This window comes from Coregonus clupeaformis, chromosome 4 (assembly GCF_020615455.1).
Source record: "Coregonus clupeaformis isolate EN_2021a chromosome 4, ASM2061545v1, whole genome shotgun sequence".
NCBI lineage: Eukaryota > Metazoa > Chordata > Actinopteri > Salmoniformes > Salmonidae > Coregonus > Coregonus clupeaformis.
Window position 1 is genome coordinate 14115433 of NC_059195.1, and position 144179 is coordinate 14259611.

At 42.5% G+C, this 144179-nt stretch overlaps 3 protein-coding genes across 8 annotated transcripts; 1 reads left to right on the forward strand and 2 right to left on the reverse strand.

The window, feature by feature from the left end:
* Window positions 1–15419: 15419 nt before the first annotated feature.
* On the reverse strand, window positions 15420–26726 carry LOC121552784. 5 transcript variants are annotated; one of them, XM_041865836.2, is made up of 9 exons: window positions 26574–26726; window positions 25999–26051; window positions 25494–25603; window positions 22492–22612; window positions 17747–17907; window positions 17367–17515; window positions 17080–17239; window positions 16826–16953; window positions 15420–16525 (listed from the first exon to the last, which is right to left on the reverse strand). In XM_041865836.2, exons 3-9 carry the CDS (start codon window positions 25540–25542, stop codon window positions 15647–15649), a joined length of 1647 nt encoding a protein of 548 aa, XP_041721770.1. In that variant the 5' UTR covers window positions 25543–25603; window positions 25999–26051; window positions 26574–26726; the 3' UTR covers window positions 15420–15646. The 5 variants fall into 5 exon arrangements, with proteins under 5 accessions (XP_041721770.1, XP_041721779.1, XP_041721760.1 ...); XM_041865845.2 differs by lacking the exon at window positions 26574–26726 and adding an exon at window positions 26319–26334; XM_041865826.2 differs by lacking the exon at window positions 26574–26726 and having other exon boundaries at window positions 25999–26299.
* A 6952-nt stretch (window positions 26727–33678) lies between these two features.
* LOC121556167 (uncharacterized protein C21orf62 homolog) lies at window positions 33679–58726 on the reverse strand. The gene is made up of 3 exons (XM_041870062.1): window positions 58502–58726; window positions 37418–37553; window positions 33679–35794 (listed from the first exon to the last, which is right to left on the reverse strand). The coding sequence occupies exon 3, from the start codon at window positions 35729–35731 to the stop codon at window positions 34982–34984; it is 750 nt and encodes a 249-aa protein (XP_041725996.1). The 5' UTR covers window positions 35732–35794; window positions 37418–37553; window positions 58502–58726; the 3' UTR covers window positions 33679–34981.
* Window positions 58727–93051: 34325 nt separating this feature from the next.
* Window positions 93052–115207, forward strand: LOC121552771 (T-lymphocyte activation antigen CD80). 2 transcript variants are annotated; one of them, XM_041865806.1, is made up of 4 exons: window positions 93058–93111; window positions 96034–96073; window positions 98424–98780; window positions 98891–99426. In XM_041865806.1, exons 1-4 carry the CDS (start codon window positions 93061–93063, stop codon window positions 99112–99114), a joined length of 672 nt encoding a protein of 223 aa, XP_041721740.1. In that variant the 5' UTR covers window positions 93058–93060; the 3' UTR covers window positions 99115–99426. The 2 variants fall into 2 exon arrangements, 1 of the variants encoding a protein (XP_041721740.1); XR_005997297.1 differs by lacking the exons at window positions 98424–98780; window positions 98891–99426 and adding an exon at window positions 114338–115207 and having other exon boundaries at window positions 93052–93111.
* The last annotated feature ends 28972 nt before the right edge of the window (window positions 115208–144179 follow it).

Below are 144179 nucleotides of genomic sequence, written 5' to 3' on the forward strand. Positions count from 1 at the left end.
CTGCTAAATCGCATATATTATATTAATAAAACCTATGCAAGAGAACATTTTTACATTATAGACAAAGTAAAAGACAGGCAGCCCATTAGAGCAGTGGTTCAATGCCTTCCTCTTGCAGGAACTGCTGACACACTCCAGCCACATGAGGTCTAGCATTGTCTTGCATTAGGAGGAACCCAGGGCCAACCGCACCAGCATATGGTCTCACAAGGGGTCTGAGGATCTCATCTCAGTACCTAATGGCAGTCAGGCTACCTCTGGCGAGCACATGGAGGGCTGTGTGGCCCCCCAAATAAATGCCACCCCACACCATGACTGACCCACCGCCAAACCGGTCATGCTGGAGGCTGTTGCAGGCAGCAGAATGTTCTCCACGGCATGTCCAGACTCTGTCACGTGCTCAGTGTGAACCTGCTTTCATCTGTGAAGAGCACAGGGCGCCAGTGGCGAATTTGCCAATCTTGGTGTTCTCTGGCAAATGCCAAACGTCCTGCACGGTGTTGGGCTGTAAGCAAACCCCCACCTGTGGACGTCGGGCCCTCATACCACCCTCATGGAGACTGTTTCTGACCGTTTGAGCAGACACATGCACATTTGTGGCCTGCTGGAGGTCATTGTGCAGGGCTCTGGCAGTGCTCCTGCTCCTCCTTGCACAAAGGCTGAGGTAGCAGTCCTGCTGCTGGGTTGTTGGCCTCCTCCACGTCTCCTGATGTACTGGCCTGTCTCCTGGTAGCGCCTCCATGCTCTGGACACTACGCTGACAGACACAGCACACCTTCTTGCCACAGCTCGCATTGATGTGCCATCCTGGATGAGCTGCACTACCTGAGCCACTTGTGTGGGTTGTAGACTCCGTCTCATGCTACCACTAGAGTGAAAGCACCGCCAGCATTCAAAAGTGACCAAAACATCAGCCAGGAAGCATAGGAACTGAGAAGTGGTCTGTGGTCACCACCTGCAAAACCAGTCCTTTATTGGGGGGTGTCTTGCTAATTGCCTATAATTTCCACCTGTTGTCTATTCCATTTGCACAACAGCATGTGAAATGTATTGTCAATCAGTGTTGCTTCCTAAGTGGACAGTTTGATTTCACAGAAGTGTGATTGACTTGGAGTTACATTGTGTTGTTTAAGTGTTCCCTTTATTTTTTTGAGCAGTGTATATATACAGTACCAGTCAAAAGTGTGGACACTAATTTCAAGGGTTGTTCTTTATTTCTACTATTTTCTACATTGTAGAATAATAGTGAAGACATCAAAACTATGAGATAACACATATGGAATCATGAAGTAACCAAAAAAGTGTTAAACAAATGAAAATATATTTTAGATTCTTCAAAGTAGCCACCCTTTACCTTCATGACAGCTTTGCACACACTTGGCATTTTCTCAACCAGCTTCATGAGGAATGCTTTCCAACAGTCTTGAAAGAGTTCCCACATATGCTGAGCACTTGTTGGCTGCTTTTCCTTCCCTCTGCGGTCCAACTCATCCCAAACCATCTCAATTGGGTTGAGGTCGGGTGATTGTGGAGGCCAGGTCATCTGATGCAGCACTCCATCCCTCTCCTTGGTCAAATAGCCCTTACACAGCCTGGAGGTGTGTTTTGGGTCATTGTCCTGTTGAAAAACAAAATGATAGTCCCACTAAGCGCAAACCAGATAGGATAGTGTATCGCTGCAGAATGCTGTGGTAGCCATGCTGGTTAAGTGCGATTTAATCCGTTTTAGAATAAGGCTGTAACGTAACAAAATGTGGGAAAAGTCAAGGGGTCTGAATACTTTCCGAAGGCACTGTATCTCAGCTTTAACCAAACAAGAGAGAGATGCAGAAGGTGGGGGCTGCAGCTGTCTGGTAAACACTCTGCCCTTTCTGTCTTTGTGACCACAGCACAACCACATGTATCACAGTGGTGGCGTGTGTGTGTGACAACAGAATGGCGGCATGTGCGATACCTGCAGCTCTTTCCTGTGTTGTGTCTCCACTGTGTGAGCCTCAGGTTGAAATTTTACCAAGGCCTAAAGCTAAAGTTTGTGACGTGACGTTATGCTATGAGTTACCCAACACTCTTCAGACAGTGTTACCTTGTCCCAAACCCCTGCTGATTGAGTATCCCTGCTATCTAGGGAGTTTTGCCTAGCCACTGTGCTTCTGCATCAGCATTTCTTGCTCTTTGGGGTTTTAGGCGAGGTATCTGTAAAACACTTTTAGACAACTGCGGATGTAAAAAGGGCTTTATAAAATACATTTGATTGATTGAAGCCAGGGCTAGAATATCTGTATCAGTCTATAGCTTACCAGTATTTCTGGAAGAGGTTTATTCAGACAGATGAATCCAGTGTGAACCAGTAGGGCCATACAGATCCCAGACAGCACCACAAGCAGACACAAAACCACTGAGACCTGTGTGTCTGTGAAGAGAGATAAACAGTCAGGGCACAAAGACCACTAACATGGATACATTTGTGTACACCCATAGGCGCGGGAGCACACACACCTGCCTGCGGTGTATTTGGAAGTAATGAAGGTGTGTCCACAAAGAAGTGGACACAACAGAAACCATCAAAACCATGCCAGAGTGTTTTCTGCATAGAAAAGTATTGGGCGGGCCAAACAGTAAAATAAAATAAATACTTTTCAGGATGGAAAAACATAGGATGGAAAAACAGATATAAAGTATGTAGAAAAGATAATGGACCTACAGTTGAAGTAGGAAGTTTACATACACTTAGGTTGGAGTCATTCAAACTCGTTTTTCAACCACTCCACAAATTTCTTGTTAACAAACTATAGTTTGTCGGTTAGGACTATAATAATAGTGCAATAATAGTGTTTAACATGATTTTTGAATGACTACCTCATCTCTCACATACAATTACAGTTGAAGTCAGAAGTTTACATAGTCTTAGGTTGGAGTCATTAAAACTATTTTTTCAACCACTCCACACATTTCTTGTTAACAAACTATCGTTTTGGCAAGTCGGTTAGGACATCTACTTTGTGCATGACACAAATATTTTTCCAACAATTGTTTACAGACAGATTATTTCACTTATAATTCACTGTATCACAATTCCAGTGGGTCAGAAGTTTAAATACACTAAGTTGACTGTGCCTTTAAACAGCTTGGGAAATTCCAGAAAATGATGTCATGGCTTTAGAAGCTTCTGATAGGCTAATTGACATAATTTGAGTCAATTGGAGGTGTTCCTGTGGATGTATTTAAAGGCCTACCTTCAAACTCAGTGCCTCTTTGCTTGACATCATGGGAAAATCAAAAGAAATCAGCCAAGACCTCAGAAAAAAATGGTAGACCTCCACAACTCTGGTACATCCTTGGGAGCAATTTCCAAACGCCTGAAGGTACCACGTTCATCTGTACAAACAATAGTATGCAAGTATAAACACCATGGGACCACACAGCCGTCATACCGCTCAGGAAGGAGACGTGTTCTGTCTCCTAGAGATGAACGTACTTTGGTGTGAAAAGTGCAAATCAATCCCAGAACAACAGCAAAGGACCTTGTGAAGATGCTGGAGGAAACAGGTACAAAAGTATCTATATCCACAGTAAAACGAGTCCTATATTGACATTACCTGAAAGGCTGCTCAGCAAGGAAGAAGCCACTGCTCCAAAACCGCCATAAAAAAGCCAGACTACGGTTTGCAACTGCACATGGGGACAAAGATCGTACTTTTTGGAGAAATGTCCTCTGGTCTGATGAAACAAAAATAGAACTGTTTGGGCATAATGACCATCGTTATGTTTGGAGGAAAAAGTGGAATGCTTGCAAGCCGAAGAACACCATCCCAACCCTGAAGCACGGGGGTGGCAGCATCATGCTGTGGGGGTGCTTTGCTGCAGGAGGGACTGGTGCACTTCACAAAATAGATGGCATCATGAGGAAGGAAAATTATGTGGATATATTGAAGCAACATCAAGACATCAGTCGGGAAGTTAAAGCTTGGTCGCAAATGGGTCTTCCAAATGGACAATGACCCCAAGCATACTTCCAAAGTTGTGGCAAAATGGCTTAAGGACAACAAAGTCAAGGTATTGGAGTGGCCATCACAAAGCCCTGACCTCAATCCTATAGAAAATGTGTGGGCAGAACTGAAAAAGCATGTGCGAGCAAGGAGGCCTACAAACCTGACTCAGTTACACCAGCTCTGTCAGGAGGAATGGGCCAAAATTCACCCAACTTATTGTGGGAAGCTTGTGGAAGGCTACCCGAAACGTTTGACCCAAGTTAATCAATCTACCAAATACTAATTGAGTGTATGTAAACTTCTGACCCACTGGGAATGTGATGAAATAAATAAAAGCTGAAATAAATCATTCTCTCTACTATTATTCTGACATTTCACATTCTTAAAATAAAGTGGTGATCCTAACTGACCTAAGACAGGGTATTTTTACTAGGATTAAATGTCAGGAATTGTGAAAAACTGAGTTTAAATGTATTTGGCTAAGGTGTATGTAAACTTCCGACTTCAACTGTATATTTTTTAAAGCCATTTTTGCTATCGCGCTAGCTGTTCGGTCTGAACAGATTCACAAATCATGGTAATTTGACACGCAATGTAGACGTTGATAGACGTTGACTCCCTCTGAGGCACGTGTTGCTAGGCAACGCCCCTGCACTGCCGGGGCAGGCCTGCTCCCTCCGTGGCTAAAGCCAGTGTGAGAAACGTGCTATGAAACTAAAAAAATAGACCCACAAAACGTATTTGCTAGATTCATCATAGTGTTGTTAGACAAAGCAAGGAAAGTGAACTTCAAAACGTGATGTAGCCTAGTTTTATTGGAATTTGCAGCTGTTGTTGGTAAGTAATGAATCTGCTAGGTTCTGACATCACTTACTGCATCTTTAAAGTCTCTCCAAAGGGGAGCACATGTTTTTAAAATGGAGAACGTATATGTGCATGCTCTGTTAGTGCTACTGAACACAACTCCAAAGTATTTTAACTTTAACCCTGAGGAAATGCTGATACTCACTGTCGTTAATGAGTTTAAAGCCATCTTGGGTCAGAACACAGGGAATAAGAGAGCGATAGAGAGAGGGAAAGACCAGTTGAAGACTAGCTGAGGTGTATTGAACTTCAGTTACCTTTAACTAATCTGCTTACTTGTTGGCTAAATATTACACTGTAGTAACTATGAGTGTGTATTATTGCGCTTAAATGCAGGAAGACACTCCCAGTCCTGTTCTGACAAGTCTATCTTCAACTATATGGTGTAATTACAATATTGAATCTCCCAAAGAGCAAACGCCTCAAGGGAAGCCAGTTTTGGCTGTTTGATTAAGATATTTAGGGATTAGGGAGCGAGAGAGATACTCATACAGATCACAGAATGACACACCTACACATACCTGTCAGAGCGAACCTTCAAGAGGTAGTACACACCCCTGGATACCACGTCAGGATGTGGACAAAATGGCTGGAGAGTCACATTGACTGAAGCAGGCAGATCACACATTGCTGAGAGAGACAGAGAATTATATTACGGTATTTCAAAAACAGTGTTCTACCTCAGAAATACAGTAATGACCTCAATGAAGCAGTAGGCCTTGTGGAAAAAATATTGTACAAGAGGCAGAGGCAGGACAAGCTACAGTCCTCCTCACCCAATGTCTTACCTGAATATTCCTGCAGTAACCAGGTGAACATCCATATCAGTAGAGTCATGTCACTATTGCCACAATACTCTCAGTGGTCATCTCAATTAAGCTGCCTCCTCCATCCACAACGCTCTCAGTGTTCATGTCAATCAAGCGGACTCCTCCATCCTGACTCCACTGTGCAGCCGCTGTCATGTCCATCCTCTTCTAGCTGAAAGGACAGATACAGTTGTGGTCAAAAGTTTTGAGCATGACACAAGTATTGGTCTTCACAAAGTTTGCCGCTTCAGTGTTTTTAGATATTTTTGTCAGATGTTACTATGGTATACTGAAGTATAATTACGTGTCAAATATATTAAGTGTCAAAGGCTTTTATTGACAATTACATTAAGTTTATGCAGAGTCAATATTTGCAGTGTTGACCCTTCTTTTTCAAGACCTTTGCAATCCGCCCTGGCATGCTGTCAATTAACATCTGGGCCAAAATTGTGAGTGAGCCCACTCCCTTGGCTGAGAAGCAACCCCACACATGAATGGTCTCAGGATGCTTTACTGTTGGCATGACACAGGACTGATGGTAGCGCTCACCTTGTCTTCTCCAGACAAGCTTTTTTCCGGATGCCCCAAACAATCGGAAAGGGGATTCATCAGAGAAAATGACTTTACACCAGTCCTCAGCAGTCCAATCCCTGTACCTTTTGCACAATATCAGGCTGTCCCTGATGTTTTTCCTGGAGAGAAGTGGCTTCCTCGCTGCCCTTCTTGACACCAGGCCATCCTCCAAAAGTCTTCGCCTCACTGTGCGTGGAGATGCACTCACAGCTGCCTGCTGCCTTTCCTGAGCAAGCTCTGCACTGGTGGTGCCCCGATCCCGCAGCTGAATCAACTTTAGGAGATGGTCCTGGCGCTTGCTGGACTTTCTTGGGCGCCCTGAAGCCTTCTTCACAACAATTGAACCTCTCTCCTTGAAGTTCTTGATGATCCGATAAATGGTTGATTTAGGTGCAATCTTACTAGCAGCAATATCCTTGCCTGTGAAGCCCTTTTTGTGCAAAGCAATGATGACGGCACGTGTTTCCTTGCAGGTAACCATGGTTAACAGAGGAAGAACAATGATTTCAAACACCACCCTCCTTTTAAAGCTTCCAGTCTGTTATTCTAACTCAATCAGCATGACAGAGTGATCTCCAGCCTTGTCCTTGTCAACACTCTCACCTGTGTTAATGAGAGAATCACTGACATGTCAGCTGGTCCTTTTGTGGCAGGGCTGAAATGCAGTGGAAATGTTTTTGGGGGATTAAGTTCATTTTCATGGCAAAGAGGGACTTTGCAATTAATTGCAATTCATCTGATCACTCTTCATAACATTCTGGAGTATATGCAAATAGCCATCATAAAAACTGAGGCAGCAGACTTTGCGAAAAATAATTGTTTTGACCACGACTGTACATGGTCTCTTTGGGTGTGGTGTTGACTTCAAAGGATGGTATGATTTTGAGATGTGGCTGTAAACAGTGTTCATAATATGGCTGAGGGGTCTTGGATACAATTGGCATTTCACACAACTCAAGTCAGTATTGAACTGGAATTGGGGAGAAAAAAATGAAAACTGCCAAATTTGGTAACCTACATTAGGCTATTGTAACCTGGGGTGGGTTACATTGTGTTGGTCAGTGAAACCGTCAAAAAAACGTGTTACTTTTCCTTTATATTTTTAACAGAAATCTACTGCCTCGTGATAATAATGAAAATGGAAAGCAACATTTGTAGCACGTGAACTGGATACATTTGTAGAAGATGGCATAGTTGATAACACTGTAGTTACACTATAATTCTCACCAGTTTCTGTTAGCTGTAGCTAGATAGTTAACCCACCATTGCCAAAACAAGCCAGTGTGCAACAGAACTTCAGTAGTTAATACCATGATTTCGTTAGCTTCTTGCTAAACAAAGCCAATACCAAAACAGTTAGCTATCCTTTGATAACGCCACGCATAATGAAAGAAAAATAACGCATACCAATATTAGATGTTCACATTTCCCTGGCTGGTAAAGTGAAAAACATGAAAAAGTCAGTTATTCAACCATTTCGACGGTGATTTCCACTTTTGCTGCCATGTTGTTGTCTAACAGTCAAGCGTTTTTGCTGGAAATCACGTGACTGAGTAAGAGAAGCCCGGGTAGACAAAAGCGGGTGAGTGAAGTCTGGGGAGGTGCACCGATGGGCGCGTACAAGTGCATCACTTTGTAGTCTTCCAAAGCGTGATGCATTTTATGGGATAAAATAATTGTCCGGTTTGCGCCTACATGATGATTGAATGAACTTTACAAATACCTTGTGATCAAAGGTCATTACGTTTTTACTGCAGTCGACTGCAAATTTCTGCAGTTGCTCTTAACCAACTTCATCCTGCAGCCATCACCTGCATTGTGGAAGGGTCTGTTGTCAACCAGTCATTAGTTGCTGTTTTTTGACCCATGCGAACGTGACCAAAGATGTAAATATCAGGAACCAAATTTGCTGCGATTCATGTATACATGCTGTGTTTAAATAACTGGGAACTCGAAATCTCCGACTTCCGACATCAGTGCATTCAGAACAACTGGGAACTCGGAAGAAGACTAGCTCCGACTGGTAAAAAATCGATTTGAACGGTCATCCAACTCGGGAACTCAGGCCTCTTTCTACAGCTCAGACTTTTCGACCTGAAGATCCCTAACGTCATGATTTGACCTAGTATTTTCCAACTTCCCAGTTGTTCTGAACGCGGTAACAGTGAACACAGACAGAAGGGCTAACCCAGACACTTCACAGGGGCTATAAAGCTGAAGCATCCGTTTAGAACGTTTTCTCGGAGTCAGAGAATCTCATTGGGTGGACGAAAGAAGATGACGGACAAGGAAAAAAGTAGAACGTATACTGAACAAAAATATAAACGCAACATGTAAAGTGTTGGTCCCATGTTCCATGAGCTGAAATTAAACATCCCAGAAATGTTCCATCTCTCAAATTTTGTGCACAAATTAGTTTACACCCCTTTTAGTGAGCATTTCTCCTTTGCTAAAATAATCCATCCACCAGACAGCTGTGGCATATCAAGAAGCTGATTAAACAGCATGATTACACAGGTGCACCTTGTGCTGGGGACAATAAAAGGCCACTAAAATGTACAGTTTTGTCACACAACACAATGCCTTAGATGTCTCAGGTTTTGAGGGAGCGTGCAATTGGCATGCTGACTGCAGGAATGTCTACCAGAGCTGTTGCCAGAGAATGTAATGTTAATTTCTCTACCATAAGGTGCCTCCAACATCGTTTTAGAGAATTTGGCAGTACGTCCAACCGGCCTCACAACCGCAGACCACATGTAACCACAACAGCCCAGGACCTCCGCTTCTTCAACTGCGGGATCGTCTGAGACCAGCCACCCGTACAGCTGATGAAACTCTGGGTTTGCACAAACAAATAATTTCTGCTCAAACTGTCAGAAACCGTCTCAGGGAAGATCATCTGCGTGCTCGTCGTACTCACCAGGGTCTTGACCTGACTTAAGTTCGGCTTCATAACCAACTTCAGCGGGCAAATGCTCACCTTCGATAGCCACTGGCACGCTGGAGAAGTGTGCTCTTAACAGATTAATCTCGGTTTCAACTGTACCAGGCAGATGGCAGACAGCGTGTATGGCGTTGTGTGAGAGTGGTTTGCTGATGTCAATGTTGTGAACAGTGTCCCATGGTGGCGGTAGGGTTATGGTATTGGCAGGCATAAGCTACAGACAACGAACACAATTGCATTTTATCGGTGGCAATTTGAACGCAGAGATACCGTGACGAGATCCTGAGGCCCATTGTCGTGACATTCATCTTCCACCATCATCTCAAGTTTCAGCATGATAATGCATGGTCCCATGTCAGGATCTGTACACAATTCCTGGAAGCTGAAAATGTCCCAGTTCTTCGATGGCCTGCATACTCACCAGACATGTCAAATATTGGGCATGTTTGAGATGCTCTGGATAATTCGGAAAGTATTCAGACCCCTTTACTTTTTCCACATTTTGTTACGTTACAGCCTTATTCTAAAATGGAAATATTACATTTACGTTAGTATTCAGACCCTTTACTCAGTGCTTTGTTGAAGCACCTTTGGCAGCGATTACAGCCTCGAGTCTTCTTGGGTATGACGCTACAAGCTTGGCACACCTGTATTTGGGGAGTTTCTCCGATTATTTTCTGCAGATCCTCTCAAGCTCTGTCAGGTTGGATGGGCAACGTCACCGCACAGCTATTTTCAGGTCTCTCCAGAGATGTTCGATCGGGTTCAAGTCCGGGCTCTGGCTGGGCCACTCAAGGACATTCAGAGACTTGTCCCGAAGCCACTCCTGCGTTGTCTTGGCTGTGTGCTTAGGGTCGTTGTCCTGTTGGAAGGTGAACCTTCGACCCAGTCTGAGTTCCTGAGCGCTCTGGAGCAGGTTTTCATCAAGGATCTCTCTGTACTTTGCTCCGTTCATCTATCCCTCGATCCTGACTAGTCTCCCAGTCCCTGCTGCTGAAAAACATCTGCACAGCATGATGCTGCCACCACCATGCTTCACTGTAGGGATGGTGCCAGGTTTCCTCCAGACGTGACTCTTGGCATTCAGGCCAAAGAGTTCAATCTTGGTTTCATCAGACCAGAGAATCTTGTTTCTCATGGTCTGAGAGTCCTTTAGGGGCCTTTTGTCAAACTCCAAGCGGACTGTCGTGCCTTTTACTGAAGAGTGGCTTCCGTCTGGCCACTCTACCATAAACGCCTGATTGGTGGAGTGTTGCAGATATGGTTGTCCTTCTGGAAGGTACTCCCATCTCCACAGAGGAACTCTTGAGCTCTGTTAGAGTGACCATTGGTTTCTTGGTCACCTCTCTGACCAAGGCCCTTCTCCCCCGATTGCTCAGTTTGGCCAGGCAGCCAGCTCTAGTTACTTGGTGTCCATTTAAGATTGATGGAGGCCACTGTGTTCTTGGGGACCTTCAATGCTGCAGACAGTTTTTGGTACCCTTCCCGAGATCTGTGCCTCGACACAATCCTGTCTCGGAGCTCTACAGACAATTCCTTCGTCCTCATGGCTTGGTTTTGCTCTGACATGCACTGTCAACGGTGGGACCTTATATAGACAGGTGTGTGCCTTTCCAAATCATGTCCAATCAATTGAATTTACCACAGGTGGACTCCAATCAAGTTGTAGAAACATCTCAAGGATGATCAATGGAAACAGGATGCACCTGAGCTCAATTTCAAGTCTCATAGCATAGGGTCTGAATATGGGGCGGCAGGTAGCTTAGTGGTTAAGAGCGTTGTGCCAGTAACCGAAAGGTCGCTAGTTCTAATCCCCGAGCCGACTAGGTGAAAAATCTGTCGATGTGCCCTTGAGCAAGGCACTTAACCATAATTGCTCCTGTAAGTCGCTCTGGATAAGAGCGTCTGCTAAATGACTAAAATGTAAATAAGGTATTTCTGTTTTTTATTTTTGATAAATTAGCAAACATTTCTAAAAAACTGTTTTCACTTTGTCATTATGGGGTATTGTGTGTAGATTGATGAGGATTATTTATATTATATTATTATTTATTTAATCAATTTTAGAATAAGGCTGTAATGTAACGAAATGTGGAAAAGGTCAAGGGGTCTGAATACTTTCCGAATCCACTGTATCGGTGACCAACAGATTAATATCTGTATTCCCAGTCATGTGAAATCCATAGATTTGGGCCTAATGAATTTATTTAAATTGACTGATTTTCCTTAAATGAACTGTAACTCAGTAAAATCTTAGAAATTGTTGCATGTTGCGTTTTTATTTTTGTACATGTGAAATGGGTAAAACAGTATGTAAACATTATTGAAGTGACTATGTAAATATGGCAGCAGTCCCTAAGGTGCAGGGTTGAGTACCGAGTGGTAGCCGGCTAGTAACAGTGACTAAAGTTCAGGGCACGGTACTGGGCGGAGACCGTCTATTGGTGACTATTTAACAGCCTGATTGCTTGGAGATAGAAGCTGTTTTTCAGTCTTTCGGTCGCAGCTTTAATGCACCTATACTGTCTCCGCCTTCTAGATGGTAGTGGGTTGAACAGGCCGTGGCTCGGGGGACTGAGGTCCTTGATTATCTTCTTGGTCTTCCTGTGACACCAGGTGCTGTAGATATCCCGGAGGGCAGGCACACACACAGTATATTTACAGTTTGTGAGTGTGTGATATGGGGGTTGTTTATTTTGACATTACAAATAAAAACTTTTATAAACAATGGCAACACTGCCATGTTGCACTGAGCCTTGCTGTTGGAAAACCACATCAGTGTCCGACTTTCGGCTGTTGCAGATGCACCTCCCCCGACTTTCGTCTACAGTCGGTTTCTTTCGCCTTATGACACAAACGAGCCTGATATGTACAAATGAATGTGATATTTGAGTCTCTCTCTCCCCAATTGATAGTCAAATGTACACACATGGGCAGGGGGTCGGGCACCCCATGACCATGTGTGTACATTGTGGGGGTCGGGCACCGCAAGTTACAAGACCAGGTTTTATCATTGTTCTCTCTCTTTTCTTGACCTGACAGTGCGTTTAGTTGTTTGCAGTTTCTTTAGGGTTTTGTTTGGCATGGGCTACGGCCAGACAGTAGCCTGTGAGAGTTCAGTTCAATAAACTGCTTTCATTCGAGAACTCAAGAACGGTTGTGGACATTTGCTCATTTATGATTTATTACATTTATTATCAAATAAATAAATAAAATATTTGTCACATACACACACGTGTTTAGCAGATGTTATTGCGGGTGTAGCGAAATGCTTGTCATTACAATAGGTTATGTTTGGTATGGTTGCATAAGACAGAAGGTTACTTAAGGCAAAAAACTAAGTAGGGAGGATGGTTGACGCGAACATCTCAAATCAAATCATATTGTATTTGTCACATACACGTGGTTAGCAGATGTTATAGCGGGTGTAGCGAAATGCTTGTGCTTCTAGCTCCGACCGTGCAGTAATATCTAACAGTTTCACAACATATACCTAATACACACAAAACTAGTAAGGAATGGGATTTAAGAATATATACATATATGGACAAGCAATGACAGAGCGGCATGGACTAAGATACAGTACAATATTATAGAATAGAATGCAGTATATACATATGAGATGAGTAGTGCAAGATATGTAAACATTATTAAAGTGACTAGTGTTCCATTCCATCCAATAGGCAGCAGCAGCCTCTAATGTGCTAGTGATGGCTATTTAACAGTCTGATGGCCTTGAGATAGAAGCTGTTTTTCATTCTCTCGGTCCCAGCTTTGATGCACCTGTACTGACCTCGCCTTCTGGATGATAGTGGGGTGAACAGGCAGTGGCTCGGGTGGTTGATGTCCTTGATGATCTTTTTGGTCTTCCTGTGACATCGGGTGCTGTATGTGTCTTGGAGGGCGGGTAGTTTGCCCCCGGTAATGCGTTCGACAGACCGCACCACCCTCTGGAGAGCCCTGCGGTTGTTGGCAGTGCAGTTGCCGTACCAGGCGGTGATACAGCCCGACAGGATGCTCTCAATTGTGCATCTGTAAAAGTTTGTGAGGGTTTTAGGTGCCAAGACGAATTTCTTCAGCCACCTGAGGTTGAAGAGGCTCTGTTGCGCCTTATTCACCACACTGTCTGCGTGGGTGGACCATTTCAGTTTGTCGTTGATGTGTACGCCAAGGAACTTGAAGCTTTCCACCTTCTCCACTGCAATCCCGTCGATGTGGATAAGGGGGTGCACCCCAAAGGTTGCGCGTTTGAATTTCATCATGGACAACTTTAGCGTTTTAGCAACTTTGCAACTCCTTACTACTTTGCAACATCTTAGCATGTTAGCTAACCCTTCCCATAACCCACGTGTCAAACTCATTCCACGGAGGGCCGAGTGTCTGCAGGTTTCTGCTCCACGCTTGTACTTGATTGATGAATTAAGGTAACGAATTAGTAAAGAACTCCCCTCACCTGGTTGTCTAGGTCTTAATTGAAAGGAAAAACCAAACACCAGCAGACCCTTGGCCCTCCATGGAATGAGTTTGACACCCCTGCCCTAACCCTTCAACTCCTAACGTTAACCCCTAGCCTAGCTAACGTTAGCCACCTAGCTAATACTAGCATTAGCCACCTAGCTAACATTAGCCACAACAAATTGGAATTCGTAACATATGATACGTTTTGCAAATTTGTAACATATTGTACGAATTGCAATTCGTAACATACCATACGAAATGGATGACGACCATCCACAAACTAATACATATCATACGAAATGTAACATATCATACTAATAGGAGTGTCCAGGATTTACATTTACTATGTTACGTCTATGGACAAAGCCATCGATCACGTGACACCATTCATTCATTCGATGGGTTTGTCCATTCATATACACTACATATACAAAAGTATGTGGACACCCCTTCAAATGAGTGGATTCGGCTATTTTAGCCACACCCGTTGCTGACAGGTGTATAAAATCGAGCACACCACCATGCAATCTCCATAGACAAACATTGTCAGTAGAATGGCCTTACTGAAGAGCTCAGTGACTTTCAACATGGCACTGTCATAGGATGCCACCTTTCCAACAAGTCAGTTTGTAAAATTTCTGCCCTGCTAGAGCTGCCCCGGTCAACTGTAAGTGCTGTTATTGTGAAGTAGAAACGTCTAGGAGCAACAACGGTTCAGCCGCAAAGTGGTAGGCCACAAAAGCTCACAGAACAGGACCGCCAAGTGCTGAAGCGTGTAAAAATTGTGTCCTCGGTTGCAACACTCACTACAGAGTTCCAAACTGCCTCTGGAAGCAACGTCAGCACAATAACTGTTCGTCAGGAGCTTCATGAAGTGGGTTTCCATGGCCAAGCAGCTGCACACAAGCCTAAGATCACCATGCGCAATGCCAAGCGTCGGCTGGAGTTGTGTAAAGCTCATCGCCATTGGACTCTGGAGCAGTGGAAACACCTTCTCTGGAGTGATGAATCACGCTTCACCATCTGGCAGTCTGACAAACTAATCTGGGTTTGGAGGATGCCAGGAGAGCGCTACCTGCCCAATACATAGTTCCAACTGTAAAGTTTGGTGGAGAAGGAATAATGGTCTGGGGCTGTTTTTCATGGTTTGGGTTAGGCCCCTTAGTTCCAGTGAAGTGATAGCTTAACGCTACAGCATACAATGATATTCTAGACGATTCTGTGCTTCCAACTTTGTGGCAACAGTTTGGTGAAGGCCCTTTCCTGTTTCAGCATGACAATGTCCCCGTGCACAAAACGAGGACCATACAGCAATGGTTTGTCGAGATCGGTGTGGAAGAACTTGACTGGCCTGCACAGAGCCCTGACCTCATCCCCATCGAACACCTTTGGGAGGAATTGGAACACCGACCGCGAGCCAGGCCTAATCGCCCAACATCAGTGCCTGACCTCACTAATGCTCTTGTGGCTGAATGGAAGCAAATCCCCCTGCAGCAATGTTCCAACATCTAGTGGAAAGCCTTCCCAGAAGAGTAGAGGCTGTTATATCAGCAAAGGGGGGACCAACTCCATATTAATGCACATGATTTTTGAATGAGACGTTCGACGAGCATGTGTCCACATACTTTTGGTCTTGTAGTGTATACAGTCATTGGTGAAGAGTCAATAGCGCATTGAAGCCAAATGAAGTCGGCCAAATGAAGTCAGTTAAGATGGCGTGACGATTTGATCTGAGCTCTTATTCATGAAATTGCACTTACATTACAATGAATAAAACAGACATAGAAAAACAAGTGCATGGCAATTTATGGAACTTGTTATTTTACATACACATTCACATACTCTCACATACTCAACAGAAGCAAATAATTGGGAAGGAATGTAGGCCTAGGTGAGACGGCATAACCAACCAAGTGGAATATCTGTGCAGTTATCGGCTAAGGCACACTATTACACTGTAGACCTACACTGCGCCCGCGCTCACAGAGCCTCACACACACACACAATAATCAACGCCCCATGTACCCTGAGAAGTCTTCCTCCTCTCCTTCTGTCGCATTGTCAGCCTGCACAGTGCCTGTGTTCGTTACAAGGTAGCCAGAGTGTGGCTCTGTGCTGCTGTCAGCATGTCTATTTGAATATTCAGAGTATATCCGTGTGCAGACTGTCTGTGGCAGTGTCAGTACTAGGCCTGTATCTTCCTGTATCTCACTCTGAGATCTCATGCTGCCCGGTCGTAAGGTCCTCTGTAAGGAGTCTATGGGAAGTTGAGGCTTCTGCTCCTGTTTTGAAAATTCTAATAGAAAGTCTGTCTCCTCTTCATACTCCTCCTCATCATCCCTCTTTAATGCCCCCAGAGTCACAGAGAACAGATTGACGTTACCAGAGGTCTCCTTCTCCTCCACCTCTCTCTCTTTCTCCTCCTCTCCACCCAACCCTCCAAGTCCCAGAGGTCTGGGTCGGTCTCCGTCAAAGCTGGAAATGACACTCACCTGTTCACCATTGACCCCTCCCTGAGCCTGACATCCTAGCACAATCACACCCACAGGAGCTTCCCTTTCCTCCTCAGTAGCAGCTACCTCAGAACTCAACCCCCCAGAATGCCCTGCTGTGTCAAGGAGGGTCACATTAGCCCCTGATGCATCCTGGGACTGTGTGGTGCTGGAGCTGCTGTCAAAGGACAGCCCCGCAGCGCGGTCCACGTAGTCGTCGTTTCCCCCCTCTTCCTCTTCATCATCCTCCTCCTCCCCCGCATGGTTCGAGTTCTGTCTGTCATGGTGTGTTTTTGGTCTGAGGGCCTTCCCTTGTTCCTCTGTCTCAGAAGATATAGAGACCAAGTCAGGGATCGTCCTCTCTGGGATGAGGAAGTAGCTCTCCACCAGGGCAGTCTGCATGGGGGGAGGAGAGAGAGGCTGTGTTAAACACGGAGAAAGGTACAGTGACGTTATTGCCTGAATCTTATGGCTATAGATGGTATGTACACCACTTTATGTAGACTACGTGGGTGATAGAGTTCAACTTACAGTATTTTCCTATAGGAATTTGCATTGGCTTTGCATTTCTTAAGCTCCACAAATTCACATTCTAGATCCACATTGAAACAATGACAAAGACAAACATAAAGGATCACAGACGAACAGTGAAAAAGTGAGATTGTGTAGTTAGTTACAGATGTAGCCATTTCTCACCAGTCCTCTGGGTTGTTGGGTCTTCAGCTTGCACAGGAACCCCATGTAGAACAGGCCAAACATGAGAACCATAAGACCTATCCCACTCACAATGAGGACAACAGACAGCCCAGCTACAACAGCAGGGACTGGAGAGAGAGAGAGAGAGAGAGAGAGAGAGAGAGAGAGAGAGAGAGAGCGAGAGAATCATGATAAAATATGAGCTCTGTGCAATTGGGATGAAACACTGACTTATAACTATAAACAATATTCACCTCTGTTGGGCTCCAGAATGCTGGTGTAAGCACACTTCCACCCAGAGGGCAGTGTGTGGGGGTTGGTGGTGATCTTTGTGTACACCCTCACACAGTACTCCACACCCACCTCCAAGTTCTCCAGCGTGTAACTTAAATTAGTTGTTTGGGTCTTTTTGGGCTGGAAATGAACATGAACTAAGAGTAAGATTTAGACTAAATGGTCCTCTATATTTCACATCATAAAGAAAGAGTACAATTTGATACTAAAATGAAGACAAGGAAAGAATAGGCATAGTTGTTTGTACCTGTGTATCTCCTGCTCTCTTCCAGTAGATGTCAAAAGATAAGGATTTCCCATAGATATCTTTAATAGTTTCTATCTCAAGCAGTGTGATGTTGATTTCCAGGCAGTTGCCACATCCATCCAAAGACAATGTTGGAGACCCAATAACAGCTATGTAAGATATAATGGTACTGTAGCATCATTTCACACACAGATAAAAAAATTTACAAAAACATTACAACAGACACCTTCACACACAAATACATGACTAGATTGTGTAATTTCATGTCAACTTAGCTAATGTAAATAATTGCACTCACACAAACACCTCCTATTCAAAATCTCTAGCAAACAAATATCTTAACATTCCTATTAGCAAGACAAAATGGAGAGCAGACATACTCTGTAAGTAGGGGGTGAAGGTGGTCTCCACCAAGGGCGACTCTGAGCGGTTGCGGGAGGCACAAACATAGAATTTATACTCTTCTTTGTGGAACTTTAGATCCAGCCTATGACTTGTCATGTTGGGTTGAGGTCGTAGCAATAGCTTCTTGTGGTTTCTTCTGTTGACACAGAAACATGGAGGGTAATTTCTGTGTAGCCCCGTGTAGCTCAGTTGGTAGAGCATGGCACTTGCAATGCCAGGGTTGTGGGTTTGATTCCCACGGGGGGCCAGTATAAAGTTTTTTTATTTTTATGTATGCACTCACTCTGGATAAGAGCGTCTGCTAAATGACTAAAATGTAAATGTAAAATGTGCGGCGCCGAATATTAGCAAATAAAACAAGGAGTAGGCCTAGTTGAATAACTTTATTGACAAAATACAGTAAGTTTGGTTAAATCTCATTGTCTCAGAGTGTTGTTTTGTATACCCCAGCAGAAGGGAATGTGGTTGATTATATTGAATTCCCTTGAAATTCACAGATTTTTTAAAGTGGTAACACCTGCATAACAGAGTACTGTCTCTAGAGTCTAGAGCAGATACTATGAGGGTGGAAACAATGACCACGATGACACAAAACTGTATCTATGGTCAAGTGAAAGCAATACTTTTAAAAAACACTTCACACTGCAGTCACATCTTCCAGCCACAACACACTTTGCAAGACAGGCAAATGACGCTGAATAGGCTAATCCTGGTTAAAGGTAAAGGTTTTAGCTTATGTCCAAAACCAACGCTTTTCTCCACAAGTGAAACCCAAAATGCTCTGACTGAAGTCTGAACTTTCCAATGACTGTCTCTCTGAAAAGCAATGATTTACTACTGTAAATATAGTGTTATTACATCTAACCTCTGAGACAATCCACAACCCAGTCATATCAAGTGTGTCATGGCAATACGATCACCATCATTCGTCTAAAGTCCAAAAACCTATCCACAATGCAGTAGAATAATTATTCAACGAGATTAACACAAACAAAATCATGATGATGGGTGATATTATACTCAGTTATCATTCAAAGTAACTGTCCAGTGTTTCCAGATTTCCGCCACTGCTAAATGCATATAGGCAAAGCACTGGGTTTGGGCGTACCTCAACAACAGAATGGTGTGGACGTAAACCGGTCATTAAAGATATTCATGTGAGTAGACCGCTGATTGGCCAGCTCAGCCAATGATCCAACATGACATGTTTAAAAAATATACAGTGGGGGAAAAAAGTATTTAGTCAGCCACCAATTGTGCAAGTTCTCCCACTTAAAAAGATGAGAGAGGCCTGTAATTTTCATCATAGGTACACGTCAACTATGACAGACAAATTGAGAATTTTTTTCTCCAGAAAATCCCATTGTAGGATTTTTTATGAATTTATTTGCAAATTATGGTGGAAAATAAGTATTTGGTCACCTACAAACAAGCAAGATTTCTGGCTCTCACAGACCTGTAACTTCTTCTTTAAGAGGCTCCTCTGTCCTCCACTCGTTACCTGTATTAATGGCACCTGTTTGAACTTGGTATCAGTATAAAAGACACCTGTCCACAACCTCAAACAGTCACACTCCAAACTCCACTATGGCCAAGACCAAAGAGCTGTCAAAGGACACCAGAAACAAAATTGTGGACCTGCACAAGGCTGGGAAGACTGAATCTGCAATAGGTAAGCAGCTTGGTTTGAAGAAATCAACTGTGGGAGCAATTATTAGGAAATGGAAGACTCCCTCGATCTGGGGCTCCACGCAAGATCTCACCCCGTGGGGTCAAAATGATTACAAGAACGGTGAGCAAAAATCCCAGAACCACGTGGGGGGACCTAGTGAATGACCTGCAGAGAGCTGGGACCAAAGTAACAAAGCCTACCATCAGTAACACACTACGCCGCCAGGGACTCTAATCCTGCAGTGCCAGACGTGTCCCCCTGCTTAAGCCAGTACATGTCCAGGCCCGTCTGAAGTTTGCTAGAGTGCATTTGGATGATCCAGAAGAGGATTGGGAGAATGTCATATGGTCAGATGAAACCAAAATATAACTTTTTGGTAAAAACTCAACTCGGTCGTGTTTGGAGGACAAAGAATGCTGAGTTGCATCCAAAGAACACCATACCTACTGTGAAGCATGGGGGTGGAAACATCATGCTTCGGGGCTGTTTTTTCTGCAAAGGGATCAGGACGACTGATCCGTGTAAAGGAAAGAATGAATGGGGCCATGTATCGTGAGATTTTGAGTGAAAACCTCCTTCCATCAGCAAGGGCATTGAAGATGAAACGTGGCTGGGTCTTTCAGCATGACAATGATCCCAAACACACCGCCCGGGCAACGAAGGTGTGGCTTCGTAAGAAGCATTTCAAGGTCCTGGAGTGGCCTAGCCAGTCTCCAGATCTCAACCCCATAGAAATTCTTTGGAGGGAGTTGAAAGTCTGTGTTGCCCAGCGACAGCCCCAAAACATCACTGCTCTAGAGGAGATCTGCATGGAGGAATGGGCCAAAAAACCAGCAACAGTGTGTGAAAACCTTGTGAAGACTTACAGAAAACGTTTGACCTGTGTCATTGCCAACAAAGGGTATATAACAAATTATTGAGAAACTTTTGTTATTGACCAAATACTTATTTTCCACCATAATTTGCAAATAAATTCATTAAAAATCCTACAATGTGATTTTCGGGAATTTTTTTCTCATTTTGTCTGTCATAGTTGACGTGTACCTATGATGAAAATTACAGGCCTCTCTCATCTTTTTAAGTGGGAGAACTTGCACAATTGGTGGCTGACTAAATACTTTTTCCCCCCACTGTATATACACTACCGGTCAAACGTTTTAGAACACCTACTCATTCAAGGGTTTTTCTTTATTTTTTACTATTTTCTACATTGTAGAATCATAGTGAAGACAAAACTATGAAATAACAGATATGGAATCCTGTAGTAACCAAAAAAGTGTTAAACAAATCAAAATATATTTTATATTTGAGATTCTTCAAATAGCCACCCTTTGCCTTGATGACAGCTTTGCACACTCTTGGCATTCTCTCAACCAGCTTCATGAGGTAGTCACCTGGAATGCATTTCAATGAACAGGTGTGCCTTGTTAATTTGTGGAATTTCTTTCTTTCTTAATGCGTTTGAGCCAATCAGTTGTGTTGTGACAAGGAAGGAGGGGTATACAGAAGATAGCCCTATTTAGTAAAATACCAATGAGAAACGACAGTCCATCATTACTTTAAGACATGAAGGTCAGTCACTCCGGAAAACTTTGAAAGTTCCTTCAAGTGCAGTCGCAAAAACCATCAAGCACTATGATGAAACTGGCTCTCATGAGGACTGCTACAGGAATGGAAGACCCAGAGTTACCTCTGCTGCAGAGGATAAGTTCATTAGAGTTACCAGCCTCAGAAATTGCAGCCCAAATAAATGCTTCACAGAGTTCAAGTAACAGACACATCTCAACATCAACTGTTCAGAGGAGACTGTGTGAATCAGGCCTTCATGGTTGAATTGCTGCAAATAAACCAATACTAAAGGACACCATTAAGAAGAAGAGACTTGCTTGGGCCAAGAAACACAAGCAAAGGACATTAGACCGGTGGAAATGTGTCCTTTGGTCTGGAGTCCAAATTTGAGATTTTTGGTTCCAACCTCTGTGTCTTTGTGAGCCGCGGTGTCGGTGAACGAATGATCTCCGCATCTGTATTTCCCACCGTAAAGCATGGAGGAGGAAGTGTTATGGTGTGGGGGGTGCTTTGCTGGTGACACTGCCTGTGATTTATTTAGAATTCAAGGTACACTTAACCAGCAAGGCTACCACAGCCTTCTGCAGTGATATGCCATCCCAGCTGGTTTGGGCTTAGTGGGACTATCATTTGTTTTTCAACAGGACAATGACCTAACACACACCTCCAGGCTGTGTAAGGGCTATTTGACCAAGAAGCAGAGTGATAGAGTGCTGCATCAGATGACCTGGCCTCCACAATCCCCCGACCTCAACCCAATTGAGATGGTTTGGGATGAGTCGGACCGCAGAGTGAAGGAAAAGCAGCCAACAAGTGCTCAGCATATGTGGGAACTCCTTCAAGACTGTTGGAAAAGCATTCCAGGTGAAGCTGGTTGAGAGAATGACAAGAGTGTGCAAAGCTATCATCAAGACAAAGGGTGGCTATTTGAAGAATCTCAAATTAAAAATATATTTGTATTTGTTTAACACTTTTTTTGGTTACTACATGATTCACATGATGTGTTATTTCATAGTTTTGATGTCTTCACTATTATTCTACAATGTAGAATATAGTAAAAATAAAGAAAAACCCTTGAATGAGTAGGTGTTCTAAAACTTTTGACCGGTAGTGTATATTGAACCTTTATTTAACTAGGCAAGTCAATTAAGAACAAATTCTTATTTACAATGACGGCCTACCAAGAGGCAAAAGACCTCCTGTGGGAACAGGGGCTGGGATTACGAATAAAAATGTAGGAGAGACACCACAACACTACATAAAGAGAGACCTAAGACAACAACACAACATGGCAGCAACACAACATGACAACACAACACAGTAGCAACACAACATGGCAGCAGCACAACATGGTAGCAGCACAAACATGGTACAAACATTGTTAGGCAAAGACAACAGCATGAAGGGCAAAAAGGTAGTGACAACAATACATCACGCAAAGCAGCCACAGAGGTGGGTGTGTGGGGTGTGGGTGACAACCTGCAGGTGATCTTGTACATAGTCCCGGGAGGTGTGCCTGGACCAGGGCTCCAGCGTAGAACATGGTGGAAGTTGAGGGACTCTATGGAAACATTGACTGGAGCAGGGAGGGTGTACAGGGCTAGGAGGAACAAGAGGATACAGTGAGGGCCATTACCATCAAACTCATAAATAAAGATAACATACAGTATATGGTACCACTATACTGCCCACAGACACAGACTGTTTGTGGGTGGGTATATGTGTGAGAGCAAATGGAGATTGCAGTATCTTATCCGAGCCCAGGTAGGCAGGAACAGTACATACAGTGGTGTGAAAAAGTGCCCCCTTCCTGATTTGTTATTTGTTTGCATGTTTGTCACACTTAAATGTTTCAGATCATCAAACAAATTTAAATATTAGTCAAAGATAACACAAGTAAACACAAAATGCAGTTTTGAAATTAAGGTTGTTATTATTAAGGGAAAACAAAATCCAAACCTACATGGCCCTGTGTGAAAAAGTGTTTGCCCCCCTGTTATAACACAACTCAACTGTGGTTTATCACACCTAAGTTCAATTCCTCTAGCCACACCCAGGCCTGATTACTGCCACACCTGTTCTCAATCAAGAAATCAATTAAATAGGACCTTCCTGACAAAGTGAAGTAGACCAAAAGATCCTCAAAAGCTAGACATCATGCCGAGATCCAAAGAAATTCAGGAACAAATGAGAAAGAAAGTAATTGAGATCCATCAGTCTGGAAAAGGTTATAAAGCCATTTCTAAAGCTTTGGGACACCAGCGAACCACAGTGAGAGCCATTATCCACAAATGGCGAAAACATGGAACAGTGGTGAACCTTCCCAGGAGTGGCCGGCTGACCAAAATTACCTCAAGAGCGCAGCGACGACTCATCCAAGAGGTCACAAAAGACCCCACAACAACATCCAAAGAGCTGCAGGCCTCACTTGCCTCAGTTAAGGTCAGTGTTCATGACTTCACCATAAGAAAGAGACTGGGCAAAAATGGCCTGCATGGCAGAGTTCCAAGACGAAAACCACTGCTGAGCAAAAAGAACATTAAGGCTCGTCTCATTTTTGCCAGAAAACATCTTGATGATCCCCAAGACCTTTGGGAAAATACTCTGTGGACTGACGAGACAAAAGTTGAACTTTTTGGAAGGTGTGTGTCCCATTACATCTGGCGTAAAAGTAACACCGCATTTCAGAAAAAGAACATCATACCAACAGTAAAATATGCTGGTGGTAGTGTGATGGTCTGGGCCTGTTTTGCTGCTTCAGGACCTGGAACACTTGCTGTGATAAATGGAACCATGAATTCTGCTGTCTACCAAAAAATTCTGAAGGAGAATGTCTGGCCATCTGTTTGTGACCTCAAGCTGAAGCAAACTTGGGTTCTGCAGCAGGACAATGATCCAAAACACACCAGCAAGTCCACCTCTGAATGGCTGAAGAAAAACAAAATGAAGACTTTGGAGTGGCCTAGTCAAGTCCTGACCTGAATCCTATTGAGATGCTGTGGCATGACCTTAAAAAGGCAGTTCATGCTCGAAAACCCTCCAATGTGGCTGAATTACAACAATTCTGCAAAGATGAGTGGGCCAAAATTCCTCCACAGCGCTGTAAAAGACTCATTGCAAGTTATCGCAAACGCTTGATTGCAGTTGTTGCTGCTAAGGGTGGCCCAACCAGTTATTAGGTTGTAGGGGGCAATCACTTTTTCACACAGGGCCATGTGGGTTTGGATTTTGTTTTCCCTTAATAATAACAACCTTCATTTCAAAACTACATTTTGTGTTTACTTGTGTTATCTTTGACTAATATTTACATTTGTTTGATCTGAAACATTTAAGTGTGACAAACATGCATACAAATAAGAAATCAGGAAAGGGGCAAACACTTTTTCACACCACTTGCTGCCTAGCTGCCAGTAAAACTGGAATGCTATATTGAACCAATTTTTTAACCCCTGTTTCTCCCCAATTTCGTGATATCCAATTGGTAGTTACAGTCTTGTCCCAACGCTGCAACTCCCGTACGGACTCGGGAGAGGCGTCCTCCGAAACACGACTCTGCCAAGCCGCAATGCTTCTTACACACTGTTCATTTAACCCGGAAGCCAGCCACACCAATGTGTCGGAGGAAACTTCGTACAACTGGCGACCATGTCAGCGTGCATGCGCCCGGCCCGCCACAGGAGTCGCTAGAGCGCGATGGGACAAGGACATCCCGGCTGGCAAAACCCTCCCCTAACCCGGACGACACTGGGCCAATTGTGCGTCGCCTCATGGGTCTCCCAGTCATGGCCAGCTGCGACACAGCCCTGGATCGAACCCGGATCTGTAGCGACGCCTCAAGCACTGCAGTGCCTTAGACCGCTGCGTCACTCGGGAGGCCCCGAACCGGTTATTTTTTCAAAATATATTTTATTTGTAAATGTTTTATTATCCAGTTCAATACAAAAACACAAACAGCTGCCAGAAATATAAAGTGGAATATTTAAGCAATAAGGCCAGAGGGGGTGTGGTATATGGCCAATATACCATGGCCAATATACCATGGCTAAGGGCTGTTCTTAGGCACGATATACCAGCCAATCAGCATTCAGGGCTCGAACCACCCAGATCACAATGCTTACTATAAACTGGGTGGTAGAGCCCTGAATGCTGATTGGCTGAAAGCTGTGGTATATCATGGTATGACAAAACATTTATTTTGACTGCCCTAATTACATTGGTAACCAGTTTATAATAGCAATAAGGCACTTCGGGGGTTTGTGGTCTATGGCCAATATACCACGGCTAAGGGCTGTATCCAGGCTCTCCGCGTTCTGTCGTGCATAACAACAGCCCTTAGCCATGGTATATTGGCCACGTACCACACCCCCTCGTGCCTTATTGCTTAAATAAGGCATACTACAACAACATATATGATAGTGACAAAAACAGTACAGTCAGATGTTGAACCTGTTCTTAAACAATGATTGGTGTTGGCAACTTACCATATGAACACTGCAACATCAAATAAATAGTTAGAAGGAAATGTTTCATATCTTCTTATTTATTAAACATCACATAGCCTAAGTCTTCTATCTCATGTTTGGTCATTGACCTGAAAAACAAAAAAAAGATATTGAATACAGAAGTGAAAATAAACTTGTCCTGCTCACACAATAGGAAAGGTTGACACTACGATCCGATCCTGTACAGACCTATTGTGAGGTTTGTATTGCATCAAACATGAAGATCAGATTGCATGTTCCAATATTGGGACAGGAGGACAACACTTGACATTTAGGCTACTGTTATTTATGTGTTTATACAAATCTGGTGTCTATAACCCGTCTATAAGTCTTGAAATCATTCAACACAACAAACCCTTTTTATGATATAAAAAAACAAACAGATCTGTAGTAATGAAAGCCCACAGTGTTTCTATAGTAAAATGATACATGCTACACCGTTTCTTGATATGAACTAAATGCTGACATTAATAAATAATTGTACCTGAAGACCTTGCGTTCCAAGAGGAATCCCATTCGGATGAAAGTGATGTTTCCCTGTTCGTAAAAGCAGATGGGAAAATATACATGTAAAAACTAAAGCGAAAATATACATGTAAAAACAAAGACATAGACGGCCTGAAGGACTGCGGTCAAGTCAGCCGAAACTCGCAAAAAGGAGTGAAACCATCCGCGTTTCAGGCGCCTCCTGAATACACAACACTTTACGGTATCACGTGTTTTCTGGGAGGGAAACTAAACTCTCATGCACAGACAGAGGCGATAACACAGAGTTTCTAAACCCAGAGGCGCAACCAGTTATACTTTTGAGGTGATGGGAAACTCCATTGGCATCGTAATAACGCCCATTGTGTACTTCGCCCATGTTTCGTCGATGGGCCGCGCGATGCATTCTGGACGATTCTGGAACATGGAGAGCTCTCCTTCAAGGATCAATTGAGTACCAGTCATAATACTCATAAAACCCGGACATGGTTCCAATCGTTTTTCCACCATTCATTTTTCAAAAGGGGATTTTAGAACTACTTCATATAAGGTCTGTGTTTTGTGTAGGCTTACCCCAGCGAGACGTTTTGATAACTGCACAAATCTCTCTTCGACAAGGTAACTTTTATCAAGATATTTGCAGGTAATTACACCCCCCCCAAAAAAAAACAACGGAAATGCTAATTAGCCGCTAATGTGGCTATCATACAGAACTGCACACCCTGTCACATGCTTTGATGTCATCACTCAAGGCAGTGTTGCATGGTGGGAAAAACCTCTAAATTTCTCCAAGCAAACGCTTGGAAAATGTGTCACAAGCTAGATTAGCATTGGATATTGTGAAGCAGTTCTCCAAAATCTCAGGTTTAGTATTAAATCTTTCCAAAATGTGAGATGTTTGTTCTGAAAGGAGCTGTCAATCCAGCAGATTGTAAATCAAATCAAATAAAATGTTATTTGTCACATGCGTGTTTAGCAGATGTTATTGTGGGTGTAGCGAAATGCTTGTGCTTCTAGCTCTGACAGTGCAGTAATATCTAACAAGTAATATCTAGCAATTTCACAACATATACCCAATACACACAAATCTAGTAAGGAATGGAATTTAAGAATATATACATATGGACAAGCAATGACAGAGCAGCATGGACTAAGATACAGTAGAATATTATAGAATAGAATACAGTATATACATATGAGATAAGTAGTGCAAGATATGTAAACATTATTAAAGTGACTAGTGTTCCATTTCTTAAAGTGGCCAGTGATTTCAATAGGCAGCAGCAGCCTCTAATGTGCTAGTGATGGCTATTTAACAGTCTGATGGCCTTGAGATATAAGCTGTTTTTCATTCTCTCGGTCCCAGCTTTGATGCACCTGTACTGACCTCGCCTTCTGGATGATAGCGGGGTGAACTGGCAGTGGCTCAGGTGGTTGATGTCCTTGATGATCTTTTTGGCCTTCCTGTGACATCGGGTGCTGTATGTGTCTTGGAGGGCGGGTAGTTTGCCCCCGGTAATGCGTTCGGCAGACCGCACCACCCTCTGGAGAGCCCTGCGGTTGCGGGTGGTGCAGTTGCCGTACCAGGCGGTGATACAGTCAGTCAGGATGCTCTCAATTGTGCATCTGTAAAGGTTTGTGAGGGTTTTAGGTGCCAAGCCAAATTTCTTCAGCCTCCTGAGGTTGAAGAGGCTCTGTTGCACCTTCTTCACCACACTGTCTGCGTGGGTGGACCATTTCAGTTTGTCAGTGATGTGTACGCCAAGGAACTTGAAGCTTTCCACCTTCTCCACTGCAGTCCCGTCGATGTGGATAGCCGTTTCCTGAAGTCCACAATCATCTCCTTTGTTTTGTTGATGTTGAGTGAGAGGTTATTTTCCTGGCACCACACTCCCAGAGCCCTCACCTCCTCCCTGTAGTCGGTCTCGTCATTGTTGGTAATCAAGCCTACTACTGTTGTGTCGTCTGCAAACTTGATGATTGAATTGGGGGATGCAGTCATGAGTGAACAGGGAGTACAGGAGGGGGCTGAGCATGCACCCTTGTGGGGCCCCAGTGTTGAGGATCAGCGAAGTGGAGATGTTGTTTCCTACCTTCACCACCTGGGGGCGGCCCGTCAGGAAGTCCAGGACCCAGTAGCACAGGGCGGGGTAACATCTCTGAAAAAGATACTGTAACCTACCTCGGTGTAAAGATCACCAAAAATCTTAAGGCTTTGAATGATCTTAATTTGAATCCTGTAACAATCTTTCAAAAATAAATGTTCCTCGTGGTTAGGGAGGGATTTAAGTCTTCAAGGGAGGGTGCTTTTATCCAAAGCTGAGGGGCTGTCTCGTGCATCCTATATTTTTTCATCTATTGACATCCCCAAATCCACTTGCTGTACCTTAGATAGGCTATTGTACAACTTCATATGGAAAAAACAAGCCACAAAAGATAAAAAGAGATGTTATCACCAACAGGGTTTGTGATGGCGGTCTAAATGTCTTAGACTTCACTCTCTCTAATCACATATCAAAAGTCAACTGGGAGAAAAGGTACTTTAAAAAATCCTAATAGTTTCTGGAATATTATACCTCATTTAGTTTTTCAAAAGCTCGGAGGGCTTAATTTTTTACTACAATGTCCCTATATTGTGGGTAAACTTCCTGTGAAATTGGCGGCTTTTCACAAGCAGGCTTTAATGTGCTGGGCTTTGCTGTGTAAACAACTTTTCAACACATAAATGTTTTATATGGAATAATGGGTCGATATTACATAGAAACAAGATGTTATTTTACTGTAACTGGTTCTCGAATAACATTGTCTGTGACGCGTACTGAGTATACGAAGAGGCAGACGCAGGAATTAACAATGTCAAGGTTTACTTAACAATGATAAAGAGAAATAACTAAGATAGAGAAAACGACACGAAGCTAAACAATCACACACAACATCATCCAAAACAGTCCAGGGCTAAATAGGGGTGGTGATGAGATGATGAGGTGCAGGTGCGCTGGAGATGATTAGGGTGCTTTGGGTTTCCATACCTGTGTAGCCGAGGTGGTGCGCTCAGACCGGTGGCTCAGTAGACCGACGAATCAGAGCGCTTGAGGGGAGCAACGGGAGGAGACGTGACATTGTCCTTGTCAGCCAATTAGTTAGTATTAGTGGGAATCTATTTACATGGAGAGAATTTATTGAAAGATACAATACTTTGAGGTTTCAAGCAAGGAATATGACACTGTTATAAAAGCTATACCTAGTGGGATAAAACCTTTATTTCAGAATAATGCATATTTTGGAACATCTCCTATTGTAAGCGATATCCAAGTGAATGGCATAGGTTTACTAGATAAGAAATTCAATAATCGTTTTTTAAGGGATATTTTCTACAGTAATTATGTTCCTTCTGCTATATTTTATTGGGCTTCATCATTTGATGTAAACTGGCGCCGTGCTTGGCTCACTCCACACAAATTTATGGTGACCAATAAAGTAAAGGAGATCTCCTTTAAGATTATCCATAGATTCTACCCGTGTAATAGCCTGATTTCTAAATATATACAGTGAGGGAAAAAAGTATTTGATCCCCTGCTGATTTTGTACATTTGCCCACTGACAAAGAAATGATCAGTCTATATTTATTTGAACAGTGAGAGACAGAATAACAACAAAAACATCCAGAAAAACGCATGTCAAAAATGTTATAAATTGATTTGCATTTTAATGAGGGAAATAAGTATTTGACCCCCTCTCAATCAGAAAGATTTCTGGCTCCCAGGTGTCTTTTATACAGGTAACGAGCTGAGATTAGGAGCACACTCTTAAAGGGAGTGCTCCTAATCTCAGTTTGTTACCTGTATAAAAGACACCTGTCCACAGAAGCAATCAATCAGATTCCAAACTCTCCACCATGGCCAAGACCAAAGAGCTCTCCAAGGATGTCAGGGACAAGATTGTAGACCTACACAAGGCAGGAATGGGCTACAAGACCATCGCTAAGAAGGCTTGGTGAGAAGGTGACAACAGTTGGTGCGATTATGGAAATAGGTATGGAAGAAACACAAAAGAACTGTCAATCTCTCTCGGCCTGGGGCTCCATGCAAGATCTCACCTCGTGGAGTTGCAATGATCATGAGAACGGTGAGGAATCAGCCCAGAACTACACCGGAGGATTTTGTCAATGATCTCAAGGCAGCCAGGCTCCAGAACTTAATCTCATAGAAAATCTGTGGAGGGAGCTGAAGGTTCGAGTTGCCAAACGTCAGCCTCGAAACCTTAATGACTTGGAGAAGATCTGCAAAGAGGAGTGGGACAAAATCCCTCCTGAGATGTGTGCAAACCTGGTTGCCAACTACAAGAAACGTCTGACCTCTGTGATTGCCAACAAGGGTTTTGCCACCAAGTACTAAGTAATGTTTTGCAGAGGGGTCAAATACTTATTTCCCTCATTAAAATGCAAATCAATTTATAACATTTTTGACATGCGTTTTTTGTTGTTATTCTGTCTCTCACTGTTCAAATAAACCTACCATTAAAATGATAGACTGATCATGTCTTAGTCAGTGGCCAAATGTACAAAATCAGCAGGGGATCAAATACTTTTTTCCCTCACTGTACCTGATGTTACTAGTGAATGCAGTTTTTGTGAACTAGAAACTGAATCTATTGAAGACTTATTTTGTAATTGTTTACATAGTGAGGTGTTCTGGACTGATGTACAACTATATCTTGGCAACAAAATGCATACAACCATTGAAATATCTAAGTTTGACATATTATTCTACTACACTGATTCCACAATTGAACGTCAGTATGTCATAAATCTCTTTATTTTATTAGGAAAATATTTCATACACAAATCAACATTTATGAAGAAAAAGCCCCTTTTTTATTTTTTAAAATCAGATTTGGAAAACTATTTAGCACAATTAAAACGTATATACAAAACAAAATGTCAAAAAATATTATTCGTTACATGTCTGTATTTGATTTGATATAAAGTGGATTTGTGTTTTTTTAAATATATATATATATATATTTTTTCTTCTCAATTTCTGTGTAATCCCTCTGGCTATTCTGTTGTTTGTGTTTTACATGTTACTGTTAAAAAGAAAAGAAAAAAAAAAAAGTAGCAAGGAACCTAGCAAGTAAAGTCAAATAGAATAAATAGTAGATTATAGTGTTTTTGTAGATTCTTGTTTAAATAATTGATATTGTGTATTTCTCGTATGTATTGTTGTATAGCATCTTTCCAATTGCCTACCTTAGCATTTGTTTATTTCTAGAATTATTTGAATTACACTGGCCTTTGTAGCTAACTAACTAGCTAACCTTAGGTCTCTCTGTCAATAAGAAGCAAGGATGGTTCAGTGCTATGTACTGGATTGTAACCACTGCTCCAATAAGCATACGTGAATTTGATCATTTTCCGACCTCCGTAATCGAGAGACTAGCTGCTAACAAGCTATTTTGGTTTGGTCAAAGATCTGTGGTTAGCTAGGTGCTAATGAAAATTAGCTAGATAACCACCGATTGTAGTTATGTGTACAACGCACGTTACCTTGCTTACAAGTCAAAAGAAAACCAGCATAGGCTAGCATAATTAATGTTGTGACCTTTTTATTGACAAGTCTTTCGTGAGCTAGCCAGCTAGTTAATGTTAGCTCACAGGTTGTGTAGTCATACACTATATACACAAACGTATGTGGACACCCCTTCAAATTACTGACTTCATTTGGCTTCAATGCACTATTGAGTCTTCACATTGGAATTAATGGTGTCACGTGATCGATAGGTTTGTCCCATTCATATACAGTATATACACTACCGGTCAAAAGTTTTAGAACCTACTCATTCAAGGGTGTTTCTATATTTTTACTATTTTCTTCATTGTAGAATAATGGTGAAGACATCAAAACTATGAAATAACACATATGGAATCATGTAGTAACCAAAAAAGTGTTAAACTAATCAAAATATATTTTATATTTCAGATTCTTCAAATAGCCTTGATGACAGCTTTGCATACTCTTGACATTTCCACCGGTCTAATGTCCATTGCTCGTGTTTCTTGGCCCAAGCAAGTCTCTTCTTCTTATTGGTGTCCTTTAGTAGTGGTTTCTTTGCAGCAATTCGACCATGAAGGCCTGATTCACACAGTCTCCTCTGAACAGCTGATGTTGAGATGTGTCTGTTACTTGAACTCTGTGAAGCATTTATTTGGGCTGCAATTTCTGAGGCTGGTAACTAATGAACTTATCCTCTGCAGCAGAGGTAACTCTGAGTCTTCCATTCCTGTGGTGGTCCTCATGAGAGCTAGTTTCATCATAGCGCTTGGTGGTTTTTGCGACTGCACTTGAAGAAACTTTAAAAGTTCTTGAAATGTTCCATATTGACTGACCTTCATGTCTTTTACCAAATAGGGCTATCTTCTGTATACCTTGTCACAACACAACTGATAGGCTCAAACGCATTAAGAAGGGAAGAAATTCCACAAATTAACTTTTAAGAAGGCACACCTGTTAATTTAAATGCATTCCAGGTGACTACCTCATGAAGCTGGTTGAGAGAATGCCAAGAATGTGCAAAGCTGTCATCAAGGCAAAGGGTGGCTATTTGAAGAATCTCAAATATAACATATATTTTGATGTTTGATATTTTGGGATGGCATATCACTGCAGAAGGCTGTGGTAGCCTTGCTGGTTAAGTGTACCTTGAATTCTAAATAAATCACAGGCAGTGTCACCAGCAAAGCACCCCCCACACCATAACACTTCCTCCTCCATGCTTTACTGTGGGAAATACAGATGCGGAGATCATTCGTTCACCGACACCGCGGCTCACAAAGACACAGAGGTTGGAACCAAAAATCTCAAATTTGGACTCCAGACCAAAGGACACATTTCCACCGGTCCAATGTCCTTTGCTTGTGTTTCTTGGCCCAAGCAAGTCTCTTCTTCTTAATGGTGTCCTTTAGTATTGGTTTATTTGCAGCAATTCAACCATGAAGGCCTGATTCACACAGTCTCCTCTGAACAGTTGATGTTGAGATGTGTCTGTTACTTGAACTCTGTGAAGCATTTATTTGGGCTGCAATTTCTGAGGCTGGTAACTCTAATGAACTTATCCTCTGCAGCAGAGGTAACTCTGGGTCTTCCATTCCTGTAGCAGTCCTCATGAGAGCCAGTTTCATCATAGTGCTTGATGGTTTTTGCGACTGCACTTGAAGGAACTTTCAAAGTTTTCCGGAGTGACTGACCTTCATGTCTTAAAGTAATGATGGACTGTCGTTTCTCTTTGGTATTTTACTAAATAGGGCTATCTTCTGTATACCCCTCCTTCCTTGTCACAACACAACTGATTGGCTCAAACGCATTAAGAAAGAAATTCCACAAATTAACAAGGCACACCTGTTCATTGAAATGCATTCTAGGTGACAACCTCATGAAGCTGGTTGAGAGAATGCCAAGAGTGTGCAAAGCTGTCATCAAGGCAAAGGGTGGCTATTTGAAGAATCTCAAATATAAAATATATTTTGATTTGTTTAACACTTTTTTGGTTACTACATGATTCCATATGTGTTATTTCATAGTTTCGATGTCTTCACTATTATTCTACAATGTAGATTGATGAGGAAAAATAATAATGTAATCCATTTTAGAATAAGGCTGTAACGTAACAAAATGTCGGAAAAGTGAAGGGGTCTGAATACTTTCTGAATGCACTGTACATATGCACACATCGCCCAGACACACACAATCACATGCACACGCTCAAAGACTCTGGAGGATCTACAGAACAGAAGTGTTGGCTGCAGTCTTTGTTTGTGAGAGTGATTTTAGATTAATGATATGTTTAAGTCTCTCTCTGGATGTGAGATGGAAATGAAGAGCATATTGGTGCCATTCGTTTTCTGAGTAGAGAACTTCTTTTTGAGTTCCTAACACCTCTTTGCAAGGTCCTTTTTTTTACACCATGAGTACAATTTATTAACCCTTACTAGGCTGATCTAGGTCCCTGGTCAAGGTACTACTGTAAAAATACAAGAGTACAGACATGGTCCTTCTAGAACAGGATTGGGCAAACTACATTAAATCTGGCCCACGAGCCCATTCAATCCGGCCCGCGGGAGGTTAAATTTTTTTTGGGGGGGGGTAATAAAAAAAAATGTGCGGCCCTCCTTTCAAAATCCCAATGTGACCCTCGAGCCAAAAAGTTTGCCTACCCCTGTTCTAGAACATGAGCAGAAGAACACATTGTGGAACATAGGGATGAGAACACTCTACTCCAAGGTCGTTCCAGGACAACCCTGAATTATAGAACACCAGAAACAGAGTGACGTAATCAATCCAGCATGGGCCGGACCATTATCCAGATCAAACCAGTCCAGAACGCTTTTAGCTTAATCTTGAATAAAACCCCAACCAAGTCCAGCTTAATTAAGGTGGGTTCAGAACTGTACAGTCACGAAGAGTGAAGTCCATCGCCTGATGATCCAACAGGATTCTAACCAGGCTGGCCCATTTATAAGGCAGCCATCGTAACCTGTTTCAAAACAACATGTTTTAATAGGCCATCTGGACGCAATAACTGAGAGAAAAGAGCAGCTGGCAAATTTAACTGTCAGATAGCATTCATAACAGCAGGTCTAGAAGCTCTGTCAGTTTATGGATGCCGTGCTCGTCTTACTCTCTCCCCAGCCCTTCCCCTCCCTCTCTCTTGCAATGATATTGAAATATGACTCCATCTTCTTCTCAGAGATGGTTGTGTTGTCTTGTTCAGAGGCCTCTTGAGGACATAGAATAGTGTTTTTTTTCTTCTTCCTGCACCGTAGAAACGCACCATATAGACAAACATTGAAAAGCAGCACAGCTCTCTGCACACCAAGCCCATCCAGTAACATCTGGGTGGATGGAGCTCTTGTAGGCACCTCAGTGTCATCCATCCAGCCCAGTCTTGTTTCCACAGATCTAGCTCTGAGCTCAGAGTCTATAGGTCTAGTATATGAAGGTGAGGAGGCAGTCCTGTTGGGGCTCCGGGGGCTGATCCAGGGTGGTGGAGGGGTACAGGGGCAGGGGCAGGTGGGGGAAGTGTTGGAAGAGGGTGGACAAAGGAGGGGCGCTCACACTGTAGGCCTTCAGGGACGACAGCCCGTTTAGCACTGACACATCCAGGAAGGATACATGGAGAACGGAGGAGGAGGGGGAGGCGGGGTCAGTGGAGGAGAGGCACCCCATCCCCTCCATATCCCTACTCCTAGAGGCGATGGTGAGGACCTGCTCCAGGTGTGGGGCGCCCTGGGCAGCACTGTGCACCCTCAGCCTACGGAGGCCGAACAGGGCCAGGTACTGGGTGGGGATGGCCAGGGTGCTGGTGCCACAGAAGGACAGGTGGAGGTCGGGCACCACGCTGCCGTTCAGCAGCTCTGTGAGGACCCAGGGCTCTCTGAGCCACACGGTCAGTCCGCCCTGCTCCCTCAGGCCACCGGGAGTCAGCTTGGAGCGCAGCACAGTGTGGCAGCTGCACAGCAGGTTTGCCAGCGCCTCGTCACAGTCCTGGATGTGGGCGGAGCAGCTGCAGTTCCGCAGGCTGTTGCCGTTTTCTGTGCTGTCGAAGAGCAGGGTGCTGTTGCCTGGGCCTGTGGTCGGGGTGACAGTTGAGGGGAGGAGTAGAACCCACAGAGTCCACAGCAGCCACGGCAACAGGGCAGGGGGACGGCGCCAAGAGGAGGCCCTGGTTAGAGACATCTCCAAGGCAACCAATTGGACAACATCTTCATCGAGTGGATATCCTGACGGCTGTATGTAAATCTGTATGATAGGAGGGAAAGTTATGTAAGTACATGTTTTTAAGGAGCTTTGGGTGTATATTAGGTTGAAATCACAACGTAGACACAAAGACCAATTCATAAAGCTAAATCGAAAGCAAGACAAATCATACCAGTGGGAAAAATGAGTCAGATTGCTCTCTGCCTCTTTGTCACAAAATAACACACAATTATACAGACTCTCCCTTGCTTAGAATAGCACATGATCCATCGCTGTTCTGTCCTACAGTAACCTAGCTGCTTCTGATTAACATCTCCAGTTTATTGGTATGAGGGCTGTGAGAGACAGCCAGCTGAATTCAGGTCTTCATTTCTAGGACAACCCAGGCTACCGCAGGGCAAGGTCCTTCCAGGCCCTGGGCTACTGCGGATGGCATTTGGCTGTCTATAAAAGTGCCTGCGCCGTGCTGCGCTGCGGTAAAGGCAGTGGTCAGTCACATTAAAACTGGCAGGAAAATTAAAACACTGCCTCTTTCTTTCCCCATTGTGGAGCAAAGGAAAAGTGGGATGAATAAGCCGTCTTGACTTCAAGAAGTATTTTTTTTTTAACAAGGAGAGGACTTTCCAATGCTGTGATTCGCATCACGGTTGGACAAAATGTACTTAGATGGAAATAAATAAGGATGGATCTGGTCACAAAGAATCCTTATTATTTATCTCTTATATAAACTGCGTATAGCGCTGATCAGGGCTTCAGTTGCCAAAACAGTGCCAGGCTGGCATATTCAGACTATATTCTCTCTCTAATCTAAGAGGATATATTTGGTTGAAAATCCAGATTTACAGAGGATTGGCTATGTCAATCCCAATGCTCAGCTTTGCATCAACAGGTTGTATGCATCACACAGCACAAAATAACTTTAAACAGAATATGCCACTGGCCTTAAATCTAAACTAAAATCTCAGCAGCTGTGGCTTCATACAACACTATGTTAACTTACTCCCATTCTGTGCTAAGTGTCTGGCTGCTTCTAACTCCCTCTGCCTGCAGACACTGTATCCTTCAGTCACCTGACCCCTACTAAGTACACAGAACCACAGCCCAGTCTGCATTACCAGAGCCCAAGCTCTAATAGACTACTGTTCCCTTCATCCTCCAGACCACAGCCCTGACTCACAGGTCTGCAATACTAGAAGCCTATGCAGCTCTATAAACTCCTGTTTAGTTATCTTCCTCCTAATTTCCACTCCGTTACTGTCCAAGTCCCACTCATCCCTCTCTCCGTCTTATGTCACACCAGTCCTACTGTCTCCCTCTCTCTCTCCCTCCTTTCCCTCCCTTGCTGCAGGCTCCAGCTGCAGGGCCGGATGCTGAAGGAGAGGGAGGGAGGGAGGGAGGCTGCTGTTCCAGACAGCTATGAGCAGAAGCACAGAGCATTCCTCTGACATCATGTTCCACATGCGGCCGCAAGCAGCCACCCATTCCCCCCTCTCCCTCTCGCTCTCCAAATCCTCTCTCCAAATCCTCTCTCTCCTTCTCTCTCGTTTTCTATGTCTGTCACGTATACACACATGCACACACAGACATAAGGCAGGCACTTTAACAGATTCCCATAGGATAAATGACGCAAGAAGTGGCTTGACTATTAAATGTATGGCTACTTACAGGGATTGCGCTGGCGGTGGTCAGGGAGGCATGTTGTTGTCGTCTTCTCTGATGTTAGGCTTTTAGCTCTGCTCCTGACGCAGCAACTTAGCCTTCCACATCTGTTGAAAGACCCGCTGGAACTCCGCACCCCTGTCTAGCAGACGCAAGGGTGAGAAACGGTCAGCCCAGAGAGAGAGAGGCAGAGAGGGGGAGAGACAGAGAGCAGGGAGGAGAGAGAGAGAAGGAGAGGAGAAAGATAGAGAGGACAGGCTTACGCTCTGAACATGGGACACCATGGACAGTCTTCAGTGATGACATGACAGACAAATTCTCTGCCCATTTTCTCCTCATGTCACTCGCTTTCACTCCCTCCCTCCCTTATTTCCTCCCTCTCTCTCTCTCTCTCCTCTTCTACTGGCTGCACCTTCCTCTCCATGTCAGTGATGCATCTCCAGCTTCCACCTGCTGTTAGAATATGGTACTACTAAAAACATTTTTATCACGCCATTCAGACTAATCGAGACCACTTTAATTATTAAAATAGCATTTCTATCTAATCATGTTATCTGACTACCATACATTTAATCTGACTTTTTTTCAATTAATACAAGCTGCAAAAAAGGAGACAATATAGCCAATGTGCATTATGTTCTTGTCCTTTGAAAAACTATGAAGACTTGGATTTGAAATAGGAGTATGTTGGCCTGTGACAGGGTAATGGCAGTACACAGTGGTCTCTTTAGGTCATACACTAGAGGGAGATGACATATGGCCTGATGGTACTCATTAATGTTACTGCCTTTACTGATTGTGTTTGTGTGTATGTGTACCAACTAGTACACAAAACACATTCTCTCCCAGAGAAACACATGCATATGTAAAAAAATATATACAAAAAAAAACATGCCCACAATACATATAATTATACTCATATGCATACTTATGTCTCTCTATGAATCAACAGCTGATAAACAGCAAAAATACCCAGTGTTAAATTAACACTAAAAGTGTGGACCCGAAGAGACACTGAACAGTGTTGAATTAACACACTGCTTAGTGTAAAGCTTGATTTGCATATTTCCCAGAGTGCTTTGCTGTTCAAGTGAATTGTAGCGTTACCACCAATGATTGAATTTGTTAGTGACAGAGACATGCTTGTTTCATTCATCAATGTTCAGTCCTATGGACTTCACCAAGTGAGATCCTAAGTGAATATGTGGTCCTCTGTAGCTCAACTGGTAGAGCACGGCGCTTGTAACGCCAAGGTAGTGGGTTCGATCCCCGGGACCACCCATACACAAAAATGTATGCACGCATGACTGTAAGTCGCTTTGGATAAAAGCGTCTGCTAAATGACAAAAAAAAAAAAAAAAAAATTATGTTAAAAAATTTATACAAAAGATTTTGATAAAAAAAAATAAAAAAAAACTAAATAAAATAATAAAATGTCATAATTAACATTTTATATTTTAAAGGTCCTGAACAGTCATTCTGAAAAGTACTTTTTCTCTCATGGCTAACTACCGGCAGTGTTGCAGTTAAATCAGCTCAAGCTAATTTGGTGATCCACAAAGCAACTCAAACAACATTGAAATTGCAGGTCTCTTGTGATGCGGTTCACAGCAGCACTGATGGATGTGTTGACTTGACAACTGCTTCTATGATGTTGGTTACAAGGCGGTACTTATTTAAATTAGGTAAGCAAATATCATGTTACCATTGGTGTATTAAAATGAGAGTTAAGGTGTCCCCTTAATAATTAATCCCAAGTTTGACATGGGGGAGGGGACAAGTAACTTTAAGATCAAACTTTACCAATGTAGAAGCAACAGTCATTTTTCATACTTTGGTCATCATACTTTGATCTGGTTTCATCCAAACATGATTTTGACTGTTCATCATGACCTTTGACACTGTTCCAGTGTCTATACAGGTCCACACTTTGTGTTAATTTAACACTAGGAGAGTTTGCTGTGAGGTGGAAGCCGGAAACTACTAACATTGTGAAACTGAGGTGTGAAAAGAATGCAGACATAAAAAAAAGACGTGTCGAAAACAGCAAAGGTCAAACAAACCACAACATAACTACCCCCCCTTCCCGTTTGTCTTCCTAGGAACGTTGTGACAGAGGGGCTTATGGGTAAATATCAATGTCTCACAGGCTTGTTCCACTGAACAGATACGTCAGTGTGCAGCACCATGCATGATTTGTACTATTCAAACACTCTCAGTCATGACTCACTCACCAAAACACGCTAATACACTGTGTTTACTGACTAGTATATGAGCATGTTTGCCTCATTGAGAGTATGGGCACATTCGTTCATGTTTGTGTTTGTGTGGCGGCTGTGTTGCTAGCAACCAAGAAAACTGTCCACTGCAGGGAAGACAAAACAGATGGAAACTTTGGCTTTTCCACCGAGGTCCAGGGCTTAAGTGAGATCACTTCCTGGCTGTGTGGTTCCAGTAAGTGTCTGGGCGAGAGAGGAGATGAGATGCCAACGTGGTCGCCAGGACAGTGGAACACACTAGGACCCTGCCTGCCATGTAAAAAAGGCCATGGGCGGGTCGCTGGGCCTCTCCAAAACGTACACACACACACACAATCCCTAGGCCTAGTGGGTAATGTGGCTGGATGCTCCAATTTTTATTTATTTATTATATTATTTTATATCCTATTTATATCCTAATCCTTGATATCCTTTGTCTGCCCTTATGGACTGCCCTCTTCAATTCAAACCACAGGTTTTAAATGGGGTTCAAGTCCGGAGACGGATATGGCCATTGCAAAATGTTGATTTTGTGGTCAATTAACTAGTTCTTTGTGGATTTAGATGTGTGCTTAGGGTTATTGTCTTGCTGGAAGATCCCCTTGCGGTCACGTTTCAGTCTCCTGGCAAAGTTAACCAGGTTATTGGCTAAAATACTCTGGTATTGGGTAAGGTTCATGATGCCGTTGACCGTAACAAGGGCTCCAGGATTAGTGGAAGCAAAATAGCCCAATAACATCAAAGATCCACCACCATATTTTACAGTAGGTTGGCGTTCTTTTCTGCATATGCATCTTTCTTTTGATGCAAATCCCACCACTGGTGTGTGTGGCCAAAAAGCAATATTTTCATGTCATCTGACCATAGCACCGGTTCCAATCCAAGTGCCAATGCAGTTTAGCAAACTCCAGGCATTTACATTTGTTGGATAACATGAAAACATCCATAAATCTCCCTACTCCCTCTGTTACTAATTCACACACACACACACACACACACACACAGTTGGATACTTTGATTTACCTACATAATAAGAATGGATATTGGATTTTGGTGGAATAGCACTTATATGTCGTATAACATTACACGTTCAACCATAAACACAGTACATCAGCGCTATTTGAACTGAACACAGAATGATATCCAAGATGGCGTAGCAGTGCGGTCGTGTTCTTTGTTGTGTGTCCCTGTAAATAGCCTGTTTGTATTTTTTTGTATATATTTCACTATCACACTTTTCATAATTTTTACATTTACATTTTAGTCATTTAGCAGACGCTCTTATCCAGAGCGACTTACAGTTAGTGAGTGCATAAATTATTTTTTTTCATACTGGCCCCCCGTGGGAATCAAACCCACAACCCTGGCGTTGCAAACGCCATGCTCTACCAACTGAGCTACATCCCTGCCGGCCATTCCCTCCCCTACCCTGGACGACGCTGGGCCAATTGTGCGCCGCCCCATGGGTCTCCCGGTCGTGGCCGGCTACGACAGAGCCTGGATTCGAACCAGGACATCTAGTGGCACAGCCTTAGACCACTGCGCCACTCGGGAGATAATCCTTCTACTAAATATACTTTCCTGCAACCCGCCTCACTCAATGTGGAACGGATTCTATTATTTACTCACCTTTATCTAGAATCTCCAGTTGAAACTAGTTAGCCAGCTAACTAGCTAGCTGCAACCAAATGGATGTAGCCAGCTAACTAGCTACTTGCTATTAGCCACCGTTAGCGGTTTTCACCCAGAACATCGGATTTTCTGCCGGAATAACTGAACCACTGGACCCTAACACCGGATCGCAACTAGCTAGCCGCAACCGAATGGATGTTGCTGTAGGCTAATCACCACTGCCCCCGAAGCAAGCATCAGCTAGCCTTGAGCCAGGCCCATATCCCAGCTTTCTACCTCTTTGTCTACCGGACGGGAGTAGCCAGCTAACTAGCTACTTGCTATTAGCCACCGTTAGCGGTTTTTCACCATTGTCCGTGGCCTGCACTACCTACCAGCCATCTATAGCCTGGACTATTATCGGCCAGTCTGCACTGTCTGCACAGCGCGTTATCAACCCAGAACATATCGGATTTTCTGCCGGAATCAACTAAATTACTGGACCTTTCACACCTGATCATCGCAACTAGCTAGCTGCAACCAAATGGATGTTGTTGTTGGCTAATCAGCCTTGAGCTTGCCTCGAGTTAGGCACATCTCCCGGCTATCTACCTCTCTGTCAACCGGACAGGACCTCCTAGAGTCGACACGGAGCCCCGCCGATCCATCATGACTGGTCTGCCGACGTAATCGTCTGTGGTTTCAACAGGCTTCCCATGAAGATCCATCTGCTAGCCCCGGCCCGCTAGCACACGCAAACAACAGCCGTGCTTCCTGCTCGCTGTGCTTTAGCACCAATTCTAACTGCTCTCGGACTCACATATTACTGTTCACTGGACCTTATGATCACTCAGCTGCACAGCTGATGCCTGCTGGACTGTTCCTTTACACGGTACCCTGTCCAGTTTATCTGTTTAGCCTCAGCCCAAACTTTCATTGCCATTACCAGTTGTTGTCTTAGCTCTCTCTAATAACACCTGTGATTGCTTTATGCCTCTCTCCCATGTCAATATGCCTAGCCTATTGCTGTTCCAGTTAGTTCTTATTATACAATTTCAATATAGAACCCAAAGTCATTCTCAAACTGCCTCAAATAGCTCCTTTGTTCCACCCCCCATACACGCCGAGACCGGCTCAAATCGGTGCCTCCAGTGATGCTCTCGCTTTCATTGTTACCCAACGCTTAGGTTTACCTCCACTGTACTCATATCCTTCCATATCCTTGTCTGTACATAATGCCCTGAATCTATTCTACAACGCCCGGAAATCTGCCCCCTTTATTCTCTGTACCCAACGCACTAGAAGACCAGTTCTTAAAGCCTTTAGCTGTATCCTTATTCTAGTCCTACTCTGTTCCTCTGGTGATGTAGAGGCTAACCCAGGCCCTGCAGCCCCCAGTATCACTCCTACTCCCCAGGAGTTATCATTTGTTGACTTCTGTAACCGTAAAAGCCTTGGTTTTCTGCACGTTAACATCAGAAGCCTCCTTCCTAAGTTTGAGTTATTCACTGCGTTAGCACACTCCGCCAACCCTGATGTTCTAGCAATGTCTGAATTCTGGCTTAGGAAGGCCACCAAAAATTCAGAAATGTCCATTCCCAACTACAACATTTTCCGTCTAGATAGAACTGCCAAAGGGGGTGGAGTTGCAATCTACTGTAGAGATAGCCTGCAGAGCTCTATCATACTATCCAGGTCTGTGCCCAAACAGTTTGAGCTCCTACTTCTAAAAATCCACCTTTCCAGAAATAAGTCTCTCACTGTTGCCGCTTGCTACAGACCCCCCTCAGTTCCCAGCTGTGCCCTGGACACCATATGTGAATTGATTGCCCCCCATCTATCCTCAGAGTTTGTACTGCTTGGTGACCTAAACTGAGATATGCTTAATACCCCGGCCATCCTACAATCCAAACTAGATGCCCTCAATCTCACACAAATTATCAAGGAACCTACCAGGTACAACCCTAAATCCGTAAACATGGGCACCCTCATAGATATCATCCTGACTAACTTACCCTCTAAATACACCTCCGCTGTCTTCAACCAGGATCTCAGCGATCACTGCCTTATTGCCTGCGTCCGTAACGGGTCTGCGGTCAAACGACCACCCCTCATCACTGTCAAATGCTCCCTAAAACACTTTAGCGAGCAGGCCTTCCTAATTGACCTGGCCCAGGTATCCTGGATGGATATCGATCTCATTCCGTCAGTAGAGGATGCCTGGTTGTTCTTTAAAAGTGCTTTCCTCTCAATCTTAAATAAGCATGCCCCATTCAAAAAATTCAGAACTAAGAACAGATATAGCCCCTGGTTCTCCTCAGACTTGACTGCCCTTGACCAGCACAAAAACATACTGTGGCGTACTGCATTAGCATCGAATAGCCCCCGCGATATGCAGCTTTTCAGGGAAGTTAGGAACCAATATACATAAGCAGTTAGGAAAGCAAAGGCTAGCTTTTTCAAACAGAAATGTGCATCCCGTAGCACTAACTCCAAAAAGTTTTGGGACACTGTAAAGTCCATGGAGAATAAGAGCACCTCCTCCCAGCTGCCCACTGCACTGAGGCTAGGAAACACTATCACCACCGATAAATCTACAATAATCGAGAATTTCAACAACCATGCTTTCCACCTGGCTACCACTACACCGGCCACCAGCTCTGCACCCTCCGCTGCAACTTGCCCATGCCACCCCCGCTTCTCATTCAGACAGCTGATGTTCTGAAAGAGCTGCAAAATCTGGACCCCTACAAATCATCTGGGCTAGACAATCCGGACCCTTTCTTTCTAAAAATAGCCGCCGAAATTGTCGCAACCCCTATTACTAGCCTGTTCAACCTCTCTTTCGTAACGTCTGAGATCCCCAGAGATTGGAAAGCTGCCGCGGTCATCCCCCTCTTCAAAGGGGGTGACACTCTAGATCCAAACTGTTACAGACCTATATCCATCCTGCCCTGCCTTTCGAACGTTTTTTGAAAGCCAAGTTAACAAACAGATCACCAACCATTTCGAATCCCACCGTACCTTCTCCGCAATGCAATCCAGTTTCCGAGCTGGTCATGGTTGCACCTCAGCCACCCGCATTCTTATTGGCAGACTAAATAGCCTTGGTTTCTTAAATGACTGCCTCGCCTGGTTCACCAACTACTTCTCAGATAGAGTTCAATGTGTTAAATGGGAGGGCCTGTTGTCTGGACCTATGGCAGTCTCTATGGGGGTGCCACAGGGTTCAATTCTTGGGCTGACTCTTTTCTCCGTGTATATCAATGATGTCGCTCTTGCTGCTGGTGACTCTCAGATCCACCTCTACGCAGACGACACCATTTTGTAAACATCTGGCCCTTCATTGGACAATGTGTTAACAAACCTCCAAACAAGCTTCAATGCCATACAACACTCCTTCCGTAGCCTCCAACTGCTCTTAAAACACTAGTAAAACTAAATGCATGCTCTTCAATCGAACGCTGCTGGCACCCGCCCACCCGACTAGAATCACTACTCTCGACGGGTCTGACCTAGAGTATGTGGACAACTACAAATACCTAGGTGTCTGGTAGACTGTAAACTCTCCTTCCAGACTCACATTAAGCATCTCCAATCCAAAGTGAAATCTAGAATCGGCTTCCTATTTCGCAACAAAGCCTCCTTCACTCATGCTGCCAAATATGCCCTCGTAAAACTGACTATCCTACCGATCCTTTGCTTCGGCAATGTCATTTACAAAATAGCCTCCAACGCTCTACTCAGCAAATTGGATGTAGTCTATCACAGTGCCATCCGTTTTGTCACCAAAGCCCCATATACTACCCACCACTGTGACCTGTATGCTCTTGTAGGCTGGTCCTCACTACATATTTGTCGCCAAACCCACTGGCTCCAGGCCATCTATAAATCACTGCTAGGCAAATCTCTGCCTTATCTTAGCTCATTGCTCACCATAGCAACACCCACCCGTAGTATGCGCTCCAGCAGGTATATCTCACTGGTCATCCCCAAAGCCAACACCTCCTTTGGCTGCCATTCCTTCCAGTTCTCTGCTGCCAATGACTGGAACGAACTGCAAAAATCTCTGAAGCTGGAGACACTTATCTCCCTCACTAACTTTAAGCATCAGTTGTCAGAGCACCTTACCGATCACTGCACCTGTACACAGCCCATCTGAAATTAGACCACCCAACTACCTCATCCCCATATTGTTATTTATTTTGCTCATTTGCACCCCAGTATCTCTATTTGCACATCATCTCTTGCACATCTATCATTCCAGTGTTAATACTAATTGTAATTATTTTGCACTGTGGCCTATTTATTGCCTTACCTCCATAACTTGCTACATTTGCACACACTGTATATATATTTTCTGTTGTATTTTTGACTTTATGTTTTGTTTTACCCCATATGTAACTCTGTGTTGTTGTTTTTAATCGCACTGCTTTGCTTTATCTTGGCCAGGTCGCAGTTGTAAATGAGAACTTGTTCTCAACTGGCTTACCTGGTTAAATAAAATAAAATAAAAAACCTGTGACCAGGAGCAAAATCAAGACCAAACACACACACACACACACACACACACACACACACACACACACACCTCACCACCTCGACATGGCACAAATGTTAGACATTCAAGGCAGTTACATAACCTGTCTAGGAATTACTGTAAACTCTTCCAACTAATCCAGATGATTGGTAACAATTGCTATTCTGCACAAGTCAGTCCTTATTTAGTTCTGTGTAGGGTTGCAAAGCTACCAGTAAATTACCAAAATGACCGTAATTTACAGGTCATATTCTGACTTCATGGTCACATTCATATTGGGCACTATTCAATTTTTGTCCATAAAGTGTACTACTGGTAAAACGTATGGTCAAAATGAGTCATCATCAGAAAATGTTTTGTCAAGGGCGTGTGTGCAGGGAGCTGGAACTGTAAGACCTGTTACGGATAATCAGGGGCGTAGGAGCGACTCTGACATTGTGGTGCTCTGGTACAGTCCAATCAGTCTTAGGGCCATGGCCATTTATACTGTACTGAATAGCAGTGTGACTGTTAATGTGGATATATTCAATAAACAACCATTTTGTACTCCCTCTGCTACTGTATGATTCATTTCCTAGTATTGTTCTCACTTGCTCTATGTCAGATTGTTACTACTGCGGCTCTACATACTGTATGGTTTGAAACGTAACAGAATATTTTCTGCTTATAATACAGTTATTATACTGTAATAATAACCAGCAACATACACAGTTAAAAACTATTTGATTAATTTCAGTTTGACCTTTCAATCTCCACCATGATCCAAAATAAAATATCATGGCTGCCACTCTCCTGCGTTAAGTTAATGCATGCAATACACCCTCCAGACCAGGGGTGTCAAACTAATTCCATGGAGGGCCTAGTGTCTGCTGGTTTTTGGTTTTTCCTTTCAATTAAGACCTAGACAACCAGGTGAGAGGAGTTCCTTACTACTTAGTGACCTTAATTAATGAATCAAATACGAGGGAGTAATAAACCCTGCAGACACGGCCCTCCGTGGAATGAGTTTGACACGTGCTCTAGACTTAAGACGCTATAATTTAATCAGAGATCATACACAGCAGTGTTTCCCAAACCAACTCATCACCAAGCTTTGATTACTTGAATCCGCTGTGTAGTGCTAGGGCAAAAACCAAAACGTGCACCCAAGGGGGGCCCCAGGACCGAGTTCGGGAAACCCTTGACTTTTTCCACATTTTGTTGTGTTACAGCCTGAATTTAAAATGGATTAAATCAAGATTTTTGTCATTGGCATACTAATGGTCTACTACGTGGTCCTCTGTAGCTCAGCTGGTAGAGCACGGCGCTTGTAACGCCAAGGTAGTAGGTTCGATCCCTGGGACCACCCATACACAAAAATGTATGCACGCATGACTGTAAGTCGCTTTGGATAAAAGCGTCTGCTAAATGGCATATTATTTATTTATTTTATTTATAATGAAATGAAAATGAAATGAAAATCTGAAATGTCTTGAGACAATAAGTATTCAAACCCTTGGTTATCGCAAGCCTAAATAAGTTCAGGAGTAACAATTTGCTTAAGAAGTCACATAATAAGTTGCATGGACTCCCTCTGTGTGCAATAGTGTTTAACATGATTTTTGAATGACTACCTCATCTCTGTACCCCACACATACAATTATCTGTAAGGTCACTCAGTCTAACAGTGAATTTCAAACTCAGATTCAACCAAAAAGACCAGGGAAGTTTTAAATGCCTTACAAAGAAGGGTGCCTATTGGTAGATAAAAAAAAAAAAAGCAGACATTGAATATCCCTTTGAGCATTGTGAAGTTATTAATACACCCAATCACTACAAAGATACAGGCGTCTTTCTAACTCAGTTGCCGGAAAGGAAGGAAACCGCTCAGGGATTTCACCATGAGGCCAATGGTGACTTTAAAACAGTTACAGAGTTTAATGGCTGTGATAGGAGAAAATTGAAGATGGATCAATAACATTGTAGTTACTCCTACAAAGTATTGACTCAGGAGTGTGAGATATTTCTGTATTTCATTTTCAATAAATGTGCAAAGATTTCCAAAAAACATGTTTTCACTTTGTCATTATGCGGTATTGTGTGTAGATGGGTGAGAAAATAAATCTATTTAATCCATTTTGAATTCAGGCTGTAACACAACAAAATGTGAAATAAGTCAAGGAGTATGAATACTGGAACTCTATGAGCTTGACGAGGCACTTCTCACCATCTTACCTGTTTGTGACCTATCTCTCTCTACCTCTCTGCCTGTCTGTATGTCTGTGGGTATCATCATGGCTGCCTCTCTCCTTAATGAAGTTAACACAATGCACCTTCTAGACCAGGGATGGGCAACTTTGATGGGGATGGGGGCCACCAAAAAATCAGAACTCATCATAAGTGGCTCTCGGGTCTGCATATCCACATCCATAACCACACATGCAGTCAGAGCCAAGCCTTTTGGGGGACCCTAAGTGGAACTTAATTTTCTAAGTGGAACTTAATTTTCTGCAATTCTACACTTTTTGCCATGGGGCGTAGAGAAAATGTTGCAGTTTTAAATCAAGTTTAGTGCAATTCTACACATTTTATCAAAGGGTGGAGAGAAATGTTTGCAGTTTTTAATATGATATCTGAGTGAGAGTGTGACTAACTAAATCAATAGGCCCCCTCTGGTTGGTAATACGACCATGATTACTACAAGTTTAGATAGTCTAGCAAACTAACTTACCAATCAAAAAAGTTTTAGCTGTAATGGACTAATTGAGTGACTGTCAATAGCTAGGTTTCCATCCAATTGGCCACAGATATTCATGTGGGGAAGGGGGAAATTGATAAAATATTGAATTTAGCCTTTACTACTATAGCCCAGAAAAAGACAGTCAAAAAATGCATCATAAGAAATAAGGGTTTGAAGTGTCTGTCCTATATCTAGGAAATAATTGAAAGCTCAGGAAATACACTGCTAAAAATAAATAAAGGGAACACTTAAACAACACAATGTAACTCCAAGTCAATCACACTTCTGTGAAATCAAACTGTCCACTTAGGAAGCAACACTGATTGACAATACATTTCACATGCTGTTGTGCAAATGGAATAGACAACAGGTGGACATTTTAGGCAATTAGCAAGACACCCCCAATAAAGGACTGGTTCTGCAGGTGGTGACCACAGACCACTTCTCAGTTCCTATGCTTCCTGGCTGATGTTTTGGTCACTTTTGAATGCTGGCGGTGCCTTCACTCTAGTGGTAGCATGAGACGGAGTCTACAACCCACACAAGTGGCTCAGGTAGTGCAGCTCATCCAGGATGGCACATCAATGCGAGCTGTGGCAAGAAGGTTTGCTGTGTCTGTCAGCGTAGTGTCCAGAGCATAGAGGCGCTACCAGGAGACAGGCCAGTACATCAGGAGATGTGGAGGAGGCCGTAGGAGGGCAACAACCCAGCAGCAGGACCGCTACCTCCGCCTTTGTGCAAGGAGGAGCAGGAGGAGCACTGCCAGAGCCCTGCAAAATGACCTCCAGCAGGCCACAAATGTGCATATGTCTGCTCAAACGGTCAGAAACAGACTCCATGAGGGTGGTATAAGGGCCCGACGTCCACAGGTGGGGTTGTGCTTACAGCCCAACACCGTGCAGGACGTTTGGCATTTGCCAGAGAACACCAAGATTGGCAAATTCGCCACTGGCGCCCTGTGCTCTTCACAGGTTCACACTGAGCACATGTGACAGACGTGACAGAGTCTGGAGACGCCGTGGAGAACGTTCTGCTGCCTGCAACATCCTCCATCATGACCGGTTTGGCGGTGGGTCAGTCATGGTATGGGGTGGCATTTCTTTGGGGGGCCGCACCGCCCTCCATGTGCTCGCCAGAGGTAGCCTGACTGCCATTAGGTACCGAGATGAGATCCTCAGACCCCTTGTGAGACCATATGCTGGTGCGGTTGCCCCTGGGTTCCTCCTAATGCAAGACAATGCTAGACCTCATGTGGCTGGAGTGTGTCAGCAGTTCCTGCAAGAGGAAGGCATTGATGCTATGGACTGGCACGCCCATTCCCCAGTCCTGAATCCAATTGAGCACATCTGGGACATCATGTCTCGCTCCATCCACCAACGCCACGTTGCACCACAGACTGTCCAGGAGTTGGCGGATGCTTTAGTCCAGGTCTGGGAGGAGATCCCTCAGGAGACCATCTGCCACCTCATCAGGAGCATGCCCAGGCGTTGTAGGGAGGTCATACAGGCACGTGGAGGCCACACACACTACGGAGCCTCATTTTGACTTGTTTTAAGGACATTACATCAAAGTTGGATCAGCCTGTAGTGTGGTTTTCCACTTTAATTTTGAGTGTGACTCCAAATCCAAACCTCCATGGGTTGATAGATTTGATTTCCATTGATAATTTTTGTGTGATTTTGTTGTCAGCACATTCAACTATGTAAAGAAAAAAGTATTTAATAAGATTATTTCATTCATTCAGATCTAGGATGTGTGATTTTAGTATTCCCTTAATTTTTTTGAGCAGTATATATATATATATATATATATATATATATATATATATATATATATATATATATATTGTGATGTCACGAGAGGCTACACAGCTTTCAGCGGGATTGCTCAAGTAGTGCAAGGAGACCAGGTTCAATCAAAACAAGGATTTTATTAAAGGTCTTGGGAAACTAACGAAAGTATAACACAATTCTGTTCTCTTGTGGCTCTTTAAGGGTTAACAGTTCAGGGATGTCTCTTCCACATCCAAAATCATAACTCTCACTCGCTCAAATAACTTTTCCCCAGTCTTACTGTATTCCACGTTGCAGCTAGTGGCCAACCCAGCAAAACGTCCTTCCAAATGTCCCACACGTATTTCCACCGGTGCATATATCCAAAGGTGAGTATATTCCCAAAGGTAAGTATCTCCAAATCCTTATATTCCTCATGGAAGTGGACGTGCAGCACTCTTGTCCTCCAGAGAGCCCCCCTTGGAGACCGTGTCTCTTCCCTTCAACAAACCTTCAGCTCATCAGCTCCTGATTGGTTTCAGCTGCGTGGGAAGATTGGCCATAGAGGGTTGGAGTTCCCGACCATACCAGCAGATGGAGCCATAGCTGTCTGGGTTTGCAGCCACCTCAGGGGGATGTAACGTCCCTCCAGGACACAGCCTCTCGTGACATCACACATCCCCCTCCTCGGGACCGACGTCCTCGTCGGGTAAAGGCAGCGAAGAAGGCATCACGCCGGGAGAGGGCGTCCGCATTGCCGTGGTGCTTGCCAGCCTGCTCTCTCTTCAACTCCTCCACCTCTAGGACCAGGGACTCAGCCTCCTGTTGTCTCTCCTTGAGTTTCTTACTGAACGCATCAGCCTTGGTTTTAGCAGAGTTTAGCTTCTGTTGAGCAGCTTTCAGTTCCTTCTCTCTCTCTGCCTCCGCATTCTTCATCTTATTCTCCAACACCTTGTACTTCTCCTCTGCCTTCTTCTGGACCTCCTTACTACTGCGCAGGGTCTCCTCACACTCCTCGATGGTCCTGCGCAGCCTCTCCAGCTCCTCCTGTTGCTTAGGGAAGGAGCTCTGTTGGAGTTTAGCCTGGAGGATATCTAACTCTTCTGTCTTCATGTCTAACTGTTGCTTTAACAAACTATACCTCTCAGCGGTCCCCTTCAGACCAGACAGTTCTTTGTCCAGATTCTGTAGCTCCGTCTCTGTGTCGGTCTGGGCACCTGCCATCCCTATCAGAGCCCGGGCGGGAGTGAGTAACTCGGAGGATTGCACCGGAGCCTTCCCAGGATGAGTCTTGCCTCTCCGTTTCCGAGGTACTCGGGTTATCCTCTCCTGAGACTCTCTCCAGAGTGGGTAAAAGGCTGGGCAGTCTCGTCCAATTAGGACAGGGACGGGGAGGGAATCAACCACCCCCGCCGTCGTGTGTATGGTTCCCCGTGTGCTGGTCATTGTAAGTTCAGTAATGGGGTATTCTCTGGTGTCCCCATGGACACAGGAAACTGGGAGGACTTTTCCCCGGGGTCAGACACGTTGGGCCCACCAAATCCTTACGCACCAGGGTGGCCCGGCTACCAGAATCCAGTAAGGCCTCCACATCATGGTGATTCACAGTTACCGGGCAGGTGGGGGGTCGATCTGGGCCGCCATCTACGACTCCCAAGAGCGAGGCAAAACGGTGTGTGGGTGCTGAGCTGGAGGACTCCGCAGTGGGCATAGGTTCATCGGCTGGTTTCCCACACTGCCAGGAGATATGTCCCATCTCCCCACACCGGTAACACTGTCGAGTTTCCCCCTCCTGGTGTACTCTTCTTGGACCCGTCTGGTTTCTGGCTCCCCCTGGAGCCGGGATAAGTCCTGACGTGGCTGGGTTCGAGACCTTGGGGTCCTTTGGACGGGTTCTTCCCATTTGTGGTGGGGCCGCACTCCTGGGGTCTTTTCGGGAAGCATTCAGCATCTCCGCTGTGGCCTGGTACTTTTCCACAGCTTCCACGGTCAGATCAGCCGTGGTCAAGGCCTGTTGACTGATGAACCGTTTTGCCTCATAAGGCAGGGCGCGTGAGGTAACGATCCACCACAACGGCCTCCACCACCGCCGCTGCTGTATTCCTCTGCGGATCCAGCCATTTCCTTGCGATTCGGACAAGTTCATGCATCTGCGCCCGAGGAGGTTGGTCTGGTTGGAAGGTCCAGCTGTGAAAGCGCTGGGCCATACCAAACTTTGTGAGTCCATATCTGCTGAGGATCTCAGACTTCAGGGCATCATAGTCAGTAACCTGGTCAGGGCCCAGGTCCCGGACAGCATTCAGCGATTCCCCGGTTAGAAAGGGGGCTAACAGACCAACCCACTGTTGCTTGGGCCAGGCTTCCCTAGTGGCCGTGGCCTCAAATGCATGCAGGTATGCCTCAATGTCATCGGTAGCTCCCATCTTAGATATAAAGTCACTTGCCTTTATTGGGCGGGTATTTTGGACCACCCTCTGTCTCTGCAACTGCAATTCCTCTGCCTTCAGAAGGTTGGCTTTCTTTTGCTCCTCCAAGAGAGCCACGTTTGCTTGCATCTGGGCTTGCTGGCCAGCAACAAGGGCTTTCAATATGTCCTCCATTTCAGTCGGCGGGGAGCCTACGGCCAACTTGGAAAACTGGGTGATCAAACCTTCGGTATCCTCCTCTGACATGCACTATTAACGCTTGAGCGTGCCTGTATTCTCCACCATCTGTGATGTCACGAGAGGCTACACAGCTTTCAGCGGGATTGCTCAAGTAGTGCAAGGAGACCAGGTTCAATCAAAACAAGGATTTTATTAAAGGTCTTGGGAAACTAACGAAAGTATAACACAATTCTGTTCTCTTGTGGCTCTTTAAGGGTTAACAGTTCAGGGATGTCTCTTCCACATCCAAAATCATAACTCTCACTCGCTCAAATAACTTTTCCCCAGTCTTACTGTATTCCACGTTGCAGCTAGTGGCCAACCCAGCAAAACGTCCTTCCAAATGTCCCACACGTATTTCCACCGGTGCATATATCCAAAGGTGAGTATTTTCCCAAAGGTAAGTATCTCCAAATCCTTATATTCCTCATGGAAGTGGACGTGCAGCACTCTTGTCCTCCAGAGAGCCCCCCTTGGAGACCGTGTCTCTTCCCTTCAACAAACCTTCAGCTCATCAGCTCCTGATTGGTTTCAGCTGCGTGGGAAGATTGGCCATAGAGGGTTGGAGTTCCCGACCATACCAGCAGATGGAGCCATAGCTGTCTGGGTTTGCAGCCACCTCAGGGGGATGTAACGTCCCTCCAGGACACAGCCTCTCGTGACATCACAATATATATATATATATATATATATATATATATATACAGTGGGGGAAAAAAGTATTTAGTCAGCCACCAATTGTGCAAGTTCTCCCACTTAAAAAGATGAGAGAGGCCTGTAATTTTCATCATAGGTACACGTCAACTATGACAGACAAATTTAGAAGAAAAAAAAATCCAGAAAGTCACATTGTAGGATTTTTTATGAATTTATTTGCAAATTATGGTGGAAAATAAGTAATTGGTCACCTACAAACAAGCAAGATTTCTGGCTCTCACAGACCTGTAACTTTTTCTTTAAGAGGCTCCTCTGTCCTCCACTCGTTACCTGTATTAATGGCACCTGTTTGAACTTGTTATCAGTATAAAAAACACCTGTCCACAACCTCAAACAGTCACACTCTAAACTCCACTATGGCCAAGACCAAAGAGCTGTCAAAGGACACCAGAAATTTTTTTGTAGAACTGCACCAGGCTGGGAAGACTGAATCTGCAATAGTTAAGCAGCTTGGTTTGAAGAAATCAACTGTGGGAGCAATTATTAGGAAATGGAAGACATACAAGACCACTGATAATCTCCCTCGATCTGGGGCTCCACGCAAGATCTCACCCCGTGGGGTTTTCACACACTGTTGCTGGTATTTTGGCACATTCCTCCATGCAGATCTCCTCTTGAACAGTGATGTTTTGGGGCTGTCGCTGGGCAACATGGACTTTCAACTCCCTCCAAAGATTTTCTATGGGGTTGAGATCTGGAGACTGGCTAGGCCACTCCAGGACCTTGAAATGCTTCTTACAAAGCCACTCCTTCGTTGCCCGGGCGGTGTGTTTGGGATCATTGTCATGCTGAAAGACCCAGCCACGTTTCATCTTCAATGCCCTTGCTGATGGAAGGAGGTTTTCACTCAAAATCTCACGATACATGGCCCCATTCATTCTTTCCTTTACACGGATCAGTCGTCCTGGTCCCTTTGCAGAAAAACAGCCCCAGAGCATGATGTTTCCACCCCCATGCTTCACAGTAGGTATGGTGTTCTTTGGATGCAACTCAGCATTCTTTGTCCTCCAAACACGACGAGTTGAGTTTACCAAAAAGTTCTATTTTGGTTTCATCTGACCATATGACATTCTCCAAAATCCTCTTCTGGATCATCCAAACGCACTCTAGCAAACTTCAGACGGGCCTGGACATGTACTGGCATAAGCAGGGGGATACGTCTGGCACTGCAGGATTTGAGTCCCTGGCGGCGTAGTGTGTTACTGATGGTAGGCTTTGTTACTTTGGTCCCAGCTCTCTGCAGGTCATTCACTAGGTCCCCCCATGTGGTTCTGGGATTTTTGCTCACCGTTCTTGTGATCATTTTGACCCCACGGGGTGAGATCTTGCGTGGAGCCCCAGATCGAGGGAGATTATCAGTGGTCTTGTATGTCTTCCATTTCCTAATAATTGCTCCCACAGTTGATTTCTTCAAACCAAGCTGCTTACCTATTGCAGATTCAGTCTTCCCAGCCTGGTGCAGGTCTACAATTTTGTTTCTGGTGTCCTTTGACAGCTCTTTTCAGTCTTCCCAGCCTTCCGATTCAGTCTTCCCAGCCTTTGGAGTTTGACTGTTTGAGGTTGTGGACAGGTCTCTTTTTTACTGATAACAAGTTCAAACAGGTGCCATTAATATAGGTAACGAGTGGAGGACAGAGGAGCCTCTTAAAGAAGTTACAGGTCTGTGAGAGCCAGACATCTTGCTTGTTTGTAGGTGACCAAATACTTATTTTCCACCATAATTTGCAAATAAATTCATAAAAAATCCTACAATGTGATTTTCTGGAGAAAAAAATTCTCAATTTGTCTGTCATAGTTGACGTGTACCTATGATGAAAATGACAGGTCTCTCTCATCTTTTTAAGTGGGAGAACTTGCTCAATTGGTGGCTGACTAAATACTTTTTCCCCCCACTGTATATATATATATATATATTTTGTACACATATTTAACCCCTTTTTTGGGATAGGCACAAAACTACCTTCATATTTTTTTTTTTACCGGTACTTGTTACCTACAGACAAGTCCCGTGACACTTGTGGGGTCACATTAGTTTGTAGCCCAAACGGTACCACTCTATCCATAGAGTGGTAATAGTTTATAGGCCAAACCATTCGAACACTACAGACGTTTTTCTGATTAGACCAATTTTCGGAATGTCTCATGGTCTGACAAACACAGCTCTAGCTCTGCCACCTTTCACCGCAGATGCGGAAGTGCGACATAGGCGGATGCGGTGGGTTGAGATATTTCTAGTTTAAATTGACGGATTTTGATGGGGATGTTTTTATGATGTTACTTAAATTGACACACTGGTGCGTCAATCGACTCTAGGGGGATACAAATAATGTGCATTTTTCCACCAGAGATGTTTCCATCAAATGGACTTGTTGCAGATAAAAGGCTGTGCGTGATGACATAGTGCACATAACAATACCTTTAGAAGTTAAATTCCCATGTACTGAATAAAAAATAAAGGTTACATGGTTTTCCATCGCATCCATCCATCCATTCAAAATTACTGATGGTTTTCTCACAAAAAAAGTGCTTTATATAGCGAGTGTGCCCACTCTGGTATTGGCACGTGCGTTCTAGCCAACAGAGCTATTTGCACGCTGTTGGCTAGAGCGCACATATAGCCTACATGATGAGATTATTATTATGGACAAAAGAGCAAGATTATTTTTATTTGTCAAATGGCAGCCAAGCATCGATTTACATGTCACCAGAATAAGACCCTCAGAAAGGAGCATCAAGCTCATCACCGTGCACTTTCACCACCCTGTGAAGTTAATCATAATTTATTTCTTCTGTAGCCTATTAAACAGCATGCTTTCCCAACGAGTCGTAGTGGGAGGACCACACAACATGTCATCGTGTGACTCCAAGTTTACTTCGAAATGATGGTTATTATATCAATATTTGCGCATAAAAGCGGTTCCACCGTAATTTCTCGCAAACTACATTTTACCGACTCAAAAAGATCCCACATTTTCTAGCGTATTTTGTTTTGTCAGCTTTTGTTGTCAACGTTTGGAAAGTTTACCAAAAAATGTCTGTTTCCATCAGGCTTGTCATGACATTTTTTATCCGACATGTACTTTACTCCCATAAAAAGGTTGGATAGAAACCTGGTTAGTGACTGACATAACAAGAGAAAATCTTCTGATGCACAACCAAATTTCACAATTGCACCTTGTGTATTCTACCTTTCTAACTCTCAGCAGTAAATTCGGACGTAAAAAAAAGTGTGTGTTGTAAATCAGAATTATTGTTCCACTCTTGTGGTACCGTAGAACAGGGTTCCTTATTCTATATGGTTTCTAACTTACTTCAGCATTTTGCATTTTTTTCTCTTTTCCTGTACCTCAATGTTATTAAATTATTGTTATCTAAGACTGCCATCTCCCCATCTACCACACTGTTGCTCTCACATACTGTCACGATCATTGAGAGACGGGTCAGACCAAGGTGCAGCGTGGTATGCGAACATGTTTATTAAATCAAATAAACATGAAACAAAACAAGAAACAACGTAACGTGAAGGCCTCAGGCTAAACACACACGAGCCTAACACGGAACAAGATCCCACCATTAAGGTAGGCAAACAGGCTACTTAAGTATGATCCCCAATCAGAGACAACGCGACAGCTGTCTCTGATTGGGAATCACACCCGGCCAAACATAGAAATACACTACCTAGATCACAAACATAGAATTTCCAGCATAGATTCTCACGCCCTGACCAAACCAACTAAAAACAACCGGCCTCTCAAGGCCAGGGTGTGACACATACTTACCATGTCCAGAGCATTGCAGAGAGCTAACAGCCCACAACCATACTCAATCTGTTATAGAGACACTCATAAAACTCTGCTTAATTATTTCCTAAAGGCTACCACATTCCAGTTAGTGTGGGAGGGGCTTGCAGCTCGAGCTGACACTCATCCACTTACCTAGTTGTTAATTCTAAAATGGAACATTTTCCTGTTTTAATCTGGAATGCTTGGTGCATTCTATATGTTATTATTAGGGCCCTTTGTTTTGGACAATCCTGTCACATGACCTGGATTTTAACCTTTATTTAAAGCTTTTTCATCAAACTGTCCCCTTTTCTGTTTATGTCAGATGGTCCAGCACCATCCTCAGACAATTGCTTTCATTTTATTTTTCATGGGTGGTTACTCTACAATTCACTCGAAAGGTAAAGCACTCTGGGAAATATTTGAATAAAGTTTTACACTAAGCAGTGTATTCATTGAACACTGATTCCAGTGTGTATATCGCCCTACTCTTTCAGTGTTGATTTAACACTGGAGAATTTGCTGTGCTTTCTTTATCTCTAGAAATCAATGTATACTCTGCCTTTCTCTTTCTCCACCTCCCCTCTATCACCAACTATCTCCCTCCCGCTGGGTCCTTTTTAGGCAGCCGGTGCAGCCCATCAGTTGTAGAAAATGAAGAGCTAGTTGTCAAGAACAACATGTGACAAAGTGTGTTTTACTGTGGTGGTATTCAACATTCTTAGAAACACCCACACAGGCACGCACAAACACAGAAAGAGAGAGACCCACTGCTGCTAACAAAAGGGGGTTTTGTTCTCCCCTTCCCTGGAAAATTATGCACAGCTGACACACCCACCAGACAAAAACACAAATAACACACACACAGACCCACCCACTAGGCACAGACGTCAATTCAATGTCTATTCCACGTTGGTTCAACGTAATTTCATAGAAATTCTCTCTCTGCATTGTTGGGAAGGGCCCGTAAGTAAGCATTTATTTCACTGTTAGTCTAAACCTGTTGTTTACGAAGCATGTGACTAATACAATTTTATTTGACTTACCTATTTGGTAATGAGAAGTCTTCAGCTTTCCATTCCTTTTCTCTTCCCCTGCTCCCTCTTATTCATTCCCTTCCCTTTCAAGCTTTCTCTCTCTTCTTCTCTTTGTCTTTAAGTTGTCTACATTATCTCCCTTTCACGGAGTCCTTCACTTCTTCAATCCCTTGTGAATTCTGCTTCAAATGTGCAAGGATCAGGATTGGAATGTTTGAGTCTCTCTCTCTCTGAGTCCAGTCCTCTCACCCACCCCTCTACTTTCTCTCTATCCACAGTGTACCCATAGCAACCCCTGCCAAAGCCACTGACCAGCCTGTTTCATTATTTAACCAGCGTGACAAGGGCTCCCTTTCTGCAGACCCACTGAATTATTAATTAGTGTGTGTGTGTGTGTGTTAAAAGTAGAAAAAGTATGGAAATGTGCATGAGTGAAACTGGACGATCAAAACTAAGTGTATGTGTGTCTCCCTCAGTATACTTTCTAAGTACACAGGAGTGTGTGTGTGTGTGCTGTCTGTTGGGTTCTAAAGCAAACAGAGGACCAAGTGGGTCCGGGCCAGCCCCTGGGCCCGAGTGTGGCAGAGCGGGCTATAGGCTTCAAACAGAGTGGAGAGAAACACAAAGACCTCCCTCTATCTGTCAGTCTTCCTCTCCTTCCCTTGGAATCTATGTGCTCTGGGTTCACGCTATCTGCATATCTAGGGCCACCCTCTCTCTCACAAACCTATGGGGCCCATTCAGAAATTCAACGGCTGAAACGGGGACCGCTGACAATTTGTTCTACACTTGATCTACACCAGTGAATAACTGACTCCTTTGGAGCGCCTGACTTAAGGAATTGAAACCCCTCGGTGGTTTTCTTCCAATATACATGCTTTGATTAAAAAAAAAAGTTTTATTTGTAAAGTTACCTTTGTTTAACTTTACCTCATGGCTGACGTTGGAGAAATATGTGAACATACAATATTAAGCAGATAGATCTGTGGACCTGTTACATTTCAGTCACTGTAAACACTTTGATATGGCTGCATGCTAAGCAGCTGGGCCAAACCAAGCTCTTACAGTAAATTAGCAGCACTGGAAAGATAAGGGGTGATTAGAAGGGTTGAATACTGCACACACAACCGCTTGAACAAATAGCCTTTCCTCATTATCAACTCTCGCTGAACAATTAGAATGTGCACAGAAGTCTGTTTCTTTGATAAGTTCTGCAAACAAACTACAATGACGGGACAATGGTGGATGGAGCTTTGGGCTAGAGATGAGTAGGCTATTACAGTAGAATAGTGACAGGCTTTACAGTAGGCTATTACAGTAGAATAGTGACAGAGGCAGTTGAAGGAACCAGAAACTACAACAAGACCACAACTGAACGCAGGCTTTAACAGAGAAAAATGGCAAATATGGAACAGTAGCATTAGTACAAATACACAACATTACTGAATAAAGACACATATAAAGGAGAAGGCATCCTGTGTAGAGGCTCCTAGCGGTTCCCTGGTGTCTGCATGGAGGGGTGTGGCTGTGATTTACAGTGTGTTTAGCCCTGTGACCCAGCCCATCAGCCTTCTGACTGCCTCTGTACTACAGGACCCAACGGTCAACAGGCTGTGTCAGCACAGTCTGAGGTCCACTTTACCCAAAACCTGGAGCCAGAGGAGGAGGAAGCGGGTAGTGTGTGTGTTTGCGAGTGTGTGTGTGACAGCTCACACTAGGCACATCAATAAATGTACTCCTAGCAGCCAAGTTTCTTCTGACAGTTCTCTTGGGTTTTGCCCATGTTTGACTTAAATTATAGCCCATGCTATGTTAAATATCAACCCTCATAAATATGAAATTGAATGTGGTACATGTATTTCAGTGGTTATTGATAAAAATAATCCTTCATACATTGAAGTGACAGTATCTCATAAGTGTATCAGAATGCCTGTTTACCTGCCTATTGCAGGCACTCCTTCACTGATTGAATCTGTATACCGAAATTGAGAAACTGCACCCACTAAACCAGAAAATAGGCATGTGACATCTGAGAAGCCAGAGCATACGTAACTTCATGTCACAAACTCCTGTCACAAACTCGGATACCTCCTGCACCTCGACCTGTTGTTTCCAAAGTATTAATTTTATTTTGTTCATAAGTGTTTGTGCCAAAACCTGCTACCAATTAGTCAGCTAGCTAGCTAGCTGTCTGATATGTGATAGGAGAGTAGTGGCCTGAGGGAACACACTTAATGTGTTGTGAAAAGTGTTATGAAATGTAAAATTTTAAATTGTATAACCGCCGCTAATGGGGATTCCTAAAAATATAAATGAAGGGTTCTGACTAGAATCCTCAACAAATACAAATCTCATTTAACTTGTTACTCACAGCCACGTCTTTATTTAGAGTGGGGAAAAAAAGTATTTAGTCAGCCACCAATTGTGCAAGTTCTCCCACTTAAAAAGATGAGAGAGGCCTGTAATTTTCATCATAGGTACACGTCAACTATGACAGAAAAATTGAGAAATGTTTTCTCCAGAAAATCACATTGTAGGATTTTTAATGAATTTATTTGCAAATTATGGTGGAAAATAAGTATTTGGTCACCTACAAACAAGCAAGATTTCTGGCTCTCACAGACCTGTAACTTCTTCTTTAAGAGGCTCCTCTGTCCTCCACTCGTTACCTGTATTAATGGCACCTGTTTGAACTTGTTATCAGTATAAAAGACACCTGTCCACAACCTCAAACAGTCACACTCCAAAGGCTGGGAAGACTGAATCGGCAATAGGTAAGCAGCTTGGTTTGAAGAAATCAACTGTGGGAGCAATTATTAGGAAATGGAAGATATACAAGACCACTGATAATCTCCCTCGATCTGGGGCTCCACGCAAGATCTCACCCCGTGGGGTCAAAATGATCACAAGAACGGTGAGCAAACATCCCAGAACCACATTGGGGGTCCTAGTGAATGACCTGCAGAGAGCTGGGACCAAAGTAACAAAGCCTACCATCAGTAACACACTACGCTGCCAGGGACTCAAATCCTGCAGTGCAAGACGTATCCCCCTGCTTAAGCCAGTACATGTCCAGGCCCGTCTGAAGTTTGCTAGAGTGCGTTTGGATGATCCAGAAGAGGATTGGGAGAATGTCATATGGTCAGATGAAACCAAAATATAACTTTTTGGTAAACTCAACTCGTCGTGTTTGGAGGACAAAGAATGCTGAGTTGCATCCAAAGAACACCATACCTACTGTGAAGCATGGGGGTGGAAACATCATGCTCTGGGGCTGTTTTTCTGCAAAGGGACCAGGACGACTGATCCGTGTAAAGGAAAGAATGAATGGGGCCATGTATCGTGAGATTTTGAGTGAAAACCTCCTTCCATCAGCAAGGGCATTGAAGATGAAACGTGGCTGGGTCTTTCAGCATGACAATGATCCCAAACACACCGCCCGGGCAACGAAGGAGTGGCTTTGTAAGAAGCATTTCAAGGTCCTGGAGTGGCCTAGCCAGTCTCCAGATCTCAACCCCATAGAAAACCTTTGGAGGGAGTTGAAAGTCCATGTTGCCCAGCGACAGCCCCAAAACATCACTGTTCAAGAGGAGATCTGCATGGAGGAATGGGCCAAAATACCAGCAACAGTGTGTGAAAACCTTGTGAAGACTTACAGAAAACGTTTGACCTGTGTCATTGCCAACAAAGGGTATATAACAAAGTATTGAGAAACTTTTGTTATTGTCCAAATACTTATTTTCCACCATAATTTGCAAATAAATTCATTAAAAATCCTACAATGTGATTTTCTGGAGAAAAACAATTCTCATTTTGTCTGTCATAGTTGACGTGTACCTATGATGAAAATTACAGGCCTCTCTCAACTTTTTAAGTGGGAGAACTTGGGGGCGCTGTTGGAAGCCAAGGATGTAGCACGCGTCTCCCTATCGCTCCTGAGTTAGTGACCAAATTTATATATTTAACTTTGCAAAATTGCATACATTTCTGTTTGCCCAGGCGTCTGAAGAGACCCATAAACAACTCAGTACAAGTTTAATAAATTCAAATTCGAAATGACATCAACCCGACCAAAAACAGAGTCTGCAAGAGCAGGCCACAACAAGCCTGCAACTTCTCCCGACTCACCCCCGCCACCGAACGCTGCCAATGCCGGCCCCACGGAAACACTGACTGTGGAGATGCTGCAATCCGTGATAGGCACCCTCAAAACCGACATTTTCTGAAAAATTGACTGTCTCTCTACCAATCTCAGGTCAGAGATATCAACGATCAAAGACGAGCTTAAAAAATCTATCGAGAGTATACAGAATAAGCTCAACGCACATGGGGTGACTTTATCGGATTTGGAGCGAGGTGCTACAGACCACAGCACTCGCATTAGCGAGCTAGAGGCTAACGTCGGCTCATTGACAACTAGGGTGGCATTCCTCGATAATAGATGCGAAGATATGGAAAGTAGAATGCGGAGGAACAACATTCGTCTACTGGGAATACCGGAGGGAGTGGAGGGCCCAAGGCCCACGGAGTACATGGCCCAGCTACTTCAGGAACTACTCGGGCTAGAGGAGAAGCCATTGCTAGACCGGGCTCACCGCACTCTGCGTAGCCGACCCAGGGATGGAGAACCCCCACGACCATTTGTCATCAGGGTGCATTTCTTTCACGTCCGCAACGACATACTGAGAAGATCGGGAGAAGCATCCCCTCTTCTACATAAGGGTAAAAGAGTCTCGATATTTGCGGACTACACAACAGCTGTGGCTAAGAGGCGGGCTAGCTTTGGAGCTGTGAAACGCCAACTACACGCCTGCCCGGGCGTGAAGTTCGGCCTCATCTACCCTGCGGTTTTGAGACTGACTTTACCGAACGGCTCCATGCACAGATTCGAGGACCCGGCTATAGCGGCAGATTTCATCAACAAGAACGTGAAAGCGGCTGTTGTACCGCATGGTGTGTAACAAATGGTTGGCTGGCTGGTCTTCCTAGCAGGTTAGTTAGCAGGCCGAATGGGTGACTAACGAAGCCATCTTTGCTGGGTTCATCGACATATGAATGTCATTCTCTTTTTTATCTCTTTATTTCCAGCCCAGGTTTGCCGCCTCTAATGCCAATATCTGGGGGGTCTGCATGGCTGTTTCAGTTTGTTCATTTACCATCTGCGTCGAGGTTAAACCTCTCTTAATCGAGGATAATTTTCCTTAAACTCTGTTGGGGACCATTCTATCCATGTTTGGCTTACTCTAGTTAAATGGTCACTAATCTTAGGTAGCACAGAGTAAGAGTTATCATGCTTAGCTCTAAACTTTCTTTGTATTTAGGGTTTTGCTTGCATCTCATTTGGGGAGATGCTTCGGCAAGGGCGGGTGTGAGGGAAGGGTTTGTTCACTCTCTATTTGTATATAGTTTGTATATGTTTTTTTGTGCCTCTTCGCTTGTTTTTGTTTTTTACATTTGCGCTTTTAGGTTCAACTAAGATCTTCAGTTTACATTGTACCTTGTCCTTTACACATCCTCTCTCTCTCTTAAGATATGACTCAGCCTAGTGTAGCCCATACTGCTGGAGGGAATGGCTTTAATTTTCTTACTTGGAACTGCAGGGGCATAAATAACCCAGTTAAACGTAGTAAGGTGCTACACCATCTTCATCATTTGAAAGCTCACATCATCTTTCTTCAAGAAACTCATCTGAAGGTATCACAACACTCAAGTCTTAGGTGCAGATGGGTGGGTCAGGTGTTCCATTCCTCATTTCAGAGTAAGGCGAGAGGGGTGGCTATTTTACTTCACAGATCGGTACCTTTTACATGTTCCAAGGTGATCGCAGATCCCCATGGTAGATATATAATTGTCAGTGGTAGGCTGCTCAATACAAAGGTTCTTCTTGTTAATATCTATGCTCCTAACTGGGACAATGGTGATTTTTTCAAATCGGTTTTCTCTACACTCCCAGATATGTCCACCCATATGTTGATTTTAGGAGGTGACTTTAACTGTTGGTTAGACCCACAATTGGATCGATCCTCCACTAAACCTACCACCTTATCAACCTCAGCTAGAGTTGTTCGAACCTTTATGTCTGAATTCGCAATCTCAGATCCTTGGAGAATGGCTAATCCAGCTGGGAAAGCATACTCTTTTTTCTCATCGGTTCACCACACTTTTACGCGCATAGACTACTTCCTTGTTGATGACCGGCTCCTCCACTCCATATCTTCATGTTCATATAACCCAATTGTTGTATCTGACCACGCCCCTGTTACTATGGAAGTAGCTTTTCAAAATGTAGACAATCAGCGACCGCCTTGGCGACTAAAAACTCAACTGCTCAGTAATGAACACTTTGTCAATTTTGTTTTGAGTCAAATCGACTTTTTCATGATTACAAATAGAACCCCAAACATCTCTGCGTCTACTCTCTGGGAAACTTTGAAAGCTTATATCAGAGGTGAAATTATCTCCTACACCGCACATGAGAACAAATTGAAAAGGAATAGGTTATCTATGTTAACACGCTGTATTGCCCAATTAGATGACATTTATGCCGTTTCACCATCCCCGGATATTTATAAGGAACGTTTAACTCTGCAAGCAGAATTTGACACACTATTAACAGACCAGGTTACTGAAATGCTTGTCAAGTCTAGGAGCACTCACTATGAACAAGGAGATAAAGCCAGTAAATTATTAGCTCACAAGTTACGTCAACTATCATCATCATCTCAGATTACAAAAATTCGTACATCATCTGGGATATCATTAGATCCTGGGGGGATCAATGAGGAGTTCAAGAGATTTTACCAGTCTCTATATACCTCTGAAAGTAAAGCGGATACACTGGAATTGGATGATTTCTTCCACTCACTTTCTGTGCCTTCGGTCGGCCGGGATTTGGTTAAAAAATTAGAGCAGCCGATCACTGTTGAAGAACTGTCTAACGCTGTCAAATCCCTTCAATCTGGGAGAAGCCCAGGGCCTGATGGCTACCCGACAGAGTTTTATAAAAAGTTTATCACCAAAATAGCCCCTATTCTAATTGAAATGTACAATGATGCATTTGTAAATGGTGCTCTCCCACATACTCTTACTCAAGCAACCATTTGTGTTATTCTTAAAAAAAACAAAGACCCTCTTGACTGTGCATCATACCGTCCAATTAGCTTGCTAAATGTGGACTATAAAATTCTAGCCAAAATTCTGGCAACGCGCTAGAAACAGTCCTCCCATCAATTATCTCTCCGGATCAAACAGGATTTATAAAAAATAGACACTCATTCTTCAATCTCCGAAGATTATTTAATATTATATACAATCCTTCTATCGACAATACCTCTGAAGCCATTATATCCCTGGACGCGGAGAAAGCGTTTGATCGGGTGGAATGGAAATACCCTTTTACACTCTAAATAAATTTGGCTTTGGCTCCAAATTCATGACCTGGATAAAACTTCTGTACTCATCCCCCAAGCCTCTGTCAGGACTAATAACACTCAATCAGATCGCTTCCCTTTGCAAAGATCGACACGTCAGGGTTGCCCTTTAAGTCCCTTACTGTTTGCCCTTGCCATAGAGCCACTTGCAATAGCACTTCGCTCCAACCCCCTCATCAAAGGCATAGTCAGATACGGGCACGAACACAAACTGTCTTTATATGCAGATGATTTATTAATATACACATCCAATCTTTCTGTCTCTGTCCCTGCTGCCCTTGCCACTTTCGCATCCTTCGGTCACTTATCAGGGTATAAACTAAATCTCAGTAAAAGTGAATTGATGCCACTTAACATGGCTGCAAAAAAATCCCCTTTACATAACTTGCCATTTAAAATAGCTCACAGTAGTTTTATAGGGAAAAAGCCAAGTCTTAACCGCTAAGCGATTTGGGATGTATGAATATAAAAAGATCGACGGCCTAATTCTACCCTTTATATGGGACAAAAAGCCTCCTAGGATGCGAAAACAGCTCTTGCAGAGGCCCAAACCAGACGGCGGTCTAGCTCTACCAGATTTCAGATTCTATTATTGGGCCGCTAACCTTAGGATCATTCAGTACTGGTTGCAGAGCAGAGTGATATTCCCACCCCCAACTTGGCTGGAGATGGAGGCTGCCTCGTCTACACCGGCATCATTGTCTTCCCTCGCTCACTCCTCTATTACAGGCCCTTACTCCTCCTTCACCAATAATATATGTGTCAAAACAACATTGAAGATCTGGAATCAATTTAGACGCCACTTTGGGTTTCAAAACAACCTCTTCCTTGGCTCCGGTAGCCTCAAACCCAGCTTTTCCCCCATCTATGATTGATGGTGCTTTCTCAACATGGTCTAATCTCGGTATTAAAAGATTCAGAGACCTGTATACTAACAATACATTTAGTACGTTTCAACAATTATCAGCTAAATTTGGTCTCCCCAGACATCATTTTTTTAGGTTCTTACAAGTCCGGAGTTATGTCCGCAGCATAGATCCAGGATTCCCCAACCTTTCTGGTGGAACACAGTTCGACACATTTCTCACCCCACTTCCTAATCAGAAAGGCACATTGTCAATAATCTATAGACAAATTTGCTCACTACAAGCCATCTCATTAAACAATATCAAATCCTCTTGGGAGGAGGAACTGGGTGAGGAAATATCTGATGAACTATGGGAAGGGGGCACTCAAAAGGGTACATAGCTCTTCTATTTGCGCTCGACACGGCCTCATCCAATGCAAACTCATTCATAGGGCCCACTGGACCAAAGCAAGACTATCAAAAATTTACAAGGATGTGAACCCTAATTGTGTTCGATGTAACCAGTCCCCTGCTAATCATGTGCACATGTTTTGGTGCTGCCCATCTCTTGTTGGTTTCTGGAAAGACATCTTCAACACACTCTCAGAATTAAGCGGCACACAGATCGAGCCAGACCCTCTCATTGCATTATTTGGAGTTTCCTTTACCCACAATACAATTGACCAAAATGAATAAGGATGTAATTGCCTTTGTCACGTTGTTAGCGAGACGATTAATTTTACTTAGATGGAAATCCTCTGCAGCCCCTTCTCATGCTCTTTGGATTAAATCTATTTTGAATTGCATAAAGTTGGAGAAAATAAAACAGACACTCAATGGGTCTGTAGACAAATTCTATGCAAAGTGGGCTCCCTTCTTTTCTTATGTTAAAAGAATACATTTCCCTGCAGTTCCAGAGTGATGTATATTTATATATTGGTGATGTAAGAAGCCTGGTATGTGCATATACGACATCTCGGATGTTAAGGACGGTAATAACTGTGCTAGCTGACCTATAACAACTGGATCAAAACAGATATTTTTCCTTTTTTTTTTTTGTGTGTTTTATCTTATTTATGTATTCAATGCCTATTTTTTCTTTCATGTCTGTCTCTCTATGTTTTGCTGTATCGTTGTCTTCAAATTGTTGTTCCATATTCATACCAAATAACTTTCAAGTGCAATTACTTACTAAATGCTGGTACTGAAAATTCAATAAACAAAGTATTAAAAAAAAAAAAAAAGTGGGAGAACTTGCACAATTGGTGGCTGACTAAATACTTTCCCCCCCCACTGTATATGAACTACAAAATAAAATGCTTTTATACTTCTCCATGGTTTTCCAGACATTTTGTTACAGGTTTACAAATGACTCCAGGCATAGAAACACATTTTCTAATGTTTTCTAATCTTGATGCAAAATATAATTAAAATATATTAAAATATGTAGAGCAATCCTGTAGCAACGTCCTGTATATAAAGCCAATTATGACAATTTGCCATCACAGTAATGTTTACAAAGCTGAAAGCTACTTTCAAACAGAATCATATGAGTCATGAAGCCTGTCTGTTGTTGTCCAACTTGTTGAGAGAAGCCTGGAGCTGAGGCTAAACAACTTGTTACTAACATTTTGTAGAAATATGAATAATTTTGCAGAGAGAGGGGGGAGAGAGAGAGGGAAAGAGAGAGATAGTGAGTCAGAGAGAGAGACAGAGAGCGAGAGAGAGAGAGCGCACACAAACACACACACACACAAAGACACACGATGACCACACCATTTCCACATGGCACAAATGCAAATACATTCAAGGCAGTTACATAACTTGTCTGGAAATGACTGTAAACTGGTCCAACTAATCAAAATGATATGTAACAAGAGCTATTCTGCACAAGTCAGACCTCATTTAGTTCTGAGTCATGTAGGTCACGGTCTTATTTAGCTCTTACTGTAAAGGTCATATTCTGCCTTCATGGTTACATTCATCATGGGAACAATTGAAATATTTGTGATCGTAAGGGTACTAATGGTAGACAAATGTTTGTGAAGGGCGTGTGTGCAGGAAGATGGAGCTGTAAACTCATTATGGATAATTGACTTAGACAAATACTGGAGTATTTCATAATTTCTAGGAAACAAACATCTGTTACTTTTTCACTCTGGTGGTACAATACAACATACTTCCTTATTCTAGTTTCTAACCTACTTTTGCATACATTGTGAATTCATGCAACATATCAACAGGCTATATATTATAATTTGACGACCACAGTGCATTTGTTACAATAATAATCCATATATAGTACAGTCATTTGTAATTTGATCACAGGTTCAGGAATGGCTGAATAATTGTAACATTCACTTGGAGCTAACTCTGCAAATAGCACTGCTGGGTGATTTGAAAAGTAATAGTCAATCGATCAATAATATAAAAATAGTCTTAGCAAAAATGTTTATATTTAATTTACAATCTGTAGAAAGGTTCAGAACTTTTGTTTAACATCACAGCGGAAAAAATATATGGCAGATAGAAATCAAAACTGGATGGTCTTCAGAGGTAGATGGGAGGGGTTAAGGGTAGCTGAAGGATTGGCCCCCCAATAAAAAAAATTAAACTATTGTAAAATATACAATGTCCGTTAAATGTATATAGTATGTATAAGCTGGAAGTAGAAGCGTAAGTGTTGTTGTCCATTAGTTTACTCTAATTAGGGGAGAGGTGGTATTTTTAGGGGGAAATAATAAAGAAGGAAAATAATGTACGCTAGCTAGCTAGCTAGCTATGTTTTGTGCAAAAATGTAGGACTGACATTTGGACGTGAACTAGCTATCGTTAGCTAGCTTCTGTGTCGGGGTCAGCTGTTGTTGTCTGGCTCTAGCTAGCTAGCTATTTATGTTATTTGTGTAATATTCTGAAAACTCAATTGCTAATGACCCTGTTAAAAATCCGGTATGTGGTTCTCTGTAACGTCCGGACGGCTCATGAGAGGTTGGGAGTGTGTTGTGTACCTCCAAATCAAGTTGATTTGCGCATTTTCATCTACATTGGTGTCATATTGGCATAGATATGGTAGGGAGATTTGAATTTAACATTGAGCTTCAAACAATGCATACTATAGTCTGTAATATTTTTATTAGAAAATACTAAATAAATGTATTCTAAGTAAACTGTTAGAAAATAGGCCGCCACTTGAATTGTAGTTCCGGCCAGTGAAATACAAATTACAAAATAGATATTGAAAGTATTGAAATACCTATATCAAATACATGTAACAGAAATAGTGCCCATTGTTGGCACTAGCTACCTGCACTGGAAATCTGCAACAGTTTACTAACCACTGTGCATCCAGTAATGCACTGTAAATTCTATAAATTATGTTACTGTAGTCAGGCGTTCTAGAAATATGCTGTAAATATGTGTTACAGTAAAGGTCCTGTGCTGCCAGAAATGTACTGTACATTTACAGTAACCTATTGGCTACTGTGCTGCCAGTAAGTTACTGTAAAACTACAGGACTTTTTTACAGTGTAGTGAGCAGGGAACCACCAGCATGACTCAGCCAACTCTATAAGCCATAATTATGAATGGCGAGGCAGGAAAGTCCCAGGCTTGAATATGCACTGCCCATATTAGGAAATGTATGCTTGGTCTCCACCAAAATTGTCATCTCTGTTGGGCCTATTTTTATTCCATGCAGAAAAGAGAAATTTCTCCAATGAGTACAATGACAAGAAAATGTATTTAAAATGTGGAGTTCAGTTTGAGGCGACGACAGTGACACATGGACAGACAGTGACATTCAATACGGCCTTGCACACTTTTTCCTGCATCTAGCTGATATATGGTGTAATCATTAGTCCAACAGTTGCAAATGAGAGTTTCTATTGGACAAATTCACGTATGTTTATCCCCGTTTTGTTCCGTTTAAGAAAAGTTTTTCAACAGAATCGGTGGAATGAATACACCCCTGATCACGTGTAAACACAGTTCACTTTCATAGCAGCCACGTTGTATTCCTTCTATGCACTCTCCTCCTCTCACCTTGTCCCTTCGCTTGTGGACTTCAATGCACAACACACATTAGCTGTATGTGACCAGGCGAAAAAAACCTTACCAAGCGAAACCGCAACACAGCCTACATCGTAGTCACCATATTAGCAAAAGTAATGTCATAGTCAGCATAGCTAATAGAACTAACATAACGCGTTAGTAAACCCGCTACAATCATGCAGTAACGTTAGTGTACAGTCAGTAAAAAGTTACACCGGTTGGCCTCGGTGGCAATAAATTAGTAATACCAAAAGCTTACCTTGACTTGGAAGAGTTCCAGTGTTGTGTTGGATAGTCATAGCCAGCTAGCTAACATAGTAGCAGAGACCGATTCCTAGATCTATGTGTCCCACTGTAGGAGTATTCTAATTCAGAGGAGGAAGATGGAAACGCCACGGCGGAGCATTGTTTTATTTTGTGTCTTTGTGTGTGTGTGTGTCTCTCAACTTCCCTATTAGTATGCTGACAGAAGGGCACACTCCACAGAGCGATGTTGATAAATGGAGAAGGACTCTGCATGATCCTAAACCCTAGTGAAGGAAGAAGGTTCAGAGCTAAAAGGACCATACCTCGTCACACAGTCTACACCAACGGATGTATGGATAGAGGGGAGATCGACCTGGTATCATGTAAACCACTGCAACAGACTACTACGAGGAAACCGATGACCTAGAGATGAGGGAGATGAGGATGCTGGAGCTGACAAGGATCAGGTGATGGGAGACGATGGCAAGGGGAATGCTGCTGATGAGCTACGTGTTCTGGCTGATTCCCTCGGTGGAGGGACAGACCTCCAAGAACTTCAAGATCTTCCAGAATTTCAAGAATCACCTGATTGTCATACCATCATTTTGCTGTCTGTGGAGGGTTTCCCTAACAGAAATGGGGGAGTATATTAGAAATTGGTATTGAGAATAATTGGTAAAACATAATAATTTGTCATATAGTCAATGCTTATATGGATTTCTTGAATTAGAAATGAACTCAACTAAACTGTTATGTTCTGTCTTCTATTGAGGTAAATACAGATGGTGTCTTGATGCATAGCAGGGATAATTTGGCCTAGAATGGTGTGAACCTAAAAAAAAGAAGCAACCTCTAAACCGGCTGAAGATTAACATCAGAGGCGTTGAAGACGTTCCTGTACAGTACCACTTCTACCTGCAACCGGTCTACAACAGCCAATCGAAACTATCAACGGATTTTCTCTCATGTTTTTATCTCGAGGGAGTGGGACAGGAGTCCACCATTGAGTGAGAATGGAGAAAGATATGTTCAAATACAACATTTCTAATGTTGTTGGCATAATGGTTGGCAAATGGACAAGACACAATGAGGTTGTAGGGATGGTGGTGACTCGGACGAGACATTGTAGTTGTGACATTGTCATGGGCAATTCATTTTGAACTATGAAGCCGTCTGAAGAACATAATGAAGAGACGCCAGAAGATTTATGTGCCGGAGAAAAAAGGGGTTGCTTAGCTGTGTCGATAATACATTTGGATTTATCTATATTTGCTAATTTGGGTAGGATGTATATACACTGCTAAATTAATAGTATTAAGAATGCATTGAGATAATGATCTGTAGTTATTCTCAGGATTAGGAAGGTCATAATAGAATTATGGATATTTATATACTGTATGTTAATATACGTGTACACTGACAGTTGTAATGGGTGCTAAAGTTGAGGGTTTTAATTTTGAGTGATGTGAATCACTAAGAATTGTCATTCTAAATTTGGTTGAGGTTATAATTTATAAGATGACTGAGTGATTTAAGTAAATCATTAGTATATATTAGTAACTAACTATTTTCAGCATAAAGGGTATTGCTTGTACAATTGAGATAACTGTCTTATATAGATATTATGGTTAAAACAGTTGTTGTATGATGTATTTTGAATAGAAACTTTTGAATCTTACTGTTTGAAACATGTAAGTTAATGTAAGGATTGTGACTGATATCATACCCACAGGGTAAAAAAAAATAATGTATGCACTCACTAACTGTAAGTCGCTCTGGATAAGAGCGTCTGCTAAATGACTAAAATGTAAAATGTAAATATCATGAACATGTTGATTATTAGGTTACCATATTAACATATTAGTCACTATATACATTTGAAGTATTTGGAGGTATTGATAGGTGACTATGTTTTCCCAAAGAGGGGGGATTGATATTGATGTTTAGAGTGGTACATATCTTTGTTGCTAGGCAATAACTTAATTGGTTCCTATCATGGGGTTTTGGTGTATTTGAGACATAGGAATGTTTATGCTATTTTCATCTGATCTGACTTTTGAATTCCTCAATTCTAACTAGTCCAAGGAGGTACTGATTTAACAGGGACTGAAACCAGAGTGTTATCCTGTGTATCTCTCCTTAGGCATATTAGGGGGAAATTGTCAGGGTTGAACAGAGTTGAACATGGTACCTTTATAGGGGGGAGATGCATGGTGTACATACTTACCATCAGAATGAGGAAGCTCTTGGTAATTTAACTAAAGCTATGGGAAATATTAGAGACATGCAGGAAGGCATTAAGAGTACTAATTCTTCATCTATATCATATTATTCAAGTGTAGAGTCCATTGCTAATGTTGATTGAGGAATGGGGAATGTTAAGTTGGAACTGTATAACGTGGAATTTAAGGTTTACAGGATTGAAGATGTGGAAACAAGACTACCTCAGTCGATCAGATAGCGCCCCAAGTGACCAGAGAAAAGCTTAGGGTTCCTCTGAATGAACATGGATGAAGAAGACTGACGTTATTTTTATTTAGATATATTCATCTGACTATATTATAATATCCATGTAACTTAGAGACTGTCATGTATCATTGTATTTGTGTGGATGATGTCATGATGTTAAAAAAATTACCAGCAAAACAGCATGCTGGGAAATATGTTAAACAGCCAAATGTATTTTTCTATTATAGTCCTCTGTAGCTCAGTTGGTAGAGCATGGCTCTTGCAATGCCAGGATAGTAGGTTTGATTTCTAAGACCCTTACGTAAAAAAATGTATGCGAGGCTCCTCCTCAGAAGAAGAGGAGGACCATCCTCAGTGAATTTCATAAAAATTGTAAAACATTACAAAAGTTATCCTTTTTAGATAAAACTATACAAAATAGACACATCACCAAATACTTGATTAAAACACACTGTTTTGCAATGAAGGTCAACAGCACTCTGTAGGGTATCACCATGGTGTAGCCGGAGGACAGCTAGTTTCCATCCTCCTCTGGGTATATTGACTTACAAAACCTAGGAGGCTCATGGTTCTCACCCCTTTCCATAGACTTACACAGTAATTATGACAACTTCCGGAGGACGTCCTCCAGCCTGAGCTCTTGTAGCATGAACTGACATGTTGTCCACCCAATCAAAAGGATCAGAGAATGAATCTAGTACTGAAAGCATAAGCTACAGCTAGCTAGCACTGCAGTGCATAAAATGTGGTGAGTAGTTGACTCAAAGAGAGAGAAAGACAATAGTTGAACAGTTTTGAACAAATACATTTCTTCAAAAATGAAGGAGATATTGTTGTATTTTTTTTCTCACTTTCTTTGCTAGCGAATGCAGCAAGCTAGTTTAGTCTACTCAAACACCCAGCTCAAACAGAGAGGGAGGCCATGTTAGCTAGCTGGCTATGGCTATCCAACACTGGAACTTTTCCAAGTCAAGGTAAGCTTTTGGTTTTATTAATTTATTGCAACATGGACCCGCCGGTGTAAATGCTAAACTGCTTGCTGACTGTACACTCTGTACTGAATGATTGTAGCGGGTTTACTAACGCGTTAGTTCTAATTTAGTAGATATGTTGACTATGACGTTATCTAATGAAAGTGAACAGTGTTTGCATGTGATCAGAGGTGTAATCTTTCCGCCGATTCTGTTGAAAAACATTTCTTAAACGGAAGCAAACGGAATGGGGATAAACATACCTGAATTTGTCCAATAAAAACTCTTGTTTGCAACTGTTGGACTAATGATTACAGCCTAGATCAGCTAGATGCAGGCAAGAGTGTGCAAGGCAGTATTGAACGTGTCACTGTCTGTCACCTAGATTAGTAAAATAATGTCTCTTGACCTGTTGTAGCAACCTCATGATGGATATAGGGAACATTTTAGTATCATGTAGTAACCTAAACCTATCAATGTTACATTGAGCTGGATGAATGGAATATGAATGGCAGTCATCCAATATGCTGTTATAGAAATAAGGCCATGCTCATTAAAACAAAACAAAAATCGTCCTCCCTCATCTTAATCCTGCAGTCGAACGAAAAGGCGCCCTCTAGTGGCCTCATGGGTGGAAAGTTATTAATATTTTTCATAATTGCGTAATTAAACATTATTTCAAAATGTCAAACAGACCCTCAGCCAGCCAAATCACCAGTTGAGATCTTTATCAGCCCTAGCCCTTCTCCCTTCCAACACAAGGTCATAAATCACCAGCTGTCAACAGGGCCATAAATCACCAGCTGCTGCACTACTCCCGAGTCTCCCTGACACCTACATGCACCAAAACTTAGAACCTCAACTCTAAGAACTCATTTTCCAATACACAAACAAAATTGCCAATTTTAAAAGAGGAATAAAAAAATCCATACTGTTTTTGCCCTGCATATCAGCCATTAAAACCCATGCACATCCAGTTTGATCACAACAAACCACAAATAAGCCATTGGTTGAAAAACATAAAGACTTACCTTTTATTTAAGCTTTGGTTGTTATGAAATGAATCCATGACGACCCCCAAAAAAAATGAATCCATGATGTAACTGAAAATATGTCCTCATTCACACAATCCAAATTGGCTACTGCTAATGTATTGACATTTTGGCTACATGTAAATCGATTACTGGGAAAAATTTGCTAATATTCTGCGCAGCACCTATGCACCTTCTGTTTACCTTTCCAAAGATGTATAACATGTCCTATATAATGTCGGTTGAAGTATGACATACATAGCATGTATGGGTAACCCTCCCTAGGCAGTTATTTAGCGAATGACTCTCAGACAAAACAGTGCTTTATATAGGCCCTAACAGTTGGTGGTCACCGTTATAGTACAGTTAATGTATGTGTTGTGTAGTGGCTTTGCTGGCATGCATAAAGAAAATGGTTGTGTTTGCCCCACCAAGATGTATATGCTAAAATCGCCACTGTGCTGTATGTAAATAACATTTATAGCAATTACTACTCATTCTAGCTATTACAATAACACCAATAATCAATACACATATCAGTCATATTCAATGTTGCTATACTTACAAGTGTCTGTCCAGCAGAATAAGGCCATCTCTTTCTTGCTCGAATGAGTCTTCCATCAAATAAACCTATGCGCAGAACAGCAACTGTTGGTCAAAGCATTTTGGTGGGGGATGGGCAGTGCTGGCCATGTATTTGTGACTCAAATATCATCAGGATAGACTGAAGATGACCAGATCTATACTAATCAGAGCGCGCCAGCCGCGCACTGCTTTAGTATAGATCTGGTCACCTTCAGTCTATCCTGATGATATATAAAAATACGATTTAATCAATTTTAGAATAAGGCTGTAACCTAACAAAATGTGGAAAAAGTCAAGGGGTCTTAATACTTTCCGAACTCTGCTTAATTATTTCCTAAAGGCTACCACATTCCAGTTAGTGTGGGAGGGGCTTGCAGCTCGAGCTGACACTCATCCACTCACCTAGCTGTTAATTCTAAAATGGAACATTTTCCTGTTTTAATCTGGAATGCTTGGTGCATTCTATATGTTATTATTAGGGCCCTTTGTTTTGGACATGACCTGAATTTTAACCTTTAAAAACTTTGCTGTGCTTTCTTCTCTCTTCTTTATCTCTAGAAATCAATGTATACTCTGCCTTACTATTTCTCCACCTCCCCTCTATCACCAACTCTCTCCCTCCCGCTGGGTCCTTTTTAGGCAGGCGGTGCAGCCCATCAGTTGTAGAAAATGAAGAGGTAGTCGTCAGGATCAAAAACAAAGTGTGTCTTACTGTGGTGGTATTCAACATTCTTAGAAACACCCACACAGGCACGCACAAACACAGAAAGAGAGAGACCCACTGCTGCTAACAGAAGTTGTTTTTTTCTCCCCTTCCCTGGAAAGTAAGACACAGTTACTAGAACTAAAAGAAAAAATGGTCACACCAGCAGTTATAGAAATGAATCATGCTCAGCTGACACACACCCACCAGACAAAAACACAAATAACACACACAGACCCACCAACTAGGCACTGACGTCAATGTCTATTCCACGTTGGTTTAATGTAATTTTATAAAACTTCTCTCTGCATTGTTGGGAAGGGCCCGTAAGCATTTCACTGTTAGTCTACACCTGTTGTTTACGAAGCATGTGACAAATAACATTTTATTTCACTTACCTATTTGTTAATGACAGCGGTGTAAAGTACTTAAGTAGAAATACTTGAAAGTACTACTTACGTACTACTACTTATTTTTTTTTGGGGGGTATCTGTACTTCACTATTTATATTTTTGACAACTTTTATGTTTCCTTCACTACATTCCTAAAGAAAATTATGTACTTTTTACTCCATACATTTTGTACTTTGTACTTTGATACTTAAGTATATTTCAAACCGTATACTTTTAGACTTTTACTCAAGTAGTATTTTACTGGGTGACTTTCACTTTTACTTGAGTCAAATTGCAGTCGCTGTACTCATAATATACAGGAGAATTCTCGCCTTACGGCGAGAATAGCTGTGCTACAAGCCCAGCTTCAGACGCAATCGTTAGGCAAGGGTAATATCAGTGTAGGAAAGGAAGAAACAGCGTCTGTGCCACCAGTAAGTACAGACAGTAATGTTAGTATAAATCCCCCCGCACAGTCCCCGCAGCCGGACAACTTTCTCATGGCTTCTGGAGGGAAATACTGTTGGAATGCTCAACCGGTGTCGCTCATTCAGCCGACAGAAACCTTCAACCGGTTTTCCCATTATGTAGCGAGTCGGAGTCTGAGTCTGAGTCTTCTCTAGTCTCTACTCCTCCCGTTACGGGGTCTGAGACTCGAAGGCTCCCACCATTAGCTCTGACAAATTGAAAACCCTAGTCATTGGCGACTCCATTACCCGCAGTATTAGACTTAAAACGAATCACCCAGCGATCATACACTGTTTACCAGGGGGCAGGGCTACCGACGTTAAGGCTAATCTAAAGATGGTGCTGGCTAAAGCTAAAACTGGCGAGTGTAGAGAGTATAGAGATATTGTTATCCACGTCGGCACCAACGATGTTAGGATGAAACAGTCAGAGGTCACCAAGTGCAACATAGCTTCAGCGTGTAAATCAGCTAGAAAGATGTGTCGGCATCGAGTAATTGTCTCTGGCCCCCTCCCAGTTAGGGGAAGTGACGAGCTCTACAGCAGAGTCTCAGCACTCAATCGCTGGTTGAAAACTGTTTTCTGCCCCTCCCAAAAGATAACATTTGTGGATAATTGGCCCTCTTTCTGGGACTCACCCACAAACAGGATCAAGCCTGACCTGCTGAGGAGTGACGGACTCCATCCTAACTGGAGGGGTGCTCTCCTCTTATCTACCAACATAGATAGGGCTCTAACTCCTCTAGCCCCACAGTGAAATAGGGTGCAGGCCAGGCAGCAGGCTGTTAGCCAACCTGCCAGCTTAGTGGAGTCTGCCAATAGCATAGTCAGTGTAGTCAGCTCAGCCATACCCATTGAGACTGTGTCTGTGCCTCGACCTAGGTTGGGCAAAACTAAACATGGTGGTGTTCACCCTAGCAATCTTATTAGGATAAAGACCTCCTCCATTCCTGCCATTATTGAAAGAGATCGTGATACCTCACATCTCAAAATAGGGTTACTTAATGTTAGATCCCTCACTTCAAAGGCAGTCATAGTCAATGAACTAATCACTGATCATAATCTTGATGTGATTGGCCTGACTGAAACATGGCTTAAGCCTGATGAATTTGCTGTGTTAAATGAGGCCTCACCTCCTGGTTACACTAGTGACCATATTCCCCGTGCATCCCGCAAAGGCGGAGGTGTTGCTAACATTTACGATAGCAAATTTCAATTTACAAAAAAAAAATGACGTTTTCATCTTTCGAGCTTCTAGTCATGAAATCTATGCAGCCTACTCAATCACTTTTTATAGCTACTGTTTACAGGCCTCCTGGGCCATATACAGCGTTCCTCTCTGAGTTTCCTGAATTCCTATCAGACCTTGTAGTCATAGCAGATCATATTCTAATTTTTGGTGATTTTAATATTCACATGGAGAAGTCCACAGACCCACTCCAAAAGTCTTTCGGAGCCATTATCGACTCAGTGGGTTTTGTCCAACATGTCTCTGGACCTACTCACTGCCACAGTCATACTCTGGACCTAGTTTTGTCCCATGGAATAAATGTTGTAGATCTTAATGTTTTTCCACAAAATCCTGGACTATCGGACCACCATTTTATTACGTTTGCAATCGCAACAAATAATCTGCTCAGACCCCAACCAAGGAGCATCAAAAGTCGTGCTATAAATTCTCAGACAACACAAAAATTCATTGATGCCCTTCCAGACTCCTTCTGCCTACCCAAGGACGTCAGAGGACAAAAATCAGTTAACCACTTAACTGAGGAACTCAATTTAACCTTGCGCAATACCCTAGATGCAGTTGCACCCCTAAAAAACGAAAAACATTTGTCATAAGAAACTAGCTCCCTGGTATACAGAAAATACCCGAGCTTTGAAGCAAGCTTCCAGGAAATTGGAACGGAAATGGCGCCACACCAAACTGGAAGTCTTCCGACTAGCTTGGAAAGACAGTACCGTGCAGTACCGAAGAGCCCTCACTGCTGCTCGATCATCCTACTTTTCCAAATTAATCGAGGAAAATAAGAACAATCCAAAATTTCTTTTTGATACTGTTGCAAAGCTAACTAAAAGCAGCATTCCCCAAGAGAGGATGGTTTTCACTTCAGCAGTGATAAATTCATGAACTTCTTTGAGGAAAAGATCATGACCATTAGAAAGCAAATTACGGACTCCTCTTTGAATCTGCGTATTCCTCCAGGGCTTAGCTGTCCTGGATCTGCACAGCTCTGCGAGGGCCTGGGATCGGGAGAGACACTTAAGTGTTTTAGTACTATATCTCTTGACACAATGATGAAAATAATCATGGCCTCTAAACCTTCAAGCTGCATACTGGATCCTATTCCTACTAAACTGCTGAAGGAGCTGCTTCCTGTGCTTGGCCCTCCTATGTTGAACATAATAAACAGCTCTCTATCCACCGGATGTGTACCAAACTCACTAAAAGTGGCAGTGATAAAGCCTCTCTTGAAAAAGCCAAACCTTGACCCGGAAAATATAAAAACTATCGGCCTATATCGAATCTTCCATTCCTCTCAAAAATTTTAGAAAAAGCTGTTGCGCAGCAACTCACTGCCTTTCTGAAGACAAACAATGTATACGAAATGCTTCAGTCTGGTTTTAGACCCCATCATAGCACTGAGACTGCACTTGTGAAGGTGGTAAATGACCTTTTAATGGCGTCAGACCGAGGCTCTGCATCTGTCCTCGTGCTACTAGACCTTAGTGCTGCCTTTGACACCATCGATCACCACATTCTTTTGGAGAGACTGGAAACCCAAATTGGTCTACACGGACAAGTTCTGGCCTGGTTTAGATCCTACCTGTCGGAAAGATATCAGTTTGTCTCTGTGAATGGTCTGTCCTCCGACAAATCAACTGTACATTTCGGTGTTCCTCAAGGTTCCGTTTTAGGACCACTATTGTTTTCACTATATATTTTACCTCTTGGGGATGTTATTCGAAAACATAATGTTAACTTTCACTGCTATGCGGATGACACACAGCTGTACATTTCAATGAAGCATGGTGAAGCCCCAAAATTGCCCTCGCTAGAAGCCTGTGTTTCAGACATAAGGAAGTGGATGGCTGAAAACTTTTTACTTTTAAACTCGGACAAAACAGAGATGCTTGTTCTAGGTCCCAAGAAACAAAGAGATCTTCTGTTAAATCTGACAATTCATCTTGATGGTTGTAAAGTCGTCTCAAATAAAACTGTGAAGGACCTAGGCGTTACTCTTGACCCTGATCTCTCTTTTGACGAACATATCAAGACTGTTTCAAGGACAGCTTTTTTCCATCTACGTAACATTGCAAAAATCAGAAATTTTCTGTCCAAAAATGATGCAGAAAAATTAATCCATGCATTTGTTACTTCTAGATTAGACTACTGCAATGCTCTATTTTCCGGCTACCCGGATAAAGCACTAAATAAACTTCAGTTAGTGCTAAATACGGCTGCTAGAATCCTGACTAGAACCAAGAAATTTGATCATATTACTCCAGTGCTAGCTTCCCTACACTGGCTTCCTGTTAAGGCAAGGGCTGATTTCAAGGTTTTACTGTTAACCTATAAAGCGTTACATGGGCTTGCTCCTACCTATCTTTCCGAGTTGGTCCTGCCGTACATACCAATACGTACGCTACGGTCACAAGACGCAGGCCTCCTAATTGTCCCTAGAATTTCTAAGCAAACAGCGGGAGGCAGGGCTTTCTCCTATAGATCTCCATTTTTATGGAACAGTCTGCCTACCCATGTGAGAGACGCAGACTCGGTCTCAACCTTTAAGTCTTTACTGAAGACTTATCTCTTCAGTAGGTCATATGATTGAGTGTAGTCTGGCCCAGGAGTGTGAAGGTGAACGGAAAGGCTGGAGCAACGAACAGCCCTTGCTGTCTCTGCCGGGCCGGTTCCCCTCTCCACTGGGGTTCTCTGCCTCTAACCCTGTTGCAGGGGCTGAGTCACTGGCTTGCTGGTGCTCTTTCATGCCGTCCCTGGGAGGGGTGCGTCACTTGAGTGGGTTGAGTTACTGACGTGATCTTCCTGTCTGGGTTGGCGCCCCCTTGGTTTGTGCTGTGGTGGAGACCTCTGTGGGCTATACTCGGCCTTGTCTCAGGATTGTAAGTTGGTGGTTGGGGATATCCCTCTAGTGGTGCGGGGGCTGTGCTTTGGCGGAGTGGGTGGGGTTATATCCTTCCTGTTTGGCCCTGTCCGGGGGTTTCTTCGGATGGGGCCACAGTGTCTCCGGACCGCTCCTGTCTCAGCCTCCAGTATTTATGCTGCAGTAGTTTATGTGTCGGGGGCTGGGGTTAGTTGGTTATACCTGGAGTACTTCTCCTGTCTTATCCAGTGTCCTGTGTGAATTTAAGTATGCTCTCTCTAATTCTCTCGTTCTCTCTTTCTCTCTGAGAACCTGAGCCCTAGGACCATACGTCAGGACTACCGGGCATGATGACACCTTGCTGTCCCCAGTCCGCCTGGCCTTGCTGCTATTCCAGTTTCAACTGTTCTGCCTGCGGCTACGAAACCCCTACCTGTCCCAGACCTGCTGTTTTCAACTCTAAATGATCGGCTATGAAAAGCCAACTGAGAGACCTGAGCCCTAGGACCATACGTCGGGACTACCGGCCGTGGTGACTCCTTGCTGTCCCCAGTCCGCCTGGCCTTGCTGCTATTCCAGTTTAAACTGTTCTGCCTGCGGTTATGGAACCCCTACCTGTCCCAGACCTGCTGTTTTAAACTCTAATGATCGGCTATGAAAAGCCAACTGAGATTTATTCCTGATTATTATTTGACCATGCTTGTCACTTATGAACATTTTTGAACATCTTGGCATGGTTCTGTTATAATCTCCACCCGGCACAGCCAGAAGAGGACTGGCCACCCCTCATAGCCTGGTTCCTCTCTAGGTTTCTTCCTAGGTTTTGCCTTTCTAGGGAGTTTTTCCTAGCCACCGTGCTTCTACACCTGCATTACTAGCTGTTTGGGGTTTTAGGCTGGGTTTCTGTACAGCACTTCGAGATATTAGCTGATGTAAGAAGGGCTATATAAAATAAAATTGATTAAAATAAAAATTGATTGATTTTCTATTAAGGTATCTTTAATTTTACTGAAGTATGACAATTGGATACTTTTTCCACCACTGGGTCTTCAGCTTTCCATTCATTTTCTCTTCCCTACTTCCTCTTATTCATTCATTCCCTTTCTTTTCAACCTTTCACTCTCTTCTCTTTGTCTTTATGTTGTCTACATTATCTCCCCTTCACCAACGATGATCACAGACTCGTTGACCAATTATAACTGATCATTAATCAATACATGTTTTAAGGTAACTAAATACAGTGGGGAAAAAAAGTATTTAGTCAGCCACCAATTGTGCAAGTTCTCCCACTTATAAAGGTGAGAGAGGCCTGTAATTTTCATCATAGGTACACGTCAACTATGACAGACAAATTGAGAAAAAAAATCCAGAAAATCACATTGTAGGATTTTTTATGAATTTATTTGCAAATTATGGTGGAAAATAAGTATTTGGTCACCTACAAACAAGCAAGATTTCTGGCTCTCACAGACCTGTAACTTCATCTTTAAGAGGCTCCTCTGTCCTCCACTCGTTACCTGTATTAATGGCACCTGTTTGAACTTGTTATCAGTATAAAAGACACCTGTCCACAACCTCAAACAGTCACACTCCAAAGGCTGGGAAGACTGAATCGGCAATAGGTAAGCAGCTTGGTTTGAAGAAATCAACTGTGGGAGCAATTATTAGGAAATGGAAGACATACAAGACCACTGATAATCTCCCTCGATCTGGGGCTCCACGCAAGATCTCACCCCGTGGGGTCAAAATGATCACAAGAACGGTGAGCAAAAATCTCAGAACCACACGGGGGGACCTAGTGAATGACCTGCAGAGAGCTGGGACCAAAGTAACAAAGCCTACCATCAGTAACACACTACGCCGCCAGGGACTCAAATCCTGCAGTGCCAGACGTGTCCCCCTGCTTAAGCCAGTACATGTCCAGGCCCATCTGAAGTTTGCTAGAGTGCATTTGGATGATCCAGAAGAGGATTGGGAGAATGTCATATGGTCAGATGAAACCAAAATAGAACTTTTTGGTAAAAACTCAACTCGTCGTGTTTGGAGGACAAAGAATGCTGAGTTGCATCCAAAGAACACCATACCTACTGTGAAGCATGGGGGTGGAAACATCATGCTTTGGGGCTGTTTTTCTGCAAAGGGACCAGGACGACTGATCCGTGTAAAGGAAAGAATGAATGGGGCCATGTATCGTGAGATTTTGAGTGAAAACCTCCTTCCATCAGCAAGGGCATTGAAGATGAAACGTGGCTGGGTCTTTCAGCATGACAATGATCCCAAACACACCGCCCGGGCAACGAAGGAGTGGCTTCGTAAGAAGCATTTCAAGGTCCTGGAGTGGCCTAGCCAGTCTCCAGATCTCAAATCCCATAGAAAATCTTTGGAGGGAGTTGAAAGTCCGTGTTGCCCAGCGACAGCCCCAAAACATCACTGCTCTAGAGGAGATCTGCATGGAGGAATGGGCCAAAATACCAGCAACAGTGTGTGAAAACCTTGTGAAGACTTACAGAAAACGTTTGACCTGTGTCATTGCGAACAAAGGGTATATAACAAAGTATTGAGAAACTTTTGTTATTGACCAAATACTTATTTTCCACCATAATTTGCAAATAAATTCATAAAAAAATCCTACAATGTGATTTTCTGGATTTTTTTCCCTCATTTTGTCTGTCATAGTTGACGTGTACCTATGATGAAAATACAGGCCTCTCTCATCTTTTTAAGTGGGAGAACTTGCACAATTGGTGGCTGACTAAATACTTTCCCCCCCCCCACTGTACGGGCAGTGGGTTCAGAACAACAAAAACGGTATAATTATTAGACCCTCAATATTTATAGGAAAGGAGCATCAAGCTCATCATGGTGCACTTTCACCACCCTGTGAAGTTCAGCATAATTTATTTAATCTGTAGCCTAATAAACTGCATGCTTTCCCGATGAGTCGTAGTGGGAGGACCACAACATTTTGCTTCAATATGATGTTTATTATATCAATATATGCTTATAAAAGCATTTCCACTGACATTTCTCGCATCATTAATTTTACACACACAAAATGATCCGAACGTGTCTAGCGTATTTTGTTTCGTCAATGTTTTGAAAGTTTACCGAAAAAATGTTCTGTTTCCATCAGACCTGTCATGACATTTTTATCTGACATGTATTTACTCGCATAAAAAGGTTGGATGGAAACCTGGTTAGTGACTGACATAAGAGAAAAACTGCTGATTCACAATCAAATGTCTAAATTGCACCTATTCTAACACTCAACATTAAGTAAAAATAAAAAAAATAAAAAAATAAAGTGTGTTGTGAATCATAATATTTTTTTCCTACACGTCATTGTTGGTAAATGATTGTTAACTATTTCCCTGTCTGCCATACCTTTGCTCTCACCTACTGAGCATGACCAGAGCATTACAGAGAGCTAACAGCCCACACCCATACTCAATCTGTTATAGAGACACTCATAGAACTTAATTATTTCCTAAAGGCTACCACATTCCAGGCAGTGTGGGAGGGGCTTGCAGCTCGAGCTGACACTCATCCACTTACCTAGCTGTTAATTCTAAGATGGAACATTTTCCTGTTTTAATCTGGAATGTTTGGTGCATTCTATATGTTATTACTAGAGCCCTTTGTTTTGGACAATCATGTCACATGACCTGGATTTTAACCTTTAAACTTTATTCAAAGTACTGTAGGCTATTACCGTAGAATAGTGACAGGCTGTACAGTAGGCTTTTACAGTAGCATAGTGACAGAGGGTGTTGAAGGAGCCAGACACTAGAACGACAACTGAACACAGCCTTTAACAGAGACAAAATGAAAAACAGGGACCAGTAGCATTAATACAAATACACAACATTACTGAATAAAGACACCTAGAGAGAGAGGGCATCCTGTGTAGAGAGGGCATCCTGTGTTACTAGCGGTTCCCTGGCGTCTGCCTGGAGGAGCGTGGCTGTGATTTATAGTGCGTTTACAGTCCTGAGGCCCAGCCCGCTCAGTCTATACTACAGGACACAGTCCCTCAGCCAGGGCCATGCAGACCTTTTTGGGGGCAGGTAAAAAAAAAAAAAGGGCACCCCCCAAAATAAATTCATCAACCATTTTAGGCTCATTTGTATTTGTATTTATTAGGGAGCCCCATGCAGCAGCTACTCTTCCTGGGGTCCAAACATATTAAAACACTTACATTACATACACTGCTCAAAAAAATAAAGGGAACACTAAAATAACACATCCTAGATCTGAATGAATGAAATAATCTTATTAAATACTTTTTTCTTTACATAGTTGAATGTGCTGACAACAAAATCACACAAAAATTATCAATGGAAATCAAATGTATCAACCCATGGAGGTCTGGATTTGGAGTCACCCTCAAAATTAAAGTGGAAAACCACACTACAGGCTGATCCAACTTTGATGTAATGTCCTTAAAACAAGTCAAAATGAGGCTCAGTAGTGTGTGTGGCCTCCACGTGCCTGTATGACCTCCCTACAACGCCTGGGCATGCTCCTGATGAGGTGGCGGATGGTCTCCTGAGGGGTCTCCTCCCAGACCTGGACTAAAGCATCCGCCAACTCCTGGACAGTATGTGGTGCAACGTGGCGTTGGTGGATGGAGCGAGACATGATGTCCCAGATGTGCTCAATTGGATTCAGGTCTGGGGAACGGGCGGGCCAGTCCATAGCATCAATTCCTTCCTCTTGCAGGAACTGCTGACACACTCCAGCCACATGAGGTCTAGCATTGTCTTGCATTAGGAAGAACCCAGGGGCAACCGCACCAGCATATGGTCTCACAAGGGGTCTGAGGATCTCATCTCGGTACCTAATGGCAGTCAGGCTACCTCTGGCGAGCACATGGAGGGCTGTGCGGCCCCCCCAAAGAAATGCCACCCCACACCATGACTGACCCACCGCCAAACCAGTCATGCTGGAGGATGTTGCAGGCAGCAGAACGTTCTCCACGGCGTCTCCAGACTCTGTCACGTCTGTCACATGTGCTCAGTGTGAACCTGCTTTCATCTGTGAAGAGCACAGGGCGCCAGTGGCGAATTTGCCAATCTTGGTGTTCTCTGGCAAATGCCAAACGCCCTGCACAGTGTTGGGCTGTAAGCACAACCCCCACCTGTGGACGTCGGGCCCTCATACCACCCTCATGGAGTCTGTTTCTGACCGTTTGAGCAGACACATGCACATTTGTCGCCTGCTGGTGGTCATTTTGCAGGGCTCTGGCAGTGCTCCTCCTGCTCCTCCTTGCACAAAGGCGGAGGTAGCAGTCCTGCTGCTGGGTTGTTGCCCTCCTACGGCCTCCTCCACGTCTCCTGATGTACTGGCCTGTCTCCTGGTAGCGCCTCCATGCTCTGGACACTACGCTGACAGACACAGCACACCTTCTTGCCACAGCTCGCATTGATGTGCCATCCTGGATGAGCTGCACTACCTGAGCCACTTGTGTGGGTTGTAGACTCCGTCTCATGCTACCACTAGAGTGAAAGCACCGCCAGCATTCAAAAGTGACCAAAACATCAGCCAGGAAGCATAGGAACTGAGAAGTGGTCTGTGGTCACCACCTGCAGAACCAGTCCTTTATTGGGGGTGTCTTGCTAATTGCCTATAATTTCCACCTGTTGTCTATTCCATTTGCACAACAGCATGTGAAATGTATTGTCAATCAGTGTTGCTTCCTAAGTGGACAGTTTGATTTCACAGAAGTGTGATTGACTTGGAGTTACATTGTGTTGTTTAAGTGTTCCCTTTATTTTTTTGAGCAGTGTATAAAACAAAATATAAAACAGTACATCTTATAACATTATTACACCACTACCTATCTACAATACAACATGTTTTATACCACCATACAACAATATCACAATGTGTGCGTATGCATGTGTCAATGACTAACTAGCTTGCTAGTTAGGGACACCGTGCGCTAGCTAGCATAGCACACAGTGTCGCACCTGCCTCCTAACTGATGTGTACTGGACTAGCTGGCTAAGCTAGCACACAGTGTTTTTCATTCCCACATGCCGAACACCTGTCCTCGCTGTCTTTAACAGAACTGCTGGAAAACAGTGTCAGACAGACGGGACGAAGGATACGGTGTACCGGTGTATGGCTAGCTAGCTACCATTGTTACCGCCGCCCCTTCTTCTGTGGGGTTTATCGGCTGCTGGCATCAAACGTTATTGTGCACCTACTGTACTGGAGTGCCCACGTTTATCCTAGCTTAAAAATGTACCAATAGAAGTATAAAGAGGAGTTCCTGCAGATGCAGGAATGCCCACATGCAGGAACGCCCCGAATTGCAGTCCGCAATTGCACCCTTCTCATCGGATGTGTTATGCTACACATTATATATAATTATGGTCAGTGATGGTGTCTTGAGAAAGACTCATGTATGGCCTTGTGTCTTGCCTTTTGTCAGTTGAGAATGGTTGATTAAGTCAGTAGTTTGCAATTCTCTCCTCAGGGACCGCAGCCATTCCAGAGCTAGCACACCTGATTAAACGTATTAATAAACACAATTATAAAACCTATGGAATTTTAACAATATAACATGGCTATTAAAACAGAATAAGAAACCCTGTATGGTTCTACAAAGATCCTTTGAGATTGAGAAAGGTTCTTTATAGAACCATTTTCCATGAAGGTTCTATAAAGAACCATAAAAAAGGGTTCTATACAGCCCCAAAAAGGATTGCGAACATAGCAGAACCCTTTTTTGGTGCTATATAATGGTTAGTTATAGAACCTTTAGGAAGGTGCTATTTATATCACTATACAGGTTCCATTGAGAACTTTTTGAGCATTGTTCTCTATATAATGTTAAAAAAAGGGTTCTATACAGTGGGGAAAAAAAGTATTTAGTCAGCCACCAATTGTGCAAGTCCTCCCACTTAAAAAGATGAGAGAGGCCTGTAATTTTCATCATAGGTACACGTCAACTATGACAGACAAAATGAGAAAAGAAATTCCAGAAAATCACATTGTAGGATTTTTAATGAATTTATTTGCAAATTATGGTGGAAAATAAGTATTTGGTCAATAACAAAAAAGTTTCTCAATACTTTGTTATATACCCTTTGTTGGCAATGACACAGGTCAAACGTTTTCTGTAAGTCTTCACAAGGTTTTCACACACTGTTGCTGGTATTTTGGCCCATTCCTCCATGCAGATCTCCTCTAGAGCAGTGATGTTTTGGGGCTGTCGCTGGGCAACACGGATTTTCAACTCCCTCCAAAGATTTTCTATGGGGTTGAGATCTGTAGACTGGCTAGGCCACTCCAGGACCTTGAAATGCTTCTTACGAAGCCACTCCTTAGTTACCCGGGCGGTGTGTTTGGGATCATTGTCATGCTGAAAGACCCAGCCACGTTTCATCTTCAATGCCCTTGCTGATGGAAGGAGGTTTTCACTCAAAATCTCACGATACATGGCCCCATTCATTCTTTCCTTTACACGGATCAGTCGTCCTGGTCCCTTTGCAGAAAAACAGCCCCAAAGCATGATGTTTCCACCCCCATGCTTCACAGTAGGTATGGTGTTCTTTGGATGCAACTCAGCATTCTTTGTACTACAAACACGACGAGTTGAGTTTTTACCAAAAAAGTTATATTTTGGTTTCATCTGACCATATGACATTCTCCCAATCCTCTTCTGGATCATCCAAATGCACTCTAGCAAACTTCAGACGGGCCTGGACATGTACTGGCTTAAGCAGGGGGGACACAGCAGGATTTGAGTCCCTGGCGGCGTAGTGTGTTACTGATGGTAGGCTTTGTTACTTTGGTCCCAGCTCTCTGCAGGTCATTCACTAGGTCCCCCCGTGTGGTTCTGGGATTTTGCTCACCGTTCTTGTGATCATTTTGACCCCACGGGGTGAGATCTTGCGTGGAGCCCCAGATCGAGGGAGATTATCAGTGGTGTTGTATGTCTTCCATTTCCTAATAATTGCTCCCACAGTTGATTTCTTCAAACAAAGCTGCTTACCTATTGCAGATTCAGTCTTCCCAGCCTGGTGCAGGTCTACAATTTAGTTTCTGGTGTCCTTTGACAGCTCTTTGGTCTTGGCCATAGTGGAGTTTGGAGTGTGACTGTTTGAGGTTGTGGACAGGTGTATTTTATACTGATAACAAGTTCAAACAGGTGCCATTAATACAGGAAACGAGGGGAGGACAGAGGAGCCTCTTAAAGAAGAAGTTACAGGTCTGTGAGAGCCAGAAATCTTGCTTGTTTGTAGGTGACCAAATACTTATTTTCCACCATAATTTGCAAATAAATTCATTAAAAATCCTACAATGTGATTTTCTGGATTTTTTTTCCTCAATTTGTCTGTCATAGTTGACGTGTACCTATGATGATAATTACAGGCATCTCTCATCTTTTTAAGTGGGAGAACTTGCACAATTGGTGGCTGACTAAATACTTTTTTTCCCCACTGTATAGCAACAAAAAGGGTTCCGCTAAGGTTCCAAGCCAAAGAACCCAAATTTGACACTATACAGAACCATTTGTTTTGAGTGTGTATCAATATATCACATTCACTTTGATTATATTTCACACCCCTTACAACAGACACAAATTGAAGCAAATCACATCATACTTAACTGTTTAACTCATGTGCAAACATTTTACTGACGGAACAGCCATTTGCGCATAGATAGTCAGTAAGCTTCTATACCTGCCTGGCCTCAGAGCCATAAGTAACATACTTCAAATATTTCTGATTACCTCAAAGCCGTCCGATATTTCCTAATGGTCTAGTTACTTTAGACAGAAATGAAAGTAGGGAGGTTGGTCGGGAGGATGGGTGGTTGTAATCCGCGACCGTCAATCCAAAGGTTGCGTGTTGGAGTCGCGTTGGGGACAACTGTAGCATTTTAGCTAACCCTCCCCTTATTCTAAACTTAGTCCATTTTACCTAACCTGCTACGTACAGTTGAAGTCGGAAGTTTACATACACCTTAGCCAAATACATTTAAACTCAGTTTTTCACAATTCCTGATATTTAATCATAGTAAAAATTCCCTGTCTTAGGTCAGTTAGGATCACCACTTTATTTTAAGAATGTGAAATGTCAGAATAATAGTAGAGAGAATGATTTATTTCAGCTTTTATTTATTTCATCACATTCCCAAGTTTACATACACTCAATTAGTATTGGGTAGAATTGCTTTTAAATTGTTTAACTTGGGTCAAACATTTCAGGTAGCCTTCCACAAGCTTCCCACAATAAGTTGGGTGAATTTTGGCCCATTCCTCCTGACAGAGCTGGTGTAACTGAGTCAGGTTTGTAGGCCTCCTTGCTCGCACACGCTTTTTAGGTTCTGCCCACAAATGTTCTATAGGATTGAGGTAAGGGCTTTGTGATGGCCACTCCAATACCTTGACTTTGTTGTCCTTAAGCCATTTTGTCACAACTTTGGAAGTATGCTTGGGGTCATTGTCCATTTGGAAGACCCATTTGCGACCAAGCTTTAACTTCCTGACTGATGTCTTGAGATGTTGCTTCAATATATCCACATCATTTTCCTTCCTCATGATGCCATCTATGTTGTGAGGTGCACCAGTCCCTCCTGCAGCAAAGCACCCCCACAGCATGATGCTGCCACCCCTGTGCTTCACGGTTGGGATGTTGTTCTTCAGCTTGCAAGCTCCCCCCTTTTCCAAGCTGTTTAAAAGCACAGTCAACTTAGTGTATGTAAACTTCTGACCCAGTGGAATTGTGATACAGTGAATTATAAAGGTTGCATGTGGGAGTCGCGTTGGAGACAACTTTAGCATTTTAGCTAACCCTTCCTGTAACCTTTATTCTAAACTTAGCCCATTTCACCAAATCTGCTAAATAATTTCTCCTAACCTTTGTCGTTAGTTCCTCTAACCACAAACGTCAATTCTCCCCGTAATTCTTGTTGTTAAGGTGCAACAAGCAACTTGGTCTCAGAGAAAGACATTTAATACTATACGTCAGCCAAGAGGTTTCATAAGGTAAGTCATCTATTTCATATGCTATTGTATGTCCCGGTTAAGATGGATGATACTATACATCCTATAAATCGTATGATATTTCTAATTTATGTACTGAATAATAAGAATTGCCCAGAGACCATGTTGCCTATACAGGTGTACTATCTTAATTTGACCAGTTTCTCACAGCAGGAAAATAATCCTACAGCAACAGGAAATGTGAAGTATAGGCCTAACTATGTTTTTTGTACGGGTTGATAAAAAGAATTTGTCGGAATAAATCAAGTTTGACCTTGAATATACTAGAATTTGCATTTCCTGCTGACCAGGAAAATTCTCTGCGACAACAGCGTGATCAAATTAAGATAGCACACCTGTAAGTTGTAGGTCTTATAGCCAGCACCTTACCTGGCTAGGTATACAAGTGTTTGATTTAAACAATAAGGCCTGAGAGCTGTGGTATATGGCCAATATACCAGGGCTAAGGGCTGTTCTTAGGCACAGCCCTTAGCCGTGGTATATTAGCCATATACCACAAACCCCCCGAGGTGCCTTATTGCTATTATGAACTGGTTACCAACGTAATTAGAGCAGTAAAAATACATGTTTTGTCATACCCGTGGTATACGGTCTGATATACCACAGCTGTTAGTTAATCATTATTCAGGGATCGAACCACCCAGTTTATAATAATGTAAACAACAAAATAATAAGGGGCTTGCTGTTAGTAGTCTATGAATTACACAGCCACAGGTAGATTTGGAAGATAACTTTTCTGTACAATGACATCAGTCAAGTACTGAAATGAAAGCTATTTACAGTGGTAATATACACAGTGTCTTAAAACCCAAAGCAATGGGGAGCTTATGATGAACTTTCAATGTTTACCTAAACGTATTGCCCTTGCCTTGTGTCATATTTGGTAAAAAATCCTTGAGGCTAAATACTTATACACTAAATACAAATGTCTGCACAATGAATGTGTAAATGCAATAAAGCGATTATGAAAATCACATACCACAAGTATGTTCTTGCGAACAGGTATAGTGTGAGTGTGTGTGAGAGAGAGAGGGAGACAGAAAGAGAAAGTAAGAAAGATAGTGAGGGTGTTTTTTATTACTTTAGCAACTTTATTATTGTAATCTCTACTATATATTATGTAATCAATTATTATATCCTGGAATGGGCAGACTTAAGTGACATTGACATCACGTGAGAGGGTGGAGCTGTTATGATGAAAATAGATCTGCCATTCTTGATGACATTACACGTAAAAGGGAATGAACATGCATGTCATTGAAAGGAGCAGGATCATCTCGGAGTCAATCTTCAGTCTGGTAAGATTTGGGTTAACCCCTAATTTATGGCTTAATAAGCAGGTTGCATTCTTTACATTATAATTTGTTTCTCATGAAGCTACATACTATACAAACAACTGTTTATGCCCTATGATCAGATACGGCTACTAAGAGAAAGTGCTGTTTGCATCCATATGCACGACAAAATGAAACAATTCAAAAGTTAACTTCCTGGGGCTGTATCCACAAAGCGTCTCAGAGTAGGAAATAGTTACCAGCTTGATAATAGAAAAATGCAGCGAGTCAGTGGTTCCTGCGCCACATGCAATTGTTTTGGAGTTGTTAAAATAATGTTTTGATATTTCTATATATTTACTCCATAAATAATCTAGACCTACATGCAACAGTATCTCTTGTGCTTTTGACAATGATTTCACGAGGTCTATTTCACATGATATGCCTAAATACGTATAACCACTAATAAATAAACACATTTTTCTTTTGATTATCTAATTACCTACGTCATGTTATTTCAAGTTATCCATTTGGAGTGCAACATCACATTGTTATAATAAGTCTTAATTGGGCTTGCCTATATGAATTATTGAATACTTTATTTTCATGTCATTCACCAGTGGGCGACTCATCCCTTACAGGGATCAATTGACACACTGACTCCTCCAGTTTACTGCGCATGGCATACCAATAATGAAATAATATTAACATGATAATAAAGTTATCCAAGCAATAACAATAACCTATAAGGCTATTGAAGGCAACTAGGGATAATGCTAACTTTGTGTTCGATAAAAATGATAGACCTTTCAAACGTTGTACGCAACATAATGTCGGTAAGCACTAAACCCAACGCCGCTAACAGAAGAATAAGGGAGGGCACGTACACTGAGTATACCAAATATTAGGAACACCTTCCTAATATAGAGTTGCACCCTGCCCTTTTGCCCTCGGAACAGACTCAATTTGTCAGGGCCTGGACACTAAAAGGTGTCAAAAACGTTCCACAGGGATGCTGGCCCATGTTGACTCCAATGCTTCCCACAGTTGTGTCAAGTTGACTGGATGTCCTTTGGGTGGTGGACCATTCTTGATACACACAGGAAACTGTTGAGCTTGAAAAACCCAGCAGCATTTCAGTTCTTGACACAAACCTGTGCGCCTGGCACCTACTACCATACCTTGTTCAAAAGGCACTTAAATATTTTTTCTTGCCCATTCACCCTCTGAATGGCACACAAACAATCCATGTCTCAATTATCTTGAAAATCCTTCTTTAACTTGTCTCCTCTACACTGATTGAAGTGGATTGAACAAGTGACATCAATAAGGGAACATAGCGTTCACCTGGATTCACCTGGTCAGTCTATGTCATGGAAAGAGCAGGTGTCCTTAATGTTTTGTATACTCAGTGTATGTCATGAAAGGGAGATGTGTATTTCCGAAATAAACCCCCCCCCGCCAAATCAACTCAAATGTATGGCTCAGTCTCTGAAACAAAAATAAGAATGAAAGTCAATACAGTTCAGTTTCAAGTCCAGGAAAGATATCCCCAAAAACAAGAAAAACTCCAATAAATCCAGAAGGGAAGAAATTAAAATAAACATTGATCTTAACAGTTCAAGTTTCACAGTTCAGTACAATTAGTCCAAAGGAAATCCACAAAGCAAAAACCCCAAAAGGTAAAGTAGACCTTAGAAATATCCTTCCAAAACATAGTCCTTTAGACGGTGTCGGATAATCCACCGAAAGGAAAATTCTAAACGCTCAAATACAATACTGTGAGACATGTCTCACTTGTATAACATGAGAGAAACTAGATGTTCAAAACTAACAAAAGTTTCCTAGTACCCAAACATTTTCTCCCACCAACATGCAGTCAAAATGGGCCCCCATATCCTGACACACCCACTTTCTATATCACCTTAAATCAGGAAGTGACAAATGGGTGTGTCTAGGGAGTGACCAGGGCGGAGCCCACAGCCTATACACATATCAAGAAACTATGGGACCTTGTGGGTTAAAACATTATTGGCAAGTGACTTGATGCCTACTGTGCCAAAGCGATTTAGAGTTGTTAAACGGGAGTGATGAGTGTGTTGATATAATGGTAATTGTCAAAATTCCGCTTTTAACAACCATCAGAATTTGTTTTTAAAAAAAGGCTACATATTAGGCAATAATTAAGAGCATGCAAAGTGATCATGTCAGGCGAAAATTATATTAAATGTGCAACATTTGATTTACAATCACATTCACTGTGGTTGTCTGAAGCGTGCTATAGAGTTCACAGCTGGCGATGCCTCATAGCAATTGGTTATTCCCCATCATTTGTAACAATGTCAATGAGCGTCATCACAATCTTTCCTTTGCGGTACCTCAAACTGTGATTACCAGCTGATAAACTGCTATGAGTTGATTTTACTGCTGGCTCAGAGTTTGTCTGGGCAGTGTCCTAACATCATCCTAAAACCTACTCTGAGCTGGGAGTTTATTTTTTTAACACGATTCCTAAGACCTTTTTCTGAGATGCTTTGTGGAAACTGGCCCTGGTAATTAGCCATGAGAGAACATTTACTTTTTCTCAAATTTTGATGCCCCAAAAATATTATGGGTGATATCTTAGTCACTCAAAAGGCTATTTACATGGGAATCAGAATGACTGTTTGTGGACCTGTGGATATTTTTTTACAATACATTATTTGGCCAATTTTCAATATTTCACATGTATCCTAAACATTTTATATACAAATATATTTTTTAATGTTTTTTCATATGGGATAACAATGTTTTACTTCACCTCAGAAGCTCGAATTAACTTAGAAACACTCTACACACTCCCGTCTGTCTTGTTTCTCATATTTATTTTTAGCTTGCGTTCACATAATGATGGGGCAATATTCAAGCTTGAGGTTATTCATTTCTTCTCTAATGATTCTCTTGCAGCATGGAATATCTACTCTGATATTCATATATTTGCTGTTAGGTAAGTCTTCTCTATCTCAATGCTCAATACTTCTATTTAATGAATTGCTTTACAGAAAGAAAGGGTTTTGGCTTGTCTACACATCTTCCACATGGAAATGGTTCTTCATTCTCTTTTGAGGATCTAGGTCTGGTTACTGTAAAGCACATGGTGACAAATGTTACAGAGCTAAGGTTTATGACAGAGCTAAATTACTCAACCAAATTTGTCATCAGAGTAGTCAGGAAACGGGTGATGTCATACACCTTCCCATCATATTCGTAAGTAAGTGCTGGAATTCACTACAAAAGTAGACAGATAAATGAACAACCCAGTTTCAAATGTTATTTTATGGCTTTTGGAAGAGAAAAGGTTTCTTAATTTTCCAGGAACATGTTTGTTTAGGGGACTTTTATCTCTGCATGTGTTAAGATCTTTCTACCACTTCCTTTTAACTACTGTACAGTGAGGGAAAAAAGTATTTGATCCCCTGCTGATTTTGTACGTTTGCCCACTGACAAAGAAATAATCAGTCTAATTTTAATAGTAGGTTTATTTGAACAGTGCGAGACAGAATAACAACAAAAAAATCCAGAAAAACACATGTCAAAAATGTTATAAATTGATTTGCATTTTAATGAGGGAAATAAGTATTTGACCCCCTCTCAATCAGAAAGATTTCTGGCTCCCAGGTGTCTTTTATACAGGTAACGAGCTGAGATTAGGAGCACACTCTTAAAGGGAGTGCTCCTAATCTCAGTTTGTTACCTGTATAAAAGACACCTGTCCACAGAAGCAATCAATCAGATTCCAAACTCTCCACCATGGCCAAGACCAAAGAGCTCTCCAAGGATGTCAGATTGTAGACCTACACAAGGCAGGAATGGGCTACAAGACCATCGCTAAGCAGCTTGGTGAGAAGGTGACAATGATTGGTGCGATTATTCGCAAATGGAAGAAACACAAAAGACTGTCAATCTCCTTCGGCCTGGGGCTCCATGCAAGATCTCACCTCGTGGAGTTGCAATGATCATGAGAATGGTGAGGAATCAGCCCAGAACTACATGGGAGGATCTTATCAATGATCTCAAGGCAGCTGGGACCATAGTCACCAAGAAAACTATTGGTAACACACTACGCTGTGAAGGACTGAAATCCTGCAGCGCCCGCAAGGTCCCCCTGCTCAAGAAAGCACATATACAGGCCCATCTGAAGTTTTCCAATGAACATCTGAATGATTCAGAGAACTGGGTGAAAGTGTTGTGTTCAGATGAGACCAAAATCGAGCTCTTTGGCATCAACTCAACTCGCCGTGTTTGGAGGAGGAGGAATGCTGCCTATGACCCCTTGAACGCCATCCCCACCATCAAACATGGAGGTGGAAACATTATGCTTTGGTGGTGTTTTTCTGCTAAGGGGACAGGACAACTTCACCGCATCAAAGGGACGATGGACGGGGCCATGTACCGTCACATCTTGGGTGAGAACCTCCTTCACTCAGCCAGGGCATTGAAAATGGGTCGTGGATGGGTATTCCAGCATGACAATGACCCAAAACACACGGCCAAGGCAACAAAGGAGTGGCTCAAGAAGAAGCACATTAAGGTCCTGGAGTGGCCTAGCCAGTCTACAGACCTTAATCCCATGGAAAATCTGTGGAGGGAGCTGAAGGTTCGAGTTGCCAAACGTCAGCCTCGAAACCTTAATGACTTGGAGAAGATCTGCAAAGAGGAGTGGAACAAAATCCCTCCTGAGATGTGTGAAAACCTGGTGGCCAACTACAAGAAACGTCTGACCTCTGTGATTGCCAACAAGGGTTTTGCCACCAAGTACTAAGTCATGTTTTGCAAATCAATTTATAACATTTTTGACATGCGTTTTTCTGGATTTTTTTGTTGTTATTCTGTCTCTCACTGTTCAAATAAACCTACCATTAAAATTATAGACTGATCATGTCTTTGTCAGTGGGCAAACGTACAAAATCAGCAGGGGATCAAATACTTTTTTCCCTCACTGTATGTACTTTCCTTTGAGTGAGTACATGAGCACATCATGCCATTCCTCCAGTGAAGCCTGCTGTCGCAATAGCAATGTGACTTAGTTTTTGGGCCCCTCAGTCCTGGTTTGAAGGACTGTGTCAGATTTAGCATAAGCTCTTACAGTCAGGATGTGGGCATGGAGGGGCAGGAAACTCAGGCGTCATATGAGCCTGTGCTTGAGAACCATTGATGACATGAAGGCAACGTGACAATTCTTCACCGTTTCACACCTCAAGCCAATTGAGACATGCATAGATTCTCCCATATTCAAACACAATCATGCACTAATACAGTGGTCGACATTTATGTGTGTTGAATCTTGACATTTTCAGCACCAGTTGCATCTGAACATCTAGTCACTGGCATTATAGGAGCATCTATTCTCTTGCCCTGTGACCTGAATTTATCCATCAACCCAGCAAGACTCCGGTTCCATTGGCAAGATCATTCAGACGTCGTGTTGTACTCGTTCAACAAAGGAGTTGAGCAAGAATATCAGAACAAACTTTACACAAACAGGACTAATGCCTTTCAGGTTGAGATGAGTTCTGGGAATATCTCTATCAAACTCAGCCAAGTAACACCTCAAGACAACAAGAACACCTACTGGGCCTTGGCTTCGCTGTTCGACAGTAATGATCAATATATCCATGTCACCAAAGTGTGTCAGACTACCCTGCTTGTGGCAGGTATGGCAGAGTTATTTATAGCCCTTGTGGGAAATCATAAAGGACATTATTAAAGCATTTATACATGGCACCTTTCTCTCAATTCTTGTCTTTGCCTTGTACACTTTCAGCACGGTTCCTGACACCCAAATTGACTGTGAACTACAAAGAGATGAACGCAATGTGTTTGACCCAGGGAGGATATCCTAAACCAAAGGTCACATGGACCATTCAGGATCTCTCACAGCCTCAGAACTGCACTCTGGACCCCAGGGAAGTACAGACCAACATTACACTTGATCCTGAAAGTGGACTGTACACTGTCTGGAGCCAAGTGAATTTCACAGAGATCTGAGAAAGCAATTACTTTAAAAACATTTTTGAATACAGGTCTGAGGAAGTGATTACTTTTCTGAAACTATTGGATTGGCTGCCTTCAACTAATGTCAGGGCTGCATCTGGAACTGCATGTTGAAGATACAAATAGAATCAATAGAGCACACACAATCTCCTATACTATTCCAATCTGACAGTCATACTGTATTTGATCTACACAATACATTTATATCTAAAACATTCTGTAATATGTCTATTGCCCCAGGAGTACATAAGTCAAAACATTTAACCAATTATATTTTATAAATAAGTATAAATAAGTTATGTCTTTCAAAATGTGACTGAAAAGGTTGAAAGCTGCTATTAATACTGCAGAGTAATTCAAAGCCAATTGCAAACATTGCAAATTGGATATTTACACAGCAAATTCTCCAGTGTAAAAAAAAAACGTACAAAATTAACACAGAATTTCAAAACAACACTTAAAAAGTGTTGAGTCTGTGGACCTATATAGACGCACAAACAGTGTTTAATTAACACACTGCTTAGTGTAAAGCCTTATTCAAATATTTCCGAGTGCTTTTCGAGTTAATTGTAGAGTTACCACCCATTACCTATTTGTTAGTGACAGAGACATTGTTGGACTGGTTGTTGCATTAATCAAGTTTCAGTCCCATGGACTTCACCAAGTGAGATCCTAAGCAAAGATGATATATTTTTTTAAATGTATTCTTTAACACAATATCATACGTATTTCACAAGGCCTTATTTTGAGGGCCTAGTTTTACCCCAATGCAGGGGCCTGAAACTGATACACATTACTTTGAACCAAAAACTACGCCCATCATGGTCATATTTCCCAGCATGCTCTATTGCAGGTCGATTTTTAGAATTGTTTCAATATCTAAATGTTTACGCATGATTGATTAATTAATCTTATGCTACTTAAATATAAGTTACAAACATTTTCTAAACTAATCCAATATGTTACTTGGATTTATTGCACCCGTTACTGAAATGTTTGTTCCAGTTTAGATGCTTTATGTAGTCTCAGCCTACTCTTTCCAACCCTGGCAGTCATTCTAAATACAGGTTGCAGGATATAAAAAATTCCAAATGTTGGATGTCCCCACACTGGCTGGATTCCAATAGGAATTACACATCACCTTGCAAGCCAACATAATGTGACTTGCAGACGTGGCCTGTAAACCATGAGTTTAATGTTGTTGTATTACACTCAGAAAAAAAGGCTTGCATTTGTTTGTAAAGGGGTACAAACATGTCACTGTACTGGTGTAGTATTTGATATGTATATTTTATTTACCTGAAATGGGACTCATAATAAGACTAAGCGGTTAGCCCATTAAATGAATTATTGGACTCCATAAGCTAAATAGCAATATGCTAGAACACTATAGTTGAGCTACAGTAATAGGCAATGAAGAAATGTCTGAGAATGGAATTCTAAACACAAGTGTATTTAATTACTTTGTAAAATGAATGGATTCACATACAATAATAATAATAATAATAAGCCATTTAGCAGACACTTTTATCCAAAGCAACTTACAGTCATGTGTGCATACATTTTTACGTACGGGTGGTCCCGGGGATCGAACCCACTACCTTGGCGTTACAAGCGCCATGCTCTACCAATTGAGCTACAGAGGACCACAAGGCATAAAGCTTAAGTTGCAAAGCATTAACAAGCAATCACAAGGCATTATTCCAAGCATGGTCAGAGAGAGAGTGAGACAAAGAAACCATGGCTTGTGCCAAGGCCCATAGCTCATGTATACATCTGGCCCTTCACTGGACACTGTGTTAACAAACCTCCAAACGAGCTTCAATGCCATACAACACTCCTTCCGTGGCCTTCAACTGCTCTTAAACGCTAGTAAAACTAAATGCATACTCTTCAATCGAACGCTGCTTGTACCCGCCCGCCCGACTAGAATCACTACTCTTGGCGGGTCTGACTTAGATTATGTGGACAACTACAAATACCTAGGTGTCTGGTTATACCGTAAACTCTCCTTCGACTCACATTAAGCATCTCCAATCCAAAGTGAAATCTAGAATTGGCTAGCTATTTTGCAACAAAGCCTCCTTCACTCATGCTGCTAAACATGCCCTCGTAAAATTGACTATCCTACCGATCCTTGACTTCGGCGATGTCATTTACAAAATAGCCTCCAACACTCTACTCAGCAAATTGGATGTAGTCTATCACAGTGCCATCCGTTTTGTCACCAAAGCCCCATATACTATCCACCATTGTGACCTGTACGCTCTCGTTGGCTGGCCCTCACTACATATTCGTTGCCAAACCCACTGGCTCCAGGTAATCTATAAATCACTTCTAGGCAAATCCCCACCTTATCTTATCTTAGATCATTGGTCACCATAGCAACACCCACCCATAGTATGCGTTCCAGCAGGTATATCTCAATGGTCATCCCCAAAGCCAACACCTCCTTTGGGCGCCATTCCTTCCAGTTCTCTGCTGCAAATGACTGGAACGAACTGCAAAAATCTCTGAAGCTGGAGACACTTATCTCCCTCACTAACTTTAAGCATCAGTTGTCAGAGCAGCTTACCAATCACTGCACCTGTACACAGCCCATCTGTAATTAGCCCATCCAACTACCTCATCCCAATATTGTTATTTATTTTGCTGATTTGCACCCCAGTATCTCTATTTGCACATCATCTTCTGCACATCTATCACTCAAGTGTTAATACTAAATTGTAATTATTTTGCACTATGGCCTATTTATTGCCTTACCTCCATAACTTACTACATTTGCACACACTGTATATAGATTTTCTATTGTGTTATTGACTGTACGTTTTGTTTATTGCATATGTAACTCTGTGTTTTTGTTGTTTTTAAATCGCACTGCTTTGCTTTATCTTGGCCAGGTCGCAGTTGTAAATGAGAACTTGTCCTCAACTGGCTTACCTGGTTAAATAAAAAAATCTATGGGAGGGGGAAAGAAAGAGTGTAGGTATATCACCACAGCAAGTCAGCAACATAACAGAAAGAACAATGAATCTAATAACCTTTTATAAGCATCTGAGTTGTTAGGATTCAAAATCTGAGTTATTGACCAATTGTATTACTGTAAAGTTAAGATAATGATTCATTCCTAAGACAACACAAAGGATTCCTTGCATACAGTTGATAAGAAGTCACTTCGGGGGCTGGGCCGCACTACAGTGGTACCCTATAAGGCCATCCTTCATACCTTTAGTTATAAGTGCATAATTGATCCCCAGCTCATACCTCAGGCCACATCAGATTCCAGTGACTTTCCCAAAAAATCCTGAGTGATTTTGCATTTTCAATTTCCAGGAAAGTTCCAACCAGGACTTCTGGAAAAACTAGGAATTTTGTAACCCTACCTGTTAGCCTCATTATGCCGGCTTGTAAAGTGACGTGTAATTCCTATTGGAATCCATCCAGAGTTAGGATAATCAGCAGTTAGAAATGTTTATTCACCTACAACCTACATTCATAATGAGTGCCAGGGTTAGGTGTGTTGTGAAGAGACTACCTAAGGCATTTAAACTGGAACAAACATTTAAGTAATGGGTGCAGAAAGTCTAACTGATTAGATTAGAAAAATGTACACTACCTTTCTACATTTTGGGGTCACTTAGAAATGTCCTTGTTTTCGAAAGAAAATCACTTTTTTTGTCCATTAAAATAACATCAAATTGATCAAAAATACAGTGTAGACATTGTTAATGTTGTAAATGGCTATTGTAGCTGGAAACGGCTGATTTTTTATGGAATATGTACATAGGCGTACAGAGGCCCATTATCAGCAACCATCAGTCCCGTGTTCCAATGGCACGTTGTGTTTGCTAATCCAAGTTTATCATTTTAAAAGGCTAATTGATAAATCAGAAAACCCTTTGCAATTATGTTAGCACAGCTGAAAACTGTTGTGCTGATTAAAGAAGCAATAAAACTGGCCTTCTTGAGACTAGTTGAGTATTTGGATGATCAGCAATTGTGGGTTCGATTACAGGCTCAAAATGGCCAGAAACAAATAACTTTCTTCTGAAACTCGTCAGTCTATTCTTGTTCTGAGAAATCAAGGCTATTACATGCGAGAAATTGCCAAGAAACTGAAGATCTCGTACAATACTGTGTACTACTCCCTTCACAGAACAGCGCAAACTGGCTCTAACCAGAATAGAAAGAGGAGTGGGAAGCCCTGGAGCACAACTGAGCAAGAGGAAAAATACGTGTAAGTGTCTAGTTTGAGAAACAGACGCCTCACAGGTCCTCAACTGGCAGCTTCATTAAATAGTACCCGCAAAACACCAGTCTCAACGTCAACAGTGAAGAGGCGACTCCGGGATGCTGACCTAGGCAGAGTTGCAAACAAAAACCCATATCTCAGACTGGCCAATAAAAATACAATATTAAGATGGGCAAAAGAACACAGACACTGGACTTTTTCTTTGCAACTCTGCCTAGAAGGTCAGCATCCCAGAGTCGCCTCTTCACTGTTGAAGTTGAGACTGGTGTTTTGCGGGTACAATTGAATGATGTAATTTATCTTTATGTAGAATAAGATTTATCAATGTACATGAACAAACATAGATATTGAAACAAACAACTCAATTTGTTTTACCTGCAATAGAGCATACTGGGAAATATGATAATGGTGGCTATGGTTTTGGTTCAATGGCATTTGTATGAGCTTCAGGTCCCTGTATTATAGTAAAACTAGGTCCTCAAAATAAGGCCTTATGAAATACATATGGTATTGTGTTAAGGAATGTAACTGTTTAACGATAACACATTCACTTAGGATCTCACTTGGTGAAGTCCACAGGAACGAACATGGATGAATACAACAACCATGTCTCGGTCGCTAACACATACAGTCATGTGTGGTAACTCTATAATTTACTCAAAAGGCAAGGCACTCTGGGAAATATTTGAATAAGGCGTTACACTAAGCAGTGTGTTCATTTAACACTGTTACAGTGTCTACATGGATCCACAGACTCAACACTTTCAGTGTTGATTTGACACTTCCAATGTTAATTAAAAAAACAATAACAGTGGAGAATTTGCTGTGCACCGGAACAGTGTTAAAGGTCCTGAACAGTCATTTTGAAAAGTAGTTTCTCTCATGGCTAACCACTAGGAAGTTTGAAAAGACAGGCTGTGTGGGTGGGGAGCTTACAGTGCATTTGTAAAGTATTCAGACCCCTTCCCTTTTTCCACATTTTGTTACGTTATAGCCTTATTCTAAAATTGATTCATCATTCCTCATCAATCTACACACATACACAATACTCCATAATGACAAAGAGAATAGAAATGTTTGCAAATGTATAAAAAAACAAAAACAGAAATACCTTATTTACATAAGTATTCAGACCCTTTGCTATGACTAGAAATCGAGCTCAGGTGCATCCTGTTTCCATTGATCATCCTTAAGATTTTTCTACAACTTGATTGGAGTCCATCTGTGGTAAATTCAATTGACTGGACATGATTTGGAAAGGCACACACCGGCCTAGATAAGGTCCGACAGTTGACAGTGCATGTCAGAGCAAAAACCAAGCCATGAGGTCGAAGGAATTGTCCGTAGAGTTCCGGGACAATCGGGGGAGAAGGGCCTTCGTCAGGGAGGTGACCAAGAACCCAATGGTCACTCTGACAGAGCTCCGGAGTTAATCTGTGGAGATGGGAGAACCTTCCAGAAGGACAACCATCTCTGCAGCACTCCACCAATCAGGCCTTTATGGTAGAGTGGCCAGACGGAAGCCACTCCTCAGTAAAAGGCACATGACAGCCCGCTTGGAGTTTGCCAAAGGGCACTTAAAGGACTCTCAGACCATGAGAAACAAGATTCTCTGGTCTAATGAAACCAAGATTGAACTCTTCGGCCTGAATACCAAGCGTCACGTCTGGAGGAAACCTGGCACCATCCCTATGGTGAAGCAATATGGTGGCAGCATCATGCTGTGGGGATGTTTTTCAGCGGCAGGGACGCTTCTGTCTTTAACATGAGCTGTCAGTATGTGTAGGTAATCCTTTCTAACGCTGCTTTAAAAAAAAAAAGAGATCATGTAGTAGAACTTCTGGAGGACCGAGTTTTGAAATCAGTGGAATGCACTGTGGAATTAGAGTATGATAGCTAAGGAGACAATTCTGGTGTTTGATTGCAAATATGCAGTCTAAAAGAGAACACAGAAGGCTGTTGTGTTGTATGAAACACCTGTCTCCGTATTACATCTTCAAACTAACATGCTGACTAGACCAGGCGCGCGCGTGCGTCTGCGTATGTTGATTTGTCCACCCACACCAGACGCGATCAGGACACGCTGGTTGAAATATCAAAACTAACTCTGAACCAACTATATTAATTTGGGGAGAGGTCGAAAATCATTAAAACATTTATGGCAATTTAGCTAGCTAGCTTGCTGATGCTAGCTAATTTGTCCTGGGATATAAACATTGGGTTGTTATTTTACCTGAAATGAACAAGGTCCTCTACTCTGACAATTCATCTACAGATAAAAGGGTAAAATGAGTTCGTTTCTAGTAATCTCTCCTCCAGGTTTCTTCTTCTTTGGACTTTATATGGCGGTTGGCAACCAACTTTAAGGTGCATTACCACCAACTGGACTGGAGTGTGGACCTCAGTTCATCTTTCAATCACCCACGTGGGTATATGCTCCTAAAATCCAAATGAGGAGATGGGAGAGGCGGGACTTGCAGCACGTCAAGCGTCACAAATAGAACCAAGTTCTATTTTAGCACCTGGCTATGCAGACGGTCATTGACGCGCACGAGCCGTGTGGATGCAATGATTGAATAACATGTATGTGTACAATTATTTTGCAACAATCGCGCACGTAACGCGAGCGGTGTGGTCAGCATGTTGGCAACCATGGGATCCGTGAGAGAGAGGGAGAAGGGTCCATCCATCTATACGGATAAGATAGTCTTTTCAGATATTTCAAATTTTGTCCGAAAGTAGATTTCATTTCAAGTTAAAGCGTACTGTTCATGAAATGCCTATGTCAATCAATTTGGATGCAGTGCTGCAGTAAAATAATCTCAAGCAAATTTGGTGATACACAAAGCAACTAAAACATTGAAATTGAATTAACGTCAGAATATATATACAGTACCAGTCAAAGGTTTGAACACACCTACTCATTCAAGGGTTTTTCTTTATTTTGACTATTTTCTACATTGTAGAATAATAGTGAAGACAACAAAACTATGAAATAACACATATGGAATCAAGTAGTAACCAAAAAAAGTGTTAAAATAGTCAAAATATATTTTATATTTTAGATTCTTCAAAGTAGCCACCCTTTGCATTGATGCCAGCTTTGCACACTCTTCGCATTCTCTCAACCAGCTTCATGAGGAATGCTTTTCCAACAGTCTTGAAGGATTTCCCACATATGCTGAGCACTTGTTGGCTGCTTTTCCTTAACTCTGCGGTCCGACTCATCCCAAACCATCTCAAATTGGGTTGAGGTTGGGTGATTGTGGCGGCCAGGTCATCTGATGCAGCACTCCATCACTCTCCTTGGTCAAATTGCCCTTACACAGCCTGGATGTGTGTTTTGGTCCATTGTCCCATTGAAAAACAAATGATAGTCCCACTAAGCCCAAACCAGATGGGATGGCGTATCGCTGCAGAATATTGTGGAAGCCATGCTGGTTAAGTGTGCCTTGAATTCTAAATAAATCACTGACAGTGTCACCAGCAAAGCACCCCCACACCATAACACCTCCATGCTTCACGGTGGGAACCACACATGCCGTGATCATCCATTCACCTACTCTGCGTCTCACAAAGACATGGCGGTTGGAACCAAAAATCTCACGTTTGGACTCATCAGACCAAAGGACAGATTTCCACCGGTCTAAAGTCCATTGCTCGTGTTTCTTGGCCCAAGCAAGTCTCTTCTTATTATTGGTGTCCTTTAGTAGTGGTTTCTTTGCAGCAAATCGACCATGAAGGCCTGATTCACGCAGTCTCCTCTGAACAGTAGATTTTGAGATGTGTCTGTTACTTGAACTCTGAAGCATTTATTTGGGCTGCAATTTGAGGCTGGTAACTCTAATAAACTCATCCTCTGCAGCAGAGGTAACTCTGGGTCTTCCATTCCTGTGGCGGTCCTCATGAGAGCCAGTTTCATCATAGCGCTTGATGGTTTTTGCGACTGCACTTGAAGAAACTTTCAAAGTTCTTGAAATGTTCCGCATTGACTGACCTTCATGTCTTAAAGTAATGATGGACTGTCGTTTCTCTTTGCTTATTTGAGCTGTTCTTGCCATAATATGGACTTGGTGTTTTACCAAATAGGGCTATCTTCTGTAAACCACCCCTACCTTGTCACAACACAACTGATTGGCTCAAACATATTAAGAAGGAAATAAATTCCACAAATTAACTTTTAAGAAGGCACACCTGTTAATTGAAATGCTTTCCAGTTGACTACCTCATGAAGCTGGTTGAGAGAATGCCACGAGTGTGCAAAGCTGTCATCAAGGCAAAGGGCGGCTACTTTGAAGAATCTCAAATATAATATATATTTTGATATGTTTAACACTTGTTTGGTTACTACATGATTCCATATGTGTTATTTCATAGTTTTGATGTCTTCACTATTATTCTACAATGTAGAAAATAGTACAAATGAAGAAAAACGCTGGAATGAGTAGGTGTGTCCAATCTTTTGACTGGTACCACACACACACACCTCTTGTTTGGCATGTCTCCTGTAATGCAGTTCACAATAGCACTGACAGATGTGTTGACTTGACAACTGCATCAGAGTTTTGAACGACCCTTCCCCCCATTTTGTTTCATACAGGCTGACGACGTAGCTAGCCAGTAACTAGCTAACACCAGACACAGATGAAAGGGGAAACATATTAATACAAAAAACTGTGTTGAGTGAAATTTGTGTTCCGGCTGAAGCCTAAAATGACAGGAAATTCAAAAGCTAAATTTGACCTATGCACTAACAAGGCTTTTCAGGATAAGCAGCAGAGACTACTGCAGTTTTATTGATCTACTGTATTTCAACAATAGATGTTCTCACATTGTATCGGTTGATTAGGATTCAAACCTTCTCTGAAACAGCCTAAATTTTACTCTTAGAGTATACATGTTTTTTTCATGTAAGACGTCATCACATTTCACCATTATGGGGAGGATTTCCCAGACACAGATTGAGCCTAGTCCTGGCCTAAAAAGCAAGATCAGAAATTCTCCAGCCAAAATGATTCATAATCCACGACTAGGTGTAATCTGTGTCCACGAAACCGCTCCTTAACCCTACATTTTACCTAGCCTAACACATAAGCCTACTCAGATGAGAAATGGACAAGGTAGTTGACATCTTTTGAACATATTTTGGAGCTATACATGGTTTATATTCCTGTTATAAACAATGGAGTAATGCAACCTTATATTTTGGGTTATGATAGCGTAAGACAGTTTCGCTATGCTCGAGACATTTATTAATTATAGTATTTAAAGCAGAGGTGGCAACACAGGTTCAAAAGTGGTGTGGCAAAATTCGTACATGTCTTTTCTGGGGCCTGGAGTTTTTCCTGATCTCATGACCTGGTGAAGTAAAACTCTGGGTCCTATTCGTAGGCTATCACAGGATCCAATGCGAACTTGTTCTCACTGTCACGACCGGGCCAGTTGACCAAAATCTACTGGCCCGGACATGTTGTAGTTTTGAATGCGTTGGGGTCATGCAGGGCCTATAGGTCGGCATGTTCTCTCTCTATATGCAGCTATTAATAGGTTATATTTATAATAACAAAAAATGTAACAATTGGTGGTGCTTATATTTGTCCAATTTCACACATGTACAAATGTGTATTAATACACGTGTGAATTGAACATGAGTTTTTTTGCATATACCATCTCTCCCTGAGATACCCTCGGAGAGTCCGGTCACAGCCAGGGTCTACCATTATTAACAGCAACCCTGGACCAATTAGGGTTAAGTGCCTTGCTCAAGGGCACATCAGATTTTTTACCTTGTCGGCTCGTGGATTCAAATAAGTAACCTTTTGGTTACTGGCCCAATGCTCTAACCTTTTATAAATCACTTTCCCTAAAATAAATAAACTCAGCGAGTAGGTTGATGGGCGCTTCTTTTTGCTCATGCTGTGTGAACATATCAATTTCTGTACTGCTCGAGAAGTTGTCACTCGCGGGAGTGTAGTGGTGCTTGAATGAATGGCCAATCATATTGCTCAAATACAAATAGCACGACTTTTCTGCATGTAGTCTTCAATGGTTGACTTCGACAGAGCAGGTAAATGTTGAACTGGAATGCAAAAATGCGCTGAGAACTGGCCCGGACGGTGCTGGTGCTTTCTTTGAAAGTGGTGAGAAGTACTGGGCAAATGCGGTCTTGCCACACGTTTTTCGGCAGCTCTGATTTAAAAGGGTCAATCGGTGATTGCGTCAAAAAATTTTTTACTTTAATGATTTACACACACCCATTGATTCTTGAAGAATATAATTTATATAATAAATGCCTCATGAGCTTAGTCCAATTGTCATACCCCATCAGAACCCAAAATATTTACTTGTTCAACTCAATTGTTTGTAAACAATGTAATTTTACAAACAATTGAGTTGAACAAGTACATATTTTGAAACACTGTTTAGCCTCTGAATATGGTTACAATTTTCATTTTGTATCCAAAGCTCTATCGAATTTGAGAGTAGTTACATTTCTCCACCCCCAATTCTTCAACTTTTTACCAAAACAGTGGTGGGTTGACAACTTTGTTGTTTGAACTGCAGATTGCCCCTTTAAGAACCAATGGGTCTATATCAACACTAGGAACATTGAACAGATTCCCAGATGGCCGATTGCATGAGTGTACATTAATGGGGTAAACTTCTCTAAGAGTATGCATTAGGCTTTTTGAGCGAAGGTTTGACTCCTAATCAACCCATCCAGTGTGAATACATCTGTTGTTGAAGTACAGTAGATCAATAAAGCTACAGTACACTTGCAGTAGTTAAGCTGCTTATGCTGAAAAGCTTTGTTAGTGCATAGGTAAAAGTCGTTTTTGAATTTGCTGTCTTTTTCAGCTTCAGACAAAAGCTAATATTTAACTTAAAATCGTAGTTTTTTGTATTAATTTCCAGGGTTTTTTCCAGGAAGGTCTAATAATAGCACACATCCTGCCACCAAACATTATTACTGTGCACTATAACTATTTGAAATGGCATAGAACAACATCGCAGCCTGGTTGCTTTTCAAAAATAAACTAGTTTATGAACTATATGATGATATAAATACGTAAACATTTGGAGAATCCTGATACACAGTGAAATTAGGTCAGACAGTACGACCGGGATAGTACTGTATAACAGTAATCCTTCTACACCCCCCCCAAAAAACAAAAAGGGTAGTTGTCCCACTGGCTATCCTATGTTGAATGCACCAGTCTGGATAAGAGCGTCTGCTAAATGACTTAAATGTAAATGATAGATGTGTGGCAGAAGAGGTGGGAAAGCGAACCCAAGGGCCAGCATTTATATGCCTTCCTAAAAAATGTCAGTGGACCAAGATTCAAAGGTCAGATTAGGAAGGAAGAGGTAGTGTTTGCTTGGTTGTGCCTAGGACATTGTACATTGAACTCATCATTACATCTGGTTGGCAAGCCAGGAAAGGGCTGAAAATAGCCCATATTACTATATGTAGCCTTAGAAATAAGGTTCATGAAATCAATAACTTGCTAACATTCATATATTAGCCATTTCTGAGACTCACTTAGATAATTCATTTGATGATACAGCAGTAGCAATACAAGAAAATAACATCTATAGAAGAGACAGAAATGCTTATGGGGGAGGTGTTGCAAATATATATATATATATATATATATTCAGAGCCATATCCCTGTAATGCTTAGAGAAGATCTTATGTCAAGTGTTATTGAAGTGTTGTGGTTGCAGGTTCACTTGCCACATCTAAAGCCTTTTCTTTTTGGGTGTTGCTATAGGCCACCAAGTGCGAACAGTCAGTATCTAAATAATGTGTGTGAAATGCTTGATAGTGTATGTGATGTAAACAGAGAGATCTACTTGCTTGGGGACCTGAATATTGATTGGTTTTCATCAAGCTGTCCGCTCAGGAGGAAGCTTCTTATGGTAACCAGTGCCTGTAATCTGGTTCAGGTTATTAATCAATTTACATGGGTGTTTACAAACATTACAGGAAAAAGATCATCCACATGTATCGATCACATTTTTACTAATACTGTAGAACTTTGATCTAAAGCTGTATCCGTACCCATTGGAAGCAGTGGTCACAATATAGTGACTATATCCAGGAAAGCCAAAGTTCCAACAGCTGGGCCTAAAATAGTGTATAAGAGATCATACAAAATATTTTGCTGTGACTCACATGTGGATGATGTAAAACATATTTGTTGGTCTGATGTGATTAATAAGGAGCCTCCAGACGCTGCACTTGATGAATTTATGAAATTGCTTCTTCCAATTATTGATAAATATGCACCTGTTAGGAAACTGACTGTTAGAACTATTAAGGCTCCATAGATTGATGAGGAATTGAAGAACTGTATGGTTGAAAGAGACAAAAGGAGTGGCTAATAAGTCTGGCTGCACATCTGACTGGTTGACTTACTGTAAATTGAGAAATTATCTGACAAAACTCAACAAAAAGAAGAATAAACTCCATTATGAAGCCTAGATCAATGATATAAAAAAAAACTTGAGTACTTTAAATGAAATTATGGGCAGAAAGACAAATTCAACTCCATCTTTAATCGAATCAGATGGCTTATTCATCACAAAACCATTTGATGTTGCCAATTATTTTAATGATTACTTCATTGGCAAGGTGGGCAAACTTAGGCAGGAAATGCCAACAATGAACAGTTAGCCATCATATTCATGCTTAAAAAAAAACAATAATGAAAGAAAAGCATTGCAAGTTTGAATTTTGTGAAGTTAGTGTGGAAATTACTGTTATCGATCAATAATGACAAACCTCCTGGCATTGACAACTTAGATGGAAAGCTACTGAGGATGGTAGCTGACTATAGCCACTTCTATCTCTCATATCTTTAATCTGAGCCTAGAGGAAAGTATTTGTCCTCAGGCCTGGAGGGAAGCCAATGTAATTCCGTAACCCAAGAATGGTAAAGCTGCCTTTACTGGTTCTAACAGCAGACCTATAAACTTGCTGCCAGCTCTTTGCAAACTGTTGGAAAAAATTGTGTTTGACCAAATACAATGCTATTTCTCTGCAAACAAATTAACAACAGACTTTCAGCATACTTATAGGGAAGGGCACTCAACATGCACTGCACTGACACAAATGACAAATCAAAATATTTTATACAATATTTGAGATTCTTCAAATAGCCACCCTTTGCCTTGATGACAGCTTTGCACACTCTTGGCATTCTCTCAACCAGCTTCACCTGGAATGCTTACCCAACAGTCCTTCCATTATATGGAGTATTGACTGCGAAATTACTAATTGCTGGCTCAAAACCTAACATAATAAGTATATTTGCCATAGATGAATAGGGCAAACTTTTAATTATATTTGCTGACACCCTACAGTCAAATTTTGTCACCAGTAGAGTAGCGATCTAACTATATAAACCACGCCCCTCTGCATACACATCTTCTCCGATGTTGGTTAGAATGTGGTACTTATTTAATTTAGGAAAGAGAATACAATTGGTGTATTAAAATGAGTTAAGGTGATGTCACCTTGTCCCATTAATAATGAATCCAAGTGTTTGACAGGGGGGAGGGGACCAGTAGCTTTATGGTCAAACTTTATCAATGTAGAAGCAACTGTCATTTTTATACTTTGGTTATCATACTTCTGGTTTCCTTCAAATATCATACAATTTCATGACAAAACATGATTTTGACTGTTCATGACCTTTAACACAATACCATACGTATTTCATGAGGCCTTATTTTGAGCACCCAGTTTGACCCTAATACAGGGGCCTGAAACTCATACATATTTGAACCAAAACCACGTCTATCATTATATTTCCCAGCATGCTCTATCGTAGGTTGAGATATACATACATACTTTTTAAAAAGTTTCAATATCTGTTTGTGCATGTACTGTATATTGATTGATTAATATTATGCTACGCAAAGATAAATAACATGCATACATTTTCCTAAAATAATCCAATCAGTTAGATATTTTGCACCCGTTACTGAAATGTCTGTTCCAGTTTAAATGCCTTAGGTAAATATAATCCACACATCTTATGCAATAACGCCATTATGGAATTATAAAGCAATTTCCAAAGTTTTATGTAACAAAAATGTTGCTATTGTAATAATCAACGTTACCACATGTGTAAGAACTTTATGTCAAGTGTTACTGTATTATTTTGTGTCTCACTTATTATGAAAATAGATGTTACGTCATTTTGAAGCTGCAAAAGTGGTCTATTCTAATGTAGTTCATCTAGCTATAGGCTATATTAAGATTCCTATCTACAAGCCCTCCAAACCACGTGCTCAACTGTTGTAGATATTTGGCAGTCAAATATAAAAACCCTTGAATGAGTAGGTGTCCAAACTTTTGACTGGTACTGTGTATGTGTATGTACACACACACACACACAGTACCAGTCAAAAGTTTGGACACCTACTCATTCAAGGGTTTTTCTTTATTTTTACTTTGTAGAATAATATAGTGAAGACATCAAAACTATGAAATAATACATATGGAATCACCCATTGCCTTGATGACAGCTTTGCACACCCTTGGCATTAGTTTTCAAATAACTTGCATAATACCTTCAAATATTATTTGTTTTCTGAGGGGTATTCAAAATACTTCTACCCATATTTGAATACAAAAAAATAAAGTTGTATTTTAGTTGAAACTCTATGTAATGTACTGTATATTCAACTACCTTGAGTAATTAAAAAGTTTGTATTTTCAAATAAAATACAACTATTTTATGCCCAGGTCTGGATGAATGTACATTACTACGTATGAAAATGTATGCACTCACTAACTGTAAGTCGCTCTGGATAAGAGCGTCTGCTAAATGACTAAAATATAAAAATGTACTGTATATCCTGGCCTCTCAATCGGTTTTCCCTATGTACTTAGTTTGATGGGCTGCAGTGTATTGTTCATTATGACTAAAACACTGATCCATGTTGATCTAGGTTGTGGAACCAGTGGAGGTGAAGATACAGCAAACGGTGTTGCTGCAGGATCCAGCGGGATTGCCACAGGAGGTGATGAGGAGCGCAGCAATCTAATGGCTTCCACAACAAGCCAGGCTCTGGACAATAGTAGTTTTGTTTAAGGTGATGGAGCTACAGCAATCAATGGTGGTGAAGCCACAGTTAACACTAATGGTGCTACAGCAAACAGTGCTGCCACAAAATATGTTACAGAACCAGTGGATGACATGGTAACCATGCAACTGGACAAAGGTAGTGGTGAGACAATAGTGCTTTCAGACAGGTCTTAGCCTTAACTAATTGGCTGCTATGATAGCCAATTAACTCTAGCTAGCAAAGTAACCTTAGCCAACGTAAGACTGTAATGTTAGCTAACATGTATGGCCAGTTCATGCACCACAATATCATACTTTCTTAAACAAAACATAACTAGTTAGTTTACAGTTACTTTAAGTTTAAAACCACCAAACATTGGGAAACTGCTACGCTAATCACGTTCATTTGCATTGCACAGACCAATGTACGATAACGTTAAGATGAAGTAGCCAGATTTCAGACAGGACAAACACTGCAGTTAGCTACGTTACATTTCCTCGACTAAGAACAACCAAGACCACAACCCAAACCAGAGTCGAGAAAACAAATTGCTTTGTTAAGAAATAGTAAGTTAGCTATGTTGATTTTTTTTTTTTTTAACTAGGCAAGTCAGTTAGGAACAAATTCTTATTAACAATGATGGCCTGAACTGCATATAGTAAATGGTTGAACCGCAAATGCACATGTAAACAATTGTGTATGCTATTGCTTAAGACTGACAGCGTCGCTGTTTCACATGTCTAATAAATTCCAGCTCCAGCATAAACTTCCTCTCCTGCCATCTTGACATTTATAATCCAAATGTGTGCTGACTGATCAACACAGTGTCAAATAACTGTGTGTTCACAGAAAATCTGAAATCGCCATCCACAAGTAAAACGTAGTCAGGGGGCTTCACACACTGCACCAGGTTTGAATCCTAAGCAACCTGCCTACACATAGTTTGAAGTACATTACCAATGAAGCTACTGTAGTAGGTAAAAGCTGTGTGGTGGAAAACCTTGGTAGAGCATGGGTGGAATAGGCATTGTGGTGCTCATGTGAATTCTTTCTTTTTCGGGTTTCAGACCAAGCCTATTCTCATTTAAAATGTAGATTTCTGTTTTTAATTAGCTAAGGGGTTTAGTTGAACAAACTATTGTAATACCTTTCTTGTGACTTGTTTGAAGTTACATCATGTAAATGAAGATGAATACAGCAATAACCATATATTACTTTAGGTTAATGAGGTAGCAGTATACATAGTTGAGACAGACATGCTGAACAGTAGTAAAGCTATATAGTACCATAGCCAAGTTTCATCTACCCATTCACCCGCAATTTGTAGCACCCACCTGGGTGATGCTACGGCAGCTATTCTGCATCCGAAGCTCACCACACCTCAGCGATCACAGTTAAGAGATAAGGAGGGAATTATGCTAATTATGAACCAGGGGTGATTAGGTGGTGATTGAGTAACTGTGTATAAGGAATCTCTTAACTTGGTGCTCATGTTCAGTGGACAGACCTGCCCTGTGGAAACCAAGAAATTGGACATAATAGGCATTTGACAGTTTTGGGGTATTTACAGTTGAAGTCGGAAGTTTACATACACTTAGGTTGGAGTCATTAAAACTCGTTTTTCAACCACTCCACAAATTCCATGTTAACAAACTATAGTTTTGGCAAGTCGGTTAGGACATCTACTTTGTGCATGACACAAGTTTGTTTGTTTACAGACAGATTATTTCACTTATAATTCAATGTATCACAATTCCAGTGGGTCAAAAGTTTACATACACTAAAGTTGACTGTGCCTTCAAACTCAGTGCCTCTTTGCTTAACATCATGAGACAATCTAAAGGAAATCAGCCAAGACCTCAGAAAAGAAATTGTAGACCTCCACAAGTCTGGTTCATCCTTGGGAGCAATTTCCAAACGCCTGAAGGTACCACGTTCATCTGTACAAACAATAGTATGCAAGTATATACACAAGTAACCAAAAAAAAAGTGTTAAACAAATTAAAATATTTGTTATATTTGAGATTCTTCAAATAGCCACCCTTTGCCTTGATGACAGCTTTGCACACTCTTGGCATTCTCTCAACCAGCTTCACCTGGAATGCTTACCCAACAGTCTTGAAGGAGTTCCCACATATGCTGAGGACTTGTTGGCTGCTTTTCCTTCACGCTGCAGTCCGACTCATCCCAAACCATCTCAATACGGTTGAGGTCGGGAGATTGTGATGCAACACTCCATCACTCTCCTTCTTGGTAAAATAGCCCTTACACAGCCTAGAGGGTGTGTTGGGTCATTGTCCTGTTGAAAACAAATTATACTCCCACTAAGCCCAAACCAGATGGGATGGCGTATAGCTGCAGAATGCTGTGGTAGCCATGCTGGTTAAGTGTGCTTTGAATTCTAAATAAATCACAGACTGTCACCAGCAAAGCTCCCCCACACCATAACACCTCCTCCACCATGCTTTACGGTGGGAAATACACATGCGAAGATCGTCCGTTCACCCACACCATATCCATCATTTGTACATTTTGTTTTCTTATAATATATACTGAAATGAATACACAAAACATTGATTTCTTTAAAGTAGATGTAATTCAGTTTGGCCATCATGTTATATTTGTGTTTGGAAACATCCTAGATGTGGAGATGTGGTAGAGAGCCCCCTCTCCTGGATTCATGTAGCGTGACACTTACTGTTTGTTGTATACTTCAGATAGGTGCAGTGGCCCAAAGACACTAACATGATGTTAATAATAGATGCATCTTTAACTTAACAGAAATGTCAGTGAATGTGTTTTATGAATGGTCAAAAGTTAAGAGATCCAATCCAGTAGCAGTGCGTGGATAAAATCACTGAGGAAGCCAAGCTAGAAAAAAGCCATATTGCAACCTATGTGTTGTGATAAATGCGTTGTTTGCTCTATATCCTGTTAGTTATAGGCCTTACCACCATGATATATAGGCCTAAAGTCCGAGACAATAAGAAGACAGTGGCAGAATAAATACAACCACACCTTTGTTTCATCACAAAACCTTGAAGTCTACAAAGCATTTTGCATGTAACAAACAGTTACATAACCTACAGTTAATGTTTCCGACATTTTCGGACTACTAAACAACCATGCTTAGTTTAACACAGTGACAACTAAAAGATACCAAAAAGGATTTAGTGCAATCAACGTAAGCTAAATATGACGTGGCTGTCCATGGTACTGATTTGTGTGTGCAGTCGTGCAAGAAGAAAAAACATGTTGACTCACCCTACTTGTAGAGAAACGCCAATGATATCCTCCTCTCTTTCATGTTGCCGAAACAGTCTATGACTGTCATATGTTACGAACCGGCTCGTAGCCCATAACATAGAGGGAGACAACGCGGATATAAAGGAATAACAAAAATATATGTATTAAATAAAGTAAACTATATACAAGTAACAATGGTGTGAGTAGTCAGTAGTGTAAGTGAGTGGATGCATGCATAGATGGTGATAATGAGGTGTGTTGAGAGATGCCAAAATAAACAAACAAAAGAAGCCCCAAAATGCCATAACAAAAAAACAATAGTGTGTCTGTGTGGAGGGAGTCTCCTCTGTATGGGGAAAGGTGTATTTATCCCTGGGAAAACCCGAGCCCAGGTGTGTCCCATTTCACTGACGACCCTCCCAGCTCCGCCCACCGACATCCTATTAAGGAAAACAAGAGCAGAGAAAGAATTCAGCAGACAGAGAGGGAGGGGCAGACAGAGAGGGAGGGAGGGAGGGAGGGAGGCCCCCCATTAAACGGAGACCATCAAGGACCCCGGAACACCACACCAACCAAAAAACTAATAAAAAAATATATACATAAACAAACATACTGCCCTGGTTAAAGCTGCCCCAACCAATCTTGTCCTCCCCAGACCTAAGCAACCTTTGCGCACAGGAAGCAACCTTTAAGAGGAATGAAGAAAACGAGGACAGCAGGGAACAGATGACAGGAGCGACAGAACAACACAAAACAACAAAAATAAACAGTGGCCGGTCATGTGAACGACACGCATACATTACAACACTCGGAGACAACGTGCATGCCGATCAAATATTCCTTTCATCCTCCCCTGTGAAGATGACAGCTTCTCTTTAGCAATCTCACCAGCAGTGTACAGGCGTCGCCGGAAATCACACACATAAGATAACAGGGACTGAGGTGGCTTGGGAGACTTCCAGTCATCCTGGAGTACCACTAGAAGCCGATGCACACTATGTCCGAATGCTAGGTCATTTGGACTGAAACTTGTGCTCTCCTGTGAAATCTCCCTGGCGGCTAACAGTAACCATGGCAACCCCTCCTCCCAATCCTTATCCATCTCCGTACAATAAGCTCTCAACAAAGACTTAAGTGTTTGATGGAAACGTTCCAGCACTCCTCGACTCTGCGCGTGATAGGCGCTAGCCAAATTGTGTTTAATATGGAGCTGTTGGAGAACCTGACCAAACAGATTAGAGGTGAAATTAGAACCTTGGTCACTGAATAAATGTAGGGATTCCAAACAGCGGGAAATTGAGTCAAAGCTTTTAGCACAGACTTAGTCGTGATAGACCGGAGAGGATAGGCAGCAGGAAACCTAGTGGTCTGACATCACAGTGAACAGGTAACTACTACCATTCTTAGAGCGAGGCAGAGGGCCAACAGTCAGACACTCAAATGGCTGGCTGACAACGTGAATAGGAAATAGCGGTACCGGCTTAATAGCTTGTTTAGGTTTACCCATTAATTGACAGGTGTGACAGGTTTTGATGAACACGGAAACATCCCTCTTTAACCTAGGCCAAAATAAATGTCTTAGTATGAGATTGTAGGTTTTCCTCACGCCCAGATGTCCAGTAATATCGTTGTGGGAAGTTTTCAACACCAACTCACGAAATGTAACTGGTACAACAACCTGACTAATAGCCTCCCCCACAAAACAACAACTATGAGGCACCCATTTTCTTATCAGGACATCATCCTGGAGAAAATATTAAATTAAATTATTAAAATAGCCATTGGTGACATCTCCCAACTATTCCACAGGCACAATTTGGTTATGCAACTCTTCTAATGTGGGGTCAGCCCACTGCTCCTTGATTAGATCGGAGCGGGGCACAGATAACGGGATAACAGGGAAAGTAGTGACAGATTTTGTAACATTATCGTTAGCCGGCGCAGTGACCAGGTCGCCACGGCTCATGGAACGCATCACCGCACATGCAGAGAACACCTCTGGGAAACTCCACGCGCTCTCATCGGGAATCCCTACAAACGACGGCTTAGCGGAAACCACTAGAGGTGGAGACACGACAGGCCATACATGCTCACCAGCCAAGTTATTCCCAAGGATAACGTCGATAACCTCAACAGGCAATGAAGGACGCACCCCTACAACAACCTCACCTTTCACCAGTTCAGAATCCAACATCAGTTTATGCAATGGAACTGACAGAGTGTTCAATCCGATTCCCCTGATTAAACACTATTCCCAGAATCAGTCTCAACAGAGAAGGGTAACATAGACTCTAACACAAATTACTCAGAGGCACCTGTGTCCCTCAGGATCGTCACTGGCACCGGGTCGTTACTTCCTAACAGAGACACAAAACCCTCCGTAATGTAAGGTAAATAATCTGGGTCAATTGGGACTTTCACATGCACCTGGGCATGAGACGAAGTGACAGGAGTGAACGGATGTGAGACAGGTGCTGCTAACGCAGTAAGCTTAGGTTTAACGTTAGCACAAGTACTGAATTTACCCTTAACCCTGAGAACAGGACATTCGTTTTTGCGGTGACCTGAACCCTGACAGTAGTGACACTCTTGACTGAAGTCAGCTTTACCACGGGAGCCAGGCTAAACCCTAGATGAATGAAACTCCGCCCGTGAACCAGTGTCTCGGTGGGTGAGGCCCAAATCTCTACGAACACCCCCACTCACTCCGAATACGGGGCCACCTTTGTGAGTCAAAACATACTCGTCCACCAAAACCGCAACTTCAGAGACCGTCTTCACTTTTCATTCGTTAATGTACGTGGCTATTCAATCAGGGATTGTGTCCTTAAATTGCTCTAGCATAATCAGATCACACAGCACCTGGAAAGTCTTAACCACAGAGGCGGAACACCAGCGATTAAACTGTGAAGATAACTCTCTCAAACTCAACATTAGTCTTTTTATCAGCCCTTTTTAAAGTTCTAAATCATTGGCGGTAAGCCTCAGGAACCAATTCGTAAATCTGTAACAGCCATTTTAACCTTAGCATAGCTGACACTGTCGGCTACACCAAGAGCTGAATATGCTTCCTGCGCTTTACCAGTCAACACACACTGCAACATTAAAGTGCGATCAGAATCAGGCCAACTCCTAGCATCAGCAACGCGCTCAAACAACGAAAATAACGTCTCAGGGTCCTTCTCATTAAATTTTGGCAACAGCCGTAAGTTTACAAAAATATAAAATGTGTCCGGAGCACGACTGAGAGAGGAGCGACCTTCCCTAAGCAAACTCTCCCAAGAGCTTTCTATCCCTAACCAATTCTAGCCACTCTTGTTGCAGCTTGATTTTGGCGCGCTCAAAATCCTTTTTAAATTCCAATTTCTTATCATTCTTAACACGATCATGCTCTAGCTTTAACAGAAGCAGTTATTTCTGCTGTTAAAAAGGAAGACCACTATGGCTAACAGACGGAGCGGCCATTGTATCAAAACGGGGAGACGGCTGGGGGATTGACGAGTCCTCGGCAGAGGCTGCCCCAGTGGTAACTACGAGCATACCACTCTCCATCAGATTGGCCTTCAATATCAACCTAACAGAATTTTAGATGTTTGTCACTAATTTCAACCTGGTAGTGTTCAGCGATCTTCAACGGCTGTTCTTTAGTACATAACTAACAGTTCCTCTGATGGAACGTGAATTAACTCGTCTACATTAGACGCCATAGTCACAAGTAACTGCAGCAACAACAAAAAATCTCGCTCTTCCCCTCTGCTGAGCACACCAGACCGGACCACAACAAGAGAAGCGCCAATTACACCGGACACCACAGGAGAGAGATGAGATATAAGGAGCTTCCCCAAATCCTACAATAGCTCAACCCTAGTCTTTGTGCGGATTCCCGGTGGGTAATTATGCACTGTAGCCCGCTGGCATGGAAAATCCCCCAGCACGCTGGCAGATTCCCCCCGAGCCACGGAAGTGCCCCGAGACAACTGCTCTGTCCACGGACACCACACAAAAATAACCATGCCCAACGTATTCCAAAGTGGAACATGTCGCTAAGCCTAACAGGGGAAAAGAAAGGCTATAGCTCCCGGTAGCAAATGGCACTCCCATACCCAAATCTTCCACTGAGCTAGACACCAGATTGTACTCACCTCCTCGGACCAATGTCCCAACAGCGAGTAGAGCAAGAGTTTCCAGCCTGGGCAGGGACCTGGAAACTAACCAATGTTCCTCTCTCCAACGAAACACACAACCAACTATCCACCGCAGTGGCATGTTTACCAGAAAAACAAACAAAGGCAACCAACACTGGGCCTACCAAACAGTGAAAATCAAAAAAGCTGTAACAAAAGATGCAAACAAAGCACCTACAGAGTTGATCAAAACCCTAACTCCACGTTTTCTCCCAAACAAAATACACATACCAGTTAGCTTAACGACACTAGTATTAGGCCAACTGGCATACTTTTCCAGGCAACACACCTGTTTGATGACGTCACCGGACAACCAAAATCACTGATACATCTCTAAGGCACTATACCAAACACTTATAAGTGTCACGTTCGTTGAGTACAGGATTGGACCAAGGTGCAGCGTGGAATGCCTACATGTTTATTTATGAAGTAAACACACAACAAAAGTAACGTGACGCTCACAATGGCTACACACAAACAAGAGTCAAGATCCCACAACATAGGTAGGCAAAATGGCTACCTAAGTATGATCCCCAATCAGAGACAACGATCGACAGCTGCCTCTGATTGGGAACCACACCCGGCCAACATAGAAATACCAAACATAGAATGTCCACATAGAAATACACATACATAGATATTCACACCCTGACCAAACCAACTAGCGAACTCTTTGTCAGGGCGTGACAATAAGACTTATAAGTGTTTGGTATAGCGAGTGCCAAGACTGTGCAAAGTTGTCATAAAGGCAAAGGGTGGCTATTTGAAGAATCTCAAATCTCAAATATATTTTGATTTGTTTAACACTTTATGTGTTATTTCATAGTTTTGATGTCTTCACTATTATTCTACAATGTAGAAAATAGTATAAATAAAGAAAAACACTTGAATGAGTAGGTGTTCTAAAACATTTGACCGGTAGTGTATATTGTGTCAAAAATAAATAAAAATAATAATAATAATATGATTTGTCATACAAAAGCTCTTTGGTATGAAATTAGAATTCATTCCGTCACCTCTTGCTGTCAGACGTCTGTCAAGCTGCAAAAAGAAGAGCAGATGACAGATTTCACCATGCTGATGTCAGCCATCACAGAGGTGCCGAAGCGAGTGATGGCCTCCATGGACGAGAAGGAGAAAGGGATCCTGCAGCAAGCAAGGAGTCAGATAGGGAAGATGGAGGACGTCCATATGGCCTTAGAGGAGGAAATGTTCTGCATAGAGCTAGCATTGCAGAGAGACCAGAAACAGCTGCTCCAGGTGAATCTAAAGACCAACATTTTACCTGATTAATAGCACTTTTTTTGGTCTGGAACAAATGTCAGCATACACTTTGGCTCTCCAGGAGTCAGACTTTGGTCCAGTTTTAGGATAAACCCTTAATATCTCCAGGTTTACCAGGCTGTGCAGAAGTGTTCCAGGCTTGTCCCAGCAGGCAGTGTGGTCCTGGATCCAGAAACATATCTGGTGAACAGTGAGGAAGTTTGGGAGAGGCTTCCGGAGGTGTTTCAGTCCAAGGTGGACAAGTTCTGGAGCGGTTAGTACCTGGATCTTCTCTGTCATAGTTCATGGTTAACACAGTTAATGGTTACCTGCTACAGCAGGTAGCCTAGCAGTTAAAATATTGGGCCAATAACTGACAGGTTGCTGGTTTGAATCCCCAAATCAACTAGTTGAAAAATCGGTCGATTTGAGCAAGGCACTTAACCTTAATTGCTCCTCTGAATCGCTCTGGATAAGAGTGTCTGCTAAATTACAAAAAGGTAAGAAGATGATTTTGTAATAATGAAGATCAGTAATGGCATTAACAGTACTGTTTAACACTCTTAAATCCAAAGAAAAGGTCCTGTATCTGACAATGCTTTGGTGACATTATTCACTAAAGAAATTTGAACAATGTAAGTGCCTGTAAACAAAATGTATATACACTACCCGCCAAAAGTTTGGACACACCTACTCATTCAAGGTTTTTTTTTTATTAGTAAAAAAATGTTTACATTGTAGAATAATAGTGAAGACATCAAAACTATGAAATAACACATATGGAATCATGTAGTCACCAAAATAGTGTTAAACAAACCTAAATATATTTTATATTTGAGATTCATCAAATAGCCACCCTCAAATGGCATTGATCACTTGGACTCAATTAGCCGCAATCTAGGTCATTTGGTTGTGGTATTAGGTTGTGCTCGTTCCATACATTCGAGTCAGGATGCTCCGCTCTCAAGGAGATGGTCTGGGCTTACGGTTCTAAGATGGTGAACCGAGGCACGTGGAGGAGCGTTCTCTCTTAAAGCGCCGCAGTTGTGGAACAGCTTGCCCTGTCAGATAAGAGGGGCAGACACATTTACATTTTACATTTTCGTCTTTTAGCAGATGCTCTTATCCAGAGCGACTTACAAATTGGTGCATTCACCTTATGATAGCCAGTGGGACAACCACTTTACAATATTTATTTTTTGTATATTTTTATTTTTATTTTTTGGGGGTGGGGTAAGGGGGGGTAGAAGGATTACTTTATACTATCCCAGGTATTCCTTAAAGAGGTGGGGTTTCAAGTGTCTCCGGAAGGTGGTGAGTGACTCCGCTGTCCTGGCGTCGTGAGGGAGCTTGTTCCACCATTGGGGTGCCAGAGCAGCGAACAGTTTTGACTGGGCTGAGTGGGAACTGTGCTTCCGCAGAGGTAGGGGGGGCCAGCAGGCCAGAGGTGGATGAACGCAATGCCCTCGTTTGGGTGTAGGGACTGATCAGAGCCTGAAGGTACGGAGGTGCCGGTCCCCTCACAGCTCCGTAGGCAAGCACCATGGTCTTGTAGCAGATGCGAGCTTCAACTGGAAGCCAGTGGAGTGTGCGGAGGAGCGGGGTGACGTGAGAGAACTTGGGAAGGTTGAACACCAGACGGGCTGCGGCGTTCTGGATGAGTTGTAGGGGTTTAATGGCACAGGCAGGGAGCCCAGCCAACAGCGAGTTGCAGTAATCCAGACGGGAGATGACAAGTGCCTGGATTAGGACCTGTGCCGCTTCCTGTGTAAGGCAGGGTCGTACTCTGCGAATGCTGTAGAGCATGAACCTACAGGATCGGGTCACCGCCTTGATGTTAGCGGAGAACGACAGGGTGTTGTCCAGGGTCACGCCAAGGCTCTTTGCACTCTGGGAGGAGGACACAACGGAGTTGTCAACCGTGATGGCGAGATCATGGAACGGGCAGTCCTTCCCCGGGAGGAAGAGCAGCTCCGTCTTGCTGAGGTTCAGCTTGAGGTGGTGATCCGTCATCCATACTGATATGTCTGCCAGACATGCAGAGATGCGATTCGCCACCTGGTTATCAGAAGGGGGAAAGGAGAAGATTAATTGTGTGTCGTCTGCATAGCAATGATAGGAGAGGCCATGTGAGGATATGACAGAGCCAAGTGACTTGTTGTATACCGAGAATAGGAGAGGGCCTAGAACTGAGCCCTGGGGGACACCAGTGGTGAGAGCACGTGGTGCGGAGACAGATTTTCGCCACACCACCTGGTAGGAGCGACCTGTCAGGTAGGACGCAATCCAAGAGTGAGCCGCGCCGGAGATGCCCAACTCGGAGAGGGTGGAGAGGAGGATCTGATGGTATCAAAGGAAGCAGATAGGTCTAGAAGGACGAGAGCAGAGGAGAGAGAGTTAGCTTTAGCAGTGCAGAGAGCCTCCGTGACACAGAGAAGAGCAGTCTCAGTTGAATGACCAGTCTTGAAACCTGACTGGTTTGGATCAAGAAGGTAATTCTGAGAGAGATAGCAAGAGAGTTGGCTAAAGACGGCACGCTCAAGAGTTTTGGAGAGAAAAGAGAGAAGGGATACTGGTCTGTAGTTGTTGACATCGGAGGGATCAAGTGTAGGTTTTTTGAGAAGGGGTGCAACTCTCGCTCTCTTGAAGACGGAAGGGACATAGCCAGTGGTCAAGGATGAGTTGATGAGCGAGGTGAGGTAAGGGAGAAGGTCTCCGGAAATGGTCTGGAGAAGAGAGGAGGGGATAGGGTCAAGCGGGCAGGTTGTTGGGCGGCCGGCCGTCACAAGTCGCAAGATTTCATTTGGAGAGAGAGGGGAAAAAGAAGTCAAAGCATAGGGTAGGGCAGTGTGAGCAGGACCAGCGGTGTCATTTGACTTAACAAACGAGGATCGGATGTCGTCAACCTTCTTTTCAAAATGGTTGACGAAGTCATTCACAGAGAGGGAGGGGGGGGGGGGGGGGGGGGAGGCGGAGGGGGGAGGAGGATTCAGCAGGGAGGAGAAGGTGGCAAAGAGCTTCCTAGGGTTAGAGGCAGATGCTTGTGGAATTTAGAGTGGTAGAAAGTGGCTTTAGCAGCAGAAACAGAGGACGAAAATGTAGAGAGGAGGGAGTGAAAAGATGCCAGGTCCGCAGGGTGTCTAGTTTTCCTCCATTTCCGCTCGGCTGCCCGGAGCCCTGTTCTGTGAGCTCGCAATGAGTCGTCAAGCCACGGAGCCGGAGGGGAGGACCGAGCCGGCCGGGAGGATAGGGGACATAGAGAGTCAAAGGATGCAGAAAGGGAGGAGAGGAGGGTTGAGGAGGCAGAATCAGGAGATTGGAGGGAGAAGGATTTAGCAGAGGGAAGAGATGATAGGATGGAAGAGGAGAGAGTAGCAGGAGAGAGAGAGCGAAGTTTGCGACGGTGCATTACCATCTGAGTAGGGGCAGAGTGAGTAGTGTTGGAGGAGAGCGAGAGAGAAAAGGATACAAAGTAGTGGTCGGAGACTTGGAGGGGAGTTGCAGTGAGATTAGTAGAAGAACAGCATCTAGTAAAGATGAGGTCAAGCGCATTGCCTGCCTTGTGAGTAGGGGGGGACGGTGAGAGGGTGTGGAAAAGTGGAGATGAGTGGAAAGAAGGAGGCAGAGAGAAATTAGTCAAAGGTAGACGTAGGGAGGTTAAAGTCACCCAGAACTGTGAGGGGTGAGCCATCCTCAGGAAAGGAACTTATCAAGGCGTCAAGCTCATTGATGAACTCTCCAAGGGAACCTGGAGGGCGATAAATTATAAGGATATTAAGCTTGAATGGGCTAGTGACTGTGACAGCATGGAATTCAAATGAGGAGATAGACAGATGGGTCAGGGGAGAAAGAGAGAATGTCCACTTGGGAGAGATGAGGATTCCTGTGCCACCACCCCACTGACCAGATGCTCTTGGGGTATGCGAGAACACATGGTCAGACGAGGAGAGAGCAGTAGGAGTAGCAGTGTTTTCTGTGGTAATCCATGTTTCCGTCAGCGCCAAGAAGTCGAGGGACTGGTGGGTAGCATAGGCTGAGATGAACTCTGCCTTGTTGGCCGCAGAACGGCAGTTCCAGAGGCTGCCGGTGACCTGGAACTCCACGTGGGTCGTGCGTGTAGGGACCACCAGGTTAGAGTGGCAGCAGCCATGCGGTGTGAGGCGTTTGTATAGCCTGTGCGGAGAGGAGAGAACAGGGATAGATAGACGCATAGTTGACAGGCTACAGAAAATGGCTACAATAATGCAAAGGAGATCGGAATGAAATGAACTAAACATCTGGGAAAGCGAGAGAGCGGGGCCTCCCTCACTTACGTTTCACTGAAACACTCAAATATAACTCTCCCAACTTCCACTTTAGAAATTATAATTGTTGTAAACTACAGCGGTTCAATGTTTTCTAGGAATAGACTAACTTAGTTTATTCAGGAAGCTAACTTGGTACAGTATTCTTCTGTGAAAACCGTCCAGGGCACAGAATCCTATGATGCCATAGCCAACTAGCATGCCAGGCTCAAATAACACGGTTTAGCACCAATACTCGGTTACAACAAACCACCAGTGTGTTAACACGCCAAGCAGATCATTAGTGTCCGTGTCTAACGTTGTGTAAAGTTTTGGGTTAGTTTTGACAGTTTGAGTGAGTCCGTCGTCAACTTATTCAGCCAGTTAGTTAGCTAGAATAGTTAGCATACTAGCTAGCCATTGCTCTCTGCCAACGAAAAAAACACTCCTCCCACGGCACGAACACACAGAGAGAGCCAAGCTAACGTTAACTAGTCACCCATGTCCCGAATTCCCTTGAACGACTCTGGTTACCAGTATGTAAAAACCAAACACAAATGTAAGTTATAACTTACCCTTAGTAGCTACTGTTAGCCAGTTAAGTGCAAAGCTAGCCACTGAATTGATTCAGCCAGTTCGCGTCTGTTCGCTAGGTCGTTCCAGCTATTGTCTAGTTAGCTATCCAGGTAGCAACAAGCTAGCTACATTTCGAGTACAGTAGCTACTAACTACCTAACGTTAACGCTTCAGATAATGAGGTTAGAAAAACAGCTGAATGGTAGGCAGCTAGCTGGCATAATTACAGGTACTCATAAGCATGAAATAACATTGGAAACAACTATCCACAGTTGCTAATAGTTACCAGTAGCTACCCGCTAGCTAGTCCAGGTAGTGGGTTAGCTAGCCTAGTGCTTCACCGGGCTCAGCCGAATACAGTACTTACCTACAATAATTACCTACAATAACCTACGATAACCTACGATAACTACCTAGATAAACTACCTACAATACCTAACTACAATCTAAATACATGATTTAAAAACCATTGAGGTTTTTAAATCACTTTTAAAACCTCACCTTTTTAGCCAGGCTTTTAACAAGTGATTGTTTTGCTTTCTATGTTATTTTATTATTGTTTTAATATAAAGTGTGTTGCGATTCTAAATGCACTTTAAATAACATTTTATTTAGATCAAGCACTGTGATAACACATTATGTTGTATAAATAAACAAAATATCTGACATTGTATTCCCATTTGAACTTGAGGTGCTTTTAAATTGTTGAAAGCATAGTAATAACACATTGGGAATTCAACATACTTTTGGCTGTCTTTTTGAGTGGTTGAAAATAGGTTGGAATCTCATTGATTCTCCATGTTGAAATGAAGTTGTGTGCCCAGAGTGACAGTGCACAGATTATCCATTATATTGACCAGATACTCTAGTGGCCGCTATATCAATGAAAATAAACGTCTTCATAAATGGAAGGCAGTCGAGAGGAGGCAAGATTATGTGGGACCATTTAATTAAAGGGCAGATATGTATGTGAACAGCAGGCACAAAGGTTTCCACTAGTTACCACAGCTGTTAAAACAAAAATGTGCTTTTTGGTTTTAATTTGAGGTTAGTGTAGGCATAAGGTTAGCAGTGTGGTTAAGGTTAGTGTAGGCATAAGGTTAGCAGTGTGGTTAAGGTTAGGTTTAAAATCACATTTTAAGAAGAGAAATTGTAGAAATAGGCGGGGTTTATGATTTTGTGGCTGCGGTAAGTAGTGACGACCAGGCACAACTCCAATATAAAGTGTTTTTTCTCAAAGTTGCCGGGATGGCACATGTCCTACTAATACCGTACCTCGTAACAACCTATCATTACAAAACTTATATTAGATCAAATAAGCCACAACTAGCAAATAAGCCATTTTTGTTATTTTTTATTAACCAAATGCAATACTCTCATTGACCTCCATAAAAAAACTTCTCGCTTGGTACGCAAAAAAAATTATAATTACCGCCACATGCTGGAGAAGACAGATTTTGGGTCCAGTTATCCCTCTCTTCACCTCTTCCTCTTTGGTTAGTGCTATAGCGCGATTGAAATGTAAAGGTAATGTCCGATTAAGCCGATATGCAGCAGCGTTGAATATGAATGCAGTCTCCAGCGAATGTGGGAACATTTTCTTTAAATTTAAATTGGGCTGTAGCGCTGAACTTCCGGGATACGGAATGAATCGAGCCCTTAAACTTTACATGAGTGCATAATTATCTCCATCCTTCAGTCTACTCTAAATGAAACATAATAGTAATGTCAAACATGTCAATAAAGATTGTATAAACATCTTTACTTGCTTTGAAAAATAACATTGTACCTGCTTCTCTAATTAATCTTTGTATTAATCTGGATGTGTCAATGTAATACATCACAATATGTAACCATCTAGCCAAGTTCTATCTTTTATGCAACTGACTAATGTATCTTAACTCCGTGTATAACACTTGTCCTTGTGTATTACATGCAGAGATGGGCAGTATTTCAATTACTTCTGAGTACTTTGTAATTTGAATAACACTGGGCTGAACTACTCTCCAATGTAATTTGTATTTTCAAAATAAAATAAAGCATTCTATACCATTTGTTTTATAGCGGTTCACATTTTGTGGCCCTCCTTTCACCCTGCATTGGTATCAGAAGTCTGATAGCACTATGGTGTGATAAAAGCGTCTGCTAAATGAACTAAATATACAGTACATGTATATGAAAATAACCATTGTAAAGCATGGTGAGTATTATTCTAATGAGCTCTGCCCCGAAATAAGGCCAATAGTAATACCCAATGTGCTTTGCAGTTCATTTTGGTATGTTAATTTTCACACTCTTATCCAGAGTGACTTGCTCAACTAAGGTAGATAAACAACAACATATCACAGTCATAGCAAGTAAAATGTTTTTGTAACCGTTACTGAGAATAATGTTGCTGTTCGGGCCAGCTACTTGCAAATGTATTTTGGGATTTTAAAATACAAACATTACAAAATACATGTTTTTTGTTGTTTATTTTGATACATTGATCTTTGTGGTATTTTGTATCTGTATTTTGTAATTTTTGACCATCCCTGATTACATACAACCACCACATAACACACTTTGCACCTGTGACAGAGCCAAGATAGTGGAAGTGGATATTTTTCAGATTCCAAATGGCACGTTCTGTGAGGAGGGAGGGAGAGAGAGAGAGAGAGAGAGAGAGAGAGGAATGTTACAGTGTCAAGTTCCATTAGGGATGTGCCGTGTCCGTGACAGTGAGTGTATCTTTCAGGGGAGCGCGGGGTTAAGTCCGTGTTTATGAAACACAGTGGGAGAATGGGAGCCCAAGCCACGCTGGCGCTCCGGCGGTATTTCATGTGTTTGGGGGCTGTCAGGGCCGCGGCTAAGACTGACTGATGGGAACTAAAACCATCAGCAAGGATTTGGCCTCTTTGCAAATGGAGAAGTGCTCGATGGACAGCAGCTTTTAAGAGATTTCTTTTCTTTCTTTTTTTCCGGGGGAAAAGGGGGAAGCGACGTTAAGCTGTAAGACAAACTGCCCAAAGCAAATGGGATGCAAACATGAGAGGCGAATCAAACACAAACAACAACAGGGTATTTTCTGCATCATGATCCTCTGCATCAGAGGAAACTGGGATCCACTCAGAAATATAACACTGGATTGAGACACAAACTGTCACTGATACAGATGTTGATACAACAGCTCTGTTTATGACCACATGGGTGTGCTCTTCACTTTAAGTACCATGCTACGGATCAAATGTTACAGTAGCCTATGTGGGTACTGTACATTACTGAATGCAACTGAAGATCGCGAGTTGTTACATTCATCTCCAACATGTTGAATTAACTTGCCCATGTTGGCTTTTATCTTTGATATATATATGTTTTGTTTGATAGATCTTACTGCTTTCTGACCCATTTTATTATCATACTCACTAACTTTCTCTCCATATACTCTAATAATTATCTTAGTGTGTGTTTTGGGGGTACCCGGACCCCACTTTTACCATCTTTGCCCCCCACACATTAAAATTCACCCAGGCCACAAGGGCAAGGCCTAGGGGTGTGGTCCGCCCCTCAATCCCTTGCCCCCAGATCTCTGGGCCCCCTGTCCCTGGTTCCCATGTCTCTGGTGGGATTAATCCCTGAACCACAGGTGTGATAATCCCAAACAGAACGGCCCTGCTGAACACAGGGATTGACAGTGACAGGGCCCCAATCCGCTTTGATCACAGGGACAACAGCTGCGCTACGCTTTAATCCAAAAACCAAGCATGGCCCAGCCCAGAGAAACAGTAGGGAATGGGAGTACACGCATAATATAGGGCAGAGGTCTGGGGTGTGGGTGGAGGATGGGGGTAGTATCTGTCTGACTCATGGTTCACTCCAAAACATGTCTATCAAAAGTCTATAGAGAATCATACAACACAAACTGTCTGTACTTCAGCCCACTACTCTGGTTGTTGGTGGCAGGAATCAGGGTCACTGTGGAATATTAATAGGACACCAGTGGACCTGGAGGTCAGTGTGACTGACAGCTCAGCGCAGCCAATGGGAGACATGGATAACCTAAGTGTCACTCTAGTGGGCGGGCAGGAAGGAAGTCGCATCACCACTGCACTTAGCCATGACGACACGGACCAACTGACAAACAGTGGTGGGAGCAGAGTGGAGCGGGGGAAAGGGAAAGAGGGGAAAAGGGAGGAGGAGGAGGTTACATGCCGTCACAGCGGCCATTTCAATGGCAGGATGTGGGGCCCATGGCAGCCCCAGCGCCGTCTCCAGAGCGGCGTGAGAAAAGTGCAAGTGGAGCACTCAGTGCCTACATCACTCTCCATCCATCAACAATCAGCCCATCAGTCACAGGAAAGCAGCACACTCACTGCTCTGGAGTCTATAGAACAAGAGCCTCTCGTGAGTCAGCAACATGTTGCTGATAGCGGCTTTATTTACTTACCATGACTGTAATATGTGATTGTATTACCTAGCTACCTTAAGATTAATGCACTAACTGTAAGTCACTTTGGATAAGAGCGTCTGCTACATGACTAAAATGTAAATGTCAAAATGTTAATAAAGATTATAACAATACAACAACTGCAAAATGCAGAGGGACATATACGTACCCCTGGGGAACCCCCCAAAATGTCAAATTCAATATCATGCCACTTTATCTGGTTCAACTGTTGCTGATGGAGAAATAAAATCTCACATGATGAAAAGTGAGATGGTCAGGAGGTGTGGGTTTTCCTAGTTACCATGGAGAGCTTCAATGGCACCTGCTTGGAAACTAAGAAGATGTATCAAATGTCCATTCTTACATAAAATCAAACAGTTCACAATCTGTAAAACTGAGTTCAATAGAGGATGGCATATATTATTACTATTACTATTATTATTATTATTATTATTATTATTATTATTATTATTATTATTATTATTATATTAAGTGTACTATAAAGTCCATTCAACATACATTGATATCCAGAACACCATCTCTCTACTGACTGTTTGACAGTGAGCATATAACGTACCAGAACGTGGATAACCCCAAGAGATGAGATAAGCAATGAATATAGTGTGTAGACCCCTTTAGTGGGTTGCTTTAGTGGTTATATGACAGTAACAGTATTGACAGTGAAAAGGTGAGAGGGCTGATTATGTAACTATGTTTAGCCCTTCCTGCTTGGTTGGCTGGGAGTGGATGTGTGTGTGTGTGTGTGTTTGTATGTGTGTTTGTGTGTGTGTGTGTGGGTATGTGTGTGTGTGTGTGTGTGTATGTGTGTTTGACCCCAGGCAGGGCTGAGTCTGGAAGTGATATGATAGTGAGAGTCGTGTCAGTCTATAGGCCTGTTACATAACTGGAACCACACACTCCTGTGTGTGTATTTGTATTTGTATTTATTATGGATCCCTATTAGCTGCTGCCAAGGCAGCAGCTACTCTTCCTGGGGTCCAGCAACATAAGACAGTTACATACAGTTTAAAATACTACATGACATTACATTTCATAACACCTTACCCAACACATTCTGTGTGTTCCCTCAGGCCACCACGCCACCACCACATATTTACAATACAACATCCATGTGCACGTGTGTGTAGAGTGCATGTCTTATCATGTGTATGTGTGTCTGTGCCTGTGTGTGTCTCTTCACAGTCCCCGCTGTTCCATAAGGTGTATTTATATCCGTTTTTTTTTATCCGATTCTACTGCTTGCATCAGTTACCTGATGTGGAATAGAGTTCCATGTAGCCATGGCTCTATGTTGTACTGTGTGCCTCCCATAGTCTGTTCTTGACTTCGGGATTGTGAAGAGACCTTTGGTGACATGTCTTGTGGGGTATGCATGGGTGTCCGAGCTGTGTGCTAGTAGTTTAAATAGACACCTCGGAGCATTCAGCATGTCAACACTTCTTACAAAAACAAGTAATGATGAAGTCAATCTCTCCTCCACTTTGAGCCAAAGGAGTATTTACATGCATATTATTAATGTTAGCTCTCCGTGTACATTTAAGGGCCAGCCATGCTGCCTTGTTCTGAGCCAATTGTATTTTTCCGAGGTCCCTCTTTGTGGCACCTGACCACATGACTGAACAGTAGTCCGGGTGCGACAAAACTAGAGCCTGTAGGACCTGCCTTGTTGATAGTGTTGTTAAAAAGGCAAAGCAGAGCTTTATTATGGACACACTTCTCCCCATCTTAGCTACTGTGGTATCAACATGTTTTGACCATGACAGTTTACAATCCAGGGTTACTCCATGCAGTTTAGTCACCTCAACTTGCTCAATTTCCACATTATTTAATACAAGATTTAGTTGAGGTTTATGGTTTAGTGAATGATTTGTCCCAAATACAATGCTTTTAGTTTTGGAAATACTTAGGACTAACTTATTTCTTGCCACCCATTCTGAAACTAACTGCAGCTCTTTGTTAAGTGTTGCAGTGATTTCACTCGCTGTAGTAGCTGACGTGTATAGTGTTGAGTCATCCGCATACAAACAGTTGAAGACGGAAGTTTACATATACCGTAGCCAAATACATTTAAACTCAGTTTTTCACAATTTCTGACATTTAATCCTAGTAAAAATTCATTGTCTTAGGTCAGTTAGGATCACCACTTTATGTTAAGAATGTGAAATGTCAGAATAATAGTAGAGAGAATGATTTATTTCAGCTTTTATTTATTTCATCACATTCCAAGTGGGTCAGAAATTAGTATTTGGTAGCATTGCCTTTAAATGGTTTAACTTGGGTCAAACTTTTTGGCTAGCCTTCCACAAGCTTCCCACAATAAGTTGGGTGAATTTTGGCCCATTCCTCCTGACAGAGCTGGTGTAACTGAGTCAGGTTTGTAGGCCTCCTTGCTTGCACACGCTTTTTCAGTTCTGCCCACAAATTTACTATAGGATTGAGGTAAGGGCTTTGTGATGGCCATTCAAATACCTTGACTTTGATGTCTTTAAGCCATTTTGCCACAACTTTGGAAGTATGCTTGGGGTCACTGTCCATTTGGAAGACCCATTTGTGACCAAGTTTTAACTTCCTGACTGATGTCTTGAGATGTTGCTTCAATATTTCCACATAATTTTCCTTCCTCATGTTGCCATCTATTTTGTGAAGTGCACCAGTCCCTCCTGCAGCAAAGCACCCCCACAGCATGATGCTCCCACCCCCGTGCTTCACGGTTGGAATGGTATTCTTCGGCTTGCAAGCGACCCCCTTTTTCCTCCAAACATAACGATGGTCATTATGGCCAAACAGTTCTATTTTTGTTTCAACAGACCAGAGGACATTTCTCCAAAAAGTACGATCTTTGTCCCCATGTGCAGTTGCAAACCATAGTCTGGCTTTTTATGGCGGTTTTGGAGCAGTGGCTTCTTCCTTGCTGATTGGCCTTTCAGGTTATGTCGATATAGGACTCGTTTTACTGTGGATATAGATACTTTTGTACCTGTTTCCTCCAGCATCTTCACAAGGTCCTTTGATGTTGTTCTGGGATTGATTTGCACTTTTCGCACCAAAGTACGTTTATCTCCAGGAGACAGAACGCATCTCCTTCCTGAGCGGTATGACGGCTGCGTGATCCAATGGTGTTTATACTTGCGTACTATTGTTTGTATAGATGAACGTGGTACCTTCAGGCATTTGGAAATTGCTCCCAAGGATGAACCAGACTTGTGGAGGTCTACAATTTTTTTCTGAGGTCTTGGATGATTTCTTTTGATTTTCCCATGATGTCAAGCAAAGAGGCACTGATTTTGAAGGTAGGCCTTGAAATACATCCACAGGTATACCTCCAATTGACTCAAATGATATCAATTAGCCTATCAGAAGCTTCTAAAGCCATGACATCATTTTCTGGAATTTTCCAAGCTGTTTAAAGGCACAGTCAACTTAGTGTATGTAAACTTCTGACCCACTGGAATTGTGATAATATAATATAATAATAATATGCCATTTAGCAGACGCTTTTATTCAACGTGACTTACATTCATGTGTGCATACATTTTTATAAATTTTTTTAACGTATGGGTGGTCCCAGGGATCGAACCCACTACCCTGGCATTACAAGCGTCATGCTCTACCAATTGAGCTATAGAGGACCACAGTGATACAGTGAATTATAAGCGAAATAATCTGTCGGTAAAGAATAGTTGGAAAAATTACTTGTGTCATGCACAAAGTAGATGTCCTAACCGACTTGCCAAAACTATAGTTTGTTAACAAGACATTTGTGGAGTGGTTGAAAAACGAGTTTTAATGACTCCAACCTAAGTGTATGTAAACTTCCGACTTCAACTGTAGCCACACTGGCTTTACTCAAGGCCATTGGCATGTCATTAGTAAAGATTGAAAAAAGTAAGGGGCCTAGACAACTGCCCTGGGGAATTCCTGATTCTACCTGGATTATGTTGGAGAGGCTTCCATTAAAGAACACCCTCTGTGTTCTGTTAGACAGGTAACTCTTTATCCACAATATAGCAGAGGGTGTAAAGCCATAATATTTTTCTATCAGCAGACTATGATTGATAATGTCAAAAGCTGCACTGAAGTCTAACAAAACAGCTCCCACAATATTCTTATCATCAATTTCTCTCAGCCAATCATCAGTAATTTGTGTAAGTGCTGTGCTTGTTGAATGTCCTTCCCTATAAGCGTGCTGAAAGTCTGTTGTCAATTTGTTTACAGTAAAATAGCATTGTATCTGGTCAAACACCATTTTTTCCAAAAGTTGAATAAGGGTTGGTAACAGGCTTATTGGTCGGCTATTTTTGCCAGTATTCTTGGGAGTGGAATTACTTTTGCTTCTCTCCAGGGATGCGAGAGGACACAGAGGAGACAAACAAACAACACTTCCTGATAACAATGGTGTGTGCGCATATGTGTATGTGTGTGTGTGTGTGTGTAATGTATGTGTGTATACTGTATGTGCGTATTATGTGTGTATATGTGTAAGAGAGGGCCTTGAAAATCCAACTAAAGAAGTTGCATTTACTTCAATATCCATTAGGGGGCAGCACACCCCATACAATCCCCTTTTCCTTCCCCAGACAGCTACAGCTATCCAAAGGCCACATTCTCACCACCTCAACCACCATGGCTCTCTTCAGCTGAGATAACGTTCATCTCACAGCCTCTCTCTGTCTAAAGATAGAGACTCCCCACTACTGTTATGAACTGTGTTTAATTAGTAAGGAATTATTGGACTCTATTTGTTTGGCTGAGGAGCCATGCAGTGGGCTACTAGTGGACATGAGACAGTGTTGACTGCCCTCCTTGCCCTGTAGTGGCTGGATGATCAGCGTTAGGGGTCCAGGCTAGGGAGGACAGTTCACACACTACTGCTCTCTGTGTTAATATATCCTCCCAGCTGGCCTGTCAACTTGAGTTTCACACACACACACACATGGATGCACACGTGTGAATGCACACACACACACACACACAAACTCAGACATAGGACACATGTTATACATCAGTGAACACAACGGGTAAGAGCTGGGCAAGTTGAATCAGTGTGTCGCTGTGTGTGTGAACGAGTCACGCACGCACACACACACACACACAGACAGACACTTCAGGTTCGTTCAGTTTAGCTATGAGCTAGTTGATTAAAAAGGACTTAAGAGGACACTACAAGCTCTGTGCTTTTACAATAGTATAACTAAATAACATGTCAATCCCCACTGAGTCAGTGGACAGGGGCCCGAGGATTCAGCCAGTGACCTTTCTGTGAATGGGAGAGATATTGACTGACAGAGTTAGCTGAATGGGAAGCTGCCGGGTTAGCACGGGTAAGCTGATAGTCTTCTTCTCAGACCTTCAGTAAACACTGTTAGGCTGAATCCCAAATGGCACCCTATTCCTTATGTAGTGCACTACCAAGTGACAGAACTCCACAGTGACAGAGAGAGGTCACTCTGCTTCTCCGGGGTCCCCATGTCACAAGGCCAAAATGATGGCACTGACCCCCCCTCCACGGTTGAACTTTCACCCTTCCTTTACAAAAGAAAGAAAAACTTGAAGGAGAAGCTTTTTGTCCGGCCGATATACAAACAAAGCTCGCCCCTGGGCCTGACGCTTACTCACAAGCTGCGGGGATGGGGTGGTGCAGTGTTTGTGTGTGTGTGTGGAGAGAAAGGGTGTGCAGCAGGGGGTATAAGATGGTCTAGGACAGGGACGTCCCATCGTAAAGAGTAAAGTGGCTGTTAGAGGGCTGGAGAAGGGAAGTGTGTGTGTCAGAGTGTGTGTGTGAGAGAGACAAGGTTCTTCTGGTCTCTTATCCTCATGTAGTGACTCTTTCCTGTGGCTCAGGGGGTGGCCTTTTGTGTGACAGTTGGGAAGACTGTGTGTGTGTGTGTGTGTGTGTGTGTGTGTGTGTGTGTGTGTGTGTGTGTGTGTGTGTGTGTGTGTGTGTGTGTGTGTGTGTGTGTGTGTGTGTGTGTGTGTGTGTGTGTGTGTGTGTGGACGTGTTTAACTATACATATGGGGACCAGAAGTAAACAAGAATAGTAAACCAAGAAAAATTTGACCAACTGGGGACATTTTGTTTGTCCCCACAAGTTCAAACGTTATTTCCAAGGGGTTTAGGGTTAAGGTTAGAATTAGTGTTAGGGTTGGAATTAGGCTTAGGGTTAGGAGATGGGGTTAGTTTTAGGGTTAGGGTTAGGAGCTAGGGTTAGGTTAAGGGTAAGGGTAAAGGTTAGGTTTTTGGGTTAAGGTTATGGTTAGGGTTAAGGTTAAGGTTAGGGTTAGGGTAAAGGTACGGGTTAGGGTTAGGTTTGGGGTTAGGGGTTAGGGAAAAAATGATTTTGAATGGAACTGAATTGTATGTCCCTACAAGGTTAGCTGCGCAATACTGTGTGCGTGTGTGTGTGTGTGTGTAGCTGTTGGTGTGTGTGTGTGAGAACCTGTAGTTATGGAAATGAAGACACAGGGGACTTTCTCACGGATGGGTCACAGTGGAGAAGAGCTGAGAGCAGAGACTGACTCTATTCCCACCTGATCCATGAGAAGAGGGAAATATAGCCTTGGGACAATAGGAAACTAATAGGAAACTAGAATAATGGATCCACACAATAGAGTCCAACTAATTGTACTGTAGTGTGGGAATATACTCATTTTAGAGGTAGGGGACTATCTCCAACAGAGAAACCCATTTAAAGACAAACAGAGGACATGGAGGGCATATACAATTGGAATGCCCAGTTAGTAAGTTCTTCCCAGGACCAAGGTTATAGTGAGGTATGGGGGCTGTGTAATGTGACATTGGACTGTGGCTAACCCTGGGTTCTGAGTTTAGGGTTCAAGGTTCACAGAAGCAGGCTGGGTGTCCACCACTGGCTCTGTTGGGGACACATCTGTCTAAACACAAGCCCAGTTACTGTTACTGTTTGTGGCTTTGGCTGAAACCATGAATAACAAAGAAAGAAAAGCCACAGTTTACAGGCCATTTTAAAGCTGGCTTGGGCACTGTGTGTGTGTGTGTGTGTAAGGTGTGTTTGTGTGTGTATGCGTGTGTGTGAGAGAGAGAGAGAGAGAGTGAGAGCGAGAGCGAGAGCGAGAGAGAGAGCGAGAGCGAGAGAGAGAGAGATGCATGAGGCTGAACTGATGTGTTTCTAAAGAATGTAATAAATGATTGTGTGAGGGTATTGATGTGTTTGTGTGGCAGAGTAAGTGTGAGATGGGGCCAAGAGATTGAGGAAAGTATTTTGTCGGTCACTTTGTAGATGCAGGAGGTGAAACTGAGGTGAAAGCGAGGAGGGAAGGCAGGTGTCTCTCTCCAGGTGTGGGGTTGGAGGGTAACCCACCCCCCTTTCTCCCCTCTGCTCCTTCTCTACCCCTGGCTGGTGTGTGTGTGTGTGTGTGTGTGTGTGTGTGTGTGTGTGTGTGTGTGTGTGTGTGTGTGTGTGTGTGCGGATTTACATATTACAGCCTGCTTATGTTAACTCCAGGCTTAGCCATTAAGGAACAGTGGTGTTTTATGAGCAGGCCAGGGTGTGGAGGCCAGTAAAGCTATAATGTAAGTCTTTAGAGAAACGACACCTCTCAGATTACTTAATGAGCGGTGCACTGACACTGAGTGTGTGTTCTGTTTACATCCTCTGTTGTACTGAAAATAGATACCTACATAAAACATGACAAGACTACACAGCTGTTGATTTAGCAATCAGAATGTTGTTATTAGCAGATAGCTCTAAGGAGGTTCAATCCTAGGATGTGTAGTATCTAAAAGGCTACAGATAGAAGAAAGAGAAAATAAATACACTATATATACAAAAGTATGTGGACACGCCTTCAAATTAGTAGGTTGGCCTGGCTCCCAAGTGGGTGGGCCTATGCCCTCCCACCCATGGCTGTGCCCCTGCCAGGAAATCCATTGATTAGGGCCTATTGAATTTATTTCAATTGGCTGATTTCCTTATATGAACAGTAACTCAGTCAAATCATTGAAATTGTTGCATGTTGCGTTTATACTTTTGTTTAGTATATACGGAAGCTTCTAAATTTGAGATAATGTTTTAAGCTACCGTTCCTGTTTGATTTATGTTATTATCTAGAATTGAACAGTGTTCTAAAATGATAGGTTGACAGTAGGTCTGTAGAGTTAACATCATCATATATATCTTATGTCAGTATAATAGCAATGATGAGAAAATACAGGAGCACACACACACACACACACACACACACACACACACACACAGACAGATCGAGGGATCAATAAAACAAGGCCTTTGTACGCTGCACCTGCTGTGGACCCAGGATGTAGTAAATACCAGACTTGGTGAGGGGCCTGCCCTTTACTGACCATGACATAAACAGCTCTCTCTCTCTCTCTCTCTCTCTCTCTCTCTCTCTCTCTCTCTCTCTCTCTCTCTCTCTCTGTCTGTCTGTCTGTCTGTCTTTCTGTTTGTCTGTCTGTCTGTCTGTTTGGACACACCACATCATTCAAGGATTTTTCTTTATTTTTACTATTTTTTACATTGTAGAATAATAGTGAAGACATCAAAACTATGAAATAACACATATGGAATCATGTAGTAACCAAAAAAGTGTTAAACAAATCAAAATATATTTTATATTTCAGCTTTGCACACTCTTGGCATTATCTTAACCAGCTTCATGAGGTAGTCACCTGGAATGCATTTCAATTAACAGGTGTGCCTTCTTAAAAGTTAATTTGTGGAATTTCTTTCCTTGTTAATGCATTTGAGCCAATCAGTTGTGTTGTGACAAGGTATACAGAAGATAGCCCTATTTGGTAAAAGACCTAGTCCATATTATGGCAAGAACAGCTCAAATAAGCAAAGAGAAACGACAGTCCATCATTACTTTAAGACATGAAGGTCAGTCAATACGGAACATTTCAAGAACTTTGAAAGTTTCTTCAAGTGCAGTCGCAAAAACTATCAAGCGCTATGATGAAACTGGCTCTCACAATGGCCGCCACAGGAATGGAAGACCCAGAGTTACCTCTGCTGCAGAGGATAAGTTCATTAGAGTTACCAGCCTCAGAAATTGCAGCCCAAATAAATGCTTCACAGAGTTCAAGTCACAGACACATCTCAACATCAACTGTTCAGAGGGGACTGTGTGAATCTGTTCTTCATGGTCGAATTGCTGCAAAGAAACCACTACTGAAGGACACCAATAATAAGAAGAGACCTGCTTGGGCCAAGAAACACGAGCAATAGACATTAGACCGGTGGAAATGTGTCCTTTGGTCTGGAGTCCAAATTTGATATTTTTGGTTCCAACCGCCGTGTCTTTGTGAGATGTGGTGTGGGTGAACGGATGATCTCCGCATGTGTAGTTCCCACCGTAAAGCATGGAGGAGGATATGTTATGGTGTGGGGGTGCTTTGCTGTTGACACTGACTGTGATTTATTTAGAATTCCACTTAACCAGCATGGCTACCACAACATTCTGCAGCGATATGCCACCCCATCTGGTTTGGGCTTAGTGGGACTATCATTTGTTTTTCAACAGGACAATGACCCAACACACCTCCAGGCTGTGTAAGGGCTATTTTACCAAGAAGGAGAGTGATGGAGTGCTGCATCAGATGACCTGGCCTCCACAATCCCCCGACCTCAACGCAATTGAGATGGTTTGGGATGAGTCGGATGGCAGAGTGAAGGAAAAGCAGCCAACAAGTGCTCAGTATATGTGGGAACGCCTTCAAGACTGTTGGAAGGGTGGCAATTTGATGAATCTCAAATATAAAATATATTTTGATTTGTTTAACACTTTTTTTCCATATGTGTTATTTCATAGTTTTGATGTCTTCACTATTATTCTACAATGTAGAAAATAGTAAAAATAAAGAAAAACCCTTGAATGAGTTGGTGTGTCCAAACTTTTGACTGGTACTATATATATATATATATCTGTGTGTGTCTCTCCATCTCCATCTTTCTCTCTTTCTCTCTCCCTCTGTCCTTCTCTCTCTCTCTCTCTCTCTCTCTCTCTCTCTCTCTCTCTCTCTCTCTCTCTCTCTCTCTCTCTCTCTCTCTCTCTCTCTCTCTCTCTCTCTCTCTCTCTCAGAGCTAGGACAGAAATACTCTCCAGTAAAACAAGGTATTTGCTCACCTGCTCACCCGTACAGTAACAGTAAAAGCAATTGTAACATTTGTAACAGTTTAACGATTCCCTTTAACACGTGCAACCACACCTTCTCCAACCCCTCTTTGCTTTCTGTTACAAGACCCAGAGTCACCAGTGAAAGAGTCATCTCCACAAACACCCCTGTTTACGTTTAGGCTGAATAACCATCCCAGTGGAACATCAGAGGCAGATGCTACAATGCCCTGTTGGCTCCAAGCACATAGGGAACACTGATAACATTGGGTCTCTGTCTATTGATTAATGATCTGGTTATATTGTGCTGATGCATTTCAGCCCTTCTGCTGTTTGCGTCACAACCTGCCATTGTGAAGATACTGAAGACATACAGTGGGGAAAAAAAGTATTTAGTCAGCCACCAATTGTGCAAGTTCTCCCACTTAAAAAGATGAGAGAGGCCTTTAATTTTCATCATAGGTACACGTCAACTATGACAGACAAAATGAGAAAAAAAAATCCAGAAAATAACATTGTAGGATTTTTTATGAATTTAATTGCAAATTAGGGTGGAAAATAAGTATTTGGTCAATAACAAAAGTTTCTCAATACTTTGTTATATACCCTTTGTTGGCAATGACACAGGTCAAACGTTTTCTGTAAGTCTTCACAAGATTTTCACACACTGTTGCTGGTATTTTGGCCCATTCCTCCATGCAGATCTCCTCTAGAGCAGTGATGTTTTGGGGCTGTCGCTGGGCAACATGGACTTTCAACTCCCTCCAAAGATTTTCTATGGGGTTGAGATCTGGAGACTGGCTAGGCCACTCCAGGACCTTGAAATGCTTCTTACGAAGCCACTCCTTCGTTGCCCGGGCGGTGTGTTTGGGATCATTGTCATGCTGAAAGACCCAGCCACGTTTCATCTTCAATGCCCTTGCTGATGGAAGGAGGTTTTCACTCAAAATCTCACGATACATGGCCCCATTCATTCTTTCCTTTATACGGATCAGTCGTCCTGGTCCCTTTGCAGAAAAACAGCCCCAAAGCATGATGTTTCCACCCCCATGCTTCACAGTAGGTATGGTGTTCTTTGGATGCAACTCAGCATTCTTTGTCCTCCAAACATGACGAGTTGAGTTTTTACCAAAAAGTTCTATTTTGGTTTCATCTGACCATATGACATTCTCCCAATCCTCTTCTGGATCATCCAAATGCACTCTAGCAAACTTCAGACGGGCCTGGACATGTACTGGCTTAAGCAGGGGGACACGTCTGGCACTGCAGGATTTGAGTCCCTGGCGGCGTAGTGTGTTACTGATGGTAGGCTTTGTTACTTTGGTCCCAGCTCTCTGCAGGTCATTCACTAGGTCCCCCCGTGTGGTTCTGGGATTTTTGCTCTCCGTTCTTGTGATCATTTTGACCCCAGGGGGTGAGATCTTGCGTGGAGCCCCAGATCGAGGGAGATTATCAGTGGTCTTGTATGTCTTCCATTTCCTAATAATTGCTCCCACAGTTGATTTCTTCAAACCAAGCTGCTTACCTATTGCAGATTCAGTCTTCCCAGCCTGGTGCAGGTCTACAATTTTGTTTCTGGTGTCCTTTGACAGCTCTTTGGTCTTGGCCATAGTGGA

Bases quoted from the DNA above. Each gene is read 5' to 3' on its own strand.
- LOC121552784 (XM_041865819.2), bottom strand. From the start codon at position 26,125: ATGTCTTTGTTTTTACATGTATATTTTCGCTTTAGTTTTTACATGTAT. The intron at 17,908-22,491 runs GTTGTCACCCAC...CTGTGTCAACAG, and splicing joins ATGTACAAGATCACCTGCAG to AAGAAACCACAAGAAGCTAT. The intron at 16,954-17,079 runs GTGAATATTGTT...CTCTCTCTCCAG, and splicing joins CATTCTGGAGCCCAACAGAG to TCCCTGCTGTTGTAGCTGGG.
- LOC121556167 (XM_041870062.1), bottom strand. From the start codon at position 35,731: ATGTCTCTAACCAGGGCCTCCTCTTGGCGCCGTCCCCCTGCCCTGTTG.
- LOC121552771 (XM_041865806.1), top strand. From the start codon at position 93,061: ATGCATGTCATTGAAAGGAGCAGGATCATCTCGGAGTCAATCTTCAGT. The intron at 96,074-98,423 runs GTAAGTCTTCTC...TGACATTTTCAG, and splicing joins ATTCATATATTTGCTGTTAG to CACCAGTTGCATCTGAACAT. The intron at 98,781-98,890 runs GTATGGCAGAGT...GTACACTTTCAG, and splicing joins GACTACCCTGCTTGTGGCAG to CACGGTTCCTGACACCCAAA.